We start from the raw sequence: 113,816 nt of genomic DNA, 5'->3' as shown, positions 1-113,816 counted from the left end.
GGGCATTTCATGCTCTTATTTGAAAATTTCCCTTTATTTTTAAATTTTTTTCTCTTTCTTCTTCCTTCAGCCGGTCGCCGGGCCCCGTCGGATCTGGCAAGGTCGGGCCTCCCCCATGGCCGGCGAGCCTCAACCCTTGCTAATGGCTGGGTGGGGCACAACCTCGTTGCCCCTAGCCTCCAGCTAGCCTTAGCCCGGCGACCGTCCGGAGGAAGAAGAAAGGGAAAGAAAAGAAAAGAAAAGAAAAGAAAAGAAAAGAAAAAGAAAGTAAAAAAATTTTAAATACCCCTTCTCTAACGTCGAAATCGTCACCGGTCGGTCAAAAGTCCTTATTTGAGATAATTTGGCCATTTCAGGGCCTTATTTGAGACAATGAGGGCATTTCATGCTCTTATTTGAAAATTTCCCTTTATTTTTAAATTTTTTTCTCTTTCTTCTTCCTTCAGCCGGTCGCCGGGCCCCGTCGGATCTGGCAAGGTCGGGCCTCCCCCATGGCCGGCGAGCCTCAACCCTTGCTAATGGCTGGGTGGGGCACAACCTCGTTGCCCCTAGCCTCCAGCTAGCCTTAGCCCGGCGACCGTCCGGAGGAAGAAGAAAGGGAAAGAAAAGAAAAAAACTAGGAAAAGAAAGAAAAGAATTCTTTTTAAAGAGTAAATAAAAAAATTGCAAAAATATTAAAATATCGTTAAATTTTTTTAAAAAATTAAATAAGAATTCAATCACGTAGGCCGCCCCGGCGCCAACGTCGGCAATATCATACTAAAATTAGCCGGAAGGACTGAATCGACATAAAAATAAAAAAAAAGGTTCAGAATTGAACTGGCACTACGTCAAAATGTTTAAAAATTAAATCGGCACAAACGTAATAAGTTGATACCCAATTATTTTACTCTGGTTGCGACCCGAAGAGAAGGGCCCAAAAAGCCCCGCGCGCCACCCCCAACCCCCCCCACCAATAGTCAAAGGACAAACGAGGGGTCAAAGAAGTAAATTCCGCCGAGCCAGGCGGGGGTCGTGTTTTGGCGCCAAGGCCAAAGCCTCGCGCGGGGTCGTTTCAAGGAAGGCGCTGCCCCGCGAAATACCTCAAAAGAGGAAAAAAATGGTGAAAAAAATTGGCGCCCGAAGGAGAAATCGAAAACGGCCCCCCCCCCCCCCAAAAAAAGAGTTGGCGCTCAACCCAGCAGCAGCACGGGCATTACAAGTAGAGACACGCACAAGTCCACCGCTCCCTCATTCTCAAAGCAGCTCGCGGACGCGCAGGAGAGAGAGAGAGAGATTAGAGAGAGAGAGATTAGAGAGAGAGAGAGAGAGAGAGATGGTGAAGACGGTGACGCCCGGCGCGGTTTCCGCCATGCGGTCGGCCCCGTCGCCGGACTCCCCCGCCGACGTGCCCGAGCTCGTCGTCCAGGTCCTCGACCTCAAGTCCACCGGCACCCGCAACCGTTTCATGTCGGTCCCCTCTTTCCCTCTCTCCCTCTCCCTCTCTCCCTCCCTCTCTCTTTCTCTCTATCACCTGGTCGGGGCTAGCGTTCTGTGGAGGGTCCTTTTGCGGTTTAGATTTAGATTTAGGTTTGGATCTCCTGTGGCTGGCGTCGGTTTTGTTTGGAGCGTTTGATTCCTTTTTTGGCTCGCGTTTCGTTCCGCTGTGCCCGGCGAGCTCAGCGGGAAATGCGATGATCATGGGAAACGGGTCCTCGGGGTTTCGTTTCTTCTTTTACCGGCGGCGGTGGTGGTGTTCGTAAGTAAGATCTGTGCCGTCGTCGTCGGCGAGCTCCTGCTGCGTTGGCGTTGTTGGGTTTTGCCGGGTCTGTCGTATGTGGTCTTTCTTGCCCCAGTAGGGTGGGGTGGGGTTTGAGGTTCTGTGTGTGGGGCTGGGGGTCGTTTGTTTGAGATGTGGATTCGACAGCGCGAGCGGACGGAGCGTCCGTCCGTCGAGGGGGGAAATTAGCGTCCTCCGGTTGGGTTTTTCTGGTTGTTCTTGGGTACTTCTATTGCAATTCGTGCAAAGCTTGAGGATGCGTTCGCTTGTTGTGTCCAGCTCTATCTGCTTGTTCCCCTGGTTGTCTTTTGTATCGTCGCTGCCCGATACTTCTTTTGGATTTTGGTTAGATACATGAAGACATCGGTTGGAATGACAATTGGTCGTGTACCCTTAAGGTTCTCCTCTCTTGTGGCTTTGCGCACAGGTTCACAGCTAATGATGGAAAGATGAAGTTGAAAGGGATTCTGCCTTCGAACGTGGAATCTGAGATTCATTCCGGGAGCATTCAGAATCTGGGTCTGATCCGAATACTTCATTACACCCTCAACGACATTCCGAACAAGTCGGACAAGTGAGTGCGGCTTGCGCAACAGGCATTCGTCTGTTGTTTGGCTTCACGAGCTTAACATCTGACTTATCGACTTTTTTTTTTTTTTTGTCCTTGTGATTCTAATGTTTCAGGTATCTGGTCGTCAACAAGTGTGAAGCAGTTTCTCCGGCACTTGAGATGGAAATCAAGAGTGATGCGGGTGATCTGGACTGTGGCATCCTTTTAAAGTCGAAGCAAGAAGATGAAACTAATTCTGAGGTCACGGTTGAGGAGAGTGGGAATCTCTGGAAGCCAAAGCAAGAAGTTGAAGTCGGAAATCAAGTGAAAACCGGACCTGGAATACATTTAAAGCCAAAGCAAGAGATGGTTGCAAAGTCGGCTGCCCAAATTGTTCACGAACAGCACAGGAAGTGAGTTTTTGTTTTTTTGCCTTCTCATTTGAACTTGTTCATAATATGTGGAAGCTTTTTTGTAATAATTTCCTGCTAGATTCATTGGTGTATTGATCCCTTATTTCTGTCTTCTAGTATGGCCCCTGCTGCACGCCTGGCCATGACTAGAAGGGTTCATCCTCTCGTATCGCTGAATCCTTACCAGGGCAGTTGGACTATAAAAGTCCGGGTGACAAGCAAAGGGAGCATGCGCACTTACAGGAATGCTAGAGGCGAAGGTTGTGTCTTCAATGTGGAGTTGACAGATGAAGATGTAAGTGGGATACTGCTTTTTAATTCTAAACTTCTGGTGATATATTTAAGAAACATATTCAGGTCTTAGGTACATGACCACTCCATGGCAACTGAATGATTTAGTTGGCTCATCGTGCAGGGTACACAAATACAAGCAACAATGTTCAATGAAGCTGCCAGGAAATTCTATGACAAGCTTGAAATAGGGAAGGTGTATTACATATCGAGAGGAACACTAAAGGTCGCTAATAAACAGTTCAAGACAGTGCAAAATGACTACGAGATGACCTTGAATGAAAATTCTGAGGTGGAAGAGGCCAGTAATGAAGCTTCTTTTGTCCCAGAAACAAAATTTAATTTTGTGCCAATCGATATGTTGGGTCCCTATGTCAACGGGAAAGAGCTTGTTGGTAAGAATACAAACATCCACTTCAATGTTCAGTTCAGTGCGGCGCAATTTGATATAGGCCCTAATTCTCTCTTTATTGATTCAGATGTGATTGGAGTGGTTCAAAGTGTTTCTCCTACAATGAGCATCCGAAGGAAAAGCAACAATGAGATTATTCCTAAGCGTGATATTACTATTGCTGACGAGACGTAAGTTTATCTCAGCATTCTGGAGCCTCTCTTGTTTGTTGTCATCTAATGCCTCATACGAGCGTATGGAAATCAGGAAAAAGATCGTTGTGGTTTCTCTGTGGAATGAGCTTGCGACTACTGTAGGTCAGGAATTGCTTGACTCTGCTGATCAATCGCCTATAGTTGCTATAAAGTCCTTGAAAGTTGGGGATTTCCAAGGTAATTGCTACCTTGAAACAAAATTTTGTATGTACTTGGTTCAAGCAGTTCTTGTTTTGTTATGGTACGGTGGATTTTATACATTTGATGAAATTTTTAATATTTGCCAAACGCGAATAAGATAAGTTGGGGTTAATAACATATATCTCGAGAGGGCAATTTATTCAATTAATGTAATAAGGTATCTTCCAAATTATAATTTAATGTTGTGGTGATATTGTATGCTTTTAGTTGTCTCTAATTTAAGAATGGACGAATTACATTACTGTGGTGTCCTCTTTCAGGTGTATCTTTGTCATCACTAGGCAAAAGCGTAGTAAAAGTAAATCCAGAGACACCAGAGGCAAAGAAGCTGAGGTCCTGGTGAGTTTGTGATGGCAAGCAACTATGACCATTCTGTTCTTTCTTCACTTTTGAGTAGTTCTTTAAGTTTTGAACCATTTTGATAGGTTTGACTCTGAAGGGAAAGGCAGCTCAATGGACTCTGTTGGTTCAGGCTTAATTGCCTCATCAAGAAATGGATCAAGGTCCATGTATTCCGACAGAGTGTTCCTTTCTCATTTTACTAGTAATCCTTCCTTGGGTGAAGACAAGGTAAACATGTAGCATTTAGCTGACTCGAAGCTAACCCACCCTGTTTCTCTGGTTTTAACTTGATCGATTTGTTTGGCACAGCCTGCATTCTTCAGCGTCAGAGCCTATGTGAGTTTCATTAAGCCTGATCAAACGATGTGGTATCGTGCATGCAAAACATGTAAAAAGAAAGTGACAGAAGCTATTGGATCTGGCTATTGGTGCGAAGGGTGTCAGAAAAATGATGAAGGATGCAGTTTAAGGTGAGAAACTCCACGGTTATGAAATTCTTTGAACACATAGTGGGTGTGAAAGCAAACTGTATTCTCGTGCAATCAATGCCATTGGATAATTCATTTTTTTGCTTCGATGCTATAGATACATAATGGTAGCGAAGGTTTCAGACCCAAGTGGTGAAGCATGGGTTTCTGCATTCAATGAAGAAGCAGAGCATATCATTGGGTGCCCAGCTGATGAGCTCAATCAACTGAAATCGCAGGTAAGCCAAGAACAAACATTAAAGGTTAAACAAGGTCAACTAACTACTCATATCATATGTGCTAACGTTCATATTAATTCTTGACACCATTTCAGGAGAACGAGGAGAACCCATATCAGCAAAAGCTGAAACAAGCAATTTGGGTTCCTCATCTATTCCGGGTCAGCGTTGCTCAGCACGAGTACATGAGCGAAAAGAGGCAAAGGATCACAGTGAAAGGAGTTGCTCCCGTGGATTTCGCTGCAGAGTCCAGATATTTGCTGGAAGAAATATCGAAACAGAAAGCTTCTTAGTAGGGTTTGGATAGGCCTCGTTGTCTCTAACTTTATGTTGGCTAACCTCTCCTTGTTGAGTGGGGAGGCCATCATTTTGGATCCTCTTCTTTTGCTTGTATATGGCTTTCTGGGTTTAGTTAAAAACAGGTGACTTGCTGCATCTCTAGACTAGCTTTAAAAGTTACGACAATTTTATGTCCATTATCTCGCTGTGCCATTGACATGCAATTTCTTGAAATCTACGATCGAAGTTTGTGATCCTTACATTTCCTGACATGAGATTTTAACGAAAATTTGTCTGTCAAATGACTACATCACCATAGACTGAATTTGAACTAAAACAAAACTATGCGATATACGGGCTCGATCAGCACTGACCCATGAGTCCCCCACAATATAATGGTTCTACCTCAAAGCTCAAGATGCTAGAGCTAAGTGAACATCTGATCTTACTAGTCCCAGGCCAGTGTAATTTCCTATCAGACATCCACTGGAGAAATTATCGGTGTAGTATTATGTTTAACATTAGTTTGCCAGGTCAGGGATTTATGAGCTCTCATATCTTTCTGGACCATAATATGCACTCTTTCACTCTTCTGATACCCTCATCTTCAGTGTCATTTCTTTATAGGGCAAGAGGTAAGGGGAAAGAAAAGAAAGCCCTTACAGAGAAAATGGTCCCAAGAGAAAACGTAATTTGCCTCTCACTTCACTGAAATAATAGAAACCGCTTCGTTGTTTCTCCTGGTTACTGACCAAGAGAAGGCATAGATTGCAACAAAACGATGTACAGCTACTCCGGACACTTGACAGCTTATTAGAACACCCAATAAATCTACAAGAAGAGAAATGTCCATATGATGACCATAAGCCAGAGGAACGAGAGCTTAAGTTTTATTCGTGGCATATGATGACCATATACAGTCGTCCTCGCCGCCGCCACTAATCAACTAGCTAATGTTTTTTTTCCACGTAGAAGCTCAATTTATCTATCTAACAAATAAAAAAGAATAGTGCATCATGTTGATGAATACCTATGATATTATTTCACACCCTCTCATAGGGAGAGACCATCGCAGCAATTTTGTGCAATAGAGAAGTCTCGTTGGAGCCGTCTTTTGAACTGAGAGGAGAGGTCCATTCCTGGTACTTGTGTAGACTCCCCGTGAAATCCGTGAAGAGCCCATCAACTCCCATCTTGTGAATCCAGAACTCATATTCTTGATAAGGATCTTGATTGAAGTTGTAGGGGAGAAAACTGTTCTCGTTCCTATAGGTATACGGGTGCACCTGAATTAAGCATCACCATGATCAGATATTGAGATTACCGGTCGCAATGAGGAAGCAAAGCACTAATTGGATGAACATCATCGCAAGCAATATCTAAGTCGAGTGAATATGAAAGGACAATACGTATTGACCAGAGAATATTTTTGGAATGTTTGATATCTGATGAGAGTCGGAAATAGAAAAACATTCGGTACATCCAGTAAATTGAGAAAATTGAAATACGATATGCATTACTCAACTGGTTGGTTCCCAAAACTTCTTTAGTACATCCAAAAAAACAAAATCACTCAGAAAGGCAGACCAAGGAATACTTCTATCGCAATTCGGCATTCAACTATTAAACATGGTAAATTATTACCTGTAAATTGTGCGCATGTGCTCGGGCAACAAGATCAGTCGGTGTTTGCAGATAATTGCTCACAACAGGAACCACAGTATCTTTCCAGGGTCCAATGCCCACTACATAATTCTTAATAAAATCAAAGTATCCATCCGAAGTAATTTCCCAGTATGACTGCAGATTGTCAAAGGGCCATTCAGAGAATTAGCAAACACAAGCAGAAGTAAAATATGCCACCATCTCACCCCCCTCCCCCCCCAAAAAAAAGAAGCTTCAATAACTAATTATTTGAGCAAAGGCCCCATCAAGAAACTTGATGGTCCACCAGATGAATTATGCATGCAGAGGTCCTTCACTTACATTAAGATGTGTTTGATTCAATTTGATCCAAACGAAAATGATTTCAATCAGAAAAAGTTATTTTAATTTGAAAAACGATAAAAAATGTTACGGTGACTTTAAATGGCGACAGCCGTACTTTTTATGACTGTAGAAGCCATGGCAAACACCCTTCCAAGATTGAAAGCCAAGAAGGGAGCAACCTTACCTGGTTAGTGTCCTGGGTCAGAGCGGTAATTTCATAAATCAAGAAGAATTTGGGCAAGTCTGTCAGATTTGATACATACACAAGCGAAGTAGGAGCAAAAGACTGGATAAACGCAGGTTGCTTCTTCCATTCATTCGACATATATGAACCCTTGTATCCATACTTCTTAAGCGTCTCTACAAACACATCCTCAAATTTCTTCCCATTTGGCCACTTCACCTGTAGCATCAGAGGAAGAGAAACTGTGTCATCTACAACAGCTGAATGATCTCACTAGGTTACTGATGAAAGATAATTGATTCTACCCACCTCAAACATAGAAAATTTTTTAAAGGTACTGAAATTGTTTTCAGTTATTTGCATGCAATTTCGCACGTGCATGTTAAAAACTACTAAGAAAGTGCAATATGTAGGCAATAGCTCAATGTTAAGAGGTACTGCGTCCGCGGTTCCCTGCAACATCAAATTCTCATTCTTTTTTGAACCAAGGAAATGGAAAAGCTAACATCTCATTGATCATCAGCCAAATTTCTATTTTCTACCTCTCAATATTAATGAGGCCAAATCAAAAGTGGTAAAAGGGGAATCAATTGTATTATTACACAATGGGAGATAGAGACTACGATGTCCTATCGTTCAAGTGACTGCTTACAAGAGAAGCCACTCACATGTTCATTGATGAATACAGGGTTCTTAATCTCAGGGTATATACCAACAACTCTGGTTGCATTCAGCGCAATTGAAATGTACTCTTCAAAGGTAATAATATGAAATTTCCCTGAAGAATAGAGCACAAGGAAGGTAGAGTCATTCATTCCACTAGTTCAGAAGGATATGGAAGTAGTCTTACCACTGCTAACAGAACATAAGAATTAGAGAGTTTAACAGATGTGGATAGCATGTTTGCTGTAAAAGGTTTTAAAAAATTCCCGTGTCTAAAACTCAGATCTGATACATGCAACAATTTAAAATTTGAAAAGCAAGGTGTACAAAATCTGCAGTTAGGACAACGTGATCATCTTTTTCTAAGCACGCTAAAGTGATGTCCATCAAAGGGGATTCAGTTGCAAGTATTGGTAGAGGGAAGCAAACTAGGGCCACGAGTACATTCAGCAGCCATCGAAGGATGGCCTTAAAGACTAAACTGTTCATTCAGAAAGCTAAAGCAAAGAACATAGTTTGGTCATCAGATATACAACATGAGATCTAATCAAAATAACGAGTAACCAACCGTTATATTGTTGATCCCGGAATGGGTACCTCTGTCTCACCCTCAATGACTTTAGTTCTTTCAACGTGAAATCAACTGCATGTCAAGACAGAATAATTTAAGCAGAACATAGCAAAAGGCATGAAAAAGGGCGAAACTTCCCGTAAAAACACAATCGAGGAGAATTCATTACCAGTAAAGAAGCCAGTAGTGCTCTTGCGTTCGACTTCATAGGTTCTTTTACGGTCAGCAAATTCCTTATGTTGAGCAACATCAGTTGTATTATCAAGAGTTACATCATGGAAGCATATAAGAACACCATCTTTTGAGGATAAAATATCCGTTTCAATGAAGTCTGTCCCCTCTTCAATTGCTCTCTGCAATCGTCAAGTGACCCAAAGTTAACAGGAATAGTTTTCACCTGATTGCATAATCTAAACTTATATCAGCAATGTGAAACTCGGGTAGATCAACAGGCTAATGTAGAACTCTGTGGAAACCGAATATATGTGAACTCATCATATGGACCAAGCCCTAGACAAAGGTATGCTTTCACTTTAGACAACTTTAAAATGTCTATCAGCATAGATCTAGAAGAATACTAGTCAGATCCAGAGTGAAACTCTTAATGTGTATCATTTGAGACCATAGCCTCATCCTTTTCTCTGCCAAATATTCAGCACATTCATACACAAAAGGTTAAACTCTGCATCATCACCATATAAGCAGCAGCAGTTTCTTCAGGAAGCTCTCCATTTGAACCTCGATGGGCTATATTGTAAGGACGAGAGGTCTGTAGCGGCTGTCTTTCTCCATCTGCCACTTTGCTGGGGAGAGGGTAGAAAGGCCTTGCAGCACTCCCCACAATGAGACATACAAGGGCAAAGAGAATGAGGCCTGCAAATGTTTCCCAGTATCACTGACAGCAAAAAGAGATACGACCCAGAGACAAAATCAACATGACAGATGACAAATGCTCACGTGTGTTGCATTTATTTCTTGATCAAAGTCATGCAATACTCGAGCATATTATCATATAACTAAAATAGTTGATCCGAGTGTTATTTGACTATGGCCGAGTTCCCAATATCTGAGGTTGTAAAATAGGACAGAGAAACCTTAATGAAAAGCAGCACTTGCAGCCAGAAAAATTACTCGAGTCACGAGGGTTGGATTCACAAGAACAAGATTGCCAATTTGCATGAGCATATAATGCGGATTTAAATTCATTCCACTAGCCTTTAAAGTTGTTGTTGCCCTCTTCTCCTCCTCTTTCGAAAACCACGGTGGCCTTGACATTACACTAGCACATTCCTCCAATCAGTGCCCCCCGAGTTCACGAATCATTCGATTCAAGCGTCAACAAATGCATATAATTACTGGTGCCCGATTTCTGAAATCATCACAATCATAATTTTCCCCCTCATATGGGCTTCCATGATTCCAACATAGTTCGCCCAAGTCAATACGAAAAGCGCGCACACACAAAAAAAAAAAAAAAAAGGACAGACACGGGATCGTCATCGCCCGGCAGAGAGAAATTAGCATCCCAAGCGAAATGAAACAGAACCCATCCGTCACATGAATAAACAACAGAAATGATGCCAGTGCTCGTGATTCGCTCAAGACTAAACAAGAACAGAGAGCAACGAAAAGAACGAAAACAAGAGAAACAGCAAGCATCAATCAAGCTTCAAGATTTCAACTTACAGGCACAACCCATGATTCTTGTCTCGACCCTGCTCTCTCCCTCTCTCCCAAAACTCTCTCTTTCCCCCTCTCTCCCTCTCTCTGTCGACTGGTTTCGTTTTCTTGGACTCCTTTCTTGATTGTTATAATTGGCTGTACATTGTGTACAGTCCAAATGTACCGTTGCTTCTCGGTCTGGTCGTCTTATAATAGGTAATATAGGATCGGGTCGGAATTATTGCGCCGCGGATGTAGCTGCGAACTCCCGAAGCATATTCTCTCGGTAGGGCCTCGCCAAAGCATCCATTCTTTTTTCATGGGACAGCTCGGTGTCTGTGTTTCTCAAGGATTGACCGGCCAATCTTGGAACAGTGGCTACCTAGGAGAGGTCGAGGTCAACGGACTGGCAAATGGACTAGGGGTGATCGGTTCCCGGGAGGACCAATTAGTCCTAGGACCGGGAACCGGACTGCACCACCGGTCTGGTCCAATGAAACCTGTCACCTTTTTATTTTTTTCCTACCACAATGAGAAGGTGTGACAAATCTCAACTTATCAAAGGAAATGACAACGAGTGAAGATTTATTGTGGTGCGACGATAAAGAGAAAACGTTGTACATTGAGTTTAGTTTACATTTTACTAATATTTTGAAGAAATAAAACATAAGAAAAGTATATATAGTCGGTCTGGTTTTCCCTTGGAATCGGAAACCGGATTGCCCAGACACTGATTCCACTTTTAGGAACCGGAAACCGGACCGACACTCTCGGTAATCGGACCGAACCGTCTAGTCCGGTCCAGTTTGGGCGGTCCGTTTTGCTCACCCATGGACCATGGGCAATTCTTGTCTCGCATGCTCGCAGCATCAACAGTCTTCTTCGGGTTCACGTTTTTCTTTGGATTTTTGCATATTTTATGCACGTCAAAATTTTCCTTACATCAACTTGAACTATTATGCACTCTCGATTCATTGAATGGGAAGGGGTAATTTTGGGGGTGGTTTGACAATGTATTGCCGACGAGAGTTCGGTCGCTTTCATTTGCAGACTAGTCAGATTCAACGTAGTATCTAGTCAGTGGTGGGTATGGTCCAGAGATTTAAATGATTGCAAATGGACCGCTTATAAATGCAAGAGTTTACTTCTGCAATTTGTTTGTGGCCGTCTCTTTTGGCCTAAGGGTTCGCCATATAGAGTGACAACAACTTTGTAATCGCATGGATCACACATTTACTAGAAGCAAAATGACCAAGGTCCGTTGGTCAGATTGTATTATATCACGTGTTTTTCGACATTGATCTACGCAGAAGAGATGTAATATACCGAGAAGATTGACAAATTCACCGCATGCTGTCTGACATCAATGAAACCCACATGTATAACACGCGTGAGAGTCCTACTTAAGACTCTTTTCACAGCACAAACCACATACTGCTGTTTGGTCGCTTTTGCTTGAAGTTATAAAGGCACTGTTTTCCACTTGAGTAATTGATAGAGATAACATCAGGCACCCAATATTCGAGCATGCCTTACGTTGACGAGTACAGTGGATGGTTTAATAAAACCAGTCTAAGTATTCAGTACAATATTCAGCTTGGCTTCAACCCCACGCTCAAGTAATGGACGACAACCCTGTCCCTGCTCTTAGTCAATTGGTTTGGGTGCAATTTGGAAAGAAAGGCAAAAACGAAAGCATTGGGCAAGAGTACTTATTCCATTCGCCGTCGTGGAAACGCACATTTTCTCTTGCTTATGTGTGATGAAGAAATTAATGCCTACATTTTTTGCAACGGCGTTCTAGTACGAACAACTTCGTGGTGCATGGATCGCTTGAGTACTAGACGCAAAATGACCATAGCCCGTCAATAAGATTTTATTAATCATGTGTCTTTAGACATTAATTTAAGGAAAAAAGATATAATATACCAAAAACATTGACAAATCCACCGCATTTTGTTGTTTCACATTAATGAAAACCATACCAATATGACATAGTTGAGAGTTCTACTTAAGACTCTTTTCACAGCATAAACCAAAGCAACACACAAGCTAGGGTTTTAAGAACACCTAACAAGGAATTTATTACGTACACTTGAAATTGCATATGATAACGACATGCCGATATTAAAATTTAAAGAGTCTTTCCATATATATGGATATAGATTATTAACCCTATCAGAGGGGCGGCGGCAGCGGCGAACTGACAACGATGTGTTTCATGGGGTTGGACCAATTAGTGTGGTTGGCATGCTTGACAAAATCAGTCGGGCTAAGGAAGACGCTGTGGCAGAAGCACACGATGAAGATGCGGCCACCCTTGTCGTACTTATAGAGGAACCCATCTGCCTTCTTGCCCTCTGGCCCATCTCCAGTTGTGGTCACGGTCAACATTTGCTTCATCCCTCTCATTCCATTAGCAATGCTATTTTTTTGATGAGCATTGTTGTTCTGAACAATATTGGGAAGCTCAGGTCTTTTGATTTGCTTGTCGTGAGAGATGTTCTCAATCACAATGGCTGACTTCCCATAGATTGCCTTTGCAGCGTAGGCTTTAGCGTTTGGGTTTGGTTGGTGAGATGTCCATGGCTCCTGAGAGCTAGAAGAGCCTATGCCTGTGGCGAGAGCGCTTGCGCCTAGGCAAAATGTTGTAAAAAACAAAAGAAATTATAAGTTTTCCTAAGATAGCAATTGTATATTTAATCGAGTGCGGTTGATATAGGTGAAGGAGGGATCAAAATGCATGAGTTTTAGTAACAAACAAGAAAAATAAGACAACTATTGATTGCAACTATTAATCCATGAGAAGAGATTAAACGCCTCAAGTTTAGAGATTAAACGCTTCAAGTTTATGAGTAGTTCAATCAATTTGGCTTTGATTATTTTGATATACTAATAATTGAGAATTGTTAGCATATCCAATCCAATCGCTTCAAGTTTGTCGGTCTGTCCTTTATTTCATTTGTCGACATGTGAATTAGGTAACAATGAGTTTAATCTTAGACGTAAATGGATGAGTGTCAAATGCCACAACACGCTCATGGCAGATGCTATGTGACATTGATGGTTCCGCTATATTTGTTCTCACATTGTCGAACCGCTACGATTTATTGTAACTTTACCTAGCACGTAGAATTGTCCAGAGGGGACTTAAGACAGCGTGATTAACCTAACATTCAAATCTTGCAACCTTGAACACCTAAGCATCCATGAATCATTAGGGAAAATCACAAGTACTCATGGCCTAATACCATAAAAAAAAATATAACTTGGTATATCTGTGTCACATCTATTCCAAATTAATTTTATCGTCGTAAAAAATCTCAAAACGGTAAACCATGTCACATTTATTCCAAATTAATTATGGCGTCACTAAAAATTCTAAACTGGTATACCAACACCACATTTTTCTTAAACTAATTTTTAAGTCACAAAAAATCCCAAATCACCAAAATCTTAGATCGAGAAATCTGCTAAAATCTACTAATTGTGCCATAAGAGCTCCCTCAAGTTTCGAAAATCTTCTAAAATAAATAATTTTTTATGACCTGAAAATTAGTTTGGGATAAATGCAGCACGGTTTTTAGTGGTTCGAGATTTTGTGTAATTGGAAAATTCGTCCAAGGTGAATGCGACACTTGTGTATTGGTTTGGGGTTTTCCTTGCGCCGTGAGCAAATTCCCTAACTCAATCCTAAATCTTTTCTTTTTGAGCTAATTCAGTCTTTTCGGCTAATTTTGATAGGATATTGCTGACGTGGATATGGACCGGACATCGTCGGCAATGACTTTGACAACTTTTAATAATATTTTAATATTTTTTGAACATTTTTATTTATTTTTGGAAAAATTCCAAATAAGGACTTGAAGTGTCTTCGTTTTCTCAAATAGGGGCCTGAAGTGGACATTGTCTCAAATAGGGGCATGAAGTGGATATTTTCTCAAATAGGGGCCTGAAGTGCCATTGTTTTCTTAAATAAGGGTGTGAAGTGGATATTGTTTCAAATAAGGGCATGAAATGGCTTATTAGTCTCAAATAAGGGCCTGATCTTGCTGGCTAAAGGGCATTTTCGTCATTTACCTTTTTTTGAATTTTTTTTCCTTTATCCTTTTGTCTGTTTTTTTCTTTTCCCTATTTCCTTGGCCGGTTGTTGGTGACCTTTGCCGATGAGGGCAACCCTCGCAGCCCAGGCGAGGGCGACCTTCGCCCGAAGCTTGGGTTGGCGAGGCCAAGGGTCGCCATCACCCGCCCAGGCGATGGTGACCTTCGCTTGATGCCGTCGGAGGTCATCAGCGATGGCCATAAGAGGGAAGAGAGAAAAAGAAAAAAATGTAAATTTTTTTTAAATATCCCTTCTCCAACGCCGGAAAAGTCATTGGCCGGTCAAAAGTCCTTATTTGAGATGATTTGGTCATTTCAGGCCCTTATTTGAGATAAGATCCATTTCACGCCCTTATTTAAAAAAAAGGAAAATTCCAAATAAGGACATTAAGTGCTATCATTTTCTCAAATAAGGGCATGAATTAAATTTTGTGTCAAATAAGGTCATGAAGTGCCATTATTTTCCCAACTAAGGGCTTGAAGTGGATTTGTGTCAAATAAGAGCATGGAGTGACTGTTTCTATTTCAAATAAGGGCTTAACTTTCTGAATGGTGAGGACATTTACGTTTTTGAACTTTTTTGAATTCTTTTCCTCTTTTTTTGGTTTCTCTTTGTGCTTCCCCGGTGGTCGGCCATCGGCGAAGCCCGGGGAGGGCTGGGCAAGGGTGGCCTTATCGGCAACAAGCGAGGGACGAACTCACCTGGGCGAGGCCGCCCTCGTCGGTAACAGGTGAGGGTCGCCTCGCCAGCTGTCGGCGAGGGATGGCCTCGTCGGATCTCGGTGAAGTGACCCTCACCTTGGGTGAGGCCACCTTTGAAAGCCATAGGCGAGGGCCGGTCTCACCTGGGCGACGAGTGGCAGGCGAGACCCTTGCCCAGGTGAGGCTGGCCCTCGCTGGTGGCTTTCGAGGGCGGCCACACCCAGGGTGAGGGTCACTTCACCCAAATCTGGCGAGGCCCAGACGAAATATCTCAAAAGAGAAAGTGGAAAAAGTTGGCGCCTAAGGAGAAATCGAAAAAGCCCAAAAAAATTTGGCGCTCAACCAGCACATGCATTACAAGTAAGAGCTCCCGCTTCTTCTCTGCTCTCGCTCTCTCATTCTCAAAGCAGTTCACGGACACACAGAAGAGAGAGTGAGATGGCGAAGACGAAGACGAAGATGGTGACGCCCGATGCGATTTCCGCCATGCGGTCGACCCCGTCGCTGGACTCCCCCCCCCACGGACGTCCCCGAGCTCGTCGTCCAGGTCCTCGACCTCAAGTTCACCGGCACCACTACAAAAAAACTGATTTTTTCCGACGAAATTTCCAACGAAAAATTCTGGAAAATTCGTTGGAAAACGAATTTCCAACAAATTTTCCAATGAAAAAAAATTCGTTGGTAATAGGTCGTTGGAAAATTTTCCGACGAAAAATTTCAATTTTCGTTGGAAATTTGCGACGAAAATTTTTTCGTTGGAAATTTCGTTAGAAAACTCGTGGCTAAATTCGTTGGAAACGAATTTTTTTTTCCGACGAATTTTTTTTCGTTGGAAATTACAAATTTTTTTTTGATCGAAAAATCGTGGAAAGTTTTTTTCCATCGAATTTTTTTTTTTGGTCGAAAAATTTCAATTTCAAAATTTTTTTTTTTGGCCGAAAAATGGCCCTCGCCGGCGGCGAGGGCCGAGCTCGTCGCCGGCGAGGGCCGAGCTCACCCAGATCTGGGCGAGCTCGAGCTCGCCGGCCATGGCGAGCTCGGCCCTCGCCATGGCCGGCGAGCGGCGGTTCCAAGCAGCTCACGCGGCCGAGAAAGGAAGAGAGAGATCAGGTCGGTTGGACGGTGGCGGTGAGGCGGGATGGGTGGCGACCTCGCCGGCCATGGCGAGGGCCGAGCTCGCCCGGATCCGGGTGAGCTCGGCCCTCGGCGCGGCGAGCTCGCCCGGATCTGGGCGAGCTCGGCCTCGCCGGCGACGAGGCGTCGGGGCGGCCCATGGTGGCGTCGGGAGCGCCGACCGCCGCGGGGGCCTGGCCCTGGATGGCCGCAGCGACGCCTTCGGGGACGGAGCCGACGTCGCGGATGACCTGGATGCCGATCTTGGTGTCCATGGCACCGGAGCCGAGTCGGAGGAGGAGGGGGGGCGGCGGGGGAGGCAGCGGGGGAGAAGGTGGAAGGCGAAGGAGAGACAGAGAGAGAGAGAGAGAGCACCGGAGCCGAGTCGGAGGAGGAAGGGGGGCGGCAGGGGAGGCAGCGGGGGAGAAGGTGGAAGGCGAAGGAGAGACCGAGAGAGAGAGAGAGAGCACCGGAGCCGAGTCGGAGGAGGAAGGGGGGCGGCGGGGGAGGTAGCGGGGGAGAAGGTGAGAATGAACGTGGAAAATGTAATAAGGAAGAAGTAGGGTTTTCATTGCAAAATTCGTGGGAAATTTCCCACGAATTTTGCAACGAAAATTGTACACACTAAAATAATTGCTCGGAAAATTAAAATTCGTTGGAAAATTGTATACACTGAAATAATTGCCCGGAAAATTGAAATTCGTTGGAAAATTCGTTGGAAATTTCCAACAAATTTTTTTTCGTTGGAAATTTCCAACGAATTTTCCAACGAAAATTGTATACAATGAAATAATTGCCCGAAAATTGAAATTCGTTGGAAAATGTCGAACGGTACCGATTTTTTTTGTAATTCGTTGGAAAATTGTATACAATGAAATAATTGCCCGAAAATTGAAATTCGTTGGAAATTTCCAACAAATTTTCCAACGAATATGAAAAATGCCGAACGGTACACGGTTTTTTGGAGTTCGTTGGAAAATTCGTTGGAAATTTCCAACGAAAAAAAATTCGTTGGAAATTACCAACGAATTTTCCAACGAAAATTGTATACAATGAAATAATTGCCCGAAAATTGAAATTCGTTGGAAAATTCGTTGGAAATTTCCAACGAATTTTCCAACGAAAATTGCACACACGGAAATAATTGCCCGGAAAATTGAAATTCGTTGGAAAATTCGTTGGAAATTTCCAACAAATTTTCCAACGAATATAAAAAATGCCGAACAGTGCCGGGTTTTTTGTAATTCGTTGGAAAATTCGTTGGAAATTTCCAACGGAAAAAAATTCGTTGGAAATTTACAACGAATTTTCCAACGAATTTTGTTTCGTTGGAAATTTCCAACTAATTTTCCAATGAAAATTTTTTCGTTGGAAATTTCCAACGAATTTTGCGACGAAATATAGTTCGTTGGAAATTTCCAACGAATTTTACGACGAAAATTTTTTTGTTGGAAATTTCCGACGAATTTTACTTTTCGTTGGAAAATTTGTCTCAAATTTGCAACGAAAATTTTTTCGTCGCAAATTTTCGTGGTAAAAATCCAGTTTTTTTGTAGTGCACCTGCAACCGTTCATGTCAGTCTTCTTTCCCTCTCTCTCTCTATCACCTGGTCGGCTAGCATTCTGTAGAGGTTCTTTTGCAGTTAGATTTAGATCTCGTTTGGCTGACATTGGTTTTGTTTGAAGCGTTGATTCTTTTTGGCTCGTGTTTCGTTTTGCTGTGCCTGACGAGCTAAGCGGAAATGCGATCATGGGAAACGGGTCACGGCAACCTCGGGTTCTCGGGGTTTTGATTCTTTTTTACCGACGACGCTGTTTGTAAGATCTGTGTCGTCGTCGACGAGCTCCTGCTGCGTTGGCGTCGTTGGGTTTTGCCGGGTCTGTCATATGGTCTTTCTTGCCCCGGGGGGGAGGTGGGGTTGGGTTCTGTATGTGGGGGTCGTTTGTTTGAGATGTGGGTTAGACAGCGCGAGCAAACGGACGAGCGTCCTCCGGTTGGGTTTTTCTGGTTGTTCTTGGGTACTTCTATTGCAATTTGTGCAAAGCTTGAGGATGTGTTTGCTTGTTGTGGGGGGCTCTATATGCTTGTTCCCCTGATTGTCTTTTGTATCGTTGCTTGCCCGATACTTCTTTTGAATTTGGTTAGATATGTTGCGGAAGCTAAGCGATCGAATAATAAAATTGACAAAACAAGAAAATAAATCGGACTCCAGATTTACTTGATTCGGTATGACCTACATCCATAGGAAGAGCAACATGGAATTTCACTATAAATGAAGCGATATAACGGAGATTACAATCACACTAGAGTCATTCAAACACTCTCGGTGTTTCCCAAACCGTAATTACACCCAATAACTCACGCAATGTTGAGCCTTACAAATCCTTACGAAATAATCTATCAATCTCGCAAAGGAATTGTACACAAATCTTACCACAGGATTTAATCATTACAAATACTTGAACTCTTGGTGTAATTTTACGAACAAACCCACGGAAATAATCCACAAGCACTCGACGAAACGGCACTTCAATATTCCTCCCCCTCTGTCGTCCAATAGATCAACCCGCTAATATATATGTTCGTAGTTCCACCGCTTGAAGGATTGCAACAAACCGTCAAAGATAGACACTGTACGTACAGGATAGGAAACAAAATTCCAGTGAGTTTCGGTCAATCCAATTCAAGTTGACCGAATATTGTCCACACACGTTGGACTTTCCAATTTCAGCCCAAGACTCCAACATATTATAGGAAAGTTGATATTATCTTTGCAACTTTAACATGCCCAACTTTGATGCTTGATCAAGATTCTAAATCGTAATCTGCCTTGCTTAATCTCAAACTTTCCTATAATAAAACAAGTTTCTTTATAATTTATCTCGAATCGAGTTTCGTTCACAGGTTTAAACTCGGGACATATTTTAACAATTTACACCTTGGTTCAATGTTTGAGCCAAGTAACAACCGCTTTGATAAAATCCGAATTTCGCTACTACTCTTCCATTAGCCCCGATGGGTTCAATTGCCACAGATATCTTCCAAGCCCAAGCTTCGCTTGAACTTTGTCATAACCGTAGACTTTATCAGAATACCAACTTCACATGCACCTTTAACTGCTCCATAAGAATTTTCCTACACAACTTCCTCAATCGCAGATAAAGTAAAACCATCATTGCATCAATATCTACGAGGAGACCGAATACACACCTTGTCAATATCAACAGTTACAGCAATCGTTGGTTCAATAGGCTCTACCTCCCTACGAGCATCATCTGTATCGATTACTTTGCTAGTACCTGCTACCTCAGGAGTTTCTGGTTGCAACTCCATCTCAAGTTGAATACCGTTCAGATTTGTATAAACACTGCTATAATCACTCCTAGCCAGAAGTACAGGAGACTCGTCAAATATAACTTCTCTGCTAATAACAAGTGAATTTAATTCCGGGCACCATAATCGATAACTCCGCTCACCTTGTGCATAACCTAGGAACATGCACTTTCTTATCCTCCTATCGAGCTTACCATCACTAACTCGAACATAATACGAGCAACCAAATATTCTAATAACATAATAATCAGTAATGTTACCTGGCCACACTCCTTCGGGAGTTCGACATCCAATCGCAGTCGATGGGGATCTATTCTTCAGGTAGTTTGCTGTATTAAGCGCATCCGTCAGGAATCTCCTAGCCATACTAGCACTAGAGAGCATTTTATGGGCTGTCTCTAGTAATGTTCTGCTCATCAACTCCGCAACATATTGTGGTTCATTGGTATTAGTGCGGTGTCTCATTATGCTTTCCTTCATGCAAAGTTCGTTCAATAGCTTCGAGCAAAACTCCATACTATTGTCAGTCCGCACTTGCTTAATCATTTTACCAGTCTCCTTTTCGATCAAAGCCTTTAACCGCATGATCCTGACAAGAGCATCAAACTTATGCCTAAGCACAAACACCCAAGTCTTCCTCGAGTAGTCATCAATAATTGTTAGCATAAATCTGACACTCTTCCTCGAAGGAAACCGCGACAACCTGCGAACATCCAAGTGAATTAATTTTGCAATTTCTGTGGTCTCTCTGACAATCGTACTGAACTGTATTTTCCTCTGTTGATCTAAATCACAGCACCTACATACATTCAGTTCGTTAGCAACATAACCACATAGCAAATTTCTTTCACTTAGATCCTTTAGGCTTCCCTCGCTAATATGCCCCCAACGCATATGCGACAATTTAGACTCTCGAACCGATACATTCGACGTCTCCACAGTGAATTCCGTCACTGTCTCACCTTGAAGTTCATACAGGCTACTATGCTTGATCCCTTTCATTATCACCAAGGCACCTCGAACAACCTTCAAAATTCCATATTCTGAAGAATATTGACACCCAACTGAATCCAGGATACTCAAGGAAATCAAGTTTTTCTTCAACTCTGGAACATGCCTCACTCCAGTCAATGTCCACACAATACCATCACGTATTCTGATTTTAACATCACCAACACCTACAACACAGCACTTCGCGTTGTTCCCCAACTACACTTTACTACTATCCGTGCATTAATAAGTAGTAAACCAGTTCCTATTTGGTGTAGCATGAAAAGAACAACCAAAATCCATAATCCATCCGTCAAACGACGAATCATCAGTGACAGACAAGACATAATCAGCACTATTCGAATTACTGTCTGCTACAGCCGTAACATCATCCACAGACTCAACTCTAATTCCCTTACCCTTGTCGTTCTTGAGCTTAAAGCAATCCCTTCGAAGATGCCTCCTCTTGCCACAGCTCCAACAGACGGCACCACCAGTTCTAAACTGATTTCGTCTATTCGAGTTTATACCACTTTTGCTAACACGTGTACTAGCTCTTCCTCTATTTTCAACTACTAAAGCAGCAGATACATGTTCGCCAGATTCTCTTCTACGGATGTCCTCACCCAGAATTAAATCTCGAACATCATTAAACATCAAACTTGTTGACCCAGAGGAATTACTAACAGCAGTAACTGTAATATTCCAACTATCAAGCAATGAGCATAATAAAATCAAAGCACGTACCTTATCTTCAAAGTCAATCTCAACTGAACTCAATTGACTAACGATCACATTGAATTCATTAATATGATTAGAAACTGACGCACCTTCGCTCATCTTCAAATTAAACAGACGTCGCATCAAGTAGACTTTGTTGATCGTAAAGGGCTTCTCGTACATGTCGGATAGGGCTTTCATCAAACCCACAGTGGTCTTCTCATTCATAATGTTAAACGCGACGTTACGAGCCAACATCAGTCGAATAACACCCAAAGCTCGTCTATCCAGCAATTCCCAATCAGCTTGCTTCATCGTCTCTGACTTCTCCCTAGACAGGGGCAAGTGCAGTTTCATCTAATATAAATGATCCTCAATCTGCATCTTCTAGAAACCAAAGTCCTTCCCATCAAATCTGTCGATTTTCACTTTTCCTTCTTCTGTCACCATCGATTCGCTTTAACTCAGCCAAGCCTAGCTCTGATACCAATTGTTGCGGAAGCCAAGCGATCGAATAATAAAGTTGACAGAACAAGAAAATAAATTGGATACCAGATTTACGTGGTTCGATCGTAGTGACCTACATCCACGGGGAGAGCAGCACGGAATTTTACTATAGATCAAGCGATACAACGGAGATTATAACTACACTCGAGTCACTCAAACACTTTTGGTGTTTCCCAAGCTCCAATTACAGCCAATAACTCACGCAGTGTTTAGCTCCATAATTTCTCACGAAATAATCTCTCAATCTCGCGAAAGAATTATACACAAATCTTACTACAAAATTTAATCGCTACAAACACTTGAAGTTCAAAGGACATCACTTGAGATATTTTTTAACATGATACATAAAGACATCACTTGAAATGACAATTGGTCGTGCCCTAAAGGTTTTTCACTCTTGTGGCTTTGTGCACAGGTTCATAGCTAATGATGGAAAGATGAAGTTAAAAGGGATTCTGCCTTCGAACGTGGAATCTGAGATTCTTTCCGGGAGCATTCAGAATCTGGGTCTTATCCGAATACTTCATTACACCCTCAACGACATTCCGAGCAAGTCGGACAAGTGAGTGCGGCTTACGCAACAGGCATTCGTCTTTTGTTTGGCTTAATGAGCTTAGCATCTGACTTATCGACTTTTTTTTTTACTTGTGATTCTAATGTTTCAGGTATCTGGTCGTCAACAAGTGTGAAGCAGTTTCTCCAGCACTTGAGATGGAAATCAAGAGTGATGCGGGTGATCTGGACTGTGGCATCCTTTTAAAGCCTAAGCAAGAAGATGAAACTAATTCTGAGGTCACGGTTGAGGAGAGTGGGAATCTTTGGAAGCCAAAGCAAGAAGTTGAAGTCGGAAATCAAGGGAAAACCGGACCTGGAAAACTTTTAAAGCCAAAGCAAGAGATGGTTGCAAAGTCGGCTGCCCAAATTGTTCACGAACAGCACAGGAAGCGAGTTTCTGTTTTTTGTCTTCTCATTTTAACTTGCTGATAAAATGTGGAAGCTTTTTGTAATAATTTCCTGCAAGATTTATTGATGGATTGATCCCTTCTTTCTGTCTTCTAGTATGGCCCCTGCTGTACGCCTGGCCATGACTAGAAGGGTTCATCCTCTTGTATCGCTGAATCCTTACCAAGGCAGTTGGACCATAAAAGTCCAGGTGACAAGCAAAGGGAGCATGCGCACTTACAGAATGCTAGAGGCGAAGGTTGTGTCTTCAATGTGGAGTTGACAGATGAAGATGTAAGTGGGATACTGCTTTTTAATTCTAAACTTCTGGTGATATATTTAAGAAACATATTCAGGTCTTAGATACATGACCACTCCATGGCAACCGAATGATTTAGTTGGCTCATCATGCAGGGTCCACAAATACAAGCAACAATGTTCAATGAAGCTGCCAAGAAATTCTATGACAAGCTTGAAATGGGGAAGGTGTATTACATATCGAGAGGAACACTAAAGGTCGCTAATAAACAGTTCAAGACAGTGCAAAATGACTACGAGATGACCTTGAATGAAAATTCTGAGGTGGAAGAGGCCACTAATGAAGCTTCTTTTGTCCCAGAAACAAAATTTAATTTTGTGCCAATCGATATGTTGGGTCCCTATGTCAACGGGAAAGAGCTTGTTGGTAAGAATACAAACATCCACTTCAATGTTCAGTTCAGTGCAGCGCAATTTGATATATGCCCTAATTCTCTCTTTATTGATTCAGATGTGATTGGAGTGGTTCAAAGTGTTTCTCCTACAATGAGCATCCGAAGGAAAAGCAACAATGAGATTATTCCTAAGCGTGATATTACTATTGCTGACGAGACGTAAGTTTATCTCAGCATTCTGGAGCCTCTCTTGTTTGTTGTCATCTAATGCCTAATACGAGCGTATGGAAATCAGGAAAAAGATCGTTGTGGTTTCTCTGTGGAATGAGCTTGCGACTACTGTAGGTCAGGAATTGCTTGACTCTGCTGATCAATCGCCTATAGTTGCTATAAAGTCCTTGAAAGTTGGGGATTTCCAAGGTAATTGCTACCTTGAAACAAAATTTTGTATGTACTTGGTTCAAGCAGTTCTTGTTTTGTTATGGTACGGTGGATTTTATACATTTGATGAAATTTTTAATATTTGCCAAACGCGAATAAAATAAGTTGGGGTTAATAACATATATCTCGAGAGGGCAATTTATTCAATTAATGTAATAAGCTATCTTCCAAATTATAATGTAATGTTGTGGTGATATTGTATGCTTTTAGTTGTCTCTAATTTAAGAATGGACGAATTACATTACTGTGGTGTCCTCTTTCAGGTGTATCTTTGTCATCACTAGGCAAAAGCGTAGTAAAAGTAAATCCAGAGACACCAGAGGCAAAGAAGCTGAGGTCCTGGTGAGTTTGTGATGGCAAGCAACTATGACCATTCTGTTCTTTCTTCACTTTTGAGTAGTTCTTTAAGTTTTGAACCATTTTGATAGGTTTGACTCTGAAGGGAAAGGCAGCTCAATGGACTCTGTTGGTTCAGGCTTAATTGCCTCATCAAGAAATGGATCAAGGTCCATGTATTCCGACAGAGTGTTCCTTTCTCATTTTACTAGTAATCCTTCCTTGGGTGAAGACAAGGTAAACATGTAGCATTTAGCTGACTCGAAGCTAACCCACCCAGTTTCTCTGGTTTTTAACTTGATCGATTTGTTTGGCACAGCCTGCATTCTTCAGCGTAAGAGCCTATGTGAGTTTCATTAAGCCTGATCAAACGATGTGGTATCGTGCATGCAAAACATGTAAAAAGAAAGTGACAGAAGCTATTGGATCTGGCTATTGGTGCGAAGGGTGTCAGAAAAATGATGAAGGATGCAGTTTAAGGTGAGAAACTCCACGGTTATGAAATTCTTTGAACACATAGTGGGTGTGAAAGGAAACTGTATTCTCGTGCAATCAATGCCATTGGATAATTCATTTTTTTGCTTCGATGCTATAGATACATAATGGTAGCGAAGGTTTCAGACCCAAGTGGTGAAGCATGGGTTTCTGCATTCAATGAAGAAGCAGAGCATATCATTGGGTGCCCAGCTGATGAGCTCAATCAACTGAAATCGCAGGTAAGCCAAGAACAAACATTAAAGGTTAAACAAGGTCAACTAACTACTCATATCATATGTGCTAACGTTCATATTAATTCTTGACCACCATTTCAGGAGAACGAGGAGAACCCATATCAGCAAAAGCTGAAACAAGCAATTTGGGTTCCTCATCTTTTCCGGGTCAGCGTTGCTCAGCACGAGTACATGAGCGAAAAGAGGCAAAGGATAACAGTGAAAGGAGTTGCTCCCGTGGATTTCGCTGCAGAGTCTAGTTATTTGCTGGAAGAAATATCGAAACAGAAAGCTTCTTAGTAGGGTTTGGATAGGCTTCGTTGTCTCTAACTTTATGTTGGCTTACCTCTCCTTGTTGAGTGGGGAGGCCATCATTTTGGGTACTCTTCTTTTGCTTGTATGTGGCTTTCTGGGTTCAGTTAAAACAGGTGACTTGCTACATCTCTACACTAGCTTTAAAAGTTACGATATTTTTATGTCCATAATCTCACTGTGCCATTGACATGCAATTTCGCAAAATCTACGATCGAAGTTTGTGATCCTTACATTTCCTGACATAAGATTTTAACGAAGCTTTGTCTGTCAAATTGAACTAAAACAAAACTATGCGATTTACCGGCTCGATCAGCACTGACCCACGAGTCCCCCACAAAATAATTGTTCCACCTCAAAGCTCAAGAGGCTAGAGCTAAGTGAACATCTGATCTTACCAGTCCCAGGCCAGTGTAATTTCCTATCAAACATCCAATGGAGAAGTTATCAGTGGAGTATAATGTTCAACATTAGTTTGCCAGGTCAGGGATTTTTGAGCTCTCGTGTCTTTCTGGACCATAATATGCTCCCTTTCACTCTTTTGATACCCTCATCTTCAGTGTCATTTCCTTATAGGCCGAGAGGTAAGGGGAAAGAAAAGAAAGGCCTTACAGAGAAAATGGTCCCAAGAGAAAACGTAATTTGCCTCACTTCACTGAAATAATAGAAACTGCTTCGTTGTTGCTCTTGGTTACTGACCAAGAGAAGGCATAGATTGCAACAAAACGATGTACAGCTACTCCTTGCTGGGATTTTGGTATTCAAATCCCATAGAAGGTGAATGAAAAGTGTGGTTCAGACAGTTTTGTTTTTCACCGAACAGACATGTTGGTTCAAACAGTCATTGAACAGGCATGTTTTTGTTTTGGATTTTTATTTTATTTATTTATTTATTTTTTGGACAGATATGTTTGTTCGTGACTGTTCGCCTATTTAGTTTCGGACATATATGTCTGTTCGTGAACCGAACAAAACTTTTCGATTCTTCGTGACTCTTCATTGTTTTTAAAAAAAATTCGCGCGGCATTTTTTCTATTTCTCTCTTATTCTTCATCATTGTCATTCGTGTGATTAATCTACAAAGTTTAGTTCAAAAGTTTCCTTTGAAGAAGTACCGCTTCATAGAAAAGGCGATCCGTTCTATCCTGGGAGGCAATTGTTCAAAAATCTTGAGTACCGGTGGAGGGGACAAATTGTCTTAAGGACACAATGTGAATTCGTTGGGCTCGAATCATTCGTCAACATTCGGATTTTTCATCCGCGCTTTAAGGTTTGTCAAACAACTTTGTTTTTTGCATATATGTTATTTTAGGAATCAACAACTCCGGCACTCGACAGCTCATTAGAACACCCAATAAATCTACAAGAAGAGAAATGTCCATATGATGACCATAAGCCAGAGGAACGAGAGCTTAAGTTTTATTCTTGGCATATGATGACCATGTACAGTCGTCCTCGCCGCCGCCGCTAATTAACTAGCTAATGTTTTTTTTTCCATGTAGAAGTGCAATTTATCTATCTAACAAATAAAAAAGAATGGTGCATCATGTTGATGAATACCTATGATATTTATTTCACACCCTCTCATAGGGAGAAACCATCACAGCAATTTTGTGCAATAGAGAAGTCTCGTTGGAGCCGTCTTTTGAACTGAGAGGAGAGGTCCATTCCTGGTACTTGTGTAGACTCCCCGTGAAATCCGTGAAGAGCCCATCGACTCCCATCTTGTGAATCCAGAACTCATATTCTTGATAAGGATCTTGATTGAAGTTGTAGTGGAGAAAACAGTTCTCATTCCTATAGGTATACGGGTGCACCTGAATTAAGCATCACCATGATCAGATATTGAGATTACCGGTCGCAATGATGAAGCAAAGCACTAATTGAATGAACATCATCGCAAGCAATATCTAAGTCGAGTGAATATGAAAGGACAATACGTATTGACCAGAGAATATTTTTGGAATGTTTGATATCTGATGAGAGTCGGAAATAGAAAAACATTCGGTACATCCAGTAAATCGGGAAAATTGAAATACGATATGCATTACTCAACTGGTTGTTTCCCAAAACTTCTTTAGTACATCCAAAAAAACAAAATCACTCAGAAAGGCAGACCAAGGAATGCTTCTATCGCAATTCGGCATTCAACTATTAAACACGGTAAATTATTACCTGTAAATTGTGCGCATGTGCTCGGGCAACAAGATCAGTCGGCGTTTGCAGATAATTGTTCACAACAGGAACCACAGTATCTTTCCAGGGTCCAATGCCCACTACATAGCTCTTAATAAAATCAAAGTATCCATCCGAAGTAATTTCCCAGTATGACTGCAGATTGTCAAAGGGCCATTCAGACAATTAGCAAACACAAGTAGAAGTGAAATATTGCTACCATCTCACCCAAAAAAAAAAAAAAGAAGCTTCAATAACTAATTATTTGAGCAAAGGCCCCATCAAGAAACTTGATGGTCCACCAGATGAATTATGCATGCAGAGGTCCTTCACTTACATTAAGATGTGTTTGATTCAATTTGATCCAAACCAAAATGATTTCAATCAGAAAAAAGTTATTTTAATTTGAAAAACGATAAAAATTGTTACGGCGACTTTAAATACAGCCGTACTTTTTATGACTTTAGAAGCCATGGCAAACACCCTTCCAAGATTGAAAGCCAAGAAGGTAGCAACCTTACCTGGTTAGTGTCCTGGGTCGGAACGGTAATGTCATCAATCAAGAAGATTTTGGGCAAGTCTGTCAGATTTGATACATATACAAGGGAAGTAGGAGCAAAAGACTGGATAAACGCAGGTTGCTTCTTCCATTCATTCGACATATATGAACCCTTGTATCCATACTTCTTAAGCGTCTTTACAAACACATCCTCAAATTTCTTCCCATTTGGCCACTTCACCTGTCGCATCAGAGGAAGAGAAACTGTGTCATCTACAACAGCTGAATGATCTCACTAGGTTACTGATGTTAGATAATGGATTATACCCACCTCAAACATAGAAAAGTTTTTAAAGGTACTGAAATTGTTTTCAGTTATTTGCATGCAATTTCGCAAGTGCATGTTAAAAAGTACTAAGAAAGTGCAATATGTAGGCAATAGCTCAATGTTAAGAGGTACTGCGTCCGCGGTTCCCTTCAACATCAAATTCTCATTCTTTTTTGAACCAAGGAAAAGGAAAAGCGAACATCTCATTGATCATCAGCCAAATTTCTATTTTCTACCTCTCAATATTAATGAGGCCAAATCAAAAGTGGTAAAAGGGGAATCAATTGCATCATTCCATAATGGGAGATAGAGACTACGATGTCCTATCATTCAAGTGACTGCTTACAAGAGAAGCCACTCACATGTTCATTGATGAATACAGGGTTCTTAATCTCGGGGTATATACCAACAACTCTGGTTGCATCCAGTGCAATTGAAATGTACTCTTCAAAGGTAATAATATGAAATTTCCCTGAAGAATAGAGCACAAGGAAGGTAGAGTCATTCATTCCACCAGTTCAGAAGGATATGGAAGTAGTCTTACCACTGCTAACAGAACATAAGAATTAGAGAGTTTAACAGATGTAGATAGCATGTTTGCTGTAAAAGGTTTTAAAAAATTCCCGTGTCTAAAACTCAGATCTGATACATGCAATAATTTAAAATTTGAAAAACAAGGTGTAGAAAATCTGCAGTTAGGACAACGTGATTATCATCTTTTTCTAAGCACACTAAAGTGATGTCCATCAAAGGGGATTCAGTTGCAAGTATTGGTAGAGGGAAGCAAACTCGGGCCACGAGTACATTCAGCAGCCATCGAAGGATGGCCTTAAAGACTAAACTGTTCATTCAGAAAGCTAAAGAAAATAACATAGCTTGGTCATCAGATATACAACATGAGATCTAATCAAAATAACGAGTAACCAACCGTTATATTGTTGATCCCGGAATGGGTACCTCTGTCTCACCCTCAATGACTTTAGTTCTTTCAACGTGAAATCAACTGCATGTCAAGACAGAATAATTTAAGCAGAACATAGCAAAAGGCATGAAAAAGGGCGAAAATTCCCGTAAAAACACAATCGAGGAGAATTCATTACCAGTAAAGAAGCCAGTAGTGTTAGTGCCTTGGACATCATAGGTTCTTTTACGGTCAGCAAATTCCTTATGTTGAGCAACATCAGTTGTATCATCAAGAGTTACATCATGGAAGCATATAAGAACACCATCTTTTGAGGATAAAATATCCGTTTCAATGAAGTCTGTCCCCTCTTCAATTGCTCTCTGCAATCGTCAAGTGACCCAAAGTTAACAGGAATAGTTTTCACCTGATTGCATAATCTAAACTTATATCAGCAATGTGAAACTCGGGTAGATCAACAGGCTAATGTAGAACTCTGTGGAAACCGAATATATGTGAACTCATCCTATGGACCAAGCCCTAGACAAAGGTATGCTTTCACTTTAGACAGCTTTAAAATGTTTATCAGCATAGATCTAGAAGAATACTAGTCAGATCCAGAGTCAAACTTTTAATGTGTATCATTTGAGACCATAGCCTCATCCTTTTCTCTGCCAAATATTCAGCACATTTCATATACAAAAGGTTAAACTCTGCATCATCACCATATAAGCAGCAGCAGTTTCTTCAGGAAGCTCTCCATTTGAACCTCGATGGGCTATATTGTAAGGACGAGAGGTCTGTAGCGGCTGTCTTTCTCCATCTGCCACTTTGCTGGGGAGAGGGTAGAAAGGCCTTGCAGCACTCCCCACAATGAGACATACAAGGGCAAAGAGAATGAGGCCTGCAAATGTTTCCCAGCATCACTGACAGCAAAAAGAGATACGACCCAGAGACAAAATCAACATGACAGATGACAAATGCTCACGTGTGTTGCATTTATTTCTTGATCAAAGGCATGCAATACTCGAGCATATTATCATATAACTAAAATGGTTGATCCGAGTGTTATTTGACTATGGCCGAGTTCCCAATATCAGAGGTTGTAAAATAGGACAGAGAAACCTTAATGAAAAGCAGCAACTGCAGCCAGAAAAATTACTCGAGTCACTAGGGTTGAATTCACAAGAACAAGATTGCCAATTTGTATGAGCATATAATGCGGATTTAAATTCATTCCACTAGCTTTTCAAGTTGTTGTTGCACTCTTCTCCTCTTCTCTGGAAAACCACGGTGGCCTTGACATTACACTAGCACATTCCTCCAATCAGTGCCCCCCGAGTTCTCGAATCATTCGATTCAAGCGTTAACAAATCCAGATAGTTACTGGTGCCCGATTTCTGAAATCATCACAATCATAATTTTCCCCCTCATATGGGCTTCCATGATTCCAACATAGTTCGCCCAAGTCAATACGAAAAGCGCGCACACAAAAAAAAAAAAAAAAGGACAGACACGGGATCGTCATCGCCCGGCAGAGAGAAATTAGCATCCCAAGCGAAATGAAACAGAACCCATCCGTCACATGAATAAACAACAGAAATGATGCCAGTGCTCGTGATTCGCTCAAGACTAAACAAGAACAGAGAGCAACGAAAATAGCGAAAACAAGAGAAACAGCAAGAATCAATCAAGCTTCAAGATTTCAACTTACAGGCAGAACCCATGATTCTTGTCTCGACCTTGCTCTCTCCCTCTCTCCCAAAACTCTCTCTTTCCCCCTCTCTCCACCTCTCCCTGGACTGGTTTCGTTTTTTTGGACTCCTTTCTTGATTGTTATAATTGGCTTTACATTGTCTACAGTCCAAATTTACGGTTGCTTCTGGGTCTGGTCGTCTGATAATAGGAAATATAGGATTGGGTCTGAATTATTTGCGCCGCGGCTGTAGGTGCGAACTCCCGAAGCATATTCTCTCGACAGGGCCTCGCCAAATCATCCATTCTTTTTCACGGGACAGCTCGGTGTCTGTGTTTCTCGAGGATTGACCGCCTAATCTTGGAACAGTGGCTACTCGAGGTCAACGGACCGATAATGTCTTGCCACGTGTGGACTAAGGGTGATCGGTTAGGACCGATTGGTCCTAGGACAAGGAACCGGACCGCACCACCGGTCGGGTCCAATGAAACCCATCACTTTTTTTTTATTTTTTTTCCACCACAACGAGAGAGTGGTAAATCTCAACATATTGACGGAAACGATAATGAGTGAAGATTTATTGTGGTGCGAAGATAAGGGGAAAGCGTTGTACGTTGGTTTAGTTCACATTTTATTAATTTTGTTGAAGAAATAAAAAATAAGAAAAGTATATGTAGTCGGTCGGGTTCCTTCTTGGAACCGGGAACTGGACCGCTCGGACACCGGTTCTACTTTTAGGAACCGGAAATTGGATCGATACTTTCGGGAACTGGACCAAATCATCTGGTCTAATCCGATTTGGATGGTCTGTTTTGCACATTCCTAATATGGAGCATGGGCAGTTCTTGTCTTGCATGCACGCAGCATCAAAAGTCTCCTTCGGGTCCACGTTTTTCTTTGGATTTTTGCAAATTTTACGCACGTCAAAATTTTCCTTACATCAATCTTGAACTATCATGCACTCGATTCCCTGAATGGGGGGAGGGAGAATTTTGGGGGTGATTAGACAATGTATTGCCGAGGAGAGTTCGGTCGCTTTCATTTGCAGATTAGTCAATTCAACGTTGTATCTAGTCAGTGTTGGGCATGGTCCGGAGCCTTAAACGATTGCAAATGGACCGCTTATAAATGCAAGAGTTTACTTCTGCAATTTGTTCGTGGTGACCTTTTTTGGCCGAAGGGTTCACCATATAGAGTGACAACAACTTCGTAATCGCATGGATCACACGTTTACTAGAAGCAAAATGACCAAGGCCCGTTGGTCAGATTGTATTATATCACGTGTTTTTTGACATTGATCCACGCAAAAGAGATGTAATATGCCAAGAAGATTGACAAATTCCCCACATGCTGTCTGACATCAATGAAACCCACAAATATAACACGGTTGAGAGTCCTACTAAAGACTCTTTTCACAGCATACACCACTGTTTTTAAGACTCCTTTCACAGCATAAACCACATACTGCTGTTTGGTCGCTTTTGCTTGAAGTTATAAAGCCCCCGTTTTCCACTTGAGTAATTGATAGAGATAACATCACGCACACAATATTCGAGCATGCCTTACGTTGACGAGTACAGTAGATGGTTTAATAAAACCAGTCTAAGTATTCAGTACAATATTCAGCTTGGCTTCAACCCCACGCTCAAGTAATGGACGACAATGCTGTCCCTACTCTTAGTCAATTGGTTTGGTTGCAATTTGGAAAGAAAGGCGAAAACGAAAGCATTGGGCAAGAGTATTTATTCCATTCACCGTCGCGGAAACACGCATTTTCTCTTGCTGACGTGTGATGAAGGAATTAATGTCGACATATTTTGAAACGGCGTACTAGTATGAACAACTTCGTGGCAGCTTGGATCACTTGAGTACTAGACACAAAATGACCATAGCCTGTCAATAAGATTTTATTAATCATTTGTCTTTAGACATTAATTTAAGGAAAAAAGATATGATATACCAAAAACATTGACAAATCCACCACATTATGTTGTTTCACATTAATGAAAACCATACCAATATGACATAGTTGAGAGTTCTACTTAAGACTCTTTTCACAGCATAAACCAAAGCAACACACAAGCTAGGGTTTTAAGAACACCCAACAAGGAATTTATTACATACACTTGAAATAGCATAAGATAACGACACGCTGATATTAAAATTTAAAGAGTCTTTCTATATATATGGATATAGATTATTAACCCTATCACAGGGGCGGCGGTGGCGACGAACTGACAGCGATGTGCTTCATGGGATTGGACCAATCAGTGTGGTTGGCGTGCTTGACAAAGTCAGTCGGGCTAAGGAAGACGCCGTGGCAGAAACACACGATGAAGATGCGGCCACCCTTGTCGTACTTATAGAGGAACCCGTCCACCTTCTTGCCCTCTTGCCCATCTCCAATTGTGGTCACGGTTAGCATTTGCTTCATCCCTCTCATTTCATTAACGATGCTTTTTTTTTTATGAGCATTGTTGTTTTGAACAATATTGGGAAGCCTAGGTCTCTTGATTTGCTCTTCGTGAGAGATGTTCTCAATCACAATGGCCGACTTCCCATAGATCGCCTTTGCAGCGCAGGCTTTAGCGTCTGGGTTTGGTTGGTGAGATGTCCATGGCTCCTCGGAGCTAGAAGAGCCTATGTTTGTGGCGAGTGCGCTTACTCCTAGGCAAAGTGTTGTAAAAAACAAAAGAAATTATTAGTTTTTCTAAGATAGCTATTGTATATTTAATCGATTGCGGTTGATATAGGTGAAGGAGGGATAAAAATGCATGAGTTTTAGTAACAAACAAGAAAAATAAGACAACTATTGATTACAACTTCAACTACATTGATCCACGAGAAGAGATTAAACACCTCAAGTTTAGAGATTAAACACTTGAAGTTTATGAGCAGTTAAATCAATTTGGCTTTGATTATGTTGATATACTAATAATTAAGAATTGTTAGCATATCCAATCCAATTGCTTCAAGTTTGTCGGTCTGTCCTTTATTTCATTTGTTGACATGTGAATTAGGTAAGAATGAGTTTAATCTTAGACGTAAATGGATGAGTGTCAAATGCTGCAACACGCTCACGTCACATGCTATGTGACATTGATGGTTGCGCTATATTTGTTCTCACATTGTTGGACCTCTACGATTTATTGTAACTTTACCTAGCACATAGAATTATCCAGAGGGGACTTAAGACCGCGTGATTAACCTAACGTTCAAATCTTGCAACCTTGAACAACGAAGGATCCATTAATCATTAGGGAAAATCACAAGTACTCACAGGCTCATCTTAATATCCAGACTTCAAAACTAAACACACTGGAATACATTGAAGCAAACTAGGATATAAATCAGTTGGCATATGCATGCAAGTGAAAAATTAACTTCGATAATGAGCAGCATCTCCTTTGGAAATATATCAGGATATATGCAATTACTTCATGCAAGCAAAATCTTTCAAACACCTTCCATTTTTCACTGAAATAGTCAATAAGTGGAAAAGAATAATGTTTACCTTCAAGTATTTTCTTCCCAGACGACTCTCCTAGGGCATTCATCTTCTCCACAGCCCCACGAAGCTTGTGGTTCTCCACGTCCGAAGCCACTGCTCCTGACAGCGCGATCAGCTTCGGCTGGTGACCTTGAGGTGGCTGTGCTGCCACCGCTGCTGCTGCTAGAGGAGGAGCCGGTGAGGATGCAGCCGCCACCGCCTTCTTCTTCGCCTCGGTACGTTCACGGGCCCTCCTCCTCAGGATGGACCTCCTATAGGCCTCGAACCGCCTCTTCTTTTGCACCTCCAGATGCGTCCCAATTTCGTTCAACGCAATTTCGTCCCAATTGTCTGTTGTTATTGTCTGCGGAATGCCATTGTTGTTTTGAGCACTCGTTATTGGTGGGTTCACATTATCGACGGTGGTTGCCCTTGTTGCAGTCAACGAGAGTGGGTTAGGGTTAGGGCTTTCCTTGATCTCTTTGTAGTAGAGACCGCCAAGAGAGAGTCCAAGGCTCAGGTCGAGCGGCTCTTCGGCCGGAGGGGCGATTTTGAAAAATTGGATTTCCTTGGGGGGTTCTTGTGAAATCCCCTGCATGGGATTTTGTGGGCCCCCATCGCTCAGCACTGAGGTGGTGCTGTTGACTTGATCGTCATAAGAACAATTCCCATGTTGATCTTTCCCGTCCATGACTTTGCACTGTAAAAGAACAGGCTGAAATCGTCAGATCTTGAATTTTGCAGAGAAAGATTCTTCATTGTCAAACAAGATTCTATAGGTTCAGATCTGGAAATCCTTTTGAGCTTTAGAATTATCAAGAACCACGATGCCGGACAGAAACAAAAACCAAGTAAACAAGCGCAAGATCTTACGAACCAAAAGGTGAGAAGAAGATGGACTGTCAACGGCTACGACTGCCGGAGAAGCGGGCTCGAAATGGACTTATCCGTCGAGATCTCGCTGGAGAAACCTGAAACCAGCGTTTGAAGAGAGAATGCGAGGCGACCACAGAGCGATTCTCGTACAAAGGCAAGTACAGCAAGTGCTGAAAAATTGGCAAATGATAGCATTTAAGGATGCTGTAGTGAGTGTGTTTCCTTTTGGGGCGACAACACAGACCTTCCTGGACTACACGTGGTGGGCAGTGGAGTTCGGAGTTGCATCAGTGGATAAGTTTTTGGCTCTGTTTCTTCATTATCTATGAGCGATTTAGATTATATATTGTGAGGTTATGGCGTTTGCCTGGTTAGGCAAGCTGCATTCAATTTTTTTCCTTGAATTTCGACCAACTTTCCCTTTCGAATCGTCGAAAACCCTCAGAGCCCCGCCGCATCTCAGGTGTCGGTGGCGCGTTGAGTCGCCGAGTCCGTAGAGACGCGTGCGCTGCACCGCATTTTGCCAAAAGAAGAGAGAAAGATGATCGACGGATTACCGTACGGACAACGTCACGAAAATGAAGACCCAATATGAAAAAATGGGGTTCTCGGGGCAACGTCGGAAGCTGCGGACGGATATTCAAAATAAGCAGCTCACATTCAACACTCGATATTATTATAGACCGCAATCTGATACACATGGCATTATCATCCTCACCATAATGACGCTACTACATTGATTTTCTTAGTCATCTTTTCCTTAACCTGGCTTACCAAATAAAACGAGAGAGAAGATGGTAAGATGACCAGGAGTTTTTAGAGCGCTGCTACTGTCGAGACGGTGAAGTTGGGGGTCCAGATGCAAGACGAGAGAAACATGAGGGACCGAACAGCAAAAGGTGACAGGAATCAGTTACCAAAGCTCGGAGAGGTGCAGGCTGTCTCTTTGATGGCTTGTTGACAATTGTGGCAGCGACTTCATAACGATGTTTTTGCATGAGGCTTTGACCTCCGCAGAGTCAACGTTATATCTCAGCACCAGACAAAGTGAGGGATATCGCGGTGGAACCGAAAAGTGAAAGCCTTTAATGGTTTTGCACTGAAAGAAAGAGGGGGTGTCCCAACGGCATCTCTGTCGGCTTAGACACTTGCTAAGCATTTTCAATTAGACAAGGTTTAATTTTCAGATTGTTTAATGGAGCATTAGACGAGAAATTTACGAATTTTTTTTTCCTAAGTCCACCGATAAAAAGAATCGTTTATCGTCTCCACTTACGCTTTTTAGGAACGAGAAAATCTGACCCGTTATAGATGATGACATGATGCATTTAGAGTGAGGTGGCCAGTAAAGATAACCTAGAGATGGATGAATAGGTGATTATGATCTATTTAAAATTAAAGCGGAATTGAAACAATCAAGATAGATACAGTCAAATAATAGTCTGAATAAACTAGAGTCTGAATAAACGATCAGATGCAATATATCAATGTGCAATAATAAGCAATAGGAGTTTAGGGATAAGAGAATTCGCACAAATTTGTAGTAGTTTGGCTATGCCCACTCTCTACGTAAATAACCTACTGGCTGGATTTTACTAATGAATCATTCAGAGGTTACAAGTGACGATATTAACTCTCGGTCTCACTATCTCAGAATCACTTCCCTTCACAATATCAAAGTTATTCCTCTTAAAAACCTCTTCAAGTATTACAAAGTTCAAACTCAAGAAAGACAAGTGTGTATAGTTGAAGCTCTCAATACTTTGGAATTTCAGATTCAGGATGTCACATCTTTCTTTAGCACTGGGATCTCTTTTTATACTCCCCTACTTCCAATTTAGCCGTTGGACAGTCTTTAGAAGATCATTTTCCAATGATTTTGTTGGACAATAGTGTTACAAGAAGATTCGGTAGCTCTTGGATCATGCAAATCATAATCTGTTAGATGATTTAGTTGCCTATACAACCAAATCAAAGTTTCCATAGGTAGAGTTCTTTGTATAGAAAGAATATAATGTCGAGATTGAATATCAACCGATTTCGATGATTCTCTCTGAATAAGATCATTATCAAGCAATCTCGAATAAGTTGAAGATCAATAATTTCTAAGTGGGAAATCCAAGCCAGATCATTAACCGTTGCAAAGTCTATACATGAAAATTGTTTTTTTTTTTTTGGTAACCCAGGGAACCCCCGCACGGCCGACAACCGGGGAGTAAACCCTGGGGGCGACACGTGCTAGCCACCACACACGTGCCACCGGTTAAGTCACCCTGCGGCGCCCGGGATTCGAACACTCAACCTTTTGCGAGAGGAAGAGTGCGCGCTCCAGCAGCGCCACCTAGGTGGGTGGTTACATGAAAATTTTTGAGTTTGATAGAGTTTAAGAAACACATATAGTGGATTGAGTCTGAGTTCTTCTTAAGTCTGATTCTCCTTCCTCATTTTTGCTTTGAAAGCAAAAGAACGTAAATACCAAAGGGAGTTGCATCACGTTGAAAAATAAACATGTAACTGCCTTTGGTAGTTATATGGGCTGGGTTAGCCCAACATGGGCGGCCCACCCATAAAACCCATCACATGTTTAAATTTTTTACATCAATCTTTAACAATTATGCACTTGATTCATTGAATGCGGAGGGAGAATTTTGGGCTGTTTGATAATGTATTGCCAACGGGAGTTCGGTCGCTTTCATTTGCGGATAAGTCATCGTTTTAGTCAAATTCAATCTTTTATATATTTAATCAGAACTGGGCGCAGTCCAAAGCCTTAAAACGATTGCAAATGGACCGCTTATAATTGCAAGAGTTTTTTTTTTTTTTGCTCACGATAAGTGCAAGAGTTTACTTATGCAATTTGTTTGTGGTGACTTTTTTGGCCAAAGGGTTTCCCATATACAGTGACAACAACTTTGTAACCCCATGGATCACACGTGCACTAGAGGCAAAATGACCATAGGCCGTCAGTCAGATTTTATTATTTCACGCGTCTTTCGACATTGATCTAAGCATAAGAGATGTAATATACCCAACACATTGACAAATTCACCATATTCTCCTGTTTGTGATGCCGGAGCATTTTTTGAAGACGTCGAGTTGTCGATGAGTTTAATCTTGCCGATATAATCGACACCAAGATGACTCTTGTCGATATTGTCGACATCAAGTCGACTCTTGTCGATATTGTCGATTCCAAGTCGACTCATCGATCACAACGGACCGAAAGCTATTCGGTTCCTTCAAAAACATAAAGGCCATTAATTCATCCACTTTGGAAATGGTAAAATCATGGAAACCTTCAATCGGTTACATTTAATTCTTATATATTTTCTAGGTCTAGTTAATATCGTTCAAGTTCCCGGAGTTCTTATTTATTTATGATTGTTTTATAGTAAATGTTGTTTATCTTTCCTATGGGTCTTTTGTTTTTCCAAAGAGTCTTAGTAATTACTCAAGCTTGGAGGGTTGTTCCATGCTCTATATAAGTGTGCTATGATGAATAACAAAGTAAGACTTATTTAGATTCAAAAACCTAATTGAGCCTTTGGCTTGAGAACAAGAAGTTGTTCTTGTTTTACTCTTATCCCTTAGGTGGATTCCTATGGGTGGCGAGTATTGCTCTTATCTCTTAGGTTAATTATCTATGAGTGGCGAGCGACCTATCCATTTAAGTTCTCACTTGTGTTGCCTCCTACTTCTCTACACTTTCTCCGGCGTCAAATTAGTATTAGAGCATGGTGCAATGGTTGGTTGTCATTGACGAGGACCAAACGTTGAGTCTTCTACAGCTCGAGAAAGAGACCTATGAGATGTGGAGGTAGATGATTTAAGGAGACAAGTGTAGCAACTGCAGGAGCGTTTGTAACGCTTCGAACTTCTAGGACGTGATGAATTGCGTCACGATTCAGAATATGCTCTCTCTGACGAAGATGATGTTAACCCTTTCGCTGGTGCTCGAAGTCATGCTTCGAGTGAGGAGGGACTTCATCGACGTCAGTATCGAAGGTTCCATGAAAGTCAGCAAGATTCCTATGTGAAAGTTGAAATTCCTGAATTCGAAGGGAAAATGCAACCGGAAGAATTCATGGATTGGCTACACGCGGTAGAAAGAATCTTTGACTACAAAGACATACCAACTGATTGGAAGGTGAATCTAGTCGCCATCAAGCTAAAAAAACATTCGTCTATTTGGTGGGAGCACTTGAAGAAGCAAAGAGTTTGTGAAGGAAGAAGCCGTATCGTAATTTGGGAAAAGACGAAGAAAGAATTGAAGAAGAAGTTCTTACCGACGAACTATCGGCAAGAGACCTTCCTCCAGTTTCACAACCTCAAACAAAAGGAGCTATCCGTGGAAGAATATACAGCAGAGCTTGGTCATCTTATCATGCTTTGTGATATTTCTGAGCTTGAGGAGCAAATTGTTGCTCGCTACCTTGGTGGACTTTGCTTAGAAATCAGTAATGTTGTGCAACTTCAACCTTACTGGACTTATAATGATATTTGTTAACTTGATCTAAAGGTGGAACGGCAACTTAAAGAAGCTCGTGGTAGTAGCTCTCAATATCGGGACAAAGAGGGCTATTCCAAAGATGGGAATATTTCTACTGAAAATAAAACAGTCACTTCAAAGTCCACTCCTAAGAATGCAGGAGCATCGAGTTCAAAGCGCCTTAACTCTGTCCGGTGTTTCAACTGCCAAGGGTTTGGACATATTGCCTATGATTGTCCAAATCGTAAGATTGTCTCTCTAGTAGAAGAAGAGCATGGAGAAGACAATCTTGAAGACTTCCATAGTTCCAATGAAGGATCGGAAGAGGGAAATGAAGTTATCTATGGAGATCAAGGAGAGTCTCTAATCCTTTGTCGGGTCTTGAATGCTATTCCCAGTGAAGATGGTATGTGGCTTCGCAACAACATTTTTTATACTAGATGTACTTCTCATGGGAAGGTTTGTGATGTTATTATCGATGGAGGAAGCTGCGAGAACGTCGTGGCGACAACAATGGTGGATAAATTGCACCCCAAGACGGAGAAACACTCACAACCTTACAAGCTCTCTTGGCTTCACAAAGGGAATGAGGTAAGGGTTGATAAACGATGCTTTATTCAATTCTCCATTGGGAAAAAATATAATGATGAAGTATGGTGCAATGTCATTCCCATGGATGCTTGCCATTGGCTTCTTGGGAGGCCTTGGCAATTTGATAGAAAGACTAAGCATGATGGGTTCAAGAATGCTTACACTGTCAAAAAGGATGGAGTCAAAATCACTTTGGGTCCTTCCAAAATAGAGAGCACTCCTAAACCATCTAATGGGAAGGGAAATAATTTACTCTCTAAATCTGAAGTTAAGAAGATTTTGTAAGATTTCTTGAAGACATATGCTCTTGCGGTGTTAGAAGAGAATGAAGAACATTTTGTTGTTCCTTCTCAAGTAGCACCTCTTCTTCAAGAATTTAAGGATGTTGTTCTGTAAGAAATTCCACCCGATCTTCCGCCTATAAGAGACATTCAACATTGCATTGATTTCGTTTCGGGAGTCACCATTCCAAACAAAGTTGCCTACCGAATGAGTCCTAAAGAGCATGAAGAGCTTCAACGACAAGTAGATGAACTCTTGGCTAAAGGAACGGTGAGAGAAAGCATGAGTCCATGTGCTGTCCCTGCTCTTCTCGTGTCGAAGAAGGATGGGTCTTGGCGTATGTGTATCGATAATAGAGCGGTGAATAAGATTACCATCAAATACCGTTTTCCCATTCCTCGACTCGATGATCTTCTCAATCAACTCCATGGCGCTACTATCTTTTCCAAGGTTTATATTTGAAGTGGACATCATCAAATTCGAATGAGAATCGCAGATGAGTGGAAAACCGCCTTCAAAACAAGAGATGGCTTCTATGAATGGATGGTCATGCCATTCGGTCTCTCTAACGCTCCTAGTACATTTATGCGCCTCATGAATCATGTCTCGAAACCATTTATTGGCAGCTTTGTTGTTGTTTATTTTGATGACATTCTTGTTTATAGCTCTACTCAACAACAACACTTGGAGTATCTTTGCAAGTTTTCAAGGTTCTTCGGGAGCAAAAGTGTGACGTACCAGGCCATCACCACTAACGACAAAGGGTCTATTAACCCATATACGCATGTGGAAGCTATTAATATGCACGAAACAAGTATGTAAAGTATCTTTTACTGAGAAACATACACAAATGCACTCTGGTAAATACCTTTATATATATATACACAAAGGTAGAGTCAGGGTACAGACGAACTAACTGTACAAATATACAATTCAAAAGATAAGTCGCCCCTGGGAGGTTAGGTACACTATTCCACCTACACAACCACCCCCAAATGCTCCCCTGCTCCAACAACTATACGACCCTATCCAAAAAGGTCCGTCATTCGGGTCGTGCTAGCTCAAAAAGTCGTCCATCTGATCGCCCAACTACTCCTCCATATCAGGATCGCTGTCCGCCCCTGAGTCAGAGTCAATATCCAGAAATGGAAGCGGTCCCCAAAGCTGTCCCTGGCAGCGGATATACAACGCAACAAAACGGTATGAATCTAACCCTGGCGCAAAGTCTACATCAACCCACAGTGTGGACACAAACTTCACAAAAACAACATTCAGAAACTCAGGAAAGGTCACGTCCTCCCAATGGAACGTAAAATCAACAGGGGCTCCATAACGAGCGCTATAGGTAGCGGGAGGAACGAATGGCATATCTACTAATCTGAAAAGATAAATAACCACAGGAGTAAGCATAAAGCTTAGCAAATAGATATCTAAAACATTGACAATACGAATCATCAAATCACCACAAGATGTAAACATCATTTATGAGGGAAATGATGCAAATGCAATAAAGGGGTGTAATGCATGTTGTATGCCAGTTATTATTTCAGTTTTCTCATCAAATATCCACCCCCGTACCACGGTTACGTCGCCGCACAGATCGACCCGTGCGGGTAAATTCCAGCGCGCAGACTGGACTTCCATGGTACACCAACCACAGGCATCTCACTCCGAGGCATCGTTAGCACGCAGACCGACGGCATCCAAGTCTTCTGTACTTGGGCATCCCGATACTCCCGCGGGGCATCATCAGCGCGTAGACCGATGGTCCTCACCATTCATTTTCACATGATGCACATGAAGCAATGCACATAAGGCATCGTCAGGGATCCCCCATCTGACGATCCTTACCATCCATTATCACACAATGATGATATGATGAGTGCAAAATGATTCTAACAGAAGCATATGAATAACAATCCACATATGGGGCATATTAATCCAACCGAGACATCAACGATACAATCCAAAGCATAGACAATATAACAACATCGTGCACAAAATCACCATGTCATATGAACTATCCTTTATCACACGATTCAGCTGACACGAGACCACGTCGTCGCTGTCCATGGGCTCGGTCACCACCAACACCGGCCTACGACATAGGCATTCCTCACGCCTCCATCCTGCACCGTGAGCCACCCTCGCGCTACCTTCTATTCTGCGGCCACAGCGCGCCATTAAGCAGTTCGGCTCAACGTAAACCACGGTCGCCCTTATCGACTCCATACAACCATTCAAACTCACTACATGTCATCCCGACACTCGAACAGCACCAAAAACAACTAGAAAATCAAATGAACATAGTAAAAATTTCATCATCCAACTTGCACATAACCTTAACACGTCTCGTTCGAGCCATCTAAGCTCGTTTTCAACGATCCGTCACCATCACATGATATCCCGACACCTGTACGTCCTTAGGAAACCAAAAAGTCGAAGACTTTCCGAACTTTTCAACGCGAAACCCAAAACCCATCATAAAAGATCGAAAACTATTCATCTCGGGCGAAAAGACGAACGCGAAGTCGAGGAATTAGAATCTACTTGCCTCGAGGATGATCTTGTCGAAGAATTGCAGGAAGTCGAGCCAATTTTCCTCTTGCGCGGCCACGAACCGTCCAAAATGAAGAAGAAAGAAGAAGAAGAAGATAAGATGATGATAATGAAGAGAGAAAAGAAAGAGACTTGATATAAAGGAATTTCGGACAGAATATTCCTTGAATATTCTGATTATCTTTTTTTTTTTTCGAATTTTTTTTTCTGCGCCAATATGGAATGACACCAAAAATCAGGATGTCACAAAAAGATATATGCCAACTTGAAGAAGTGTCACTTCTTTACCGATAGCCTTATCTTTCTAGGTTATATTGTCTCTGAAGATGGCATCAAGATGGATCCTAGCAAGGTGGAGGCAATCATAAGCTGGCCCGTTCCAACATCCATACATGACATTCGGAGTTTTCATGGTTTGGCCTCATCTTATCGTCGCTTTATCAAGCATTTCAACACTATTATTTCTCCTATCACCGAATGTTTGAAAGGGAGGAGTTTCAAGTGGACCAGAGATGCGCAACAAAGCTTTGAACTCTTTAAAAAGAAGGTAACTGAGGCTCCTATTCTTGCACTTCCAGATTTTAATAAAGTCTTTGAAGTTGATTTTGATGCTTCCAATGTGGGGATTGATGCGGTTCTTAGCCAAGAAAGAAAATCTATTGCATTCTTTAGCGAAAAATTGAATAATTCCCGCAAGAATTACTCTACTTATGATAAGGAATTTTATGCTATTGTTCGAGCTTTGGATCATTGGCAACATTATCTATTGTTTAGAGAATTTGTTCACCATTCGGATCATAAAGCCTTGAAGTATGTGAATACTCAACATAAGCTCAACAATCGGCATGTCAAGCGGGTAGAGTTTCTTCAAGCTTTCACTTTTCTTATTAAACATAAAGCTGAAACTCTCAATCGAGTGGCAGATGCATTAAGCCGAAGGCATTCCTTGCTATCCACAATGCAAGTGAAGGTCTTAGTCCTTGACATGATCAAGGAACTTTATGAAGAAGACCTTGATTTTGGGAAGATTTGGAAAGATTGCCCGAAGGGTCCAATTCAGCAATTTTTATTGCAAGATGGATTTCTTTTTAGAAATAATTGCTTGTGCATACCGAGAAGTTCTCTAAGGGAAGCCACCATCATTGAAGCCCACGAGGTGGAGGCTTAGCCGGTCATTTCGGAAGAGACAAGACACTCTCTCTTGTCAAAGAAAAATTTTATTGGCCTCGAATGGAGAAAGATGTTATGAGACATATGGAATGGTGCCGAACTTGTCATGTTGCCAAAGGCCATTCTCAAAATACTGGCTTGTATACTCCATTACCGATACCAACAGTCCCTTGGGAAGATGTGAGCCTAGATTTTGTGGTTAGTTTACCCCGAACACAAAGGGGTAAAGACTCAATCAAGGTGGTCGTTGATCGGTTCTAAAAAATGGCGCATTTTGTACCATGTAACAAGACCTTGGATGCTACTCACGTGGCAAATCTTTACTTTCAAGAGATCGTGAAACTACATGGTATTTCGAAGACGATGACATCTGATCGAGACTCAAAATTTATTAGTAAGTTTTGGCGAACACTTTGGAAGAAGCTAGGCACCACACTTCAATTTAGCTCTTCTCATCATCTCCAAACCAATGGGCAAACTGAAGTTGTTAATCGGAGTTTGGGAAATCTTTTAAGGAACTTAATTGGAAGTAACCTACGTCAATGGGATCTTACTTTGGCTCAAGTTGAATTTGCTTACAACCGGTCTTCAAGCCAAACAACTGGGAAGAGTCCTTTCGAGATTGTATATGGCAAAAATCCCATTAATCCTATGGACTTGGCCTCACTTCCCATCTCTCATCATTTTAGCGGAGATGCTGAGGAACATGCCAACTATCTAAAGAAACTTCATGAGCAAATTCGGGAAAGGATAATAAAGCACAATGCGAAGTATCAAGCGAGAGCAAACAAACATTGAAAGCCTACAGTTTTAAGGAAGTAGCTTTGGTCTGGTAACATCTTAGAAAGGAAAGATTTCCTCTGGGTCATCACGGAAAGCCAAAGCCTAGGGCTGATGGACCTTTCAAGGTCCTGCAAAGGATTGGTGATAACGCCTACAAGAAAGAACTTCCTAGTGAGTATGCTATTTTTGCAACATTCAATGTTGCATATCTTTCTCCCTACTATGATGGCGAAGACTAAGAAAACTCTGGGACGAGTTTACGCGCAGCAGATGCGTCTGATGCCGAAGCATTCTTTGAAGACGTCGAGTTGTCAACGAGTTTACTCTTGCTGATATTATTGACATCGAGACGACTCTTGTCGATATTGTCGATTCCAAGTCGACTCATCGATCACAACGAACTGAAGGCTGTTCGGTTCCTTCAAAAACATAAAGAACATTAATTCATCCACTTTGGAAGTGGTAAAATCATGGAGACCTTCAATCGATTACATTTAATTCTCATATATTTTCTAGGTCTAGTTAATCTTGTTCAAGTTCCTAGAGTCCTTATTTATTTATGGTTATTTTCTAGTAAATGTTGTTTATCTTTCCTATGAGTCTTTTGTTTTTTCAAAGAGTCTTAGTAATTACTCAAGCTTGGAGGGTTGTTTCATGATCTATATAAGCATGCTATGATGAATAACAAAGTAAGACTTATTTGGATTCAAAAACATAATTGAGCCTTTGGCTTGAGAACAAGAAGGAGTTCTTATTTTACTCTTATCCCTTAGGTGGATTCCTACGGGTGGCGAGTATTGCTCTTATTTCTTAGGTTAATTACCTATGAGTGGCGAGTGACCTATCCATTTAAGTTCTCACTTGTGTTGCCTCCTACTTCTCTATACTTTCTTCGGCGTCAGTTTGACATTACTAAAACACACGTATATATAACACAGTTGAGAGTCCTACCTAAGACTCTTTTCACAGCACAAACCACTGTTTTAAGACTCTTTTCACAGCATAAACCACATTCTGGTGTTTGGTCGCTTTCATTTAAAGTTATAAAGCCACTGTTTTCCACTTGATTAATTGATAGAGATAACATCATGCAATAATATTGGAGCATGTATCACGTTGACGAGTACACTAAATGATTTAATAAAACCAGTCTAAGTCAACAGATTAGTTAGATTCAACTCATTTTGCTTGGCTTCAACCCGACGCTCAAGTAATGGACGACAATCCCGTCACTACTCTTAGTCATTTGATTCAGGTGTAATTTGTAAAGAAAGGCGAAAGCCAAAGCATTGAGCAAGAGTATTTATTCCATTCGCCGTCGCGGAAACGTACATTTTCCCTTGCTGATGTGTGACGAAGAAATTTATGTCGACAATTTTTTCAACGGCATACTATCGCGAACAACTTCGTGGTGGCATGGATTGCTTGAGTACTAGGCGCAAAACGACCATAGCCCGTCACTAAAAATTTATTAATCATGTGTCTTTCGACATTGATTTAAGCAAAAGAGATATGATATACCAAAAACATTGATAGATTCACCACATTATGTTGTTTGACATTAATGAAAAACACACAAATATGACATAGTGGTGTGTTCCAATTAAGACTCTTTTCACAGCATAAACCAAAGCAACAACAAGCTAGGGTTTTAAGAACACCCAACAAGGACTTTATTACATAAACTTGAGATAGCATAAGATAACGACATGCAGATATTGAAATTAAATGAGTCTTTCCATATATATGGATATAGATTATTAACCCTATCACAGGGGTGGCGGCGAAGTGATGGTGATGTGCTTCATTGGGTTGGACCAATCAGTGTGGTTAGCGTGCTTAACAAAGTCAGTCGGGTTGAGGAAGACGCCGTGGCAGAAGCACACGATGAAGATGTGGTCACCCTTGTCATGCTTATAGAGGAATCCGTCCACCTTCTTGCCCTCTGGCCCATCTCCTGTAGTGGTCACAGTCAGCAATTGCTTCATCCCACTCCCTCCATTAATGATGCTATTTTTTTTTATGAGCATTGTTGTTTTGAACAGCATTGAACAGCCTAGGTCTTTTGATCTGCTCGTTGTGAGAGATGTTCCCAATCACAATGGCCGCCTTCCTATAGATCGCCTTTGCAGCGCAGGCTTTCATGTCAGAGTTTGGTTGGTGAGATGTCCATGGCTCCTGAGAGCTAGAAGAGCCTATGCCTGTGGAGAGAGCGCTTGCTCCTATGCAAAATGTTGTAAAAAACAAAAGAAACTATAAGTTTTTCTAAGATGGCTATTGTATATATAAATGAAATGAGTGCGGTTGATATAGGTGAAGGAGGGATCAAAATGCATGAGTTTTAGCTAAAAACGAGAGAAAGAGAACAACTATGAATTACAGCTTCAACTACAGTAATCCACGAGAAGAGATTAAACGCTTCAGTTGAATCAATTTGGCTTTCATTATGTAGATATACTAATAACTAAAAGTTGCCAGCATATCCAATCCAATTGCTTCAAGTTAGTCGGTCTGTCCTTTATTTCATTTGTTGACATGTGAATTAGGTAACAATGAGTTTAATCATAGACGTAAATGGTTACGAGTGTTAGATGCCACGACATGCCCACGTCAGACCCTGTGACATTAATGGTTGCGCTATATTTGTTCTCACATGGTCAGATCGCTACAATTTATCGTAACTTTACTTAGCACGTAAAATTATCCAGCGGTGACTTAAGACTTTGTGATTAACCTAATATTCAAATCTTGCAACCTTTAACACGGAAGCATTCGGTAATCATTGGAAAATCACAAGTACTCATAGGCTCATCTTAATTTCCAAACTTCAAAACTAAACACACTGGAATACAATGAAGCAAACTAGGAGATAAATCAGCTTTACATATGCATGCAAGTAAAATATTAAAGTCGATAATGAGAAGTATCTTCTTTGGAAACATATCAGGATATATACACAATTAATTCATGCAAGCAAAATCTTTCAAACACCTTCCATTTTTTTCTGAAATAGTCAATAAGGGGAAAAGAATTATGTTTACCTTCTAGTATTTTCTTCCGAGAGGACTCTCTTAGGGCATTCATCTTCTCCACAGCCCTAGAAAGCTCCCAGTTCTCCGTGTCCAAAGCCCCCGCTCCTGGCAGCGCGATCGGCTTCGGCGGTGGACCTTGAGGTGGCTGCGCTGTCGCTGCCGCTGCCGCTGCCAGAGGAGGAGCCGGCAGGGATGCAGCAGCTGCTGCCTTCTTCTTCTCGTTGGCACGTTTATGTGTTCTCCTCCTTAGGATGTACCTCCAATAGGCGTCGAACCGCCTCATCTCTTGCTCCTCCAGATACATCGAAATTTCCAAGTTGTTATTGTCTGTGGTATAATACGGAGGCAGTGGTGGTTGCGGCTGCGGTGGCGGCGGAGGAGGCGGCATGCCATTGGTGTTCTGAGCACTCGTTATTGGTGGGTTCACATTATTGACAGCGGGTGCTCTTGTTGCAATCAATGAGAGTGGGATTAGGGTGAGGGCTTTCCTCGATCTCTTTGTGGAGATCGCCAAGAGAGAGTCCAAGGCTCAGGTCGAGCGGCTCTTCGGCCGGAGGGGCGATTTCGGAAAATTGAATTTCCTTGGGGGTTTCTTGCGCAATCCCCTGCATGGGATTTTGTGGGCCCCCATCGCTCAGCACTGAGGTGGTGCTGTTGACTTGATCGTCATAAGAACAATTCCCTTGTTGATCTTTCGCCTCCATGACTTTGCACTGTAAAAGAAAAGGATCTTGGAATTGTGAGATCTTAAATTTTGCAGAGAAAGCTTCTTCATTGTCAAACAAGATTCCATAGGTTCAGATCTCGAGATCATTTTGCGCTTTAGAATTGTCAAGAACCACGATGCATGACGGAAACAAAAAACCACATAAACAAGCGCAAGATCTTACGTACCAAAAGGTGAGACGAAGGTGGATTATCTACGGCGACTACTGCTGGAGAAGCGGGCTCGAAACGGACTTTTCCGGCGAGATCTCGCTGGAGAAACCCGAAACCAGCGTTTGAAGAGAATGGGAGGCAACCACAGAGCGATTCTCATACAAAAGCAAGTGCAGCAAGTGCTGAGAAATTGGCAAATGAGAGCTTATAAGGATGCTGTAGTGAGTGTGTTAGTGTGTTTCCTTTTGAGGCGACAACACAGACCTTCCTGGACGACACGTGGCGGGCAGTGGAGTTCGGAATTACGTCAGTGGATGAGTTTTAGGCTCTGTTTCCTCATTATCTATTAGGGATTTGGATTTAATCTCATGTAATGGTTATGGCGTTTGCGTGGTTAGGCAAGCTGCATTCAATTGCTTTCCTCGAATTTCGATCGACTTTCCCTTTCAAATCATCGAAAACCCTTGGAGCCCCACCGCATCCTGGGTGTCGGTTGCGCGTCGAGTTGCCAAAGTCTCTAGGGACGTGTGCGTTGCACCGCATTTTGCCAAAAGAAGAGAGAAAGATGATCAACGGATCACCGTACGGACGTCACGAAAATGAAGACCCGATATGGAAAAATGTGGTTCTCAGGGCGACGTCGGAAGCTGCGGACGGACATTCAAAACAAGCGGCTCGCAATTATAGACCGCAATCTGATACACATGGCATCGTCACCATAATGACGCTACTACATTGATTTCTTAGTCATCTTTTCCCTATCTCCACATACCTGGCTTACCAAATAAAACGGGAGAGAAGATGGTAAGATGACCAGGAGTGTTTACTTTTTAGGGTGCTGCTGTCAAGACGTTGATGAAGTTGGGGGTCCAGATGCAAAACGAGAGAAACATGAGGGACCAGAACAGCAAAAGGGGACAGCAATCAGTTACCAAAGCTCGGAGAGGTGCAGGTTGTCTCTTTGGTGGCTCGTTGACAATTGTCGAAGTTGCGGTGGCGACTTCATAACGATGTTTTTGCATGAGGCTTTGACCTTCGGCAGCGTTAATGTTATGTCTCAGCACCAGACAAAGTGAGTGATATCGCGGTGGAACAGAAAAGCGGAAGCCTTTAATGGTTTTGCACTGAAAGAAAGAGGGGGGGTGTCCCAACGGCATCTCTGTCGGCTTAGGCACTTGCTAAGCATTTTCCAATCAGTAGAGATTTAAAATTTTAAATTGTTTTATCAAACATTGAACGAGAAATTTACAAATCTTTTTTTACCTAAGTCCCCTGATCGAAAGAATTATCTATAGTCTTCACATAAATTTGTCATGAACAGGAAAATCTGACCTATCATAACCAATGACATGATGCTTTTAGATTACCGAAACAAACTTTTAATGCGTACATGCGAACACGTTTTGCGAACTTTCCGCTCTATTATCCTCCCGCGTTATGACATGAACTAAGACAATCTTTAAAAGAATTTTTTTTTGGTCAATCTGAGGACTCTTATGTTTGTGCAGAAATTTGATGCAGCAATGGGGATTAAACTCCGATTATTTCGTGGAAAATGAATTGTTTGAAAAATATTTTCTTAAAAATGATCGCTCGTATCACTTTTAAATAATTAGTCAATGAAAAATATTTTTATTATTGGAAACAAATTATATCTATACACTGTGTGAGTTATTGGGTGTAATTGGGGCTTGGGAAACACTGAGAGTGTTTGGAGTTATTGGGTGTAATTGGGGCTTGGAAAATATTGAGAGTGTTTGAGTGACTTGAGTGTGGTTGTAATCTCCGTTGTATCACTTGATCTATAATGGAATTCCGTGTTGCTTGCCCCATAGATGTTGATTACTATGACTGAACCACGTCAATCCGGTGTTCGATTTATTTTCTTATTCAGTCTATTTATTGTTTGATCGCTTGCGTTTGCAATAATTAGTAACAGAGCTAAACTTAGCTGAGTTGAAGCGAATCGATGGTGATAGAAGAAGGAAAAGTGAAAATCGACAGATTTTTGGGAATGAATTTGGTTTCTAGAAAATACAAATTAAGGATTATCTATATAAGATGAAACTGCACTTGCCCTTATTTGGGGAGAAGCCAGAGACGATGAAACAAGCTGATTGGAAATTTCTAGATAGTCAAGCCTTGGGTGTTATTCGGCTGACGTTGGCTCGTAACGTCACATTTAACGTTGTGGAAGAGACGACCATTTCCGGTTTGATGGAAGCCCTGTCGGACATGTACAAGAAACCCTATGCGATCAATAAGGTCTATTTGATGCGACGTCTATTTAACTTGAAGATGAGAGAAGGTGCGTCTGTTGCTGATCATATCAATTAATTCAATATGATTGTTAGTCAATTGAGTAAAGTTGATATTGACTTTAAAGATGAGGTATGTGCTTTGATTCTATTATCCTTATTGTTTGATAGTTGGAATACTATTGTTACTATTGTTAGTAATTCCTCTGGGTTAACAAGTTTGACGCTTGATGATATTCGCGATTTAATTTTGAGTGAGGATATTCGTAGAAGAGAATATAGTGAACATGTATCTGCTACTTTGTAGGTGAAAATAGATTAAGAACTAGTATTCGTATTAGTAGAAGTAGTATGAACAGGAACAGACAAAGTCAATCTATGACTGGTGGTGCCGTCTGTTAGAGTTGTGGCAAGAGGGGGCATCTTAGAGGAAATTGCCTTAAGCTGAAGAACGATAATGGTAAGGGAATTAGAGTTGATCCTACGGATGATGTTGTAGCTGTAGCTGATGGTAATTCGAATTATGCTGATTTTGTCTTGTCTGTTATTGATATTCATCGTTTGACGGATGGATTCTAGATTCTGGTTGTTCTTTTCATGCTACACTAAATAGGAATTGGTGTACTATTTATCAATGCACGGATAGTACTAAAGTGCAGTTGGGGAACAATTTTGAGTGTGATGTTATAGGTGTTGGTGATGTTAGAATCAGAATACATGATGGTATTGTGAGGACATTGATTGGAGTGAGTCATGTTCCAGAGTTGAAGAAAAATCTTATTTCCTCGAGTACCTTGGATTTAGCTGGGTATCAATATTCTTTAGAATGTGGAGTTTTGAAGGTTCTTCGAGGTGCCATGGTGATAATGAAAGGAATCAAGCATAATTACATGAGCTTCAAGGTGAGCTAGTGATGGAATTTGCTGCGGACGTCGGATGCATCGTTCGAGAGTTTGAATTGTGGCATATGCATTTGGGGCACATTAGCAAGAGAAGCATGAAGGGTCTAAGTGAAAGAAATTTGTTATGTGGTTATGAGCAGAGAAGTTACATTTGACGAGTCTCCAGTACTTCTTAATATGAGTGTTATTGGAGTGTTCATACGGATTTGAACGGTGTTCAGCTTGAGGTGGAGTTCCAATCAGATACTCCTGAGGTAGTAGGTACTAGCGGAATAATTGACATGGTGCTTGTAGCGAGGTGGAGCCCATAGAGCCAATGGTGGCTGTAACTACTGATATTGACAAGGTGAGTATTCGATCTCCGAACAGATATGGATGTAACGATGGTTTTGCTTTATCTGCGGGTGAAGAGGTTGTGTCAGAAAATCTTTGTGGAGTAGTTAAAGGTGCATGTGGATTTGGTGTTCCGAAAAGGTCCACAGTTATAGCAAAGTTCAAGCGGTGCTTGAACTTGAGGGACGTCTGTGGTGGTTGAGCCCATTGGGGGCTATGGGAGAGTAGTAGTGAAGTTTCGACAAAACGATTGTGACTTAGCTCAAATGTCGAGCCAAGGTGGAGATTGTTAAAATTATGTCTCGATTTTGAGCCCGAAAAGGAAATTTTTCTGATTCAAGTAGGTTTCCTATTTTGAATAGATTTCGTAATTGAAGGTTTCCTAAAAAGAGATTTCCTATTTTGGATCATGCTCTTGTCTATATATAAGAAGTGTGACTTCTTATGAAGAGTATAAAAGTGTTGACACCTATTTTTAAATTGCCCAAAGTTAATTATATAAAAATTAGGAATTAAACTTTTAGTTCCTAAATTTTTTTTATCCAATTGCATTGCATCTAGATATTAAACATGATAATGGTAATTGCACTAATTAGAATTTTTAAACAAAAATTTCAAAAAAAAATTAAATTTTTTTTAAAAAAATATTAATATTAATATTTAAAAAAATCCGGTTTGGGCTGAGTCGACCCGGCCCTTTTATTTTTTCCCCCACGTGGGCTTGGCCCGCTTTCTTTCTTTTTCTTCCCCTTCTGCGCGAGCTGGGCCTGGCCTGTCACGCCCCGAACCCCATCGAGCACGGACATCCCTCTTCGGTCGAATTAGTGCGACATCCCAGGAAACGTCGCCGACCCAAATTAACCCATCAGAGTTTAATCGCGGCAGAAACATCAAACACCCAAACAATAATTTACCTGGGGGTACTAGGGAGAATAAATTGCCAAACCATCAAATCACCAACTATACTTCGATTTAAGCACAAAATCCATTTACAACATAAATGTATGCCACAACCGCCAATTTACAAACCACAAAGTAAAATATGCACATTGGACTACGAAACTGCAAACCACCATTATCACAAAAGATTAGTAGCCTGGGTAACGCTACACCAAAATGGGACACTTCCAAACTCTTCCTCAGCTCCAAAACTAATCCCTACGCCCTCTAGATGGCGTCCACTCTGACTAACTCTTTTCGGAATCCTCATCCGAATCCTCATCAGGCACGTGCTCATCCGTCGACTCCGAATCGGCCTCCATCTTGATTGAGAATTCTACCACATCATGATCAGAGTGCATAACAGTTCCAAAACACTGCAACGGCGGCGGAAGGTTCATGGCTCGGGCGGGTGTTCTGAAATGGTTTGGTTAAAACAACCATGAGACACTTCTCAATAAGTTCACAACCTAAACCTTACTTAAGCTACCACGTATTCCAGACAGTCCAGACACCGAATCAAGCAACACACAAACAACATCCACACAATCGTACTAACAATCACATGCGATCCTACCTGGGATCCATCATGCACATCCCTGCATGTCAAACAATAATATAGCCAATTCATTTATATCCATATTCATCCAGCACCATATCACGCGAGGCAAACCACACTCACACGCTAACTCTCACCATGCGTCGACTTTCTCAAACCTCACGCATCAAACCAAATCCGGCTCACTCTTAACTTTTCCACCACTACCGCGCCCGCGTAAAACGCATCAGGCCAACGGTCTTCTGACCTAGTCAAGCATCGTCACCCCGTCGGGCCGGGCATCGTCACCTCGTCAGGGACGGCATCGTCCCGCGTAAACGAACACGCCTCAGAACGGAATCTTACATTCTCAACTTTCCTTCTCTACCGCGCCCGCGTAAAACGCATCAGGCCAACGGTTTTCTGACCTCGTCAGGCATCGTCACCCCGTCGGGCCGGGCATCGTCACCTCGTCAGGGACGGCATAGTCCCGCGTAAACGTACACGCCTCAGGACGGATCCTACCCCGCGTAAACGAACACGCCTCAGGATACCACTTTTCCGACCATTCCAATCATCTCATACCATCATACCACACGTGCCACACGGTCACACATCACACACGGCCACACAATCCCTCGCCACACATGCCTTACGCCAGCACACATTACCATCACACAATCATGCCACACGGCCACTCAGTTGGCCAATCACACGCGGCCCGTGCACGCAACAGTTCACATACACTTTTCATGCTTACTAAGCATTCGATATGGCCTATTTGACAATTCATTCAGTCCGGCCCAAGCGTGCACACAATCAAGCATATTTCAATCCATCAAATCTCGGTACAATAAACACACAAGGCCACTCACGGGCCCACAAACACAACCACGTTCAAAGGCACAAATTCAACATTTCCACGCATAATTCAAGTCATAACGGGCACCACAACACAGCCACATCACAGCCCATTCAAACCGACACAATTCGCCTCCAAATCGGACTATATGTCCGTCATTTCAATCCACAATATCCGACACTCTAATCAGTCTCACTCAAGCATAAATTCCAGTTCTCTTAGCAGCAACTATTCAACCTCGTCATCCCCACCAATCCGCTCATAAAAATGAATATCCAAAGAATCGGGGTAATTTTAAGCAGTTTACACAGTGACCGAAATCCCATTCAATTAAATAGTAAACGAACTCCAAAATTTCTGAAATTTGCATATGTTGCATAAAACATCTTCATAAACATTTTCCATGAAGAACTCGAAACCCAGTTCCAACTGTAAACACCTCTTTTGATCACTTGGAATCAGATGAAAATCAACGCGTCCGGTCAGGCCACCTGACCATCAAAATGCATTTCATCCAGTACCCAAATCACTTTGGGAAGCCTTGAAATTTTTATATGTTATAGCCACAAATGTCCCCAACAATTTTTGTGAAGGAAGTATTTTGAAAATAGGCCTGAAAAAATTTATAAAAATTCGAACAGACCCGAAGGTCGGGTGAACAGTAAATCGGGCAGACCCATTTCAGTCCACAGATGGACTTTCGAATGGCCTCAAATGATTTCCAAAAATTCCCAAATTAAAGTATGTCATACTTCAAGATGTTGGGAGCAACTTTCATGAAGAAAAATTCCTCAAATTCAGCCCAAAAAATTCGCTACAAAAATAGCAAATCGAAGACGTACAGTAATCGCGAATCAGAGATTCACCTCAAATTTCAAAAATCTGAACCTTAGTTAATATCCACCGAAATTCAGACCACAAAACTCATTCCCCTCAGCTCAAATGACCATCCAACAGCCACAAGAATGTCCAAGAACACAATAAAGGATCAAGCTCTCCTCTAATCCAATTACAATCACTTCCATCAAGCCCTAAACTACCCCAAACCGCGCCTAAACGAGTCCGTTAATACCCGATATCCTAAATAGGGTTTAGATTGCGACTTACCCGCGTTCTAGGCTATCGCGGCTAGAACGGAAAGCGGCGGCACTTAATCGGGAACGGCGGCGACGACATACGGCTCCCGGCGAGCGGCGATCGGCTTGGGTGGCGGTGGCGCGGCTTGGGCGTGACTGGCAAGGCTCACGGCCAAGAGAGGGGAGAGAGAAACCGAGAGGGAGAGGGATGGCGTGGGGCTGGTGGTGGCGCGGCGGCGAGGACGGCACGGCACGGCGGCGGTCCGGCGGACGTACGGGCGGCGGTGATGGCGCGGCGGCGACGGCAAAGGGAGAGAGGGAGAGATCGGTGGAGGGGGAGGGGGCTCACGGCAAGGGGGGGCTGCTCACGTTGGGGAAGAGAAAATGGAGGAGAGAGAATGGTCAATTTAGACCTAAATAGTGCAATTTGACCCCTTTTGGCAATTTACCAAAATGCCCTTCTCTCACATTTTTGATCCGACGGTCCAGATTTGATCTAATCTTGAAACCGACGGCCCAGATCGAATCTTACCAAAAATATCCAAGGGTATACTTGTAATTTCTCAAAAAGTCCAAGGGCAAAATTGTCCAATAAAAAAGTTAGGGCAAAATGACCAAAATGCCCTTTACCCATAAAACATCCCCTTTGTTAATTCTCAAGGGTAAAATGGTCCGATTCTCCGTTTCTCATCAAAATCAAGTTTTTCTGAAGGATTCGGGCACAACAAAAATTGCACGTTACAACCGCAACGTCGTCCTAACGTCACGTTGTGACTTCCAAATTTTCCTGTGTCCGATTTGGGCTGAATTAAATAATTAAATTCTATTAAACGTAACTCGAGCGTTTCACAAACTAACGGGCGGCTTGTTGGGGAAATTCGCTTATTCGACCCGTGACTGACACTAAATCGAGTCACGTGCAATTTATTCAGACCGTCACGACTTCGATTGTCAATAAAATTGCGAGGATCAATTACTATATCCGTGGGGCACGATCGTTCGGTATAGGTTCAGGATCGTTCGTCAATTCATTTAGTGGTCTAGCGGTATCACCCGCGATCCACTACTATGACAGTGGCGAACTGACCCCTGACTATCCTTAGATCGGCCAACAGTAAACAAGCGGTATATTATTTGAGCAGAGTGTTAACTGATGTTGAAAAAAGATATACCGCAATTGAAAAATTATGTCTATCTTTATACTTTGCTTGTATGAAGTTAAGGCATTATTTCCTGCCAACTACAGTACATGTGATCGGTAAGACTGATATAATAAAATATATGCTATCCCGACCTGTTATAAAAGGGCGTAGAGCAAAGTGGACCTTTATCTTGTCCGAGTTTGATTTGATATATGTGCCGATCAAAGCAGTAAAAGGCCAAGCCATTGTTGATTTTCTTATCGAATATCCATGTTTACAAATGGAAGAAAATGAGCAAAGTCTCAGTCAAGTACTACCATGGACTATGTATTTTGATGGATCGCGTGCTAAGAGCACGGCTGGAGCTGGATTGGTAATAATTTCTCCCGATGGGAAACTTACAAGGTGCGTCTATAAGTTAAATTTTGTATGTTCAAATAATCAAGCCGAATATGAAGCATTGATTATCGGACTGGGAATATTGATTGAGTTGAAAGCACAGTTTATCAAAGTATTCGGTGATTCACAATTAGTGGTGAAGCAATTAAGGGGAGAATACCAGTGTTTGAATGAGAATTTGATTGGTTATTACTATCTAGCTAAGAAGCAATTAGAGCAATTCGGGGAGTACGACATAGTCTATGTTAAAAGAGATACAAATTTTGAGGCTAACGAGTTGGCTCAAGTAGCTTCTGGATACCGAATATCAAAAGAGTTCGCTGACATCACAACCACCATAACACTATCGGTACCTTCTATTGAACAAAGAAAGATACCGATAGCAGTTAACGAGGTAGTCCAAAAAGAGGATTGGAAGCAAAGTATCATCGAGTATTTGAAGAATCCAGATTCAAGAGATCGAAAGCTGAGAAGACAAGCCCAGAAATATGTCGTATTAGGAGAAGAATTATACCGAAAATCCTCAGATGGATTGCTCTTGCGTTGTCTTGATGAAGATAATGCAAAATTGGTTATGGCAGAAATACATGAAGGCGTATGTGGAGCTCATCAAGCAGGAATCAAGATGAGATGGCTGTTAAAAAGGTATGGATATTTTTGGCCAGCAATGATGCAGGATTGTATCAATTATGCCAAAGCATGTCTTTCATGTCAAAAACATGGACCGTTGCAACATGTACCTGCTATGGAGCTCCATTCTGTTATAAAGCCGTGGCCATTTAAAGGATGGACAATGGATATAATTGGTAAGATCTACCCACCCTCTTCTCATAAGCACAGTTACATTTTGTTAGCCACAGATTATTTTACGAAGTGGGTGGAGGCCATTCCATACAAGAGTATAACACAAAAGACCGTGATCAAATTTATGGAGGAAAATATAATTCATCGATTCGGCTTGCCTGAATCAATTACCGCCGATCAAGGTATAGTGTTCACTGGAAGTGAAGTAAAGGAATTTGCGCGATCAAGAGGAATCAAAATGATTTATTCCACACCGTACTATCCTCAAGCAAATGGACAAGCTGAGGCTACTAACAAGGTTGTTATTGGTCTTATCAAGAAACATCTAGAAGAAAATCCAAGGGAATGGGATACTTTATTGTCAACAGTATTGTGGGCATACCGAACGTCACGAAGATCAAGTACAGGTATTAGCCCTTGTATGCTTACATATGGACAAGAGGCAGTTTTACTAATGGAAATAACAGTGCAATCTTTAAGAGTCCAATTACAGAGTGAAATGTTGCTTGAAGATTATAAAGATTGGATACATATAAATCTGGATGAACTAGATGAAGTTCGTGCGGCTTCTTTGGATCAGTTGATTGCACAAAAGAGAAGAGTAGCCAGAGCTTTTAACAAAAGAGTTAAAGTTAAGCAGTTTGTGGTGGGGGATTTAGTATGGAAAGCGATACTGCCTTTTAATCTCCAAAATAGAGAATTCGGTAAATGGTCATCAAATTGGGAAGGACCCTATTTAGTTACCGAAGTGCTGAGTGGGAATGCATACAGGTTGATGGATATCAATGGAAAAGAACTATCACGTTCTATAAATGGGAAATTCCTGAAGAAATATCATCCATCAATCTGGGAAACATAAGGAGATTTATTCATCCACTAGAAGTCAAAATACATTCTGATCTTGGTTACAAAGATTTGTAGATCCTTAACAAGTTTGAGATTTTGGGCTACAAGATTAGAATGTAAGGCAAGATTCGGGTGAAGTTCAGAAAGTTATTCTTCAAGATACTTCATGTGACGAGAATGGAAGCGGACAACTTCAAACTTCTCCCAAGCTTCTCGAAGCAACTGCCTGTGCCTGTTTGAAGAAACTTCAACCATGGATCTAGCTCGAGAGATTTCATCTCTGATCACTCTCTGTTCTACACGTCGATGATTCAAAAAGAAAGTAAGGAGTCGACGTGCCATCTCAACGTCATCTTTAGCTTGAGTACAAGACTCCTGGGTTTGAGCATATTCAGCCTTAGAATCTTGCAATCGGGAAAACTCCTTCTCAATCTGAAGTTGAAGAGCATCAGCTTCCACAACAACAGGTTCCAAATTCCAAATCTCCCTCACATTATGTTTGAATGCATCAAAGTTATCAGGGAATAAAGAACATAGCTCCCAGACCAGATCCAGAAAGGTAGAATCTGCAGACAGAAATACTTTGGATCTGAAGAAGTCTGTCAGGTCGGTAACTTCTACCTTATGATTGTTGTTCAATAATAAAGCATGGTGTCCTTGGGACAGCAGTTCGTGTAGTCGCCTCCATAAGGATCGATCACCTATAGAGAATGAAGCAAGTTGTCATGTTAAAGGGAATGAAGAATGGTCGTCAAAGGTCAGGTAGAAAGTTTACCTTCATAAGTATTACGACCATTCTGTGATCGAGACCAAAGAAGCAGCCGAGATGAAGAACCATGTGAAGACATCATGAACAGGATTGTGAGTTTGCAGGGAATCTGTGGCAAGCTTAAACAGTTATAAAGGGACAAGATCGTAGAGGATGATGTGTCAGAATTTTCTCGGAGAGATGGGATGGAGATGGAATTTGATTCATGCGTGTGGATAAGCAGTTATTAAGTTGGTAACCAATAAGTTCAGAGAGAATGAATGAGAGGAAAGGTTAGCGTTTGATCTTTCAGTTACGCAAGTTGCAGTGGAACATTATCTTTGAGTTGATTCAAATATCCAAAAGAACCAGACAGAGATAAAGAGCGACATTTGGGTAGAACGTTTGAGTTACCGATTGCTAAAATATACAGCGTCGGAAATTTGCTTTATCGGGATATCCTACATTTGAATATACAGCATCGGGAATTTGCTCTGTCGGGATATTCTACAATTAAGCAAATGCAAGGAAGACCAAGAATGGAATCCAACAAATGGTTTCGACATTTTATCTCCAATTAGCCAATAGGGTCTTGGCTTCAGTTACAAAGTCTTTTAATCTAATCTCTAGTCTGTAGTTTTCATCCATGATCTCTGCCCTTTTCTTCTCATGAACCCTAACTAACTCAGTAGTATTATCAAACTCTCTCTCCAATTCCCTACATTTCTGCATCTTGCGTCTAAGTGTGGGAGAAAAGTTTGAGACTGCGAATTTCTGATCTATAATTTGAGCATCCACCATCCTCAGCTCTGCTTCAAGTTCTGCTTTTCTGGCCTCCAAGCTTTGAAGTTTGCTTGCCTCAACCTTAAAATGATTATAGAAGAGACGAGCATCTTCATGCTTGTGGGCTAACTCATCTTGGATTGCCAATCCTCGGCTTTCTCCAAAGAGAAGATGGGGGAGATGATCAAGATTGACTCTGATTGTAGTCACATCATCTACAAAGTCAACAGCGAAGAGATCAATCTTGTCTTGAAAAGAAACAGACAAGATAAAGGATGGATGGCCAGAGCATATTTCCTGGAAAAGATTCCTCGCTTGGCGTTCTTTGTTAGAGTCAATAATCAACTTCCCATAACCAGGCTCTAATAGGTTTAAGAGCTATTCCCATTTAGCTTTAGCCACTTCTCTAGGAACTTCGGCAAGCATTGACAAAGTTGAAGGCCCTGAGGAATCAGCAGTCATTGAAGAACTGGGATGAGTACCTACCAATATTCTTTCCAACTCCTCCCGTTCTGCTAAAGAGAAAATTTCTATCTGAGCAGATGGATTGGGCACAGCAGAGGATGTTGAGGGAGGTAAAGCAGTGATAATCTGAGAAGTTGGTGGCACTTGCACACTCAAAGGTTCCTGAATCGTTGTTTCTTCAGGCGTTGGAATCTCTTGAGGTGCAGAAGCAGGTATGTCAGAAGCTGCAGCTGTAACATATGTATATCAGATAACTGAATAGAAATTTCGAGTCAAATACAAGGCAATGACATTTACCAGTAAGAGCTAGAGGAAGATTTTCTTCAGGTTCTATGACATTGGTAGAAGTATCCTGCGTTGGTATACCCTCTTGAGAATCTGAAATAGGAGGTTGATCTTGAACCAATTTAGCAGTAACTTCTATCAAAGAAGCAGGAATCACTGGTGAAAGATTTGGGGCTGATATGATAAGAGCCTTGCTAGGAGAAGGAACAGGGGAAGCAACACTGGATGGATCAGTCTTGGGAGTATCTGGATTAATCAAAGGATATACAGGTTAGTGCTAATATGCACATTGCTAGTCTCCATAAATAAAGCAAGAAAAGTACCTTTTGGTGTGCGCGGTTTCATCATAGTTCGAAGCGTGAGCTCTGAAGATTGATCAGATGTTGGAGGACTCTCTGCAGATTTGAGGAACGAATAATTACTTTCTTAAAGCCGCGTTTTGCTGGTGCTTTCTTTATAGCAATAGAGTCTGAAGTCTTTCTTTTCTTGTTCACTGCGAGAGTATGATGTTAAATGGGAGGCTGAAAATCAAGCAAAACATATATTGAAAATCAGAATCAAATTACCTTTGGAGGGTTCTATTGACTTGGTTGGAGGCATATTCACAGCCTCAATTGCTTTTGATGCTACAGGAGGAACATCATCTCTTATTTTTGAAAGAATCAGGTCCAGAGGATCTGAAAACACAGTCTTTTGATAATCCTTCCACCAAAGGTCAAAATCGGTTGAAGAATAATCAGAGTAGTCAGTGAATTCGATGACACGGGACAATCGGTAGATACCCCGTATCAACGTGGTCAGCTCATTAAAAGGCTGATCATCCTTCGGCTTGCAAGTTAATTTATCAAAAGAAGCAACAGAGAAAGTGTAAAGGGCAGGAACAGGAACTCCTTGAATTAACCTAAGTTGCTTGGCACAGTATTGGGGAGAATAGATTTCAAAGCCAGCAGCAAACCTGCGTTTTGTCGAAAATCTCACAGGGAGATCAACAGAAGTCAAGACAGATTGCCAAAAGTCACTTTTGTTCTTCTGAAAGGCAGGAAGGTAAGATTTGAATTGAGGGGTGAAGAAAGGAGAGAAAGAATGTGGATTCTCCTTAATGGAATAAATTTGAGAAATAAAGTACCGAAAACAAGAGGATGGTGCTTTAGGAACAGAGACCAGTTTCCTGCTCAAAGTTTGGCAGACTAGTTGGTCAGGAATAGAAACCGAGAGAGGTTGGATAACTTGATCCTCGGAAAATCAAGCAGGGAAATAGAAGGTTGCCCATGCTTGAAGAAGCCAAAGAGGACCACCAAAAACGTCACTAACTTCATCTGAAGCAGTGGAGGAAGAAGCATGGGCTAAACCCCTATAGAGTAAGGCCAACATTGTCTTGCCTAAAGAAAGTTGGGTCCCTGAAGCTAAAGCAGAAGCAACAGCAACAAAATCGTTCGAGACCCTAACTATAGGGTGGCAGAAAAGGAATTTACAGAGCCAGTATAAAAGAAAAGCAATGTGCTCTTCATCGGTAATTGCATTTTCCTTTTTAAAGTAGTTTTTCATGAATGTCCTGTAGGCCATTTCAGAATCAGATAATTTGCCGAGCGGCGAATGAGAATCTGGAGACAGGGTAGATGGGTCTGTACCTAAAGGAGAGAGCCCAGTAAGGCAATGTACATCAAGCAAAGTTACCGACATAGGAGAAAAAGGGAAAAAGAAGCAGTTGGTCGAAGATGACCAAAAACAGGACAATGCGCCAACTAGTTCCCGATTCACATGGCAGTCGAAACAACTAAGACGCAAAGCATCGTGGATGGAAAGGGTATTCCAAAGAGAACCCTTAGAAGGAAGAAGACGAAGGTACCATTGATAGAACTCAGAATCAAAATCAGAGAAAGCCCTAAGGCGAGAAGGGCGAGAATACCACTGGTACGGCAAAATAGATGACTCATGGATGGGAAGTACCTCAATCTGATGACGAGGGAAGCGGTTTGATAGGCATTGTGGAACGAAAAAGTGATTGTGAGCAGCAGGGCCGAGGATATAAGAATCTTCAAAATCATTCTGTACAGAGAACATATGAGATCCTTCTTTGAAATTATCAGAATCCCGGAATAGATAATATCGGTCGAGGGCATCTGATGCAGAAAAGGAGAAAGTTTGGTCCTTGGAAGCTTTGGAAGCCATGGATTTTAGTAGAGTGTCGGAAAAGATTGCAGAGATTCGAAAAGGTGAAGATGAAGAAGAACGAAAAAGGAACAATTTTTATCAAAAGTGTTTTGGAGACGAAAGGGTAGGCGCGCGAAGCAAGGTGACGAAGCGACGTCAAGAATAGGTACTATTTCTTTGACATTTAAAAGAATTAAAAGTTCTTTTAATTCTTTTAAAAGGGGGCATTTGTTTACACCAAAATCGGCATAGATGTCAAGTCGGTTTAATGTCAAAATCCGACAGACAATGGAGCTCAGTCGTCTGCCGAAGTACGTTTGGATAAAATTCGGGAATGTAGTAAGCGTGAATGGCACCATGTCCCGAATTCTGTGATTGGAGAGAATCGGTAATTTTACCGAAACATGAAAAGTTTACATTTTGGGAAATGCTGAAACTACCGAAAATCGGCAAGATCACAACCCAGCCATGTGAATCGTGACAACAAGAAGTTATGAGCAAAAAGCGGAGATAGTGAGCACGAGCAGATCGTGGGAGATTATTTATCCAAATTGTAAGTCATCCCAGCGGTTGAGATCAAGTTTTGGTGGACAATGAAATTGGAAAACGTGGATAGATAAGGCAGTTATTGAAAGTGCCAAGATTCAAAGTTCGAAAACAAAGAAGTAACCGACAAGCAGTTACAGGATAGGAGGAGATATAAATACTCAGAAGAAAGAAGAAGAAAAAGGATCAACAACAATGCAAAAACACTCAAGCTTATATGCACTTTAGTTTCCTCTGCACTTTTACTTCCTGCATTTACAGCTTCCTGTAGCTTTAGTTAACCTTCAAATTCTTTACAGCTTTCATAGGAGTATTGTAACGTAGTTAGAAACTTTGTCGATCTCAGATCCATTTTCAATCCACTCAATTTCTACCCGCTTTCATATGACCCTGCACTACACTCTGTTTTTCGCCACGATTTTCCTAGAAATCAAGCCACAGAACCTACTTTAATAAAAACCGAAAATCGAAGTTTCGGTGAAGGATATTCCTCGTCGTAAAACGAGCGAACAGTTGTGAAGTTGTAGATTTGTCCATCATTCGCTGGTGATTCAATCTATATTCCTAGATAATTCTTTTGTTGTGTATTGAAATGTTAGTCGATTTCTTCTACGAATGCCAATATAACAACCAGAACATGTACAACATTTCTGGTGTGCTGCTGAGCAACTTCCACGGGAATTAGCAAAATGAATGTCGACCCGATATGACATGAAAGAAGTTTTAAGCACAAAGCACATAACCAAGAGAAGTGTTCCGTCGTCCCCAGTCACAAGCCCCTACAAAGGAACAATATCATGTAGCAGCGGACAGAAAGTTCCTGAATGAAGTAGTCCAAAAATATGAAGCTGATCTCATTTTGGTCGACTATTTGACTACTAAAAGCAATCAGAAGCAATTTTTCATAAGTGGACATACTACTTCATTTTCAGAATCAATCAAGCTTTAAGATTTCAACTAACGGGGAGAACCCATGATTCTTGTCTCGACCCTGCTCTCCCTCTCTCCTAAAACTCTCTCTCTCGTCCTATCTCCCTCTCTCTGTCGTCTGGTTTCGTTTCCTTGGACTCTTTTCTTGGTTGTTATAATTGGCTTTACATTGTCTACAGTCCAAATTTATCGATTGCTTCTCGGTCTGGTCGTCTTTTAATAGGATTATAGGATTGGGTTGGAATAATTCGCGCCGTGGATCTACATGCGAACTCCCGAAGCATATTCTCTCGGTAGGGGCTCGCCAATCATCCATTCTTTTTCATGGGACAGCTCGTTGTGTTTCTCAAGGATTGAACGCCTAATCTTGGAAGAGTGGCTAGCTCAAGGAGAAAATATTGAGAACGGACTGGCAATGTCTTGCGACGTGTGGACCATGGGCAGTTCTTGTCTGCATGCTCGCAGAATCGAAAGTCTTATTCGGGTCCACGTTTTTCTTTGGATTTTGGCATATTTTATGATGTTAATTTTTTTTTTCACATCAATCGTGAACTAGGATGCACTTGATTCATTGAATGGGGAGGGAGAATTTTGGGTTGATTTGATGATGTATTGCCAAAAGGGAGTTCGGACGTTTTCATTTGCTGATTAGCCATCAGATTAGTCAGATTCAATGTTATATTTAGTTGGGGCTGGGTATGGTTCGGAGCCTTAAATGATTGTAAATGGACCGCTTATAGATGCATTTGCAAGTTGTTTGTGGTGACTTTTTTGGCCGAAGGGTTGGCCATATAGAGTGACAACAACTACTTAACCGCAAGGATCATATGTGTACTAGAGGCAAAATGACCATAGCTCGTTGGTCAGATTTTATTATATCACGTGTCTTTTGACATTGATCTAAGCAGAAGAGATGTAACATACCAAGAACATTGACAAATTCCCCACATTCTGCTGTCTGACATTAATGAAACACACACATATAACACAGTCGAGAGTCCTACTTAAGACTCTTTTCACAGCATAAATCACGGCAAAAAGACACTATAAGTGCCATAACTTGTGTACGGCACTCACTTTGGTGCCATAACTTTTTTTCGGATCACTTCGGTGCCAAGTCGGAGGAAAAACGATCGCTTAAGTGTCATAACCTTTTTTTGGATCACTTCAGTGCTAAAATTTTTGAAAAACGATCACTTAAGTGCTAAAATTTTTGAAAAACGATCATTTAAGTGTTAAAATTTTTGAAAAACGATCACTTAAGTGCCAATCTCCGGCGAGACTCCGGCGAGCCACGTCAGCTTCAGAAATTAATAAAAAAAATGCCACGTCAGATTTCCGGCGAAAAATTGTGTACGGCACCGAAGTTGGCACTTAAGTGATCGTTTTTCAAAAATTTTAGCACTTAAGTGATCGTTTTTCAAAAATTTTAGCACTAAAGTGAGCGCTGTACACAAGTTATGGCACTTGTAGTGTACTTTTGCCCATAAATCACAGTTTTAGGACTCTTTTCACTGTAGAAACTGTGAATAATGACTTTCGACTCCCAATCATGAGAGTTCAGACCCGGACACGCGTCGGAAACATGAATGGAACTCGACTGACCTTATCTGGACTAACTGCCGCAAGAGTCCAGTAAATGAAAGAACTTTTCCAGCAACCAATAACAAGTGCAGAGAGGCAGACAAGAAGGATCACTCATCAACAAAGCATTTTCTCAGCTTTAGCTAATGTTTCCTAAATACTTTCATCCAATATGAGGAACATTATCAGCCTCATTCGCCAAACATAAGTTCATCAAGTTAAAAAGAAACTAAGGTAGCTTTGGAAAGAATACGGAATGCGCACATCGAATGGGTCAATTTGGCCAGGTCAAGCTCTTTGGCTTCATTTCCTGCTGCACACCATAGCCTTGTTGGAAATTGTGATCCATTTTTCACATTCTTTAGAATTCTCAAGAAGTGTTCAGCTAGCTTAATCAAGAAGTAAAATGGATTTGTCTACAATTGTTGAGAATGGTCATGGCTAGCTGAACCTGGAAGACATGAACGTGAACAACAAGAAGTGTCCAAGTTGAAGAGGAAGACTTAAAGTAAAAAATAGCGGGCTGAAGAAAAACATGGACGTGGACAGCATTCCGGAGGAATCCAGATTGAGAATTGTCTAAGAGATAAGGAAGTCCAGAATCCTCTAGGGCGGTTGTACTTAGTCGGTGGAAATGCCTATAAAAAGGCCATAACCCATTCATGTAAAGAGGTGTAGGGGAGACGAGCAAAAACTCCATATATCATGATACTCCTTCACCACAACACCTCCTCCAATTATTGTAAAATAATTTCTATAAACTAGTGAAACTGTCCTTGTCCCATATACTTTGCTTCTTGTCCATCCTCTACCAACTATACCATACACACATACATTTGCACACATTACAAAAACTACAAACTATCATTGGTATCACACCATACTTCTGCACAATCTTTGAAATTTTACATGGTATTAGAGGTTAGGTTTGATCGTTTGGTTCTGGGCATTTGTCTGAACCAAGCACGAAAATCAGAGCCAGGCACAGTTGGATGGTTTTGGGTATTTTTCCTTATCATCCTCAACTAAAATCAAGGCCAGAGCCCGAGCGAGAGCCAATAGAGTCAAAGGCGGAGCCGAAGCCAGAGCCAGAGCATACAAGAGCTAGAGCCAGAGCAAAAGCTAGATCCAAAGCCGGAGCCAGAGCTAAAGCCCGAGCCTCAGCCAGAGCTAAAACAAAGGCCAACGTTGCCTCACAAAACAATACCCATCTCTACATTCAATGTGAAAAACTACAACTAAAAACAATTTTGATGACCTGAGACATATGGGACTTCATTGGAAAAATCGAAGGCAGGTGCAAGTGTTCTAGCAATACTATGCAAGGGATCATGACAAGACATGGGACAAATTACAAGAAGAATTTCAAGGTATGTCCAAGACACTAAGAAATATGCTCAGAATACCACGAAAATGGATCAAGGGAGAGTGTTGGAAATTGTGATCCATTTTTCACATTCTTTAGAATTCTCAAGAAGTGTTCAGCTAGCTTAATCAAGAAGTAAAATGGATTTGTCTAGAATTGTTGAGAATGGTTGTGGCTAGCTGGACCTTGAAGACATGAACGTGAACAACAAGATGTGTCCAAGTTGAAGATGTAGACTTAAAGTAAAAAATAGTGGGCTGAAGAAAAACATGGACGCGGACAGCATTCCGGAGGAATCCAGATTGAGAATTGACTAAGAGATGAGGAAGTCCAGAATCCTCCAGGGCGGTTGTACTTAGTCGGTGGAAATGCCTATAAAAAGGCCATAACCCATTCATGTAAAGATGTGTGGGGAGATGAGCAAAAACATCCATATATCATGATACTCCTCCACCACAACACCTCCTTCAACTATTGTAAAATAATTTCTATAAACTAGTGAAACTATCCTTGTCTCATATACTTTGCTCCTTGTCCATCGTTTATCAATTATACCATACACACATATACTTGCACACATCACAAAAACTACAAACTATCATCGATATCACGTCATACTTCTGCACAATTTCTAAAATTTTACATCTTACGCAATCCACAAACCCAGCATTCTTTTTTTTACTACAAACTATCATCGATATCACACCATACTTCTGCACAATCTCTAAAATTTTACATCTTACGCAATCCACAAACCCAACACTCATTTTTTTCCAAAACAATTGCAACGGCGCAATCAGCAAAACTAGTGGCGACGACGAGTAAACTACCTTCCGCAGCATTCAAACTGACAAAGTCTAGGTGTTTTTCGAAAAAACAAGCAGCTGGACTGATCTAGCAATGTCTTGCGATGCGGAAAGCGACTTGCTAGGCAGAAATGATCATGGAGGAGAGGGGAAAGAGGAGGGAGGTAACCTTAGCGGTGTAAGTCCGGTTAGTCAGATTCAACTCGTTCTGCTTGGCTTCAACGCCACGCTCAAGTAATGAACGGTAATACCGTCCTTACTCTTAGTCATTTGATTTGGGTGTAATTTGGAAAAAAAGGCAAAAGCGAAAGCATTGAGCAAAGAATATTTATTCCATTTGCTGTCACGGAAACACACATTTTCTCTTGCTGATATGTGATGAAGAAATTAATGTTGACATTTTTTGCGACGGCGTACTAGTATGAACAACTTCCTGGATGCATGGATCGCTTGAGTATTATATGCAAAACGACCATAGCCCGTCGATAAGATTTTATTAATCATGTGTCTTTCGACATTGATTTAAGAAAAAGAGATATGATACACCAAAAACATTGACAGATTCACCACATTATGCTGTTTGACATTAATGAAAAACACACAAATATGACATAGTTGAGAGTTCTACTTAAGACTCTTTTCACAGCATAAATCAAAGCAACACACAAGCTAGGGTTTTAAGAACACCCAAAAGGACTTTATTACATAAACTTGAGACAAAATATGATAACGACATGTGAATACTGAAATTAAATGATTCTTTCCATATATATGGATATAGATTCTAACCCTATCACAGGGGTGGCGGCGAAGTGACGGCGATGTGCTTCATGGGATTGGACCAATCAGTGTGGTTGGCGTGCTTGACAAAGTCAGTCGGGCTGAGGAAGACGCCGTGGCAGAAGCACATGATGAAGATGTGGTCACCCTTACCGTACTTATAGAGGAACCCATCCACCTTCTTGCCCTTTGACCCATCTCCTGTGGTGGTCACAGTCAGCAATTGCTTCATCCCTCTCCCTCCATTAACGATGCTATTTTCTTTATGAGCATTGTTGTTTTGAACAACATTGAAGAGCCTAGGTCTCTTGATTTGCTCATCGTGAGAGATGTTCTCAATCACAATTGCCGACTTCCCATAGATCACCTTCGCAGCGAAGGCTTTCGTGTCCGAATTTGGTTGGTGAGATGTCCATAGCTCCTGAGAGCTGGAAGAGCCTATGCCCGTGGCGAGAGCACTTGCTCCTATGCAAAATGTTGTAAAAAACAAAAGAAACTATAAGTTTTTCTAAGATAGCTATTGTATATTTAATCGAGTGTAGTTGATATAGGTGACGGAGGGATCAAAATACATGAGTTTTAGTAACGAACAAGAGAAAGAGAACAACTATTGATTACAACTTCAATTACATTAATCCACAAGAAGAAATTAAAGCTTCAAGTTTATGAGCAGTTGAATCAATTTGGCTTTGATTATGTCTATCTACTAATAATTAAGAATTGCTAACATATCCAATCCAATTGCTTCAAGTTAGTATGTCCGTCCCTTATTTCATTTGTCGACATGTGAATTAGGTAACAATGAGTTTAATCTTAGACGTAAATGGTTATGAGTGTCAGATGCCACAGCACGTTGACGACATATGCTATGACGTTAATGGTTGCGCTATATTTGTTCTCACATGGTCGGATCACTACAATTTATCGTAACTTTACCTAGCACGTAGAATTATCCAGCAGTGACTTAAAACCAAATGATGAACCTATTATTCAAATCTTGCAACCTTAAACACCGAAGCATCCGTTAATCAATAGGGAAAATCACAAGTACTCAGGCTATCTTAATTTCCAAACTTCAAAACTAAACACACCGGAATACAGTGAAGCAGACTAGGATATAAATCAGCTTAGGCATGCAAGTGAAAAATTAAAGTCATAAATGAGCATCATCTTCTTTGGAAATATATCAGTTTATATACACAATTAATTCATGCAAGCGAAATCTTTCAAACACCTTCCATTTTTCTGTGAAATAGTCAAATAAGGGGAAAAGAGTGATGTTTACCTTCTAGTATTTTTTTCCCAGAGGACTCTCCTAGGGCATTCATCTTCTCCACAGCCCTAGAAAGCTCGCGATTCTCCGTGTCCAAAGCCACCACCACTGGCAACGCAGTTGGCTTCGGCAGTGGACCTTGAGGCGGTTGTGCTGCAGCTGCTGCTGCTGCCGCCAGAGGAGGAGCTGGCGGGGATGCAGCAGCCGCCGCCTTCTTCTTTACCTTGGTACGTTCACGGGCCCTCCTCCTCAGGATGTACCTCCTATAGGTCTCGACCTGCCTCTTCTTTTGCGCCTCCAGATATGTTGCAATTTCGTTCAACGCAATTTGATCCATGTTGTTATTGTCTGTGGTATAATACGGACGCAGCGGTGGTGGTGGTTGTGGCTGCGGCGGCGGAGGCAGAATGCCATCGTTGTTCTGAGCACTCATTATTGGTGGGTTCGCATTATTGACAGCGGCTGCTCTTGTTGCAGTCAACAAGACTGGGTTAGGGTTAGGGCTTTCCTTGATCTCTCTGTAGAGACCGCCAAGAGAGAGTTCAAGGTTCAGGTCGACCAGCTCTTCGGCAGGAGGGGCGATTTCGAAAAATTGGATTTCCTTTGGGGGTTCTTGTGAAATTCCCTGCAAGGGATTTTGTGGGCCCCCATCGCTCAGCACTGAAGTGGTGCTGTTGACTTGATCGTCATAAGACCAATTCCCATGTTGATCTTTCCCGTCCATGACTTTGCACTGTAAAAGAAAAGGATCTTGGAATCGTCAGATCTTGAATTTTGCAGAGAAAGATTCTTCATTGTCAAACAAGATTCCACAGGTTCAGATCTCGAAATCCTTTTGAGCTTTAGAATTATCAGGAACCACGATGCCTGACAGAAACAAAAAACCACGTAAACAAGGGCAAGATCTTACGTACCAAAAGGTGAGAGGAAGATGGTTTGTCTACGGCGATGACTGCCAGAGAAGCGGGCTCGAAATGGACTTATCCGTCGAGATCTTGCTGGAGGAACCCGAAACCAGCGTTTGAAGAGAGAATTGGAGGCGACCACAGAGCAATTCTCATTCAAAAGCAAGTGCAGCATGTGCTGAGAAATGGCAAATGAGAGCTTATAAGGATGCTGTAGTGAGTGTGTGAGTGTGTTTCCTTTTGAGGCGACAACACAGATCTTCCTGGACGACACGTGGCGGGCAGTGGAGTTTGGCGTTGCGTCAGTGGATGAGTTTTAGGCTCTGTTTCTTCATTATCTATGGTTAGGTAAGCTGCATTGAATTGCTTTCCTTGAATTTCGACCAACTTTCCCTTTCAAATCGTCAAAAACCCTTGGAGCCCTGCTGCATCTCGGGTGTTGGTTGCGCGTCGAGTCGCCGAGTCCATAGAGAACGCGTGCGCTGCACCGCACTGCATTTCGCCAAAATAAGAGAGAAATATGAATGACAGGTTAGGAATATATTGCATTTGGATGGAGCGTAATCATAGATGCTTTCAACAAAAGTCAAATGACGCCCTTATCATTTTGGCTAAAGTTCGCAAACTTGTTAGAGGGCGACCTTCGCACTACAAATTTTTTAAACCATCCCGGAAAAATGAAATATTGGCTTCTATATGGAGACTCCCTCACTCTATTTTTTTGTGATCTTAGTTCTATTTGTAATGCTGGGAAATGCCCATAAGCTTCTGTACGTCAACTTATAAATACTACTTACATTTTACATTAAAAAAAAAATTATCGACAGGTTACTGTACGGACGACATCAAGCTCGCAAAGACCCGATATGGGAAAAACGGGGTTGTCGGGGTGACGTCGGAAGCTGCGGATGGACATTCAAAACAAGCGGCTCGCATTCAACACTCGATATTATTATAGACTGCAGTCTGATACACACGGCATCATCATACTCACCATAATGACGCTACTGCACTGATTTCTTGGCCATCTTTTCCCTATCTCCACCTTACCTGGCTTACCAAATAAAACGACAGAGAAGATGGTAAGATGACCAGGAGGTTTTTGGAGCTCTGCTGTCGAGTCGGTGATGAAGTTGGGGTCCAGATGCAAAACGAGAGAAACATGAGGGACCAGAACAGCAAAAGGGGACAGCAATCAGTTACCAAAGCTCGGAGAGGTGCAGGTTGTCTTTTTGGTGGCTCATTGACAATTGTCGAAGTTGCAGCAGCGACTTCATAACAATATTTTGCATGAGGCTTTGACCTTCCGCAGCGTTAACGTTATATCTCAGCACCAGACCAAGTGAGCGACATCGCGGTGGAACCGCAAAGTGGAAGCCTTTAATGGTTTTGCACTGAAAGAACGGAGGGGTGTCCCAACGCATCTCTGTCGGCTTGCACACTTACTAAGCATTTTCCAATTAGAAAAGATTTAAAATTTCAAATTGTTTAGTCAAAGACGAGAAATTTGAGAAAGTTTTTTCTACCTAACTCCCATGATCAAAAGAATCATCTATATTCTCTACGAAAACTTGTCGCGAACTAGAAAATCCAACCTGTTATAGAGGGTCAAGAACAGTATAAGTGCCATAACTTTCGTACGGCGCTTACTTGAATACCGTAACCTTTTTTTTTTCAATCACATGAGTGCCAATTTTTTTAAAAATCGTTCACTTAAGTGCCATCAGCGATTTAGATGGCCCGAAAATCCAACAGGGCATTAATTTATTATAATTAGGCTAACATGGCTCGTCGGAAATAATCCAATCAGGACGTAGTTTTGGCCATGTCAGTTAAAAAAAAGAAGAAAAAAACCAAAAAGAGAAAAGAAAAAAGGAGAAGGGATTTGTCGCTCGCCAAATCGTCTGTTTCTCTCTGTCCTTCTCCATGGTTGAGCCGTGATATCTCAACAAAGTTTAGTTATTCAACTTCGGTGTCCAATTGACATATATACAAGAATCAAAATTTTAAAAAAAGAGTGAGTAGATTCGGTGGGGGGGTCTTTTGCAAGCTAGAACCATGAACTTGGCAAAAATTTTGGAGGAAATGTTCAGGCGAAGGGCTTGAAAAGGGGGGAAAACGTGAATCGAGAGAGGGAGATGAAAATTTATGAAAGCTGAAAAGTGATAGGTCAAAGAAAATTAGAATGGGGGCTGAACTGGAAACGAGATGAGTCGTCAAAACAGAGGAAAAAAGAGAGAAAGAAAGCAGTAGTGGCCGAGAAGAGATGTAAGATGCTGGTGATTTTCCCCTGACACAGCCAATGTAGCATCTCCATCCCCTTATTTCTCTGCGATTTGCAGGATTCCAGCGAGGGCCACAGCGATTCATGTCCTAGACCCAACAATTTCTTTGCCATTCCTCCAAGCGCAACTCCTTGCATCGCGCTGTTACACTCATCATCATCTCAATCTAACCGAAGCAAATTTGACTGGTCCCCCACTTTGCTGTCTCGTAAGCTTGAACTCTCTGCTGCTCATCTCAACTCCAAACCTCTCAATTGCTCAAGCTTATTGCAAAAGCATTCCCCTTTCTAGAATTTAGGGTTTCATTTTGAACCGAGTTTGGGGAAGAGAGGGTCAAAATGACGTCGTTTTTACCCTTTCTTGCCATGCCAATCAAAGATTAGCCAACTTGGACTTAAGTTTCTTTTAAAAAAGCCACGTCACGGTAAAAATTTAATTTGAAATGCCACGTAGGATGATTCACCGGAATAGGCACTCAAGTTAACAATTTTTCACCGATTTGACATTTAAGTGGTCGAAAAAAAAAGTTATGATATTCAAATGAGCGCCATACGAAAGTTATAGCACTTGCGCTGTCCTTATTCCTGTTATAAATGATAACATGACGCTTTTAGATTACTGAAACAAACTTTTACTGTTTGCATACGTATACATTTACAAACTTCCCCTCGATTAAAGTTCCGAAAAGACGGCTTCCCCATGTTCGTCGCAGGCTCCTCCCACGTTATGACATGAGCTAAACCAATCTTCATGAGACTTTTCTTTGGGTCAATAAAGAAGACCTTTTTCTGGGTCAATACGAGAATTCTTATGTTTGTGCAAAAATTTGATGCGGCAACGGAGATTAGACTCCGTTTATTTCATGAAAAATGAATGATTTGAAAAATATATTCTTGAAAATGATCTTTTTTATCGCTTTTAAATAATCAGTCAATAAAAAACATTTTCATTGTCGACAACAAATTATATCTGAATATTTTCATAAAGGATGAATATATTTTTCGTCCATTCATTTTCATAAGCGATACAGACAATCATTTCGAAGAAAATATTTTCCAAATTATTCATTTTCCGCGAAACAAACAGAGTCTTAAATCTTCAAATTGCTCGTATCTATGTGGGCGTTGCTTCTGCAAAGAAAGCATTCTAAGAGATTGGCCCATAAAATGAACTTCTATGCTGTTCAGAAGAGATGCAATATACCAAGAACATTGACAAATTCACCACATTCTGCTGTTTGACACTAACGAAACCCACGTATATATAACACAGTTGAGAGTCCTACTTAGAACTCTTTTCACAGCTTAAACCACCGTTTTAAGACACTTTTCACAGCATAAACCACATTCTGCTGTTTGGTCGCTTTCATTTGAAGTTATAAAGCCACTCTTTTCCGCTTGATTGATTGATAGAGATAACATCACGCGCATATGCTTGGCTTCAACCCGACGCTCAAGTAATGGACGACAATCCTGTCCCTACTTTTAGTCATTTGATTCCGGTGTAATTTGTAAAGAGCGAAAGCATTGAGCAAGAGTATTTATTCCATTCGCCGTCGCAGAAATGCACATTTTCTCTTGCTGATGTGTGATGAAGAAATTTTTGTCGACAATTTTTGCGACAGCGTACTATCGCGAACAACTTCGTGGTGGCATGGATCGCTTGAGTACTAGATGCAAAACGACCTTAGTTCGTCACTAAAAATTTAATAATCATGTGTCTTTCGACATTGATTTAAGCAAAAGAGATATGATATACCAAAAACATCGATAGATTCACCACATTATGCTGTTTGACATTAATGAAAAACACACAAATATGACATAGTGATGTGTTCCACTTAAGACTTTTTCACAGCATAAACCAAAAGCAACACACAAGCTAGGGTTTTAAGAACGCCCAACAAGGACTTTATTACATACACTTGAGATAACAGAAGATAACGACATGCGGATATCGAAATTAAATGAGTCTTTCCATATATATGGATATAGATTATTAACCCTATCACATGGGCGGCGGCGAAGTGACGGCGATGTGCTTCATGGGGTTGGACCAATCAGTGTGGTTGGCATGCTTAACAAAGTCAATTGGGTTGAGGAAGACGCCATGGCAGAAGCACACAATGAAGATGTGGTCACCCTTGCTATACTTATAGAGGAAACCGTCCACCTTCTTACCCTCTGGCCCATCTCCTGTGGTGGTCACAGTTAACAATTGCTTCATCCCTCTCATTCCATTAAAGATGCTATTTTTGTGATGATTGTTTTGAACAGCATTGAAGAGCCTAGGTCTTTTGATCTGCTCGTTGTGAGAGATGTTGTCAATCACAATGGCCGCCTTCCTACAGATCGCCTTTGCAGCATAGGCTTTTGCATCTGAGTTTGGTTGGTGAGATGTCCATGGCTGCTGAGAGCTCGAAGAGCCTATGCCAGTGGCGAGAGCACTTGCTCCTATGCAAAATGTTGTAAAAAACAAAAGAAATTATAAATTTTTCTAAGACAGCTACTGTAATATATAATCGAGTGCGGTTGATATAGGTGAAGGAGGGATCAAAATGCATAAGTTTTAGTTAAAAACAAGAGAAAGAGAACAACTATGAATTACAACTTCAACTACATTAATCCACGAGAAGAGATTAAACGCTTCGGTTGAATGAATTTGGCTTTGATTATGTAGATATACTGATAACTAAAAATTGCCAGCATATCCAATCCAATTGCTTCAACTTCGTCGGTCTGTCCTTTATTTCATTTGTCGACGTGTGAATTAGGTAACAATGAGTTTAATCATAGACGTAAATGGTTACGAGTGTCAGATGCCACGACATGCTCACGTCAGACTCTATGTGACATTAATGGTTGTGCTATATTTGTTCTTACATGGTTGGATCGCTACAATTTATTGTAACTTTATCTGGTACGTAGAATTATCCAACGGTGACTTAAGACTGCATGATTAATCTAATGTTCAAATCTTGCAACCTTAAACACGACACATATGTTTTTTTGGTAAGGTACACGACACATATGTTAATCATTGGAAAATCACAAGTACTCATTGGCTCATCTTAATTTCCAGACTTCAAAACTAAACACACTGGAATACAATGAAGCAAACTAGGATATAAATCAGCTTTACATTTGCATGCAAGTAAAATATTAAAGTCGATAATGAGAAGCATCTTCTTTGGAAATATATCAGGATATATACACAATTAATTCATGCAAGCAAAATCTTTCAGACACCTTCCATATTTTTCTGAAATAGTCAATAAGGGGAAAAGAATAATGTTTACCTTCTAGTATTTTCTTCCCAGAGGACTCTCCTAGGGCATTCATCTTCTCCACAGCCCTAGAAAGCTCGCGGTTCTCCGCGTCCGAAGCCACCGCTCCTGGCAGCGCGATCTGCTTCGGCGGTGGACCTTGAGGCGGCTGTGCTGCCGCTGCCGCTGCCAGAGGAGGAGCCGGCGGGGATGCAGCAGCTGCTGCCTTCTTCTTCTCCTTGGCACGTTTATGTGTTTTCCTCCTTAGGATGTACCTCCAATAGGCATCGAACCGCCTCATCTTTTGCTCCTCCAGATGCGTCGAAATTTCCAAGTCGTTATTGTCTGTGGTATAATACGGAGGCAGTGGTGGTTGCGGCTGCGGTGGCGGCGGAGGAGGCGGCATGCCATTGTTGTTCTGAGCACTCGTTATTGGTGGGTTCACATTATTGACAGCGGGTGCTTTTGTTGCAGTCAATGAGAGTGGATTAGGGTGAGGGCTTTCCTCGATCTCTTTGTGGAGATCGCCAAGAGAGAGTCCAAGGCTCAGGTCGAGCGGCTCTTCGGCCGGAGGGGCGATTTCGGAAAATTGAATTTCCTTGGGGGTTTCTTGCGCAATCCCCTGCATGGGATTTTGTGGGCTCCCATCGCTCAACACTGAGGTGGTGCTGTTGACTTGATCGTCATAAGAACAATTCCCATGTTGATCTTTCGCCTCCATGACTTTGCACTGTAAAAGAAAAAGGATCTTGGAATCGTCAGATCTTGAATTTTGCAAAGAAAGATTCTTCATTGTCAAACAAGATTTCATAGGTTCAGATCTCGTGATCCTTTTGAGCTTTAGAATTATCACGAACCACGGTGCATGACAGAAACAGAAAACCACGTAAACAATCGCAAGATCTTACGTACCAAAAGGTGAGACGAAGGTGGATTGTCTACGACAACTACTGCCGGAGAAGCGGGCTCGAAATGGACTTATCCAGCGAGATCTCACTGGAGAAACCCGAAACCAGCGTTTGAAGAGAGAATGGGAGGCGACCACAGAGCGATTTTCATACAAAAGCAAGTGCAGCAAGTGCTGAGAAACTGGCAAATGAGAGCTTATAAGGATGCTGTAGTGAGTGTGTGAGTGTGTTTCCTTTTGAGGCGACGACACAGACCTTCCTGGACGACACGTGGCGGGCATTGGAGTTCGGAGTTGCGTCGGTGGATGAGTTTTAGGCTCTGTTTCCTCGTTATCTATTAGGCGTTTGGATTACATCTCATGTATTGGTTATGTGGTTTGGCAAGCTGCATTCAATTGCTTTCCTCGAATTTCGACCAACTTTCCCTTTCGAATCATCGAAAACCCTCGGAACCCCACCGCATCTCAGGTGTCGGTGGTGCGTCGACTCGCTGAGTCCGTAGAGACGCGTGCACTGCACCGCATTTTGCCAAAAGAAGAGAGAAAGATGATCGACGGATTACCGTATGGACAACGTAACGAAAATGAAGACCCAATATGGAAAAATGGGGTTCTCGGGGCAACATCGGAAGCTGGACGAATATTCAAAACAAGCGGCTCACAATTATAGACCGCAATCTGATACACATGGCATTATTATCCTCACCTCAATGACGCTACTACATTGATTTCTTAGTCATCTTTTCCCCATCTCCACATACCTGGCTTACCAAATAAAACGAGAGAGAAGATGGTAAGATGACCAGGAGGTTTTACTTTTTAGGGTGCTGCTGTCAAGACGATGATGAAGTTGGGGCTCCAGATGCAAAACGAGAGAAACATGAGGGACCAGAACAGCAAAAGGGGACAGCAATCAGTTACCAATGCTCGGAGAGGTGCAGGTTGTCTCTTTGGTGGCTCATTGACAATTGTAGAAGTTGCAGCAGCGACTTCATAACAATGTTTTGCATGAGGCTTTGACCTTCCGCAGCGTTAACGTTATATCTCAGCACCAGACAAAGTGAGTGACATCGCGGTGGAACAGAAAAGTGGAAGCCTTCAATGGTTTTGCAGTGAAAGAAAGGGGGGGGGGGGGGGGGGGGTGTCCCAACGGCATCTCTGTCAGCTCAGACACTTGCTAAGCATTTTCAATTAGAAAAGGTTTAATTTTCAAATTGTTTGATCAAACATTAGACGAGAAATTTTATGATATTTTGTTTACCCAAGTCCCTTGATCAAAAGAATTGTCTATCGTCTCCACGTACACTTGTCACGTACGAGAAACAATTACCTGACGCTTTTAAATTACCGAAACAAACTTTTGATGCGTGCATGCTGCTCCGGCTTTAAGACACGAGCTAAACCAATCTTTAGAAGACTTTTTTTGGGTCAATATGAGAACTCCTATGTTTGTGCAAAAATTCGATGTGGCAACGGTGATTAGACTCCATTTGTTTCTTGGAAAGGGAAACATATCCTTAAAAATAATCAATTCCATCGCTTATAAAAATGATTGACTAAAAACTATATTTATCGTTCACAAAACAAACGGAGTCTTAAATTTTCAGATGCTCGGATTGATGTGGGAGTTGCTTTTGCGAAGAAAGTATTCTAAGCGATTGGCCCAAAAAATGAACTTCTAGATTTAATGCTGTTCATCTTGTACCCCCTATATTACATGACTTTAATTTCGACTTTCTGTCCACTTCCACTCAATATGTGAACCAATGCAGGGAATAGATGCTCGCACAGTTTCTGAAACACTAGAGAGGTCCATTCAGATTGGGCCTGACTTTCAAATGTCAGCATTTGATCTTATATGTTTCTCAGTAGAGCCTATGCCTATAAGTTAACTTTCCATGCCATGAACAATGTGTATGGCAAGAATTACAGAAAGCTTTAGATAACGTGACCCACACTATTGAAGTGTTACTGGCAGAGTTTACAATGTTACATACGCAAACACATGTAACTAGTTGACAGATGCAGATGCAATAAATTACTAGCAGATAAGCAATTTTTCACATCAACCAAATTGGAAGGACCAATGAAGACATTCACACAGATAATCCACAAACTACCTAGCAAACATTTGACACTTCCACCATATGAAAATTCGAAACCCCGTTTCGGCCCGCACAGCAGCAAAAGTTGCAAGATCAAAGTACAGGCCAATCCATAACCAAGTCAGCAAATGCGGATGTGTAGATCTATCTGAACAAGCATAATTTGATCCACTACATAGGGCATATAGTCATATGCCAGTTGCAACTACGTTTAAAGACAATTCGAAACAAGAAATGAATGAGCTCTTACGCTCCCCAAGTTGATGACCAGCATTCATCCAACCTCATACTGCCATGAGATCACCACATTGCCGCATAAGAATGATTGAGCCTGCAAACAACCCCACTGCGCGCAGCAAGTTCTGCAGAAAGAAACCATACGTCACTTGACAGAAAATCATAAGTGGTGTGAACCTAGTAAAAATAGGAATTCATTCACTGTTCATAACCAACTTGCAGAAATATTGTGACATTCTCTCAGTCCGCCCAACCAAGTTCCTCAGGAACAACATTCTACTTAATATGCTATTCATAAATGCTTGTTAAGCTGCTCAACACGAATGCCAATATAACTGACCAGAACAACATGTACAACAGTTCAGTGTGCTGCTGAGCAACTTACAACAGACCAGAACAATCACTAGTTCAGGCAAATATGCAGCTCTGACACACATTCAAGATTACAGAAAACGACTTCAGCGGGAGTTAGCATGATGAATATTGACCCAATATAACATGAAAGAAGTTTTAAGCACATAACCAAGAGAAAAGTTCCATCGTCCCCGGCCACAAGCCCCTACAAAGGGACGATAGCAGGTAGCAGCGGACAGAAAATTCCTGAATGAAGTAGTCCAAAAATATGAAGCTGATCTCATTTTGGTCAACTATTTGACTACTAAAAGCAAACAGAAGCAATTTCTCATAAGTCGACATACTACTTCATTTTCATGTAACTATTCATCCCATTTTGGTCCAAGAAGAGGTGGAAATAAGAATAAAAACCCAAAAAAACACAGGAAAATGGGAGAATACGAGTAAAGTAGATACTATGACTAAAGAAATTCCTGTGGACATAGGCCGTCAAGACCCCAGATTCCGAATCCACAACCACAATTGTGCTGATCCACTCTGCAATGAGCATGATCGATCATTCTCAAAGACAAACATGCTATAGGGACTCGCGATTGCGCTAGCAAGCTACAGAAGCAAGTCGCATTAAGAAGAGAATGACAGGATACCAAGCAATAGCAATAAACCCTGAGGGACTTCAATCAAAGGAGCCCATTCAGAATAACCTCCCAACTCAACTACCTAGCTTGTCAGTCCCCACAGCTTAATCACGACAGCAAAAAGCTCACTTAGAAAAGTCACAGTAATGCAGCAACACGAACGGTCCCTAAGCGTAGTTCGATCGCACAGACCCCCCTGAATTCTTAGATAAATGTGAAACCAGAATCAACCCTCTTTGAGAAATGCATTCACCCGTCTGTCTCAACTCGCACCTACAAACTAAGAACCGAAAAGGACGACCGCCCATCATTCTTGTTCTCAGACTACAAAACTCAAACGATTCTCGAGCCCGGCAAACGAACGAGCGACAGATAGCAAATTCAAGTCCCCCCATTAGTTAACCACCATGACCACCTTTCGCATCATCCATTTCCAGGGAACACCGCAACTTTCCAGTGTAAAACCAATCGAAAAGGTGAACAAGAATCAGAAGCTAGACATTGCAGAGTTGCGAAACGTGAACGGTAAAAGAGAGCAGGAACGCGAGAGAGAGAGAGAGAGAGAGAGAGAGAGAGAGAGAGAGAGAGAGATGTTGGAGGCCCAGTTGGCGTCATCGTGAACCTGGGAATGCCAGAAGGCCTTGAGCTTGTCGAGGGATACGACGGAGTCCGCCATTGATGCGCTTCAAGAATGGTACAGGACAAGCCGACAGGCGGTGAGACTCGGATGGTTTTCTTAGGGTTTTGATATGCAGAGGGCCTCCTCTTCTTCTTCTTCTTCTTTTTTATTATCATTTTTATGTATTTATATATGAATAAAATACATACATATATATGCAGACATATTTTTGGTCAGAGAATTAACTCGATTTTGCATATATACATTCAGAGCAATTACTTTATTTAATAATTTTCACAAATGAAGAACATTAAAGGGAAAGTAACATAAATGGTCTCTCAATTTTGGCTCAATGTTTGATGTGGTTCTCGAACTTTTAATTTGAATATGATCCTTGAACTTTATCTCAATGTGCAATGTGACCCATGAACTTTTAATTTATTCAATTTGGTCCATGCACCTTTGATACATGTTTAATTTAATCTTTGAAATACATTTTCACTGAACTTGGCAACATTGAACATTTTCGTATAGTTCATGAATAAAATTCACGGACTATATTGGGCACATTAAAAGTTAAGGGATCACATTGCATATTGAGGTAAAGTTCAAGGACCATATTGAATAAATTAAAAGTTCATGGATCATATTGCACATTGAATCAAAGTTCAAAGATAATTTGTATTATTATCGCAATATTATATTTAGGGTGGCGCTATTTCCACCCAATATATGGACTAAATCCTCTCAGTTTTCACCGAAAGGACAAAATTGTCCTTAATTATTCAATTGCAATTTATAGTTATGGTCTAAATTTTTTTTTGTTTTTCTATATCTATCTACTTACCGTAATTAAGAATTTCACATGTTTATTTTTTGTTTCTTGTAGATTTCCCATGTATATTAAAGGCACTATGATTTTTTTTTTCTATTGTTAGATATTACTTCCATAGAAGTTCGTTTTCGTTGAAAAGAGAAATTTTCAAGAAATCTACTTTCTTGCAAAATTATGGTCCCAAATTTATTTACTTTATTTATTTATTTTTGGTTTTTCCAAATCTGTGTAGGATCTACTTACCATAATTAAGAATTTCACATGTTTAGTTTTTCTTTCTTGTAGATTTTCCATGTATATTAAAGGCACTATAATTTTTTTTTCTATTGTTAGATATTACTTCCATAAAAGTTCGTTTTCGCCGAAAAGAGAAATTTTCAAGAAATCTACTTTCTTGCAAAATTATGGTCCCGAATTTATTTACTTTATTTATTTATTTTTGGTTTTTTCATATCTACGTAGGATCTATTTACCATAATTAAGAATTTCACATATTTAGTTTTTGTTTCTTGTAGATTTTCCATGTATATCAAAGGCACTATGTTTATTTTTCTATTGTTAAATATTACTTCCATAAAAGTTCATTTCGTAAAAAAGAGAAATGTTCAAGAAACCTAATCCTTTTCAAGATCGTCGAGTAATTTATAGATGAATTGTCAAGTAAAGTACAGAATAAATTTGTAATAGACGACTTTTTAACACATTGACTTGTTTATATATTTTCACTTCTGTTATGTATATCACCATCAAATCCTTTCTTGTTGATTTTCTTTTACATACAAAACAAAGCTTCGCAAACCAATGGAAGCTTGCGAAATGACCCACAATCCGGAGAACAACGACTAAGGCAAGGACTCAGTTGAGCTCAAGAGTTGAGAACCCAATCCTTTTGATGAAACAAAGGACACAGAATCGATATCAACATCGTCCGATTGCATTGGTGTCCGAAAACATACCATGTTGCTTCTCGACACCGAGAAACAGGTAGTCATTCCAATAGTAAATGTTGGAAACAATAACAAACGTACGTGTTGGCGAAAAATACATAATACTGTTTGTTGTAATCAGGTATTTAATAAATTTCAGAAAGCCATAACAAAATGAATAGAAGGTAAGGTACAACTAACTGAATCTCTTTAAGGCGATTAGTTTCTGCCAATAGTGCTAAGCAGTTTCACGAATTATGCCTCCCAAGATATAACACCTCGAACCCGTTTGAATTAACACTATGCAAACAGGACTCTGTTGAATACTTCTTGAAACCGGCGGGCTTAGAGAAAATTGAAGAGAAGAGATGAGAGGTATTTCTCCTTCTCCGAATGAAGAAGTGTTTAAATCTATTTATACAGTTTGAGAATTCTTATACTGAAAAAATACGTGAGCTGAAAAGATACATGAATTAAATAATGATGAATTAAATAAATACATGAATTAATAAGATATATGAACTAGAGCGACGTATTTAGTTTTGCTCACTTCCGTTGATCCATTAACCCACCATAATTACAACAGTACAAGCAAACTATAGAGAGACCCAAAGAAAAGTGAAAGGTTTGGCAGTTTCTTTACCTTCTCCGAGGGAGTTTACCTGTCGAGAAGTTTATCTTTTTTCTGTTTAAAAAACATAAAGTTTACTCTCTTTTGCTTTTCTTACCTAACCTTTTGTTTTTGTTGGGCAACTTTCTTTGCCATTTTTAAAGTAGGCAAAGGCAACTAACTTACTCTGTAAGTTGTGAGAAAAGAAAATCAAAAGATAAAAAAAGCAAACTTCACGTACATTCCTCTCAGTCTAACCTCACTTTTCAACCCCCGTTCTGTTAAATTCTCAATTTGATAAAAAAATTGTAAAACATCATTAAAAAGATACAAAGAAAAAAAGAAGACGTACAATGATTCCTCCTAGCACTTGCTCTGTCCTTCGCTTGAAAATTTTTTCATTCCTTACGCTGATCGCTGTCCTGTCTCTTTGCTTCTCTGCTCTCTTCAAACCAAAGCAACCGTCTCTGTCTCCCTCTTGCTCCAAATCTCAGTCGGATCACAAAAACAGGTACTTCTTCGCAAGCTGTTGATTCCCATTTTCTGTTTCTCGTTGCTGAGGTTTTCTTGCTTCTCGGGTTCGATTTTATCTCATTATGTCATAATTTTGCCGGATCGGAATCTTTGTCGCTTGATGCGAGGTCACAGTTGTTCCTTCCTCTGTATCTTTAAAGGGTTTTGGCGGGTTTACGACTGAATTGCGGTTTAAGGTTTTTTCGCCAACTAAAGTTGGGATTTGTGTCCCAATCTCTAGAGTTGTGCGCCAATTTTTATTGCTCAAATTGTGGGTTCAGTTTGTGGTGACTATATTTTGTCGTACCCCGACTTCTATAAGTATGAAGAAACATACAACCATCCTTTTTTTTGGAGGTGAAGCTTTAAACACAAACCAACATAAAATCTCTTAGAGAAATAGTTACAGAATCAGAGTTTTGAAATCCACAAAAGACAATATATATATATATATATATATATATATATATATATCTTAACATATCTAGCTAAACCTTAAAAATATAATCTCACATATATATACAACTGTCTCAATTCATGGCCAAAATCCATCTACCAAAAGTTTCCATTAATAGCGCTCTCGTCTTACTTACCACTAGCTCATGAACCTATAAAAGATGTAAGATGAATGGTGTAAGCAACCACCCATTAGTGAGTAGTATCTATCTCTTCTAAGCATATGGAGCACTCCTATTCATCTTTTCAACAAAACTTTATATGTATCAGAACTACTCATATTAATCAATAACATCGAATCACATATCAAAGGTTCATTCCATTAATCAATCTCATATAACATATCAATGATTAATTCTATCGATCAATTTCATGCTCAATAGCCAATCATGATCATGACTTAATGCTTGGTGACAAGGCGACTAAATTCCCCATTGGTAAAGTTTCCACCGATTGTCAGCTAGTGGCTCGGCCCAGATGGATATTTTTATGCATACCCACAAACTCCTCACGGGTTCGCAGAGATAATGAGTATGAAACCGTCATCCTCCAACAATCCAGAAAACTAATTCAAAATCTAAATCAAAAATTATTTTCTCAAACCAAATCATTTAACCTTCCACGACAGAATACCTTTCATAAACTAGCTTCACAGATCAGTACATATAGCATTTTGCTTTGCTATTCCTTTCATAAAGCATTTCTCAAAACATTTTCAGTTAATCAACTCATAAACTATTTTCCAGAAATGTTTTACCATGCCATTTCTAAATATTCAAAAGGGTAGTAAATGCCAAATTCGAATTTATGCAACAAATATGCTTTAAACATCCTTTTCCCTTTTTATAATTATCATGCCATGCTACTCATAATATTTCTGTCATTTTCATGACACAAGTTTACAAATTTGAGGAAGAGATAAGCATCGCTCTCCTGGGAAAGTTTAAACCGAACTATGAAAGTTATCTCAAGTCGATGAACTCGAAATCCTATCAATTAAATGAGAAACGATACCAACACTCAAATAAATAACCGCCTTAATTAAGACTTGACTAGACTTCGCTATTTTGTAGTCAAATCATACACTATGGATCGATAAAAGACCTCAAGAATGGCCAATCATGACAAATAACCACTACCAGCAAGAACAACCACTTGCGCAACAAACTTTCTTGCGCTATATTTCTCTACCAAAACCAAATTCAAGCGTGCTTACTGTCAAAAGAAAGCTCTTTTGAAGTAATAAAAGATCCCAAACTTCACTGACTCGAAAAATGGCAAAAAACTATCAAAAACCATCGCCAAAAATAGAAATTCAATAACTGGGTATCAACGCGCATGAAATTTTAAATATTTATTCTGACCAAATTGAAACTCAGAATCGACTTTTGTAAAATCCCACGACTCTACAATATCCTAATATATCATTTCTACATAATTTTGTAGCCAAACAACTCAAAGATTGGACCTAGAAACTCAAAATTAACATGAATTCGAATTTAAGGCTCAACTCTGAAAATTCCTCCGATTTGATGAACAAAGAGTACGAATTCTTAACCAGTGCCATGAAACGGCATCAATCGGACTCGTGGCCTCCCAAGCACACATGCAAGAAGTTCCTTCTTCTTTCCATATTTTTCTATCTTCTCTTCCTTCTTTTCTCTCGAGTATCTTTCTGTCTTTTTCTTTCTTATTCTGTTTGCTCACGACTTCTTTAGCTGCCCAAAGATAAGCTCATTTTATTTCAATTAGATGAGCTGAGGTAACATCAAGTAAGCTGATATTTTTGGGCCTAAACTCTTTCTTTTATTTTTATTTTTTTTTTACCAAAGGCTCCTTTTGTTGCATTCTACCTTCCTTACATAAAATTTAGTCCTTGAAATTTGAACATACCTCAACTTTCAAATAAATGAGGGTATTTAGGTCTTATCTCCTCCTCGAGCTACCAAGTGGCCTCCCTCTTCGATCATCAATTGTCTATTGGTGGAAAATTGTACCGAAATTGAGTTTAGTACCCAATAGCTCTTGTAACCTCCTCCAAAAATTAGATACGAATCTAGGATCTTAGTCAGAAACGATACTCATTGGGACTCCATGAAACTTCAATATTTATTGACATATCGTTTCACCATATCTTCTAGTGAAATGCTGAATTGATATAACAAAAAGTATGTAGACTTAGTTGATCGATCAACAATCGTCTATATAGCATTCTTACCACTTGATTTGTTTGGTAGATCGACGATAAAGTCTATGGCAATATGCTTCCACTTCCATTTAGGTATTTCAAGTGGGTGCAAGTGTTCATCTGTTGTTAATGCTCAATTTCCATTTTCTGCAAATAAAAAATTGATCGAGAAATTTCATAATCATTTTTAATATTGACCCACAAGAAGTTTTCTTTCAAATTCATATACATTTTATTGCCCTAGATGACTTATGAATCTAGTTCTATGAGGTTCCTATAATATTTCCTTTTTCGTCTCTGACTCATAAAAGACACATCAAAGACCATGAAACCTTAAAGACTCGTCCACGTGAATGACGAAATCTGCTTGTTCCCCAGATTCTATACCTTCTCTAATTTTCTTCACCTTCTCTAATTTTCTTCAATTGAGAATCTTCATTTTATTTAGAATTGTGATTTAGTCAATCAAGGTTGGTTGTATTCAAAGATTAGCTAATCGAGCACCAAGCTGATGCATCAATACCTCTAGGTCCAAATTTCTCATTTCCTCAAGAATAAACTTTAAAGTAGTGAGTAAAGTTGCCATATTTTCTAAGGACTTAGATTTAAGGCCTCTACTATTACATTTGCCTTGCTTGGAGGGTAATTGATAAACAAATCATAATCTTTCAGAAACTCCAACCATCTCCTCTACCTCATGTTCAATTCTTGATGAGTAAAAATGTACTTCAAGTTCTTGAGATCCGTAAAGACTTAACATTGGTGCCTCATGCAATTTCAACTATCTAGAGGCATAGGCCACAACTTTATCATTTTGCATCACCAAAATCATGAAATTTCTTTTTCCATTCATTCTTTTAATCATTTTCTGATTTTGAATCTATTGCTTAGTCTTCCAATTCGACATGACTATCCTTAAACAAATCCATCAAGATGTATTGCTTAGAAACTATCATGCCTAAAAATTCACATTACTACAACAGTCTAGCATCCAAGTAATCTTTTTCTTTTCTCTTTCAAATTCTACAAAAGTATCAATTCTTAGATGGACTCTAATATCTCTGTAGACCATTCATTCACATGATATTTTTAAAAAAATTTCTCCAATACCATAAAGTTCGTTTTCACTGGGCGACACTCAAAATCTAATCCGCAAGATATCTATCAAAGTAAGATATATTGCATCTTCTATAGTCATCACAGCCTAAATTTTCACTAGCCATCAATTTTATGACATTCCCTTCATTTCAATTTCGTACATGCCTCAGAATGTTGCATCACCCACTTGAAAATTTGGGTAAATCAACTCTTATTTATTGAATAAAAACAATCAATTTTTTTTAATATTCTTACTAACACCTCGAGCAGAGATCATTGATAGCATTATTTCAAAATTAGTCCTTTCTAGCACCACAAAATAATTAATTTTTGCTAACACCCAAGACAAGATTCAAAATATCACCATATTAAAATAATGACTATGTACTTCAAATCGTAACACTAAGATATGATCCACTTCTTCACGGTTACCGGTTCCTAAAAAAGTGGAACTAGTACTATGCGTTTCGATCCCTAGTCTCGGGTAAGAACTATACTAGAAACTAATGAACTGTAGTTACGTGTTTTGAACTTTTGTTTTACATGTTTATCTTTTATGAATTATTGCTATTGATAAATGAGGATTTTTGTTGTTGCGTTCATTTTCATTTTGCTTAACTAAAAATGAAACAAAAAAACAGGAAAAATGAAACCAAAAAAAGAAGAAGAAGAAATTGGCCGGTTCCTAGGTAGATCTTGGAACCGATTGAAGGATAGGTTCTACGGTATACACGATAAGTTTCAAGTTTCAAAAACTAGAGAATCACTTCTGACAGAATAGGTTCTAAGTAAAACCTGGACCAACCTTAGAACCGCTCACCCTTAGTGAGTAGTGTATATCTATTCTAAACAGATCAAGCACTCACTATGCATATTTACAAAGAAATACCAAAAACTCATTATTCTCGAATTCAGTGCATAATATACGTACAATACAAAAAATGAATTATATCTTTTCAAAAAAGCTTTATAAGAATCAGAAATACTCATTTAAAAAAAACAATATCAAAACACACATCAATGGTCAATTCCATTCATCAATCTCATGTTCAATATCCAACCATGATCATGACATAATGTATGGTGACAAGGCGACCAAATTTTCGCCCTTGGCAAGGTCTCCATCTATTATCATTCGATGGCTCAACCCAGAAGGATATCTTGAATAGTATGCATGTACACAAACCCCTCATTGTCTTCATAGCGATAATGAGCATCAAACCATCATCTTCCAATAATGCACACAACCAATCCAAAATTCATGTCATACATCGGTTTTAGAATCTAAAAGAAAACTGATCATCTTTCGTAAACCAGCTTCACAAATTAATGCATATACCCTTTTGCTATTCCTTTCATAAAATATTTTTCAAAATATTTCCAATCAATCAACTCATAAACCATTTTCCAGAAATGCTTTAGCATGCCATTTCTAAATAATTAAAGGCTATTAAATGCTCCATCTGAATTTATACAACAAATGTGCTCTAAACATCTCTTCCTTTTTTTGTAAATATCATGATGTGCCATATCTTTAAGATCTCATAATAATTCTGTCATTTTCATGACATGAGTTTACATATTCGAAGATCAGATAAACACCACTCATATGGGAAAGTCTAAACCAAGCCACGAAAATTATCTTTAGGTAATTAACTGGAAATCCTATCAATTAAATGATAAACGATTTCAAAACTCATGTAAATAACCACCTTAATTAAGACTTGGCTAGGTGATGTTATTTTAGAAGCAAATCGTTAACCGCGGTCGCCAAAAGACCTTAAGAACAGCCAACCACGACGAATAACCACTAAAGTGAAGAACAACTACTCGCGTTATAAACTTTCTATATATCTCTATCAAATTCCAATTCAAGTGTACTTACTGTCAAAAGAAAGCCCCTTTAAAGTACTAAAAGATCATAAACTTCACTTACTCAAAAGATAGTCGAAAATGATCGAAAGCTATAGCCAAAAACAGATATTTAGAACTGGGTGGTAACATTGCGAAATTTTAAAAACTCATTCTGACTAAATCGTAACTCAGAATCAACTTCTGCAAAATCCTACAGCTGTACAATGCCATAATCTATCATCTCCATATAATTTCACATTTCATAGCCAAACAATTCCTAGATCAGACATGGAAACTCATATTCACATGAATCTGAATTTAGGGCTCAACTCCACAAATTCATTCGATTAGATGAACAAAGAATACTAATTCTTACCGGGCACTACGAAATAGCATTAATATCACTCGTCGTGGCCTCCAGAGCACGCATGCAACGAACCCATTCTTCTTTCCCCTTTCTCTGGGAAAATTGTCAAATCTGTCCTAAACTTATTGTATGGCGGCTAATTCAGTCCTAAACCTTTTAAGTTTGTCAATTCAGTTCTAAACCTTTTAAATTCTTGCCAATTGAGTCATTCCGGTCAATTTTGGCCGGCCGGAACTGACGTGGCCGCCGGCCGGCGCCGGCCGTCCGGTCAACGCTGACGTGGCAATTTTTAATTATTTTTTTTCAATTTTTTAATCTTTTTTTTTCTTTTTCTTTTTTTTTTTTCTGCTTTCTCTTCTCTGGCCGGTCCGGCGACCGGCGGCCGGCCAAAGGGGAGGGCCGGCGAGGCCTCTGGCGAAGCTTGCCCCGCCGGCCCCTGGCTGGGCAAGGCGAGGCGAGGTCGAGCCTCGCCGTCGCCTGGGTCGCGACGGCGAGGTCGAGCCCTGCCAGATCTGGGCGAGGCTCGACCTCGTCGTCGCGACCCAGGTGACGGCGAGGCGAGGCCGACCTCGCCTCGCCCAGCCAGGGGGCGGCGAGGCGAGCTTCGCCAGAGGCCTCGCCGGCCCTCCCCTCTGGCCGGCCGCCGGTCGCCGGACCGGCCAGAGGAGAGAAAGCAGAAAAAAAAAAAAAGAAAAAAAAATATTAAAAAATTGAAAAAAAATAATTAAAAATTGCCACGTCAGCATTGACCGGACGGCCGGCGCCGGTCAGCGGCCACGTCAGCGCCGGCCAGCCAAAATTGGCCGGAATGACTCAATTGGCAATAATTTAAAAGGTTTAGGACTGAATTGGCAAACTTAAAAAGTTTAGGACTGAATTGGCCGCCGTACAATAGGTTTAGGACTGATTTGACAATTTTCCCCCCTTTCTCTTCTTCTCTTCCTTCTTTTCTATTGACTCTCTTTCTCTCTCTTTCTTATTTTCTGTTTTTTCTCTCTTTCTTATTTTCTGTTTTTTCGCGACTCTTTAGCTGCCCAAAGGGGAGCTCATTTTATTTCAATTAGATCGGCTCAGGCAAAATCAAGTGAGCTGAGATTTTTGGGCCTAAACTCTTCTTCAATTTTTTTTTTTTGAACCAAAGGTCCCTTTTGTTACATATTTGGTGATTGATGAATCCAAGTACGCGACTCGTGTTAGTAGGAAAAAGTTTGAACTTTTGCCTTTTTTTTCTTTTCTCGATAAGTAAGAATTATATTCACAACAAATGCAGGAGAGCAAAACCTGCGACATGCTCAAAGAGGATGTACAAATCATTAGGAATAACAGAGCACCTCTGCAACTACCTAATGCCTCAGAACAAAGGGGGTCGTCTTTCTATACAAATTTCCATCCTGTACTCTGCGCAATGTGCTAATCTTGCTCTAACTGCCCTTTTAATCATCAGTACAATAGTATCGGTATTATCAGAAAAAGAAGAGTTATGCAAACACTTGTTCCTAGTAAACCACACATAGTAGCTATAAGCAGACCGCGACATCATAAACAGCAACGGAGGCAAGAATTTTCCTCTGAATGTATTCGTGGCCAACGTAGCTTTAGCAGTCTACTTTGCTGTAATTCTTTGGTTTGTTATTCTATGATTATTATCTTGGCTTTATAAGGTGTATTTGATGGAGGCTTGTGTTTCATCCCCAGCAAATTGTCTTTTAGATTGAAAATTCTTCTGATTTTGCACGAACTTAACAAACTCTGGGTTATCCTCGTGCATAAATAATGATGTAGAGCGCAGCCCAAGTGTACGCTCATTACATCTAATTGGCTGGTTGTTCATAATTGTGACGGCCGATGCATCTATTTCTCAAGTATAGGATTGGAAGCGCTGTTTTCAGTTGCTCTTCATCCTTACACCCACATTTTTAGGATAAAGCGAGAAATTGTCTGAACAAGTTGATATGGCCAGGTTTTTTTTCACATGTGCTGGTCTAATTTTGGCTAGTTTCTCCTGAGTACCCTTTCCATATTGATGCTTTAGTCATTCACTGATCCCTTCATGTCAGTGATCCTAATATGGAATGACGTTTTGTTTAAGCTTTGTTTAGGCGGTGTTCGGCTTGGTTTTAAGCTGGACCAAAAACGAATGAATATAATTGAGCTTAAATGATAATAGTTATAGCCCAACCCAATGCCCTCTTATGCTTATATGGGGTATTTGAGGTCCATCACGATAGTGATAGTTTGGTTCAACTTTCCTTGTTGGTTTCTTATCATATCATGTAGTTCGGGAATTTAACAGTTGTGAACTTATCATTCCATTTCACCACCCGCCTGGGTGGCGCTGCTGGAGCGCACACTCTTCCTCTCGCAAAAGGTTGAGTGTTCGAATCCCGGGCGCCGCAGGGTGACTTCACCGGTGGCACGCGTGTGGTGGCTAGCACGTGTCGCCCCCAAGGTTTACTCCCCGGCTGTCGGCCGTGCGGGGGTTCCCTGGGTTACCAAAAAAAAAAAACTTATCCTTCCATTTCTTTCTATTGGAATGGAGGCGGGGAATCGTGTGTTGTTTGAGAACCTGAAATTGTGTTCTTCTTCTAGGTTGTAAGTGAATTTCAAGCTATTTTTAGACCTGTTTGTTTTTAAAACCATCGCCCCTCGATGCAACTGAAAAGTGAAGCTCTGCTTTGTGTGAGTGGTCAAAACCGAGGAGAGATTTCATCCAACCATGGTCAAATGACAAAGGAGAGGAACACTTTTTTTTTTTCTTCGTCTCAACTATAAACAAAAAAAAGGCCAAGATCTTAATTCAAACGAGGTACGGGCACCTTAGGCTTACTAACAATGCCAAAAGTACGAGCTATAGATCTACAGCTGCTTATTCCTGAAACTTAGCTGGAACTTAGAACAGAATGAAGGTTTAATTGAGAGGAACACCATGATCACTATGGGATAGTTATCCATGAGAAACAAGAAGACCACGAACAGTTTGATAATGAATAATGGAGTATTGCCAGAGAGGAGGGTGTCAATGCAGGAACCAAGTCCTCGTGTTGTAGTCGGCTCAAATCAGTTTGCATTGTGACACATACTGAATAACTGCGGCAGCCAACATTAAATGTGAAAAGTTGACATGGATAGCTGATAAACAATTCCTATATGTCAAACCGATGTATTCCACTTCTAACGTTTCATTTTATGTGTAGATGGCAAAGCGGAAACCAACTCCTGCTGCTCCGCCTAGTGCCGAGGTAGTCGGCAATGCTTTTGTGGAGCAATATTATCATATCCTTCACCAGTCCCCAGAAATGGTGCATAGATTTTACCAGGATTCAAGTTTGCTGAGCCGACCAGATGTTAATGGTGTGATGACTAAAGTCACAACGATGCAAGTATGCCCTCAAATGACTGAAACTTTTGTTTTTTTCCTGCTGTTTTTTTAACCAAAATCAACTGTTCATAAACAGTCACTGCTGAGCATCCTGTTTTTGTTAATTAGATTTTTCTAAGTCATTGATACAGAAAAGTTTAGTCATGTGAAATGCTGTGTGAAACCATTGCACCTAAGTTCCTGGTGTTATCTGCTAGTTGCTTGTCATTTTTGCCCAGGGTTGTAAATGAGTAACATCTGCAGGCTGTATGAACCTATTGCCTCTAAGTTCCTGGTGTTATTCGAAAGTTGTACATTAATTTCTCTCAGGTTGTAAATAAGTGACATTTTTAAATTGCTTATATAAGTATTCTCTATTAGGGTTGATCTCTTTTTGTTTAAAAATTTTGGCTCCCACTGTGTGAGAAACTAATCTCTGTTAGTTAGATTTGGACTGTGAATCTACCTTGCTTTTTTCTGCCAATGCATAGTCTACATTGAGCATTGTTATGTTAGCTTGTTTGGATTGTGGATTATTTTGAATGCTGATATATTCTCTTTTCTGCATAAGTTATAGGCGCAGAGTTAATGTACATGCAATGTTACTAGTCCTGTAGCATGACCAAGCTCTTATCAAATTTGAAGAAGGTGTAAACATTTTACAAGTGCAAGCCTAAAAGTACTAAGTTATATAAAATGAAAAGGTTCTAGGTGCCAGTGGAAGAGGCTGTAGACCCAAGTAGTTTTAGTGTTTCTTGAATGCAATAGGTTCATTTTTTTCCTTGACTGTCAGTTTGGACCCAAAATTGTGGATGTTGTAGTTACTCAAATCCTTCATCACTCATGAACCACCAAATATGGGTATGTGGATGTTATTTGTTAATTTTCTTTGGGATAAAGGATTCAGGAGTTCCTGAGCTTTTGCAAAATGTTCATTCTTGTCGTTACCTTGAACATTAACTTTAGTAACTACCAGCATTTTATAAAGGAGTTAACATGTAGATTAATAGAATGCACTGTTCTTCATTGAGCAGGCTATCAATGAGAAGATTTTGTCCCTGAATTACGAAGACCATACAGTGGAGATAGAAACTGCTGATGCACAAGAGTCTCATGAGAAAGGGGTGATTGTTCTTGTTACTGGATGTCTAAATGGAAAGGATAATGCCAGAAGGAAGTTTACTCAGACGTTCTTTCTAGCTCCTCAATATAAAGGCTACTTTGTTCTGAATGATGCTTTTAGGTATGTTGGGAAAAGTGAATCATTGGTCAATGGTACAAATGAAAATGCTCCAGCAGTTGCTTTGACCCCTGAAGTTGGTGGGTTTCTTTCTTCTGTGTATAATTTATTTCTCGGTAGAAGTTCTTCTCATCTTAAACATCCTACGTCCTTTGTGGTGTCCAGGGGCCATAAATGCTCCAGATCAACTTGCTGCTGAGCCTGCAGTTGCCATCGACGAGGAAGATCTTGATAATGTTGCTGAAGTCTGTGATCCCTCAGATAATGAAGGCTCTGTGCTTGAAGAAGAGACCGTTGAATCTCCAGTTCATAAAGCTGCGGAATCCACTCCTGCAGCTGAGGAGGATGCTCCAAAGACATGTGCCACCATCGTGAGTTGGTTCTGAAGTTCTTGCGTTCACACTGTTCAGAAGAATGTCCTTTTTAAAGTTTGACACTGAATGCTGTATCTATGTAGGTTAAAGCAATGCAAGGTAATGCAGCATCTCGCTCTGCTCGTGTTCTTTCTCGTAGAGCAGCTGGTGGAGCTGCAAGCAATGTGCAGCAATCAACTGTTTCTGTACCTGCAAAACCCAGTGCTCCCGTCACATCGGCTCCAGTTAGTGATAATGATCCTGAAAGCAGCAACCATAATGAAGAAGGTATCTGTTGCCTTTGCTAGGTGTATTACCTTAGAAGCCCTTGTTAAAAGAGAACCTAGTCCAGTATACTTTACCTTCTCCAGTTGTATTATTAACGAATAGGCGTTCTTTGCATTCACAGTTGAAGGACACTCAATATATATACGGAACTTGCCTTACGATGCAACAATTGACCTACTTGAGGAAGAGTTCAGAAAATTTGTGCCCATAAAACCTAACGGCATCCAAGTCCGTAGTGCAAAGGTATGCTTTATATAATTGTTTTATGCAGTGCTTTTGAGTATTCTATTGTTCTTACACGTCTCCTGTCTTGTCCCTACTGTTTTAACAGCAAGGTTCATGCTTTGGTTTTGTTGAGTTCGAAGCATTGAGTTCCATGCAAAGTGCACTTCAGGTACTTGATATGGCCTTCTGTTAGTTTGATCTTTTGCTGTTTTTCTCAGTTTTATGGCTTAGTGTGATATATCGCCTGTTAGACCTGTTTTATTAAATTGGAGTTTGCTTATGTTTTAACTGATTTCATTGAGAAAAAGATTAATGTGACATAGAGACATTCTTGGCTTACAGAGATCTCCATGCACTAAGATTAAAAGGGAATTGATATGGAAGGGCTGTACTCGAGCCATCATAAGATTGCAATTGGACCTAAACTAACGAATACTTCTGACATACAGAAAACTTTAAAGTGATAAGAGACATCTATTGTGCCAATCTGATAGCAACACCAACATCTGAACGAGTTGGGGCTCACGATAATTTCATGGATCAGAATTATTTGGTTTGCCTTCAATACGAACTATGTCAATTGTAAGTGTGCAGCATCCAAATTGCTGGCATGTATCTGCAAATCAAGAGTCCAACTCCTTGGTTGAGATTCTTTTGGTTCCACCTCTGTTTCTGAGCTTGTGAGAAACGATGGCTGCAAGAACTGTACATTATTGGTCAGTGATTGATTGATTCACAATGGCTCATCATAGTAAGCCCTTTCTAGAGGGACTGCGAAAGACTCGTTTTGTGTAAACCTTCTGTTCGAAGGTTCATTACCTTTCTTGAGCTTGCTCTACTAGCTCGGGTCACAGGGTAATGCCTCTTTTTCCCCCACTTTTGAAGGTGGGTGTTTCTTTTGTCAATGTATAAGAAGGTCCTTTCTTCCCCTCAAAGACGAGCAAGAATATAGATGAGAAACCGAAGTGAGGAGCACTAGAGGTGTCCTCATTTGTTTTTTTGCAGGCTGAAAGCGACTGAAGCAATGGCCTATGAAAAAATGGTCTTTTTGTTGAATAAATAGAGGAAAAGTCATGGTTATTACTCTTGCCAGTTAAAGCCTGGAATTGGTTTATGTATTGTGAGAAGTGATTACTTATGGTCAATATAACTCCAGGCATCTCCAATCACCATTGGGGACCATCGAGCAGTTGTTGAAGAGAAAAGAACGACCACCCGAGGCAAGTTGTCTTAGTTCACAGGTCATTATATCTGGCTCCTCCGCGCGATATAGAAAAGTTAACCAACACTGATAAGCCACTTCTTTTTGCAGTTACCGGCAATAGCGCCGGCAGCAGAGGCAGGTCCTCTAGTAGAGGTGGAGTTCGCGGCGACAGCTTTAGGGGGCGTGGAAATGACGGTGGCGGTCGGGGCTATGGTAGGAACGAGTTCAGAACTCGGGGGGAATATTCAGGTCGCCCGAGAGGCTCCCTCGAGTCGTACGAGCACCATAGGGTGAGTCTCACCAAACCTTCGCTCTATCGCGTAGTATGAAGATGCCATCGACAGATAAAGATAGTATTCAAATTGATCTCACTTGTTTATATCTCCTAAAATACTTTTACCCAATCGTGTATGATGTACATGAAAACTTACTAATTGAATCAATAAGTGCCAATAGAGCAGGTTTCAAGGGTGTGATCAATAGAACTTGACCAGAGAAGGCAAGTCCAAACCATTCTCTCTGTTTTTCTTTTCGGGTTTCTTGACGCAACCATCCACAAACATGCATTCAACTTTTAGATAAATTTGTAATAATTGCAGAAAATCGAAAAACAATCAAACAAAACATGAACCAAATTTCGTCTCGCTTATTTTAAAACCCACTCGACACTGTTTTGTTTATTTTTTCGCTCGTGTTTTCTCAATTTTCTTTTCTTTGTTCCATTTTTCTGTCCTTTTTTTGTATACGAGAAAGTTCCATATTTGCAGCAAGTCTACGGACATGGTTATGTTTTCTCACAAATGGTTGGAAAAACTTCGATGCGTAGAAGAAACATATATGTAGTAGCTCGGAGGCTCTTCCTAAATTGTTCTTTTCGTTTTATCTGAAGCAAGTTGTTTAATTTAGCGTATTTTTCAAGCAAGCTACTATACCTTATAGTCCATTTCTTACTTAGTATTGTTTATTATGGGGATGAGTTTGGTAAATTGCAATTACTACAGGAGAAGATATGGCATTAAAAGAAGCATAGACTCATTGCACAACTCAAAACAATTTTGCTGAAGGAGGTGTTTCAAGAACACAATTTACATGATCCACTTACCCACTAATAAAGTGACTGATGTCCTTGATGCAGTTGAAGGTGCGTTTTTTTTTTTTTTTTGGTAACCGAGGTGTCCGGGCCAGCTTGCGCGCACCTCGACTATTTCTCGGGAGAGACTAGCACAGCAACCCACCGCCATGGCCCCCTACTTAAATCGCAAGTGCTCAGCTGGGGAATCGAACTTGGGACCAGTGCGCCTAACCACACAATCCCAAGTACGCCCTAACCAACTGATCTACCCATGGGTGGGTCAGTTGAAGGTGCGTTTGTTTCACGGAAAACTCAAGATTTAAAATGATTGATATATCTCTTAGGAAAATTAGCCAACGGAAAATGTTTTCATCATCGACAATAATTTTATGCCTAATTATTTTCGCGGGTAATGAAAATATTTTACTTTCATTCTTTTTTGTAACCCGATACAAGCGATTATTCAGAAAATGTTTTCCAAATTTTGATTTTTCAGTGAAACAAACGCACCTTGAATTTGCATGTGGATGGGTTCAGCCAAGTAAGATGTGTGTTTCAAAAGAACCTAAAATACTAGATGAAGATTTTACAGCTTGATCAAAAGCCACTTCAAACAGGAACAGGAACAGGAGCAAGAGCAGGAAAAGGAAGAGGAAAGACACTTCAAGCAGGAACAGGAACAAGAAAGCCACTTCATGCAGGAACGGGAATTAGAGCCGAGGAGAAGGCTGGGGACAGTGTCGTTCCAATACCTGGGCTTCTACAGTTTCCTGCACTGCATCCTCCCCTGCTTTTTCCCGTAAGATTGACAGCCGCCTCAAACAGGAAGTAAAGCAGAGGAGGAGGCTGTGAAGAGCGTCGTTTTCGACAGAATGTGACGTCAATTGCGGGTAAAGACTGGCAAGCTGGCCGGATTATTTGGCAGCGGAACCGGAGAACCCCCTCCCTGTAAGTAATGAATGCCAATGGCGTCTAACAAAGCATACCCAGAAGAACAAAGGCCACCTTGTCTGTACTGTTGTTTTGCCTAGAAGGCATTTGTTTCTCTAACTAGTCTTTGCTATTAAGTTCGGGCTTTGCCTCCCAAAAGTTGAGAGAGATTTGAACTCCTGGCTTAAGCCAGAGTGCAGAGTCAGTTTCTGCTGCTCATTTAGCTTTCGATATGTGCATTGAGTCTTGGTTTGAACACTTGCCATGGTCATTTATGTTAATATCATATTGTTTCTCTCTCTTAGAATCTTATATTTTAGGCGGATTTGGCGTCATATCCATAAAATATTTTGCTAATCTCGTGGACTAGGTAAGAGGATATGAGTCAAAGACCCGGTGGAAGGCTTTAATGTGAAATTGTTTACATCTAGTGACGTGGGAAATCGAACTCATGTGATGTGCATAATCCGCGCACACAATTTCGTTCATTAATTGTACTTGAATCTAAGGTTTTTCATGGTATTAATCATATTCTTTTATATGATATTGTTTCTTTTTAAATATAAATCATTTCTTGTACTTCAATCTCAAAAAATGCAGTCAAACTATATATTTAACTTTCAGCTGTATTTTTCGAGGAATTTAGAACAGCTTCGATCTATTTTCTCGTATACAGCATACATTGAGGAAGAGATTAAAGAAGGTAGACATTAGTTGAAATGTATTACTGTTTGACTTGATTGCATAGTTTTAATCATGGTATTCCTTTTTTAAACTTTCTCGTAATATAGATTGTGGAATCATGCTTTCATTGGACTTGTACATGTTGTAGAGGCTTATGAAATTTTGATATCGAATTGTGAGCTTGATGAAATCGAGCCCAACTCAATAGAGTGTATATGCTCGAGATTAAACTCAATTCAACTCAATTATTGAAAAAACTAAATCACGATGTAAATCTTGAACTCCATCTTGAGCTCTCATCAATTATGAGAATTAATACTTTTCATTCCATTTTCCTAACATCCTATATATTATCAACATGACTTGCAAGCCACATAAATTGTTAGTGATAATTTGGAACTTCTTTAGAATAATTTATTATGTTAGAGATATTTTGATATTTTGATATTTTAGTCAACAGAAAATGTTTTCCTAGTTAATAGAAAAATGTTTTCCTACCAAAACTTAAATTCAGGAAAAAGATTTGCTCTTTAAAAAATCGGAAATCACTTTTCTAGGACACTGGTGCCTGGGACGCTAGGCATGTAAATTACTGACATGGAATTGGCCGTCTTACTGGAACGATTGACGCTGACGTGAATAATTTCTACAAATATTTTTTTAAAATAAATCGAATTATTTAATTTTTCTTCTTTTCTTTCTTTTTCCTTTTCTTTTTCTTTCTTCCTCCACTGGTTGCCAAACTCGATGACAGCCAGCCACGGGCGAGGCTCAAGCTCGCTAGATCCCAGTAAGGTTGAGCTCACCCGAGACCGACGAGCTTGAGCCTTGCCCGAGGCCAGTGAGGACATGAACAACTAGCGCAAGCGGATCATTTCGAGCCTCGTTACAAGATTAATGCATGATAATATATTTAACTCATACATAAGGCACAACCTAAAGCTCACCCGGTACATGTGAACCCGCTCGATCTCAACCATAAAATCATGAGGGTCTCATGTGAATCCCGCACTATTTAATGGCTTAGATGGACTCGGCTCACGCAGACCGGGTGGATTTAAGAATTTCTCCCTACGTTTGGGCTGGGCCTTTGGCCCAGTTGGCTTCTTGCACGCAATGGGAGCACCCAATTGGTGCAAGCCACGTAAGATTGCAAGCTGATCCCCCCCCATCTTTGTTCCCCTTGTGGGTGTGGACTGGAGTGTCCATCATCACCATTCATCGAGTCTGAGGTCCTCAGTTGTTCCTCAGGCAAAACCTCACCAAAAGGATTCTGAATTTTACATACTGAGAAGGAAGACTCTGATGGACGCAGCAACAATCTGTAGCTCCAGAATTCCGCTTTTCTCCGGTAATGGAGTCCGGGCGAGAACCGATCCTTCGTCATCTTCTTCCGCACCGTCGCCGCTGCTTGTTCGATCCATGGCCACTCAGAAGCCCCTGCCCTCCGCTGCCAAGACCATCGGCTCCCGAAAGGTCGGTACCGACCCCATGTTTCCAAGATTTTCAATACTGTTTTTTTTTTTTTTTTTGGTATGGTACTTCAAGATATACATCAATGTCTAAACAGGGACAAGTTGGTGTTTGGATTTGTTGTTGTGGTTAATATTACGGCAAGTTCCTAGACAACATGAATTCCATGTCGAACTATGCAAAAAGTTTAGCTTGAAGCAATCAAAGTAGCTCATTCTTTCTTCGTACAAGTCGAAACAATTTATTAGAGACAGAGAAGTGAGTTACCAGATGACGCGAATGCGAAGCGGGAGGGATGCCTAGCGGCTTTTCGGCCGTGCTGTTTAACTGACCTGGGACACTTTCGAATATGCAGAATGGAACAGTGGTGTTCCCTCTTGGAGAACCAGGACCGAAGACCATCTCTTCAAACGGCAATGCGCGAACAATTAAGCTGCTCACAAGAGTGGAGCAACTGAGGCTGCTCACCAAAGCGGAGAAGGCGGGCCTGCTCTCGGCCGCTGAGAAGTTCGGCCTCTCCTTGTCGTCGATTGAGAAGTTGGGTCTCCTCTCGAAGGCCGAAGAGCTTGGAGTCCTCTCGGCGGCCACCGACCCGGCCACCCCGGGCGCTCTATTCACGCTCAGCCTCGGCTTGCTGCTGCTTGGTCCTGCTTGTGTTTACCTGGTCCCTGAGGACTACCCCTGGGAAGTAGCTGCTCAGGTTCTTGTAGTTTTGCTTTGTGTGGTAGGCGGGTCTGCGGCCTTTGCCGCGTCGAATTTGGTGTCCAACTTGCAAAAATCACGATGATTTAGGTCACCTGGATTTGTAAGTGAAACTAGGGCCGCAAACCTGCGAGTTTAATCAAGAGCAACTGCCTTCCCTTTTGCTAATCGATGTTCAAAACGACATCTCTGTCGTCGGGTCACTTTGTGGAGTTGCTACGTGCGAAGCAAGCAAAAAAAGGTAAAAGGCAAGTCGGATATGATCATTAGAAGTTTGTGTGTTGTCTCGACAAGGATAACGATGCAGATGAGCATGCAAATCGTCTCGCATCTTATACATAGCAAACCATGAGCAAGAGTTTAAGGCCATGGTGGCAACTAGCATTGCAAACATGTGACCGAATTCCCTTTCCCCGTGACCAAGTAACGAGATAAAAGCAATAGCAGTACTTGGAGGGGAAAAAGAAAAAAAATTAGTGACATGTTGCAGAAGAATATATAATCACAAAATCACCTCTCTCCTGTCACATAAGCTCCTATGAAATTCCCCAAGCCCAAAATTAGCTCTTATCATAAGCAGTCACAATTACGAAAGGGTAAGAAGGAAATGGAAAAAAATCGCTTCCACTTCCTTTGAACTCCTCATCTTTGTACCGCCAAAAAATTGGTCTCTCAAATGTGCATCCCGGTCACGTTGAAGGAGGCACGGAGCCGCGATTTCCGCCACCTTGACGCCCACCTCTGCCTAATCCATTCGGATTAACCCGTTGATAAGTTTCACCACCACGTCCTGCCGAGCCTCTCGGGCGACCTGAATAGTCACCCTGAGCTCTGAACTCGTTCCTACCATAGCCCCGACCACCACTGTAATTTCCACGCCCCCTAAAGCTGTCACTGCGAAATCCACCTCTACTAGAGTACCTGCCTCTACTGCCACCGCTATTTCCAGTAACTGCAAAAGAAGTGGCTTATCAGGGTTGTTTAACTTGTCTATATCACGCGAAGGAGTCAAATATTATAACCTGTGAACAAAGACAACTTGCCTCGAGTAGTAGTTCTTTTCTCTTCAACAACTGCTTGATAGTCCCCTATCGTAATTGGAGATGCCTGAAGTTATTTCGACCATAAGTGATCAGTTTTATAGTACACAAACCAAATACAGGGTCTAACAGGCAAGAACAAGCACCATAACTTTTTTCTCTATTTATTGAACAAAAAACCATATTTTCACAGGCCGTTGCTTCAGAAGCTTTCAGCCTGCAAAAAAGACAAATGAAGGAACCTCTAGTGCTCCTCGCTTTGACTTCTCATCTATTTTATTGCTCGTCTTTGAGGGGAAGAAAGGAGCTTCTTATACATTGACAAAAGAAACACCCACCTTAAAAAGGGGGGGAAAAAGAGGCATTACGCAATCACCCAAGCTAGTAGAGGCAGCTCAAGAAAGCAAATGACCTGTCAAAAAAGGTCTACACAAAACGAGTTTTTCGCAGTCCCTCTAGAAAAGGCTAATATGATGAGCCATTGTGAGTCAATCGCCCATAATGGTTGATGGCCAATGGCAAAAGGGTAACATCACTGACCTATAATGTACAATTCTTGCAGCCATCGTTTCTCACAAGCTCAGAAACAAAGGTGGAACCAAAAAAATCTTAACCAGGGAGTTAAAGTTTTGATTGCAAGAAAATGCTAGCAATTTGGATGCTGCACACTAAAATTGATAAAGTTTGTGATGAAGGCAAACCAAATAATTCTAATCCATGAAATTATCATTAGCCCCAACTTGTTTCTATCAGATTGGCACAATAGATGTCTCTTATCACTCAAAGTTTTTATATGCCAGAAGAATTCGTTAGTTTAGGTCCAATTGCAATCTTACAATGGCTCAAATGAACAGCCCTTCCATATCAATTCCCTTTTAATCTTAGTGCATGGAGATCTCTGTAAGCCAAGAATCTCTCTATGTCACACTATTCTTTTTTCCTCAATGAAATCAGCTAAGACAGAAGCATGCAACTCCAATTTAATAAAACAGGTCTCTAACAGCAACATACCACTAAACCATAAAACGGAGAAAAACCATGCAGAAGCCAAATCAAGTACCTGAAGTGCACTTTGCATGGAACTCAATGCTTCGAACTCAACAAAACCAAAGCATGAACCTTGCTGTTAAAACAGTAAGGACAAGACAGGAGACGTGTAAGAACAATAGAATACTCAAAAGCACTGCATAAAACAGTTATATGAAGCATACCTTAGCACTACGGACTTGGATGCCATTAGGTTTTATGGGCCCAAATTTTCTGAACTCCTCCTCAAGTAGCTCAACTGTTGCATTGTAAGGCAAGTTCCGTATATATATCGAGTGGCCTTCAACTGTGAATGCAAAGAATGCCTATTGGTTAATAATACAACTGGAGAAGGGAAAGTTTTCTGGACTAGGTTCTCTTTTAACAAGAGCTTCCAAGGTAATGCACTGAGCAAAAGCAACAGATACCTTCTTCATTATGGTTGCTGCTTTCAGGAGCATCATCACTAACCGGTGCCGATGTGATGGGAGCACTGGGTTTTGCAGGTACAGAAACAGTTGACTGCTGCACATTGGTTGTAGCTCCACCAGCCGCTCTATTGGAAGGAACAGGAACAGAGCGAGATGCTGCATTACCTTGCATTGCTTTAAGCTACATAGATACAGCATTCAGTGTTAAACTTTAAAAAGGACATTCTTCTGAACATTGTGAATACAAGAACTTCAGAACCAACTCACGATGGAGGCATATGTCTTTGGAGCATCCTCCTCAGCTGCAGGAATGGATTCCGCAGCTTTATGAACTGGGGATTCAATGGTCTCTTCTTCAAGCACAGAGCCTTCATTATCTGAGGGATCACACACTTCAGCAACATTCTCAAGATCTTCCTCCTCGATGGCAGCTGCAGGCTCAGCAGCAAGTTGATCTGGAGCATTTATGGCCCCTGGACACCACAAAGGAAGTATAATATTTAATATGAGGAGAACTTCTACCAAGAAATAAATAATCCAAAGAAGAAAGAAACCCACCAAGTTCAGGGATCAATGCAACTGCTGGCGCATTATCATTCGTACCATTGACCAATGATTCACTTTCCCCAACATACCTAAAAACATCATTCAGAACAAAGTAGCCTTTGTCTTGAGGAGCTAGAAAGAATGTCTGAGTAAACTTCCTTCTGGCATTATCCTTTCCAGTTAGACATCCAGTAACAAGAACAATCACCCCTTTCTCATGAGACTCTTGCGCATCAGCAGTTTCTATCTCCACAGTATAGTCTTCGTAATTCAGGGACATAATCTTCTCATTGATAGCCTGCTCCATAAAGAACATTGCATTCTATTAATCTACATGTTAACTCCTTTATAAAATGCCGGTAGTTACTAAAGTTAATGTTCAAGGTAATGACAAGAATGGACATTTTGCAAAAGCTCAGGAACTCCTGGTTCCTTTATCCCAAAAGAAAATTGACAAATAACAGCCACATACCCATATTTTGGTGGTTCGTGAGTGATGAAGGATTTGAGTAACTACAACATCCACAATTTTGGGTCCAAACTGACAGTCAAGGAAAAAAATGAACCTATTGCATTCAAGAAACACTAAAACTACTTGGGTCTACAGCCTCTTCCACTGTCACCTAGAACCTTTTCATTTTAAATAACTTAGTACTTTTAGGCTTGCACTTGTAAAATGTTTACACCTTCTTCAAATTTGATAAGAGCTTGGTCATGCTGCAGGACTAGTAACATTGCATGTACATTAACTCCGCGCCTATAACTTATGCAGAAAAGAGAATATATCAGCATTCAAAATAATCCACAATCCAAACAAGCTAACATAACAACGCACAATATAGACTATGCATTGGCAGAAAAAAGCAAGGTAGATTCACAGTCCAAATCTAACTAACAGAGATTAGTTTCTCACACAGTGGGAGCCAAAATTTTTAAACAAAAAGAGATCAACCCTAATAGAGCATACTTATATAAGCAATTTAAAAATGTCACTTATTTACAACCTGAGAGAAATTAATGTGCAACTTTCGAATAACACCAGGAACTTAGAGGCAACAGGTTCATACAGCCTGCAAATGTTACTCATTTACAACCCTGGGCAAAAATGACAAGCAACTAGCAGACAACAACAGGAACTTAGGTGCAATGGTTTCACACAGCATTTCACATGACTAAACTTTTCTGTATCAATGACTTAGAAAAATCTAATTAACAAAAACAGGATGCTCAGCAGTGACTGTTTATGAACAGTTGATTTTGGTTAAAAAAACAGCAGGAAAAAAACAAAAGTTTCAGTCATTTGAGGGCATACTTGCATCGTTGTGACTTTAGTCATCACACCATTAACATCTGGTCGGCTCAGCAAACTTGAATCCTGGTAAAATCTATGCACCATTTCTGGGGACTGGTGAAGGATATGATAATATTGCTCCACAAAAGCATTGCCAACTACCTCGGCACTAGGCGGAGCAGTAGGAGTAGGTTCCTGCATTGCCATCTACACGTAAAATGAAACGTTAGAAGTGGAATGCATTGTTTTGACATATAGGAATTTTTTATCAACTATCCATGTCAACTTTTCTCATTTAACGTCGGCTGCCGCAGTTATTCAGCATGTGTCACAATGCAAACTTATTTGAGCCGACTACAACACCAGGACTTGGTTCCTGCATTGACACCCTCCTCTCTGGCAATACTCAGTTATCGATTATCAAATTGTTCGTGATCTTTTTGTTTTCTATGGATAACTATCCCACAGTGATCATAGTGCTCCTCTCAATTAAACCTTCATTCTGTTGTAGTTTCAGCTGAGTTGCAGGACATGCAGCCATAGATGAATAGCTCGTACTTTTGGCATCATTAGACTAAGCCTAAGGTACCACTACCCCGTTTGAATTAGGATCTTGGCCTTTTTTTTTTGTTTATATTTGAGCCGAAGTGTTTCTCGCCTTTGCCATGTGACCATGGTCGGATCAAATTTCTCCTCAGTTTTAACCACTCGCACAAAGCAGAGCTTCAATTTTCAGTTGCATCAAGGGGCGATGGTTTTTAAAACAAACAGGTCTAAGATAACTTGAAATTCAATTGTAACCTAGAACAGGGAGACAATTTCAGGATTCTCAAACAATGCACGATCCCCCACCTCCATTCCCATCTAAAGAAATGGAACCAATAAGTTCACAACCGTGAAATTCCCGAAGTACATGATTATGATTGATAAGAAACCAACGAGACATTAAAACATCTAACATAGTATCCAACCATTAGGAAAGTTGAACCAAACTATCACTATTGTGATGGACCTCAAATACCCCATATAAGCATAAGAGTGAATTGAGTTGGCCTATAACTATTATCATTTAAGTTCATCTCAGTTTTATCCATTCGTTTTAGGAGGAAAGCCAAGAGGGCCTTTTGGTCCGGCTTAAAGCCAAGCCAAACACTGCCTAAACAAGCTTAAGCAAAATGTCATTCCATATTAGGATCACTAATATGAAGGATCAGTGAATGATCAAAGCATCAATATGGAAAGGGTACACAGGAGAAACTAAACAAAATTAGACCAGCGCATGTGAAAAAAAAAAAAAACTGGCTATATCAACTTGTTCAACCAATTTCTAGCTTTATCCCGAAAATATGGGTGCAAGGATGACTAGCAAACTGAAAACAGCACTTCCCAGCCTATACTTGAAAACTATACGTGTGGGCAGTCATGATTATGAACAACCGGGCAATTAGATGTAATGAGCATACACATATGCTGCTCTACATCATTGGTTGTGCACAAGGATAACCCAGAGTTTGTAAAGATCGTGCAAAGTCAGAAGAACTTTCGATCTAAAAGACAATTTGTCGGGGATGAAACACAAACCTCCATCAAATACACCTTACAAAGCCAAGATAATAATCATAGAATAGCAAACAAGATAAAAAAAAAAAGCAAAAGTAGACTGCTCAAGCTACATGGGCCATGAATACATTCAGAGCAAAATACATGCCTCCGTTGCTGCTTATGATGTCGTGGTCTGCTTATATCTACTGTGTATGGTTTACTAGGAACAAGCGTTTGCATAACTCTTCTTTCTCCGTTAATACCGACGCTATTGTTCTGATTATTAAAAGGGCAGTTAGAGAAAGATTAGCACGATGTGCAGAGAACAGGATGGAAATTTGCATAGAAGGACACGGAATCCTTTGTTCTAACTGGCGCATTAGGGAGTTGTAGAGGTGCTCTATTATTCTTGATGATTCGTACATCCTCTCTTTGAGCATGTAGCAGGTTTCCCTCTCCTGCATTCGTTGAGTATATAATCCCGACTCTTCGAGGAAAAAAAGAAGAAAAAAACAGCCAAAGCTCAAACCCTTTTTCCCTACCAACCCGAGTCGCCTAACAACGGATTCATCGATCGCCGAACACACGCCGGCGCGACCGGAACCTGGAATTGAAGCTAAACTTAGGCGTACCGCATTCAAGCAATCAAAACCGGCGCACAGCTCTAGGGATTGGAGCACAGATCCTAGCTCAACCCAGGCGAACGAACCCTAAACCCGCGAATCAGCCGCGAAACCCGCCAAAACCCACGAACCAAACGGGCGAAAGGAGCAACTTTGACCGCGCATCAAGCGGCAAAGATCCCGATCCGGGCCAAATTACGGCGCAATGGGATCAAATCGAACCCGGGAAGCAGGAGAACATCATCGACAGGAGAAGCGGAGAAATGGGTTATTGACAGCTCGCGAAAAAGTTACCTGCTTTGGCGATCCGGCTGAGATTTGCAGCGAGCGCGAGCGAGAGAGAGAGAGAGAGAGAGAGAGAGAGAGCAAGAGGGGAGCAAAGGGACAGAACAGCGATCAGCGTGAGGAAATGAGGAAATTTTTACACGAGCAAAAGGACATGTCTCAAGTGCTCGGGAGAAAATCTTTACATGTTTTTTTTTTCTTGGTAATCTTTTTAATGATGTTTTTTTTTTTAATAAATTTTTTGATTATATTCGTGATTTGAGAAAATTGGATGTTTGAATAATGAAAAGTGAGGTCCGACCAAGAGGAATTTATACTTTTCATTTCAATTTTTTTCTTTTCTCTGACTATTTGATTCTCACAACTTACACATTAAAGAGTTGCCTTTTTGGCTTCAGCAAAAAAAAAATGGCAGAAAAAGGTTGCCCACCAAAATAGAGAATAAGAAAGAAAAAAGATAAAAACTTTTTGTATTTTAGGTAGAAAAAGGATGATAAACTTTTGACACGAAAAATCCCAAACTGGTACATACATGATAAATTTATTATAAATTAATTTTTTGACCACCAAAAACCCCAAACTGATAAATCTGTGATAATTTTACCCAAAGTTAGTTTTCATTAATTTTACAATCAAATTACTAAGTTTAATTATACGTGATAGTTGACGGATGTACCAGTTTGTAGTTACCTTCCGTTTGTTACGAGTGTACTAATTTGTGATTTTTCATGTTATTAATACAATTTAATATAGAGTATATTTGTCACAAATATACCGGATTAGGATTGTTGGTGGTCAAAAAATTAGTTTGGAGTAAATTTATCATAGGTGTACCAATTTGGGGTTTTTCGTGGTAAAAAAATTCGTTTGTGATAAATTTGTCACAGATGTACCAGTTTTGGATTTTTCGTGGTATTAACCCTAAACTTTTTTATTAGATTAGCACTAAATAATTTCTCAAAATCCACACACTAAGCAATTTTTTTCCCTCGCACGTTGGACTTGTTGGGCAAAGAATTGAACGGATTCGCATTGTTTTCTTTTTATAAAAAATCGCCATTTTTGTTTTATCAATTTCGGCTCGAGAAGATTGTGCGTGACGGTCTCGGTTTTTAAGCTGGAAATCTTTTGTGGAGTTTGCAATAGATTGAGTGATTGAGCAATTTTTTGATGTGTAAGGTCTCCGGTATTATCCTCACCCACAAAATCACAATTAAGTATTTCGCACTCGACACTCACTTCTGTGACTTCTTGGCCTATCCGCTAAGGGCTTGTTTGATAAAATTGAAAATTTAAGTACTGAATTTTAAGAGCCAACAATAAAACAAAAAAAAAATTGTTTGATGCATTTTAAGAATTATGACTGAGGATTATTAGTTTCTTACTATACATGAACTTGGGATCATTATTGGTAGGTTTTACTAATACAATTGACAAGATTTTAATTGGCATCAATTGCTTTTTTCTTTTACTTGATGAATTAATTAGTCCCTTCCTTACTTACCTCATTAAGTGTTCTGTTAACTTTAATTGAATCGTCCGGCCACAAAAAATTAATTGAATATTTTAAATCAATGTTAGTTATAGTAATCAAACAAGCTTAATCTTATTAAATGTGGATTCTTTAATTTATCAACACTTAACTGGATTATCAATTAACTCTACATGTCCCCCCCCCCCCCCCCCTCTTTTTTTTTTATAAGAAGAGATAATGCACATTATTAGGGCTAGATAGGAGTGAAGCTGAGATGGAAAAGGGGTTTCAAAACTTTTTGGAAAATTCAGAAAATTAAAAAATGGAGATACTAATAACATGTAAAAATACCGGGTGCCGCAGGGTGACTTAATCGGTGCACGTGTGTGGTGGCTAGCACGTGTCGCCTCCAGGGTTTACCTCCCGGCTGTCGGCCGTGCGGGGGTTCCCTGAGTCACCAAAAAAAAAATAACATGTAAAAATACAAAAAATAAGTTGATATGTCGACAATTGAAAGGATGCCTACTTCTGTGCTTGCTACATGACATTCGCGTTGCCTCTATGCTTGCCATATGGTGAAACACTTTCCTCTCTATGCTAATCAAGTGGTGAGACTTTTGGAATGATTTTGCAACGCATCTCGCATTCGGGATAATTACCCAATCAATCCTAAATCTATTGTAACGATACCAAACTGTCATAAAATTTTTAATTTTGCCCATGTAGGCCTAAACCCTTTATGAAATTCTAATATAATCTTTTCAGTTAATTTTGGCATAAAATTACCGATGTGGTGTTCAATTGTCATCGGCCAGCTACATGACATACGTGGACAATTTTAGACAAAATTATGCCTTTTTGCTTTATTTTTGAATTTCTTTTTTTTTCCTTTCTTTTTCACTTGTCATCTTCATCTTCTTCCGATGAACTTCATCTTTCTATTATAATTTTCCTTCTCACATTCATCCAATAAGTATTGCTTCATTGATTTATAATATCTAAACCTTCAACTCTTATTAAGTTTAATTTCAAAAGGAATAAATAAAGATAAATATCAACAATTTATCAATGACAATACTTTTAATTCAAGCAAAACTATGTTCTTGAATGGTGCAACTTTATGTTTAAATGGTATGGTTTATTTAAGTCAAAGAGATATATCTAACTTACAATGAAGGAAATGGTAATAGTTTATTTGATTCACCAAAACTTCAAATTTACATATTTCTGTTTCATACATTTGAAATTGACTTATTCTTACACGTTTTGCTTTCAATCTTACATGTCAGAAATTGTTTAAGCAAGGAATGAGGAGAGACAGTCTCGAGTGTTAACTTAACCATTGAGATTCAATTACAATATCATTTAGAGATTCTGATATTCTATAAAGAAATCCACATACGCTAAATGAAAATACAATTGAATTCATCAAGAAGCTACCAATATTCAGACTCTGCTTTTCTGAATTTTCTATGATATGTCTATTGTAGCCAATCTTAAGTTTAAAATTTCATGCCGCATTTTATATGTCCGATTTAAAAATGTCTTTCCTTAGTAATTTATGCTTAACGGATAACGATCCCAAGAATTATACATATTCAACAATTATTCACGTTAATAAGAAAAATGAGAATAAATATATATTTAAAATACGAATATCATGCACTGGGGTTAATACCACAAAAAAGGGTTAATACCACGAAATAAGACTATATCCTTTATCTTGATTTCGTTGAATTTTCTCTATTTTGATTTTATTAAGGGTTAATACCACGGAAAACCCCAAACTAGTACACCTGTGACAAATTTATCCCGAACTAATTTTTTGACCACAAAAAATTTCAAACTGGTATACCTGTGACAAATTTATCCTATGTTAGTTTCCGTTAAATTTTACTGTCAAATTGCTAAGTTTGATGACACGTGGTAGTTGACGGGTGTACTAGTTTGGGATTTTACCCATCTGTTTGTCACAAGTTTACCAATTGTGATTTTTCGTGATATTAATTCAATTTAACGAATACTAATTGAGGGTAAATTTCTCACAAATGTACTAGTTTGGGATTTTTAGTGATCAAAAAATTAGTCTGAGGTAAAATTGACACATGTGTACCAGTTTAGAGTTTTTGGTGGTCAAAAAATTAGTTCGGGGTAAAACTATCACAAGTGTACCAGTATGGAGTTTTTGATGGTAAAAAAAGTAGTTCGGAGTAAATTTATCATAAGTGTAACAGTTTGGAGTTTTTTATGGTCAAAAAATTAATTCGGGTAAGATTGTCACATGTGTACCGATTTTGGATTTTTTTTTGTATTAACCCTTTTATTAACTCCGTGGTCGATCGATCCAACACAAAAATTTGATCTTCAGAGCCCAATAGCGGGCCCAAAGGCCCACTCACTGAAGCCCATAACCCCATAATAACATGCTCATAAAAATAATAATAAAAAAATAAACTCAAGAAAAAAGAAAATGAAAATGACACAAATGATTTCTAAACTTTAGTTTGGGAGTAATCTGTTCCTGGTCCGATTTGGTTTCAAGGTGGAATCGGGAACCGAACTAGGAGGATAGCGAGGACTATTGTGGACTGCAGGTCCAGTTCGGTCCAATAGAACCGGTCACTTAGAGTGCGCATGATAACCATTCTGTTCCAGAATGAGTTTCTGAAACAGAAATAGATTTTTCTATTTCTGATTTTAGGATGAGTTTCTGAGAAAAGAAATCCGTTTGATAACGACCAAAAATTTCTATTTCTGGAACAGAAACCCGTTTGATAACAGCACAAAATTTCTATTTCCTAAAACAAAAACCCGTTTGATAAACAACACAAAATTCTATTTCCAGGAACAAAATTCCATTTTTTTAGAAATGGAATAAAAATAATTAGAAAATCCAAAAAATTCCTAAAAATCTCAAAAAAATTCAAAAACTCCAAAAAAATTGAAAAATTCTAGAAAAATTCATCACAATTTCCAAAAAATAAAAATAATTCAGATTTCGGGAAAATAGAAAATTTGTTGAATTTTTTCAAAAAAAATAAAAAAATAAAAAATTTCAAAACTTCATAGAATGACTTAAAATATCTGTAGCCACCCACTTTTAGTGAAATTTAAATTTTTTTAGGTGCCAAAAAAAAATCAAAAAATCAAAAATTTCAAAACTTCACAGAATAGTTTAGAATACATGTGGCCACTCACTTTGAGTGAAATTTAAATTTTTTAAG

At 40.5% G+C, this 113,816-nt stretch overlaps 12 protein-coding genes and 1 long non-coding RNA gene across 18 annotated transcripts; 6 read left to right on the top strand and 7 right to left on the bottom strand.

The window, feature by feature from the left end:
* Window positions 1-1,289: 1,289 nt before the first annotated feature.
* LOC115665087 (replication protein A 70 kDa DNA-binding subunit B-like) lies at window positions 1,290-5,344 on the top strand. Its single transcript, XM_056319005.1, has 12 exons — window positions 1,290-1,449; window positions 2,187-2,333; window positions 2,444-2,722; window positions 2,840-3,017; window positions 3,138-3,408; window positions 3,493-3,595; window positions 3,672-3,796; window positions 4,081-4,159; window positions 4,246-4,390; window positions 4,472-4,632; window positions 4,748-4,868; window positions 4,964-5,344. Exons 1-12 carry the CDS (start codon window positions 1,316-1,318, stop codon window positions 5,159-5,161), a joined length of 1,941 nt encoding a protein of 646 aa, XP_056174980.1. The 5' UTR covers window positions 1,290-1,315; the 3' UTR covers window positions 5,162-5,344.
* Window positions 5,345-6,019: 675 nt separating this feature from the next.
* Window positions 6,020-30,927, bottom strand: LOC130140211 (glycerophosphodiester phosphodiesterase GDPD6-like). 4 transcript variants are annotated; one of them, XM_056319009.1, is made up of 9 exons: window positions 30,723-30,927; window positions 10,241-10,295; window positions 9,249-9,427; window positions 8,724-8,907; window positions 8,552-8,626; window positions 7,989-8,098; window positions 7,321-7,539; window positions 6,792-6,947; window positions 6,020-6,433 (listed from the first exon to the last, which is right to left on the bottom strand). In XM_056319009.1, the coding sequence occupies exons 2-9, from the start codon at window positions 10,251-10,253 to the stop codon at window positions 6,191-6,193; spliced, it is 1,179 nt and encodes a 392-aa protein (XP_056174984.1). In that variant the 5' UTR covers window positions 10,254-10,295; window positions 30,723-30,927; the 3' UTR covers window positions 6,020-6,190. The 4 variants fall into 4 exon arrangements, with proteins under 4 accessions (XP_056174984.1, XP_056174983.1, XP_056174985.1 ...); XM_056319008.1 differs by lacking the exon at window positions 30,723-30,927 and having other exon boundaries at window positions 10,241-10,456; XM_056319010.1 differs by lacking the exons at window positions 10,241-10,295; window positions 30,723-30,927 and adding an exon at window positions 9,686-9,928.
* Window positions 12,395-16,407, bottom strand: LOC130140294 (ninja-family protein 2-like). The gene is made up of 2 exons (XM_056319319.1): window positions 16,257-16,407; window positions 12,395-12,852 (listed from the first exon to the last, which is right to left on the bottom strand). The coding sequence occupies exons 1-2, from the start codon at window positions 16,405-16,407 to the stop codon at window positions 12,395-12,397; spliced, it is 609 nt and encodes a 202-aa protein (XP_056175294.1).
* LOC130134577 (replication protein A 70 kDa DNA-binding subunit B-like) lies at window positions 19,720-22,667 on the top strand. Its single transcript, XM_056319318.1, has 3 exons — window positions 19,720-19,787; window positions 22,099-22,245; window positions 22,349-22,667. Exons 1-3 carry the CDS (start codon window positions 19,720-19,722, stop codon window positions 22,665-22,667), a joined length of 534 nt encoding a protein of 177 aa, XP_056175293.1.
* LOC115666636 (replication protein A 70 kDa DNA-binding subunit B-like) lies at window positions 22,733-25,206 on the top strand. The gene is given in 10 exon segments (XM_056319006.1): window positions 22,733-22,864; window positions 22,867-22,919; window positions 23,040-23,310; window positions 23,395-23,497; window positions 23,574-23,698; window positions 23,983-24,061; window positions 24,148-24,292; window positions 24,375-24,535; window positions 24,651-24,771; window positions 24,868-25,206. Coding segments are annotated over 10 exon segments (1,377 nt in total). The 5' UTR covers window positions 22,733-22,743; the 3' UTR covers window positions 25,066-25,206.
* LOC115691648 (glycerophosphodiester phosphodiesterase GDPD6) lies at window positions 25,368-64,982 on the bottom strand. Of its 3 annotated transcripts, XM_056319007.1 has the most exons (9): window positions 30,695-30,825; window positions 29,706-29,884; window positions 29,180-29,363; window positions 29,008-29,082; window positions 28,442-28,551; window positions 27,774-27,992; window positions 27,253-27,408; window positions 26,638-26,894; window positions 25,368-25,498 (listed from the first exon to the last, which is right to left on the bottom strand). In XM_056319007.1, the coding sequence occupies exons 1-8, from the start codon at window positions 30,705-30,707 to the stop codon at window positions 26,652-26,654; spliced, it is 1,179 nt and encodes a 392-aa protein (XP_056174982.1). In that variant the 5' UTR covers window positions 30,708-30,825; the 3' UTR covers window positions 25,368-25,498; window positions 26,638-26,651. The 3 variants fall into 3 exon arrangements, with proteins under 3 accessions (XP_056174982.1, XP_030474216.2, XP_030474215.2); XM_030618356.2 differs by lacking the exons at window positions 25,368-25,498; window positions 30,695-30,825 and adding an exon at window positions 64,867-64,982 and having other exon boundaries at window positions 26,394-26,894; XM_030618355.2 differs by lacking the exon at window positions 25,368-25,498 and having other exon boundaries at window positions 26,394-26,894.
* Window positions 64,983-69,383: 4,401 nt separating this feature from the next.
* Window positions 69,384-71,367, bottom strand: LOC130140293 (ninja-family protein AFP1-like). Its single transcript, XM_056319316.1, has 2 exons — window positions 70,656-71,367; window positions 69,384-69,835 (listed from the first exon to the last, which is right to left on the bottom strand). The coding sequence occupies exons 1-2, from the start codon at window positions 71,365-71,367 to the stop codon at window positions 69,384-69,386; spliced, it is 1,164 nt and encodes a 387-aa protein (XP_056175291.1).
* Window positions 71,368-75,840: 4,473 nt separating this feature from the next.
* On the bottom strand, window positions 75,841-77,819 carry LOC115667082 (ninja-family protein 6-like). Its single transcript, XM_030588703.1, has 2 exons — window positions 77,132-77,819; window positions 75,841-76,286 (listed from the first exon to the last, which is right to left on the bottom strand). Exons 1-2 carry the CDS (start codon window positions 77,817-77,819, stop codon window positions 75,841-75,843), a joined length of 1,134 nt encoding a protein of 377 aa, XP_030444563.1.
* A 2,390-nt stretch (window positions 77,820-80,209) lies between these two features.
* LOC115691651 (mitochondrial import receptor subunit TOM5 homolog) lies at window positions 80,210-82,015 on the bottom strand. The gene is made up of 2 exons (XM_056318993.1): window positions 81,926-82,015; window positions 80,210-80,469 (listed from the first exon to the last, which is right to left on the bottom strand). Exons 1-2 carry the CDS (start codon window positions 82,013-82,015, stop codon window positions 80,395-80,397), a joined length of 165 nt encoding a protein of 54 aa, XP_056174968.1. The 3' UTR covers window positions 80,210-80,394.
* A 2,664-nt stretch (window positions 82,016-84,679) lies between these two features.
* On the top strand, window positions 84,680-96,505 carry LOC115691656 (nuclear transport factor 2-like). The gene is made up of 8 exons (XM_056319315.1): window positions 84,680-84,840; window positions 94,000-94,185; window positions 95,198-95,483; window positions 95,569-95,774; window positions 95,861-96,044; window positions 96,166-96,287; window positions 96,376-96,438; window positions 96,488-96,505. Exons 2-8 carry the CDS (start codon window positions 94,000-94,002, stop codon window positions 96,503-96,505), a joined length of 1,065 nt encoding a protein of 354 aa, XP_056175290.1. The 5' UTR covers window positions 84,680-84,840.
* A 1,056-nt stretch (window positions 96,506-97,561) lies between these two features.
* Window positions 97,562-99,774, top strand: LOC130140219 (uncharacterized). The gene is made up of 2 exons (XR_008818239.1): window positions 97,562-97,763; window positions 99,163-99,774. It is a non-coding gene; the product is annotated as an uncharacterized LOC130140219 (long non-coding RNA).
* Window positions 99,775-101,356: 1,582 nt separating this feature from the next.
* LOC115691644 (uncharacterized) lies at window positions 101,357-102,502 on the top strand. Its single transcript, XM_030618350.2, has 2 exons — window positions 101,357-101,635; window positions 101,988-102,502. Exons 1-2 carry the CDS (start codon window positions 101,465-101,467, stop codon window positions 102,417-102,419), a joined length of 603 nt encoding a protein of 200 aa, XP_030474210.1. The 5' UTR covers window positions 101,357-101,464; the 3' UTR covers window positions 102,420-102,502.
* A 140-nt stretch (window positions 102,503-102,642) lies between these two features.
* Window positions 102,643-109,285, bottom strand: LOC115691643 (nuclear transport factor 2-like). The gene is made up of 9 exons (XM_030618347.2): window positions 109,128-109,285; window positions 106,690-106,875; window positions 105,390-105,675; window positions 105,099-105,304; window positions 104,829-105,012; window positions 104,586-104,707; window positions 104,435-104,497; window positions 103,378-103,441; window positions 102,643-103,286 (listed from the first exon to the last, which is right to left on the bottom strand). Exons 2-9 carry the CDS (start codon window positions 106,873-106,875, stop codon window positions 103,024-103,026), a joined length of 1,374 nt encoding a protein of 457 aa, XP_030474207.1. The 5' UTR covers window positions 109,128-109,285; the 3' UTR covers window positions 102,643-103,023.
* Between the last annotated feature and the right edge of the window lie 4,531 nt (window positions 109,286-113,816).

Source organism: Syzygium oleosum, unplaced genomic scaffold, assembly GCF_021117445.2.
Source record: "Syzygium oleosum isolate NSW1041296 unplaced genomic scaffold, Sole_v2.1 Sole_v2.17, whole genome shotgun sequence".
NCBI lineage: Eukaryota > Viridiplantae > Streptophyta > Magnoliopsida > Myrtales > Myrtaceae > Syzygium > Syzygium oleosum.
The sequence above is the reverse complement of the archived record's forward strand: the minus strand, read 5'-3'. Positions and strand labels throughout refer to the sequence as shown.

Bases quoted from the DNA above. Each gene is read 5' to 3' on its own strand.
- LOC115665087 (XM_056319005.1), top strand. From the start codon at position 1,316: ATGGTGAAGACGGTGACGCCCGGCGCGGTTTCCGCCATGCGGTCGGCC. The intron at 3,596-3,671 runs GTAAGTTTATCT...TATGGAAATCAG, and splicing joins ATTACTATTGCTGACGAGAC to GAAAAAGATCGTTGTGGTTT. The intron at 4,869-4,963 runs GTAAGCCAAGAA...ACACCATTTCAG, and splicing joins TCAATCAACTGAAATCGCAG to GAGAACGAGGAGAACCCATA.
- LOC130140211 (XM_056319009.1), bottom strand. The intron at 8,099-8,551 runs GTTGGTTACTCG...TCTATTCTTCAG, and splicing joins CCGGGATCAACAATATAACG to GGAAATTTCATATTATTACC. The intron at 7,540-7,988 runs GTGAGTGGCTTC...CTGATGCTACAG, and splicing joins CTGTATTCATCAATGAACAT to GTGAAGTGGCCAAATGGGAA.
- LOC130140294 (XM_056319319.1), bottom strand. From the start codon at position 16,407: ATGGACACCAAGATCGGCATCCAGGTCATCCGCGACGTCGGCTCCGTC. The intron at 12,853-16,256 runs GCTCGCCCAGAT...CATTTTGCCTAG, and splicing joins CTCGTCGCCGGCGAGGCCGA to GCGCAAGCGCTCTCGCCACA.
- LOC130134577 (XM_056319318.1), top strand. From the start codon at position 19,720: ATGTTACCTGGCCACACTCCTTCGGGAGTTCGACATCCAATCGCAGTC. The intron at 19,788-22,098 runs GTAGTTTGCTGT...CTTTGTGCACAG, and splicing joins GATGGGGATCTATTCTTCAG to GTTCATAGCTAATGATGGAA. The intron at 22,246-22,348 runs GTGAGTGCGGCT...CTAATGTTTCAG, and splicing joins ATTCCGAGCAAGTCGGACAA to GTATCTGGTCGTCAACAAGT.
- LOC115691648 (XM_030618356.2), bottom strand. The intron at 29,083-29,179 runs GTAATGAATTCT...CTTGACATGCAG, and splicing joins CACTACTGGCTTCTTTACTG to TTGATTTCACGTTGAAAGAA. The intron at 28,552-29,007 runs GTTGGTTACTCG...TCTATTCTTCAG, and splicing joins CCGGGATCAACAATATAACG to GGAAATTTCATATTATTACC.
- LOC130140293 (XM_056319316.1), bottom strand. From the start codon at position 71,367: ATGGACGGGAAAGATCAACATGGGAATTGGTCTTATGACGATCAAGTC. The intron at 69,836-70,655 runs GTAAACATCACT...CATTTTGCATAG, and splicing joins TGGGAAAAAAATACTAGAAG to GAGCAAGTGCTCTCGCCACG.
- LOC115667082 (XM_030588703.1), bottom strand. From the start codon at position 77,819: ATGGAGGCGAAAGATCAACATGGGAATTGTTCTTATGACGATCAAGTC. The intron at 76,287-77,131 runs GTAAACATTATT...CATTTTGCATAG, and splicing joins TGGGAAGAAAATACTAGAAG to GAGCAAGTGCTCTCGCCACT.
- LOC115691651 (XM_056318993.1), bottom strand. From the start codon at position 82,015: ATGGCGGACTCCGTCGTATCCCTCGACAAGCTCAAGGCCTTCTGGCAT. The intron at 80,470-81,925 runs CTCTCTCTCTCT...TTTCTGCAGAAC, and splicing joins ACTGGGCCTCCAACATCTCT to TTGCTGCGCGCAGTGGGGTT.
- LOC115691656 (XM_056319315.1), top strand. From the start codon at position 94,000: ATGGCAAAGCGGAAACCAACTCCTGCTGCTCCGCCTAGTGCCGAGGTA. The intron at 94,186-95,197 runs GTATGCCCTCAA...TTCATTGAGCAG, and splicing joins CTAAAGTCACAACGATGCAA to GCTATCAATGAGAAGATTTT. The intron at 96,045-96,165 runs GTATCTGTTGCC...TTGCATTCACAG, and splicing joins CAGCAACCATAATGAAGAAG to TTGAAGGACACTCAATATAT.
- LOC115691644 (XM_030618350.2), top strand. From the start codon at position 101,465: ATGGACGCAGCAACAATCTGTAGCTCCAGAATTCCGCTTTTCTCCGGT. The intron at 101,636-101,987 runs GTCGGTACCGAC...TCGAATATGCAG, and splicing joins AGACCATCGGCTCCCGAAAG to AATGGAACAGTGGTGTTCCC.
- LOC115691643 (XM_030618347.2), bottom strand. From the start codon at position 106,875: ATGGCAATGCAGGAACCTACTCCTACTGCTCCGCCTAGTGCCGAGGTA. The intron at 105,676-106,689 runs GTATGCCCTCAA...TTTATGGAGCAG, and splicing joins CTAAAGTCACAACGATGCAA to GCTATCAATGAGAAGATTAT. The intron at 103,442-104,434 runs GTACTTGATTTG...AAATAACTTCAG, and splicing joins CCATGCAAAGTGCACTTCAG to GCATCTCCAATTACGATAGG.